Source organism: Accipiter gentilis, chromosome 11 (genome assembly GCF_929443795.1).
Source record: "Accipiter gentilis chromosome 11, bAccGen1.1, whole genome shotgun sequence".
Taxonomy (NCBI): domain Eukaryota; kingdom Metazoa; phylum Chordata; class Aves; order Accipitriformes; family Accipitridae; genus Astur; species Astur gentilis.
The window spans coordinates 35,822,142-35,966,320 of NC_064890.1; the positions used below are offsets into that span (position 1 = coordinate 35,822,142).

Genomic DNA, 144,179 nt, shown 5'->3' on the forward strand with positions numbered 1-144,179 from the left:
TATAATTGCTTTTATTACCCATCTGGCATAATGCTATTTTTACTATTACCAGACTCCATTATCATATTAGAAAATTTACTGATAAAAAGCTGTGTCCCTGCTCATGGCAGGGGGGGTGGGGGGTGGGGGGTGGAAGTAGATGATCTTTAAGGACCCTTCCAGCCCAAACCATTCTATGATTCTATGATTCTATGATGCTATGATAAATTATGCTGATGTTTAATATGAAGCTTCTCTTCACAGCTTTTAAAATATACTAATATTGTGTTAATATAGCTTATAGTGATAGAAATTAAATCCTTAACAATAGGAATTGTTAGCTTGTTAATCAGAAAAATCAGCTTTTTCTTGGGTATAAATTACTGTTTCTGTAGTTTTCTCAATTTATTAAATAAATGTGGATTCAACGGTTACTGATCCTGTACATTTTTTCCTTAAAGATGGAATTCAAATTCAAATTACAAAATAAGGAGGTTCTAGAAAATAATGGTAGATTTATTATCCAGGAGGAGAAAGGTCAAAGCTGTTTGTTGAATGTAGTTATCTTACAGAGGAAGCAAACAAAAGCTTTGCTTTACATTTCTGAAGTCAAGAGGGCCACTCCTTTGTTTACTGAGAGACATCCACTGAAATGCTTTCGGGTATAGCCATAACATGTAAAAAAAACCTGGGATGTGTGATACTTCAGCTGATTTATTACCTAGCAAAAGAATGCTGTGGGTATACACCCACATAAGCAGGAAAAAAGCCAGTAAGTTTACCACAACTGCTTGCAAATAAGGTATGAGACATTTATGCCGTCAAGGAAAATATCTGCAGTCAAATACTCATTCCCAGTTACTTGGAAATACAGCAGTCATTCAAATAAAATTCTGGGTCAAATCCAGCTACAGCATAACCAGGCTTATTTACACAATTACACATAAAAATTTCTCCTCGTCCCAGTTACTCAAAATGGGATTTCAGCTCCTAAAGGAGAATGAGACCAACGTTTTAATTTCTGCTCTGAATCACATGGAGCTGGAGGCTGAATGTAGCTCTCTACCTCTCAGATAAACAGCTCTGCTGTTGAGCCGTCCCTTTCCTATTTATTAATCTGCTTTTTCTCTCTCCTCCCAAAAATGATTCACACTTGTCCTGACAAGGGATTCACAGAGTCTCCCAAACACCTTGAGTCAAGACATCTGTTGTGCGAAGCGTAGACTTTCCTTGATGAAGAGGATTAATACAAAGGACATTTCACCACCAAGTCGCAGAGCGATCCCTCCCAGTCCTTGTCAGCGCATTCTCGCCTTCTCCCTTCACCCACGGTGAGATCTGTACGCTTCATCTGAGCATGTTCCCTGCCTTTTAAGATGCAAGGACAGAGAAAGATTTTCCCAGTTTCACTGTCAAATACCACCACCTGCGGAGAGAGCCTGATTACAGTACAAACCAGTCTCTCTCGCTATCTGAAAATATCACATCAGCCCAGCAAAAAAGCGATTTGGCAGCAAGTTGCTCAGTTCCAAGATGGGTTTTCTTTTATATAAGAACAAAAAAGATGCTTTTATAATCATGTAGGGCCAATATTTGTCTCTCTCGATTGAGGTGGAGAACCACAGATAGGTAAGGAAATTAATTCAAATTATGTTTCCTCACGTTTTAGGGTCCCCGAGGCCAGCAACTCACAAAGCAGTAGCAAGCAGAGTCTGGATGCAAGCCATGCTCTTAATGAGTTACTTGACTGGGTGGTTAATGCTGCTCATCATCACCTCATCTCTGCAGATCAGAGATCTTTTTAACCAAGACGGCGTAAAAGCCTTTTAATACAGTACACACGCACTGCACTTAAGCCAAGTTTATTGAGTTTTGTGCTGCTAACCTGCCGTTGGAAGAAACAGTCCAGCACCTTTTCTCCTACCTGCAGAGGAGACCTGGATTTGTCAGGTTCATCAGTACGTGGTTGCAGTCCTTTGGGCTACGTTCCGAAAGAGAGGTCCTTATGGTACAAAGCACTTACGATAGATTTGTTCTCAGATCTTCGTCTTTAGATGTTAACTGCAGAACACAGAGCTGCCATTCAACATTTTCCCACTGTCATTTTTGCTAGTAAATAATGTACTTGATTCAGTACCTTTGCAGCTCTCTATGGCTGTCAGTGCACTAAAAAATAACAGGCTAGTGCCCCACCAGAAGTAGAGTTCTAATGCAGGGATAATCAAAGGAATTAAATGTAGAATGTAGTTATCTTACAAAGGAAGCAACCAAAAGCTTCACTGTACATTTCTGAGGTCAATAGGGCCACTCCTTTGTTTCCTGAGAGACATCCACCGATGTCTTTACCTTCCCAACCTGGGCTCTTGATTTCTCAGCAAGCATTTCTCACAGATTTGCTCATCCCCTTGAAAAATTAGAAGGAATATTTCTGAGAGTCTCACTTTAAAGCCATGCCCATGCAATTTTAAAAACAGCGGGCTAATGATTTACTTTGCATTGACAAGAGGCTTGATCAGCACTTCTTCACTTCAGGCCACTATTCTGTGAAGTACCTCTCACGCTAACTCTCAAAATTCATAATGGAACTGAAAGGTAAAAGCACTGCATGGAGAATGATCTCCCCGTTCAGTCCTTCACAGATCTACATTTCTACTGTAGTCAATGTACCTGGTTGAGGGTGTAGTCTCAGCGCTAAATTTGTCTTATTGAAATAAATAGTATAAGCATGGAATTGATAATCACCTATAATGTTTTTAAAAGTGATTTAATGTTCATTTTAATAAATACAGCACAAACCGAGCAACGTGGAGTATTGTGAGGAAAATTACATGAAAAGAGATTTTTTCAAGGAGCAACAAGGATGTTCTGCATTTTTAAAACACTATTAAAACTGAATTTTAATAGAATTACAATTATTTTACTTTTCTTTAGGTATCACATCATACAATATGTATCGTTACTTTGTTTTGTAAAGCTGCCAACTGCAAAGTCTCTTGTCATTTCTGTTGCCATTAGTGAATCGTCTACAACCATTTTCAACCAAAGATACACAAATCATAGTAATAGTAAGAATACAAAGTAGTTAAATTGCCATATTTCTTTGTTTATATTCTCAATGGATCTGGATAGTTATTATTTTATTTTACTTTATGGACACATTGTCTTAAGACCTTTCAAAGAAACAACATGAACATTATTTTCATAATTTTTAAGGCAAATAGATTTGGACAGCAGGGTTGGCCAAAGATGTATCAGTTAGTTTTTAAAAATCAAGACATTTTTGTGGTTTACTGTTATATCTCTAGACAGATTTATTACTTTAATCTTCTATTTAAAACACCCGAATAAAATGCAGTATTACAGTATTAACGTCAATAGTCTTTCTTAAAGACCTATTGTGGGACTGGGATGAAGGTGTCATTGCAGTCTTTGTTGTATTTATGAAAGTCCTATTTAAGACTCCTCTTCATCCATTTCTGTAGTTCTGGATTTATAACACGTTCATTGTTCTTTCTTTGCACCTCTCCTCTTTTACTTTCTATTTCTGTTCTGGGATCCCTGCAGCATTTCCGTTCTAATAAAATCCACTAAACATGTATATGTAGCAGAGGGTAAAATCATAATTTACTTCAACTGTGAATAGGAAAAGCAAGTATTTTCTGCTACCCTTGTTCAGTCCTTGTTATTGAAACCAGCCTGATGTTATCTGCCTCTGTCTCCTTATCTAGTCATGTTTGAACATTTTTTTGGATTAGGAGAAAATGAGCCCAGCAGTAAAACCTTATCTCAATTGGCTATGTCTACAGTGCTTAATAAAATAGGACCAGAGAGCAAGCTCAAACCCTGAAACAAACCACTCATACTCCTTAATTATTAACATACTCTCTGGCATGGTTTTCACCTGTACCATCTAGCACTCTCCTAGAAAATACTTGGGATTGTGTGAGCCAAGAGCCACTCCGGCACCCAGAGCTTTCTCCACCCTGCTGTCCCCAACTAACCATCCACCCATCCCTTCCACTTTCAGCAAGTCTCGTACCTTGAATACACCCCCAAGCCCTGTCGATGCCACCCCAGAACCTGTAACAGATGCCTTCAACTAGCATGCTCTGAAAACGTTGTGGGTATGAACCAGTATGAACTCCATAAATTAATGAAGATGCTTGTATTACTACACTTCTTAGTGGACAGGTTGATCTAATTACATACTGCAGTGAAGGAAAACATTTCACTCTCAAATTTACATCCTGACTTCTTTGAATGGATAAGTTTTATCCTTTCTTGAGTCAATAAGTAGCTAATAGGCCATTAATTATAGGCAGCAACTTGCAGCTTGAAAAAAAGAAAAAGAAGACATATCTTCAAAAAAGTAAGTCAGAGCGTAATTTATAAAGAACGATGTCAAAATAAGGTAAAGATAAATATGGGAATAAGGAGAAAGTGAACCTTGGATTTGGTTAATATTGTGCCCCAGCTGAGCATAAAGAGAAGATGACACTTAACAGAGAAGTTCTGAAATACATCCTTCTGAAGTGAGGAACTGTGGGAAGAAGATATTGAGGAACTCTGGGAAGAAAAGTCTATTTTAATATAGATGTCTAAATCTCAAAAATTATTGTAACAACATAGTCAACAATAACAGGAGATTGAACTTGATTGCCAAAGATATCCTTTGAAATCCTGTTTCTGAGGTCTACAAAACCCAAATCTCTGATGGTGCTCTATATGCACACTTCCTCTCAACAAAATTTTAGGTTCTCAGTAAGACACTTTTATGACTTCCCTAGAAACCTTGAAACAGCATAATCAAGAGTTCCTTTAGTTTAAACAAAAATAATTTCCATCATTGATGCTCCTTCTTTCAAAAACAAGTTTATATAACGTTATAGGTTAAAATGACCTCTTGTTTCCTCTTACTCATTTTGATTTATTCCAGGCTCTAATTCCATCTTCAAAGTTTTAAACCATTGGGTTATGCAAAACCACCTATTCTTAATTTTCTGTGTGTATGTATACATGTGGGACAGAGAGAAGGAAAAGGTTTGTATTAAGTAGGTACTAATGTGGCAGGAAATAGGATCTGTTGTAATTCTTACATCCCTTTGCTCAGTCTATGAAATACACTGAGGGACGTGACAAAGAAAACAAAGTCTGTTAAAAACAGTCAGCGAAGTCACAAAACCCCATAAGCAGAGGACAAGAGGGAGTGACGGCCGTGTTGCCAAATTGCCCTTGTTCACACAGTCACGTTCCAAATTTGCAAGGCATCAGCATCTTAACATTGTTTGCTGAATCTGCATTTATGCATTTCAATTCTTTAAGTCAAACAATTCAGTTCTATAACACCAACATTTGGTGCATTTGCGAAACTAGAAATAGTTCTTCTCCCCTTTTCTGTCACTGCAGTAATTTAGTAACATGATGCGAAAGGAAATCTACCCCGTATCAAAGACCCTTATTGTGCCAAGTGTTCCCAACGGTATCCTTTAATTCTGTTCCATCCTAATCCATTGAAGGACTGTGGCTAAGGCTGTTGTGAGACGAGCAGAGATGAGTAGAGATGACGATGATGTTGATGATGATTTGACAAAGTATAAATTCCTCAAAAAATCCATTTTCAGTCACTTCAAAATGATGTGAGTGGAAGCCAAATGTGCTCATTACCAGAATTTTGAAAATTTCATTACACACAAATGTAGAACTATCATTACGCCTGCTTAATCTACTGCTCCTGACATTCATACAAAATTTGGCAGTCCCTGCTTAAATTCCCAGCTTTCTCCCAGACCCTAGGTTAGCATACTAACTTCAGAGGACAAAGCAGAAATAGAAGAGCGTATTTACCTTTTACTGTACTGTTTTGTATTAGTGCTTTTAAATCCAGTTGAAAGGTTTTCTGAACCCGATACTATCAAGCTCTCTCTGACTCAGTGATTATAACAAATGAAGGACTTCCAGTATACAGATCTCTTATCCACAAATTTCCCAGCTTTCCCATGCTCCACATCCCAGCTGTTATGGTGCTTGTCTGAACTCAGATCTCTTCTCTTTCTGATTGAGGTTAGGAATCTGAAACAGTTTATTTCATAGGTTAAATTAATACCTTCTCCCAAGGCACTAGATATTCTGAGGGTAATGCAGAGAAGAGAGAAGATAAGACTTCTGTTACTTCTGCTAGAATTTTTCTTCTCTCTACAAAACCATTTGCAGCTCGGCAGTTAGGATTAGAGAAGTTTAGGATTTAAATCCCCTAAGGTGAACTGAAAACTAAACCTAGACTGCCTAACACAGGTGGACATTCTAACACTCCAACAGAAAGAAATATGTGGCTTTCTCCAGCAGCTTTGTCTCTGCATCTGGTCCATCTTCTCCTTTACTTTTTCTTACCTGTGGCCCAAGAAAATTGTTTGTAAAAGGCCACACCACACTTTGATCTCAAACTAATTGATTTTTTTTTCATATCAGTCTGGAACCTAAAGTTAAAAAAAAAAAAAAAAAAAAAAAAAAAAAAAAGAAGAAGAAACACAAAACACTGGCTTCTCAGAATAAAAATTATTTCTATTGCTTAATTCACAAGCTAAATTGAAAAATCAATTCTTTGCACAGCCTTAAAACATAATCAGTCTCATTGACATTAATGTGCTGAAGTACACAAGTGAATCGAAAACTATATTCCTCTATTATTGCTGAGATCTGTCACAAGTAATTTTAGAATCACTTATTGATCTTTCATGATTAAGATTCAGAAAAGCACTCATTTGCTAATCTGGCCACTTCTCACATCATTCACAACAAAAACATTACCATACCACTGCTAACATGAAACACTCAGACAAACATCAATAAATTACCCCAAATATTACCCCAATATAGAAAGAACTTTTCCCCATTGGAACTTTTGGTGGGTTTTTGCGGGGGAGGGCTGTTGGGGATTTTTTTCTACTATTTTAAGCCACTCTATCTTCACCCCTTTCATTCAGGATATTGACAGGAATGTATGACAAAGAACTAAACAAACACAGTTCTCTAAGATGCAAAATTAATTGTATAGTAATATATGCGTAACAAAACATGAGCGTTGGTTTATAAACAACAAATCAGTCTCATTGTGCTTGCTGAGAACAAATGTCTATAATTTTTCCATCTTTCTCTCCTTCAAAAATTCTCACTGAGAAATAAGTGGAAATTGAATTCTTTATATATACACCCAATTTGGTCCCCTTTGAAAATCATGCCTTATTTTATTTGATAATTCTAAATGATCAGTAGCACTACAAGAAGACTGGCAGCCAGGGTTTTTTAATTAATATTGCTTCTTTTACTGCATTTTTGTAATGATGGTTAGCTAAGTATTTGATGAAGGCTATAAGAAACAGAGAATACAGTTTTCATATGCGGGAGAAAAAACTCACCAAACACCAATATTTCCTATCAAAGCAGAAAACAGCTGAGCATCAAATATTTCTACCTGTGCCAAGTCTGAATACACTTGGCAAAGAGATGTTGCATGCAGGAGAAAAATATCTTCTCCGTGAATATCACAGATCGGCTGCCAGCTACGGGCAGGTCTCTGGTAGGTGCATTGCTGGCCTGGGCTCATTAGCCGTAGCTTTGGGCTTGTCAATGCATAAAACCCTCCTGCTCCTGCAGAGCTTTATGGGGGTTCAAGCCATCTGTAAGTCGAGTCTTTATACCTTACACAAAATACGAGTGCAGCAAAACTGTGCCGTTTCTTCGCTTCTGTTGGATATTACATCCACAGTGCAGGATCTATTCAAAGCACGTTTTTCAAGTAATAGTCCGTATGGAGTACATAACAGCAGTAACATGCAGTTAAAGTGCAGTGAACTGACCGACAAAGTTTTGTCTTTATGTTTAGGGGCATACATTGACTGGCAGGCAGAATCAGGATGAAATTTCTCTTACTACATCTAAAGTAAAATCAGGAAAAGCAACACAATCCATGTCTTCTCCGTCCTTGTCATTGTTCAGCGCTGGAGAGTATAGCAGAAAGTCCATTACTCTGGAAATTCTTAAGTTCTCATGCATAACTTAACGGCTTTTTGTTTTTATTTTCTTCAGCTTAGCTGATAATGTGCTTATCTAATGCGGAACTATCAGGCAAAATTGGAAGCCTGTGATAAGTCATTGTACTACAGGACACAAACAGAGTGGATATAATGAACTATTGAGCACTCAAAAATCAGCTAAAGGCAGTATGATAAATCTGTTTTGAGCCCACTGATCAATTTTTCCCTGAAAAAGGATGGCAATATGCAAACAAGAGAAAAGTTAGGATGGAAGTCATTTCACTTCACTTTAGATTTTTAAGCTGCGGATATTTATGCCTGTACTAACACCCTGGGTTGTCTTTGTAGTCAATAGAGACAAATGGGCAGTTCCAGAAACACAATTCCACTGCCTCATTTTAGACCTTTTTGATGAAATTAACTGTGTCCTTCAGGTTCCTACTTCTAACCACTCAGCATAAGGGTAGCCTAGATGCTTAGCTCTGATGTAGCTGTTACATTGCAAAAGTTCCATTTGGTCATATAAATCTCACATAAAGTAACTGAAATTCAAAATGTACCTGGCAGAGGCTCCCCCCGCACAACTGACCTCTTTAAAGTGCAGTGTTTGGGACCTTGCTGACCTTTCCTACGACCTTGCTGCACACACAGAACACTACAAGCCCGTTGGAAGGGACTGTTGTATTTCACTGTATCTGTCATCACAACTGATCCCTGTTTGAAAGATAAAGGATGAGAAGAGTGGCTTGCAATCATAGATAACAGGTCATCTTACCCTTTCTTTTGCCCTCAGCCAAGATCAGGTATAGTTTCTATCAGATATATCAAAATATATTTTTACGTGAAAGTTGTTAAATGGTTTTATGAATTATTACTGAGCAAAAAATAACCATACTAGGAAACCTGATTGTGATATTCAGCTACCTCAGATTTGTGAAAAGGTAGGCTCTTGAGAAAGAATAAAAATCCTGACAAAGCGATATTCAAAGGCTTTGGCCATTCTAACTGCGGTAATTGTAAAATGTTCCTACATTCCATTTTATGGCCATGCTGATTTTATATAAAACCTATATCCATTGTTCCAGTGATTTGAATGGGACAGAAATATCTGTAGATCTATCTGGTTAATGTGCGGGCTAATGGGAGCTACAGGGTAATAGTCTGCCCTTAATTCACTGACTTCTTTCAAAGATCCAGCTCTCTGTGCAGCCTATTAATCTACTAATGAGTCAAACCATTTCTGAAGTATACAGCAAGTCTGGAGACTTGCTACAATTTGTTTGCATCTCCCTGGTTTTCATCAATGTCAATGTGCTATTCACAGCATCAAGCTATTCTATTTTAAGAAGTACTTTGAGAAAGGATGCCCTTATCAGGAAAGATTTTGGATTTAATAGGAAAAAAAATAGACATAGTATACAGCACACATAACTTAAACCTTAATGAAAAATAATTCTATTGACATTAAAAAAATATATGTAAGAGGTTGCTTAATATCTGGTACCACAGCTCTGTAGAATATTTTCATAATGGATAATGAAAAAGATTTTGAGGACTGGTTCTGACATCATCTGTAGCCATGGCTAATCCAAACTACCTGCGTACGTCCTACAGAGAATAATGGGGAGGGTCACAGACAGCTACAGGTTCTCTGCAGAGATCTTTTTGTACTGCATTTCTTCTCCTTTTTGAGCTGTTTAATTGCCTGGTTTTCAATTGCCAGGGTTTTGTGTCAGGGTCTGCAACTATTTTGTAAAGCATTAATATGCTTTATAAATAGGATAGGAACAGTAACCTTTTCAGCCAGTGGAGATGCTCACAATTTATAGATGATATCTGAAAAAATGTACTTTCAGAGAGAAACAGGGCTTTCATAGGTAGCTTTTGTTTGTTCAAAGAACAATTAAAGTACACAAGACATGGTATACCATCATGAAGAGTGGGCTACTAAAAACAACACACCCGGGCTTACAAATCCTGATTCCCAACCTAAGAAGGGTAACTAGGATTATCTTTGCGTAAACTGAAATGTGCCTGTGAAGTCATGACCTTTCTTTAATGACTCAGTAGATGACGTATTTGAGGGCAGATTGTTTATGATATACCTAGTGTACACAACTTTTAGAACTAAATATGTCTCAAAAGCTAATATTTTTTAAATACTTCGGTCATGAGAATTTCTATTTGCAAAGTTGCACAAGAAGCTTCACAGACTTTGTTTCCAGCTAGCTGTTGTAATTCTTGTCGCAGCACGTAAGGCTCTTATATAGCCTGTTTGTTCTATATTAGAGCAGCTAATATCTGAGATTTAAGTCCTCCTCCTTTTGGCCTCGTCTTCATCTGTTGAGGAACACTGGCTGGCTGCCACTGCTCTGCAGCTGTCTAGGCGCTGTCTCTGTAGCTGTCCTGGGTCAGTAGCCACCCTGTGTAACCTTAGTCCAACTCTAACTTGGATTGGGTCCTTTGCTATCGCTTTCCATTTTCATTTGACGCTTGGATTCAAACCTGCTCTCTGGTATATTGGCTGTTGATCTTCAGGTTAACCCAATGTGCTAAAAGAAAACAGGTGTTTGGTGCTATGAGAAGGAAAAATCTTTGGGCTAAGGGACAAATGACTTCCCTTCCCCCGATATGTACAATCACTACAAAGGAAACAAAACCTGTCTTTACAGGAAAGTATTTTATTCACATGGAACAGGTAAGCAAGGCAAACACCAAATTCAGAGTAACTTTCTGCAGTCTTCCATTATTACAGGCTACCGACTCAAATAATCCTCTTAATATCTTAAATGTATCGAATAAGCCCGAGAGATTCAAGAACTGACATCATTACACCCATACACATTTTCAGGATAAAGGCACACAAAGATTACCCAAGATTGCTTTTACTTGGCCAAATACCTGTTACCAGTTTAGAGTATAGAAGTGCACAAGTCACAGCAAATGACAAGAGATGATTTGACAATTTCACGGTGTTTTGGGTTTGTGTGGGGGGGTTTGGTAGCAGGTGAGGGTCCGCAGGGCCGGCTCCTGGGAGAAGCTGCTGGAAGCTCCCCCGGCTCACAGCCGGCCCCTCCTCTGGCCCAGGCCGAGCCCCTCAGTGATAGTGGTAACACCTGTGGGAGAACATACTTAAAAAGGGGAACCTGCAGTGAATAGGGGAATTGGAATGTGAGGGGAATCCTTCTGCAGACACTGAGGTCGGGGAAGGCGGAGGAATGGGGCAGGAGGAGATGTCCCTGCAGCCTGTGGTGAGGCGGCAGGCTGTTGTCCCCCCGTCCCCCCCAGCCCGTGGAGGGGAATGGAGGCCCCCCCCCAAGATGGCCGTGACTCTGTGGTAAAGCCTGCGCTGGAGCAGTGCGTGACTGAAGACCGGCCTGCAGAAAGGACCCATGCTGCAGCAGTCTGTGAGGAACTGCAGCCCGCAGGAAGGACCCACGCTGGAGAAGTTCATGGAGGACTGTCTACCGTGGGAGGGACGGAGCCCATGGTGGAGCAGGGGCCGAGCGCGGAGTCCTCCTCCCCCTGAGGAGGAAGGAGAGGCAGAGACAAGGTACGATGGACTGACCCCAACCCTCATCCCCTGTTCCCCTGCGCTGCTGGGGGGAGAAAATCGGGAGTGGAGTTGAGCCAGGAAGGAGGGGGGGTGGGGGGAAGCTGTTCTAAGGTTTGGTTTTACTTCTCATTATCCTTGTTTTGATTTGATTGTTAACAAAGTAAATTGGTTTTGTGTTTTTCCCCAAGTGAGTTCGTCTTTTGCCCATGAACATAAGTGGTGAATGACCCCTCCCTGCCCTTGTCTTGACCCACAACCATTTCTTTGTATTTTCTCCTCCCCATCCCACTGGGGCTGGGGAGGGAGGAGTAAGCAAGCAGACTCATGGTGCTTTGTTGCCAGCTGGGCTTAAACCATGACACACAGAATCCTAATTTATCTTTGGGAGAAACTCAAGAAAGTTCTTTTTACCATTTTTGTCAGAAACCTAATGATTACAGTAGAATATTTTTCCAGTTTCTGGAAGTTACGTCCTTTAGAGAACTGCAAGACACAGAAACTGACAGTACATTTTGCAAGATGCCATATTTTTTCTCTGTGTTCAGATGGAGGTGAGAGAACAACCCAGCTCACCCTGAAACATATCCAAAGCAGTTCATCAGCTAAGGCACTGAGTAGGCTTCACAGATTGCATCGACTCTGTTGCCTAGAACAGGAGTTTACACATACAGCTTACACTTGAGCACTTCCATATAGATGGCTAAGGTGTCTTCATCTCTACTAAAGTCTCATCCTAGACCAAAATAAAGTGCTGCAGAATTCAAGCCATTTGTTTAGAAGTGCATAATTCAATACAAAACATCATACTTGTGTATCCAAATACGTTACTGGCAATGAGACAATGACTGCCAATAAAAGAGAAATTAAGAAAGAAATTTTTATTTTGTGGAATAACTAAAACAGAACAGTGGGATCCCAAGGCACCAGCAGAAGCTCCAGCAGGCCTAATTGTTACAGAATAAGAGACTCGCCAAAAAGAAGTAAGAGCACATATGTGAACACCTGCAAACACATGGCTGCCATGCCACATATCTGTTGGGTAAAACAGGGTCTGGATTAGCAGTCTGAGGCCTTCACCGAAAGAGTATTGACTTCTGCTTCCTCGTACTCTGCTGTAGAACTGCATACATAAGTATCGTGTGGTTTCTTCTTTAAAAGCCTCCTGGTGTTGATTTGTGTGTTGGGAGAAGGACCCGTTGGCTATGTAGCCCCCAAAACTTAAACGTATCGCTACATCTGAAATCTTCTGTAGTACCTTTATCTTGCAAAACTACATTTTTGACCTAATCGGATATACTGAGGATTTTACAGTTTTGAGGCATGCAAAGCACTAGTAATCCAAACACACTTCCATTTCTTAGGTTTTACCCACTTTGGAAAAATGCGACTATCCCAGAGGAGAGTTGCAACGTAAACTATGATTTTAATAAGTCATAAAGGCATGAAGTAAAAGCTCTTCATGTATGATTTTGATCATGTAGTCCAGTGCTTTCAACACAATGAATAACAAATGAAAGTATTGAATATTAATTGCATATTCAATATACTCACGGTACTCAAGATGTTCATGATATTCTGTAAACCAAGTCAGGAGTTGCATTTTCACGTTACTTTGAGTGCAGAATGTGATCCCATCAGAGTGTGCTCATTGACACTTAATGTTTCTGCAAACCAATCTACTCTTAAGGGCCTTATTCAGAGTATTATAGCTGCAGGATGATTCAGATGTAGTTCTTTAGGCATCCCAACTCTCAGACAATCAGTGAGTGGGTTAAGTGCCTCCATGAGGAAGTTAAAAACCCTTAAGGAGGAAGCCTTTTCCTTTCCACTGATGGTACAGCAACTGTCTTTGGGAACACTCAACCGTGATGTTTGTCTGAACAGTTATCTGACTCATGTACCTACATGGAACAGACATCTTCATGCCCTGAGACTCAGAGCACTGAATTAATTTTTGAGCACAACCAGGTAATGAAGAATGCCTCCTTTTATGCACAGTGAGGGAACTTGACCAGATAAGATTTCCTTCTGTTTAGACCTCCTATAGCAGTACTGAATCTCAGAGAGTTATGGAGCCTGAGACTGAGCTGAACTATTTATTCTCCATTTTTCCTGTTGAATCTGGATTATAGCATAGAAAACGTCCGCAATATTCAAAGGATTCATGAGAGAGAAGTAAGAAGGCCCGTTTCTAACCTAATTATAAGGATGCTTCCCTGGGAGTGATGCTGTCTTACATCTTGCCCCTTATATTATCCTAAGTATTATTTGCACTGTTTAGGACAACATGTTGTCAACATCTTCTTAGCTGATAATTACTGACATACTGGACTATTATATAATGAATATTTAGGCACATTCTAGAATTTTATTTAATAAGCAACTTTTTAGCTATTTCTCTTTTATCTTCTTTTAAAAACAAAAATACGCAAGTCAGAAAGAAAATCCTCCTGCTACCTAAAAACTTTTGTAATCTAATGAAGTTAAGCGTATCTTATAACACAATGCTTGTAATTTACAGTTGTATAACATCTAAACTGAGAAATTGATATGAAAAATGGATCTAGACTGGCCCAGAGTTTATCACTAGGATTATACTGGCACAATGGAAAAACAAATCAGGCCTCAAAATAGCAAATCACCATTTTAAACTTTTGATGTATGTAAGCTTTAAAACTTTGACCTTTTCTTATTTCAGCGGTCATAGAATGAGATATGAAAGGAAAAACACCCTCAGCAATCACTACTTAGAGGCAGAATTTACAGAGGCACACAAGTGATTCACGTCCAGTGGCATCATAAAACAAATATTAAAACAATACATAAAAAAATAAAAACATGTACATCAGTTACTTTTTAAGAATTACAGAGAATGTTCAATTATTTATGCAACCAGCAACATGGACACACCTTAATTTTGTTAATGGGTTTTGTGAATATAATATGTTGCTTTCCTGTTTAGGACTTTCTTTAACAGTGTTGACCAATACTCTAAAAATATTTGATTCATGTGTCTTGGTTTATGCGCTTTCAGTATAATGCACAGAATGATTTATAACTCTTGTGGTACAGACAGATCTTTTTTAAGGCATCTTTCAAAGCAAATTGAGCAGCAGAAGTCTTTCTTTCCTTTTCTTTTCTTTTTTCTTTTATTTTATTTTTTGTTCAGCTCCACAAGAATTCACGTTACACTGACATCAGCTACTTCCTGTGGTCTACCTGAGTGGTTTAACAAAATAAAGACAGATGTCAGTGAAGTAATTTGAGCACTTCTTTGGTGGAAAGATGCCACTGACAGACTTCTTTTCTGTGCGCACACTCACAAAAATATCTCCTGATGCTATCTCCCTACCACCAATACAGTCCTACAAGATCTCAGAAGCCAGCAAGAAGAGTTATCAAATGGTATCAGTTTCCTTGCGCGTTCATGCAATATTTCACACTTTCCATAGACAGGAATTTGAGAATTATAAGAGTGACTTGAAGAGAAAGATGTTTTGTAGGACTGTTTTAATATACAGCTACTAAGAACAACACATTTTTTACTCACAGACATGTGCCTTGCCCTCTCTTCTCTGTGCTCATGGTAGGGAAAACAGAACGGTTATTTTAAGGCAAGCAGAACTTACACAAAAAAGAAATCACGTGTCCCGCAGAGGACCACGATCAGTATGGCAGGAGTCCTATGTAACGGTTGTGCTGGCAGTATAGACACAGCAGCATGCAGGGTAAGAAGGGGGCGTAACTAGTTTTCTATTCTGGCAACTGTAATTTAATAGAGGGTCATGGTGTTCCTGGTATTTGGTCACCTGTCTTTCAGCAGTGTGATCCTTCCTCACTCTACTGCAGTAGTGGTTTCTATGACTGAATATGTCAAACTGCGTTTCCAACAACATCTTGAATACTACTTCACAGCTGACAGGCATGAACTGCTACTGTATTTTCAGCAGTATTAGACACAGCACTGATCTGGGAGTTGAGTTCATCAGTGACCTACCCGAGTTGTTACCTCCCCTCTAGAAGAGAGGTTTATTATCTCTCCCAGGTTTCCAGATTGCTTTTCTATTATCTATTTATCTTCTACACTTCTACTGACTACCTGCTTCGGCTGATAACTGCCAACTGCCTCAAATTCTCTGTGATGCCTGATAGAGATCTTTCGCAGTCAAGTCTATCCCTGTAGTTACAATGTGCTGTGTTCTGTGTCCCCAGGAGCTGTAAAAGAAAAGGATTTTATTGGGTCTGGAATGGACATGGTCGATGCTTATAGAGAAAACTCACCTCAATAGAAAGACATGCTTTGGCTATATTTTATCATTAGAATTCTACAGTCTCATCATATTTATATGAATTTTATCACAAAAATTGAAGTATATGTATGTCTTTCACTATACAGAACTAGGATTAAAGTTTTATGCTAGCGACAGAGCTATCTGTGTGTATGAATGAGGGTGGAGTGAGACACAGGCTGACAATGATTAGTTGTTGATATAAAGCTTACAGGAGGTAGCTTAGGTGATTTACCAATATAATTTTAATGATAATACCCTGTGTATTTGCTGGAGATGAGGAGCATGCACACCACACCAGCCTGCATATGGACATGAGAGAAGTTTGAGTTGCATATTTGTGGAACAGAAATCAATCCAGAAGACAAACACATAATCAGAATGCAATCTTATGTAGGCCAGAATGACACACAATCATAAAGATGCACGCTTTAGATCCAGGCTCTGCGACTAGAAGACATGATCTGTGATGTAGCAGAAGAATCTAAGCTTAGGAGAGGACTTGTAACATTTTGGGTTCAAATGAAACTCTGTGACAAGTGGCACATGGGGGAAATGGACTCCTATTCCAGTAGGAGACTTACCCAAACAGTTAGTGGATAGGGTCACAGAAAATACCATCAGGTATTCAACATTTGCAGCATTTTCTTTTTCTCTGTTGAAAAATTATACTTAAAACCTTTTCCCGTTAATATCACTAAAAAGACCTCAAGCTGTTACCAACTGAAACAGGAGAGTACATAACATGCAGCCTCCCAGAAGTCCTTCTCACTATTGAATGGACGCAGAATGAATAACCAGATGTGCGATTTCTTTTCACACACACGCTAGATAAGTTTGTTTAATTTCTTCTTTACCATTAGATCACTGAAAAATACAGAATGCCAGAACCCCATATACAGACACATGCACACACAGCTCTGAACCTTTCCTAGCTTCTTGAAATTCACATGGAAATTATTAATTGCTACCACTAATACATTTTTAATTCTTACCCTTAGAGCATAGCTATGAATATTTTTACTCCTAATAATGGGCTTCCTACATTGAAGGTGCTCCGAGACTGGAAAGATGTAGAATGACAACGGGTTTGGTTTTTTTTAATCTGCAACAGGAAACTGAATCACTTCAGAGCCTTCATTCTGCAGCACTCACAAGGGAGTGCATTTGCTTCACAAACCTGATGTCACTGCAGTCGAGGTCGGCATAAAAAAATAAGATCATACATCGACTTTTACTCTGAGGGCTCATCGTAATTTTTGTGACTTTAAGCAGGATGCAGACATTAAGCTGTATCTGAAATTGTGCAGACTATAGGCCAGAATCACACACTGTTATAACTGCAGCTAGCTCATGTTTAGACTCTGCCTTCAGAGTAGAAAACGCAAAATGCGATGAAGCACACAGCAACAGTAAGCCAATTAAGATGCATACAGCTTTCCTAGAGAGGGTGTTCTGAAAAGAGGTAGAGAAAGAAACTGTGTGAGGCACATATGTATACACAGAAAATGTATATGTCTGTGTAATGGTTAACATATGTTAATATAATCTACTATTTCTAGATAGGTATGTTAATGTATGCAGTAGTAATATACATACAAATTTATTATATATAAACACAGAATACATCCATTTGTACTGTATGTAGCACTGTGCTATGCATAGCGTGCAGTATGTACCATGCAGTACAGCAAATACTGTGTATGTGATATACCTTATCACATCTGTCACTGTGTAAAATTTATTGTCTATAGTATACAGCATACATTTATAAATAAAAAGCGTCTATATTTATAAGTATAGAAATACATATTTATTCTTATTAAGGTACATCAGTGGAGGACACAGAACTATGCAATGAAAAACAGTTACCGTATCTATCTTCATGTATTTATTCTTCAGCTCCCTTTGAAAATGACTTTCCTAACATTCCACAAACCAGTAGGTAAACCATAGTATTTCACTGTAAAAGACAATCTAGCCATGCTCGGCATTTTACAGGAACTGTATGAGGTCCCATACAGCCTATGATTTTCTTCAGGGCATGCAAAGCGTTTGAATGTGGAAGAGAGCTTAACACCGCTGTAATGCCGAGTCTACAACTTTGATTTTGGCACTAGCAGCTTCTCTATGGAAGATCTTACATCAGATTTCATCCTAACTGACACATTTTTAATCCTGTAATTGTGTGTGGGCCTGCCTGGAAGTGACAGTGAGTTTGCCCATGGGCATCTGTACCCAAGGCTCCTGTGCTTCTATGCCCAAGAGTCGCTGCTTAGTGTTTGCTCGTCCCTCCGCTTGGCTCGGTGGGTCCCCCCTTGGTTCTCTCCTTCATCTCCCAAAGCCCGTGGTCCAACCCGCTGCCGGGACGGACACCATCACCGCCGGGATGCTGGGCACAGGCTCCTCTCACGCACTTGCACAAGAGAGGACTGGCACCGCCACCCGAATTAACGCAACCGCGACTTCCACGAGCCGCCGTGGCAGTCGCCATGGACGTCTGCTCCTGAAAATGTCCCTGGACTCAGGTACCTAACTCAAGTGTTACTTGGGGTACGGGATGTCACAAAAACGACTCCAAACTGTTCCCTCCCGCTCCAGCAATAAAAGCATTTGCTGTCTCTGCCAGTGAACCACTCACCGCTCCTTACGATGGCTGTCCCAGGATCTGCCCAGAGACCGTAGCGACCTGGCCGCTTTACAAATACCTGACGAAGCGAATGTGAAGAACTTGCAGTGGAAGCAGACGATCCATAAATTGTAACAATGATATCCTCAAGAAAGAAGGAATGATAAAATGTTACATTACGGAGATTTCTGGGTCTGCATCTTCCGGTTTAACGACTGCAGTTTAAAACACAGAATTCCTCACATAAAAGCAAACAGATTTATAAGCAACGGAGCCAAAGAAAATCTGATTTATATGAATTTGTGCTTCAAGATGGCAGTCCTCTGTGGATGGATTCTTCGACGTGTAATGGGTATTGCCACCCATGCTGCAGCTTTTTTTGAGGGGTGCCATGCTCCTCTCCAGTTTATTTTTCAAAACCCTTTGTACATTGTGGCTGACGCTAGCTAAGGGATTAAAATGTTATTGACGGAAAATAAACAGACAACCCTATCGAGTCCTCCCCTCCTTCGCTAGCAGCTCAGGAAACGGGAATGTCCCCAACCACAACGCAAGTTCTCTCTTCTCCTGTCCACACGCAGGCAGTCCCAGTTCCTAACACGTCTGTAAAGATCCGATTCATAAAGCTCTCACTAAACAAAGTACATGCAATAAAGTTAAAAAAAAAATAATATCAGGATAACCACATTCACTTTTGTACATGTTTTGCAACATAATGTCAAAACTGTAATTACTCTGGCCTGCTCCCACTACCTTAAATGTTGCACATAATGTGCAACCTTTACCCATGAGAATAGACATTGTGGTAAAGGCTTTAATTAGGCAACTGTATGATTATGTCCTAACTGTTTCCCTACAGGATTTTAGCCTTAAGGACAGAATTTGTGGATAATTTAGTGGCCACTTTCATAAATATGGTCATGATATATACAAAAAAGTTCTCGTGACTTTTTTTTTTTTTTTTTTAAGGGAGAGGAAAAAAGGGAGACTTTTTTTTTAAGGGAGAGGAAAAAGGGGGACTTTTTTTTTAAAAGGAGAGGAAAAAGGGAGACTTTTTTCTTTTAAGGGAGAGGAAAAAGGGGGACTTTTTTTAAAAGGAGAGGAAAAAGGGAGACTTCTTTCTTTTAAGGGAGAGGAAAAAGGGGGACTTTTTTTTTTTTTTTTATGGAGAGAAAAAAGGGGACAAAGAAAGAGGCGACCAAGTTTTTAACCACAAACTCATCGCTGACTGGCCAAATTTCAGTTCCTGCTTCAGAGGACGAAGTTCCCGCGTTTAGCACAAAAAAGATCTCTGTTAATTCTTTTTTTTTTTCCTTTTTTTCCCCCCCCCGACACGAGCAAACCGCCGCGCCTTTCCGTAACCTTTCCTTGAGAACAGCGAGAGCAAACAGCCTTATAACGCGCAATACTTGGCGCCCTCGGTCCTGAGGAGGAGGAGGAGGACGAGGAAGGGGCGGGGGGGGGGCTCGGCGGCAGGTAGGCGGGCAGCCGGGGGGGGCTGACGCCTCGGCCGGGGTGGGGAGCAGGGGGCCGGGGGGGAGGGCGAGAGGGGCCGGGGGGGGGGGGGGGGCGACAGGGGCCGGGGGAGGGCGAGAGGGGCCGGGACGCCCCCGGAGCTGTGCCCCCCCCTCCCTCCCTCCCTCCCCGGCGTGTCTCGCCGCGTCTCGCCGCGTCCCACCTCCCTCTCGCCGGGCCGGTCGCCGCGCCCCCGCCGCGCCGGGTTGGGCAGCCCCGGGAGGCGGCTCCGCCGCAGCCCCCGCCCCCCCGCGCCGGTGCCGAAGACGCCTCGGCCGCTTTTCCCCGGCAGCTTCCCCCACCCCCCCCCCTCCCCCTTAACCCCGGGAGAGCGGAGCCCCTTCGGCTCCCAGCCCGCGGGCTTCACCCTTTTTCCCATCCGTCCGTCCGTTCCCCCCCCGCCTCCCGGCCCGGGCTCTCCCGCCGCTGCTGAGGACACCTCATGGGGAAATAAATAAATTAATTACCACACTCATCCCCCCCACCCCACCCTACCCCCCCCCCCGCGGCAGGGACCGGGAGCCGCGGGATTAGATCCGACCCGAGCTAGAGACCAGGTAACGTAACCTACCCGCCAGGAGGGAGGAGGAGGAGGAGGAGGAGGAGGAGCAGCGAGGCCGCTGAGGTCGCCCCCACCGGGGAGGGCTCCGGGGGGACGGAGAACGGGGCTACCGCGGCCGTGCCCCCCCCCCCCCCCCCCTCGCCTGCGGGAGGGCGGCCGTGCCCGCCGCGCTGTCAGTCACACACACCCCCACCAGCCGCACGCCCCCGCCGTGCTCCCCCACCCCGGTTCTGACAGGGCGGCGGGGCCGAGGCCGCCGTTTCGGGGGCTGGGGGGGGGGGGGGGACACACACGATCCCGCCTCCGCGAAGCGCATCCCCGCAGCGCCGGCGGAGGGGAGAGAGGTTGGGAGGCGCGGAGGAAGGGGCGGGGGGGGCTGCCGAGGGGAGAGAAAAAGCGCGGTGCCGTCATCGGAAAGGGGCCTGCGAGAAGCGCCCATGTCATGGCGCTGGGGTCGGGGATGACCTTGGGGAAGGTGGGTCTGGATGGAGGCTGTGGTGCACCGTGGGTTACCCCGCTGGCGTCACCCTCTCCAAAGATTGGTGGCCTTAGGCGGTGGCCGTGTACTGGGGCTCCCGGCATAACCGGTACCGGAGCCGGGGGGGAACGTTCCTTCTCCATCGTTCTCTTTACTTGACCTCTGGTGGCACGCGGCCACCGGTCGGAAGAGCCTCCCTGGCGAGGGGCGGCCGTCCCAAGGGAAAAAGAGCTCCCGGCGCCCACGGAGACCTCCGTGTCCTGGGCTCGCGGTTGCTGAGGTGGCCCCTGCGAGACACCGCAGCGACCTTAGAAGAGGGCGAGAAGTCGCCCTGTTCACGTTTCGGAGACCGGAGCGTCACCCGCTACTCCCGGGAGGGCGCGTTACCTGCGCGTTACCCGCAGAACGGACGCGGGCTCTCCACTGCTTTCCCAGCCAGGTGGATAGGAAAACAAAAAGGAACAGCATTTAGAGAGAGCCGGCCTTTCAGATGCCAGCCTGAGCTTTCAGTAAAGGAGTCTTACCGAAAATACTGTTGAAAGCTGGTTTGGGAGAAAGAAAGAGAGTGAAGGAAGCCGGTGCCTCATGGACGTCCATTCTCGTTTCGTTGGTCTGTATGATAATAATTCGTGTTTCCATAGTGACATCCATCTGTGGCTCTCAAGTTACTTATCAAATAGTAATGAAATAGGTGCTTGCAGCTTCCGTTGCAGGAATGGGGCCATAAACTTAACAGCACACCAATCGAGCCAACAAAATACTGCCTCAGCTCTGTCTAGATGAATCATGATACGAAAGTTAGTCTTCAAGACAGAGGGATGTAGACTGATATTTAAAGGAAGCAGAAAACTGACAAATAGTTCAATAAAAGTGGTAAATGCTTTTATGTACAAGTATTAAATCTGGGAATAATGTGTAAGCGATTCCCTTCTTATTTGTAGACAACTCTCTCCTCTCTCCTTCCATTATTGTCTGCTAGCTTTGAATATCATACTTGGGAGTGAGTGGTGAATATCTACTCCTTCCACATGGTGGAATCAATTCAGAGAGGAAATTGTCCTCCGGATGTTTCTATTATTTGTGCAATTTATTCTAAAACTGTAACTCCACGTATCAGTAAGGGCCCAGCTAGCCTAGTGTGCAACATAGTGTTTGCAACGTAAGTGGCTTCAGAGCAAAGCAGCTGATCATTTTGAACAGGCAGAGGGTGGCTGGAGGTTACGGATTTTCTTTCTACGGCAGCAGTAAGTCATTTTGGTTAATGAAGTCAGCCTTATTTTATTTAGACGATGGAGACGTACAATAGCCTAAATATCAAGTGTGGTCTTCAAGGAAGGTCTTAATGGATGGCAGAAAATGAAATTCACACGCTTTATGGATAGGAAAACTCTTTGGATTTGTGTAGCGATACCACTGATTTGAGCAGGTATTTTACACGTAAAGGGGGAGACTTTGAAGTATTACAAAGGGAAATATCAAAGAATCGGTGTAGTTAAACATTGTGGCTTTGCAGCTCCAGTGGAGAGGTGGAATTCTGTTTCAGCACTTTTCAGTGTAAATGAATGCATCATTAATAGTATTATTAAAAAAGTCTCCTACCAGCTCTTTAACCTAATTCCCTCTGTCACTCCTCTGGAGTATATACTGGATTTAAGCTCACTCAGCTCTTGCTATGGCAAAATCCTCATTCTAGAATCTGAGTTTTATGGACGCAGGCAATCCTTTGGGCAGCCTTAAAGGAGATGCTGTTATTTACAGATAGGCAAGATAAGGGAGAGAAAAGGGTACTTCTCCTTGAATCAGAAGCTGATCTTTTTTAAAACATTTTTCTTTCATTACTCTTCTTTCTTGGATTTGGTTCACTATGTCGTACTTCTTGTCTATTTCTTTACATATATATATACATATTTCTGACACCCATTGCTTTTTTTTTTTTTTTAAGAAAAAAGTCCTCTCTGGTATCCTTTGTTTCTTAAGTAAATTATCTTGTCCTCTTCTTATGATGAGCAGGTGGTTTTGCCTCCAGTAACTCAGGTTATTACTGGACCCCTTCCAGTTCAAGAAAAGAGACTACAGCCTACCTGATTTTTTCTCCTATTGCAACATCACGGGGTGCTCTCAAAGAGTTGCATTTTTCTCGAGAAGGTGTTTGCTTTAGCAAAGATGGTGTCCGGATATAATTCTCCATGAATTGTATCCCTTACGCCATTTGCCAGAGTTAAAGCTGTCCATTTTCTTATGCAAGGATCAAGAACAGAAGAATGTTCTTGGGCTATGCAAATAATTTGCGCTGTTAAATGAATTTTATGTTTCAAGGTTGGTATGATTATGAAAATATAATTCTCTTTTGTTTTATATTAAAAAAAAAAGAGTTAGGGCATAGCTGTTAATCGTTGTTAGAGAACATTACCAGTTTCTGTGTCTGTTGGTGTAATACGTATGGCCTAATGTTTGGATAGCACCAAGGAGGAGGTTGGATAGGAAAATAGGACCTCATTGACCAACTGGTTTATGGGTCAAACGAAAGTGGGAAACGGGCTGTGTCCCACATAGGCATCTCAGTCCAAACCTGCATTCCTTGGCTTGCATGTATTTGTGAGCTGTGGTGCCAACTTTCATAATTTTATTGTGAATCTTGGAACATTTGAAGTAAAGTTTGTGGTATTCAGATGAAAGTAATTGGGATATAGGAGTAAGGAGATAATATTCCATGACTTGAGGAATAAGGATATCGGACAAACTGACTGCGGAACTGTATTTGGCTTTATTATCTATCACATATTTCTGATATTTCTTATAGCTCTTGGTCTTATAGTCAAGCAATCAAAATAACGTTAAGCTTTTATTGAAGAGCAAATGTCTAGCCAGGTCACGGTGGCTGACAAACTAGAAACAGTCCCAGTTTGGTTTGTTTTTTTCCTTGCAGTCTCAAGATTTTTATTTCATAATATTTGTGTCTTGGGGGGAAGAATCATCATCATCAGCTTGTTCTTTTGTTGTTTATATTTTTAATTTTAGTTTATGCAGTGTCTTTAAGTAGTTCCTTTATTTGTTATCTTCAAGGTCAGGCCCCCAGTTACATGCTAACATATTTTATTTCCAGGACCTGGTGCTTTCCTGTCTCATGACACTTGCAGTATTGTGTAATCAGAGGTGTGCGTTAAGAGCATTTGCTGTTAAAAATTGAGTAAGCATTTCCAAAAGGATATTAACATAACTAGGGCAATTAAGAAAGTTCCCCCAAAGGAAGGAGGAAAATTAATGGAAAAGAATGGAGTCTTTTCCTTTGTGGTTGTAAGACTTAAGATCTTAAGAAATAGAATTAATGTTAATTCACAAAATCAGGAAGCACTAGAGAACAAACTTAAGCCTGATTTTTCTTTTTTAATTTAGCTGTTGATGGATTTTCTTTTAACTTGGTGTCATGGTTATTGAATGTGAGGTATTGAATGTACTTCAGTTCCACCCAACAAAAAAGCAGTGCTCTGAGTAATAGTGTAAATCGTATAGAATTGACTAATCACTTTAGACTGTAGGAAACTTGTACTTTTAAGTCAGCTATTGAAAAACTGCCGAAAGCCCAAACAATGCAGAAGTTGGAATATTTCAGAATAGGTGGATTTGACGTTCTTTTCATATGGTTACTCTGAAGGATAATGACAGCATCTGATTTTAATGGTCAAAGCATAAAACTCTGCAGACTGGAGTTGCCCAAACGTGCAGGATTGTTTAAACAGTGTTTGCTTTCTTCCTGCTTGAACATTTGTACCCCCAAAAAGAATATTTTCCAGTTGTTTTGACAGCAAGCTTGGTAGTTATTTCACTTTTATCTCTCTTTAAGGTTTTCCAACAGAGGACTCAGCTGTAGGTGATGATTAAGGTGCTGTGGGAACATTCAGAAAGCACGTTGCACAGAAGACAGCTCAGAACACCTCTTATTTCATGTCTTTTCTTATCTTTATATATTTTTAAAAGTTCTGGTCCTTTAGAATAGCTCATCTTCCCACACCTGCTAGCAGACTCCTGCTGCAGCTTCAGGCAGGACCATCGTGTAGTGCCCTCCCATCATATGGCCTCAGTGACAGCAAACTGTTGGCAGCACTCCCAAGTTGGGCGCTTCAGGACAGCACACATGACAAAGCATTGTAATGGTGTTCAAAATGTGGTTGGCATCAAAGAACTTTAGCCGTTTGCTGTCACTACAGTGGTGGTAACGACAGAGCAATGGTGTACGTTGCCTTTTGCATGTGTTCCGTGCAGTAGAAATTAGTAAAATCAGTCACAAACCAATAATACATCATCCCAAAAGATAGAAATTATTTTTTTTCACAGAAATAGATTAATTAAGATTTTAGTATTCATGCTTGCCACTCATCACTTAGACAGTCTCGTGGTCTATGGTAGAAGCAAACAGGAGACAAAAGAAGGATGAAATCTCGGTTTCTCTTGTATTACTTTAAAACTCATAGTGTCAGCTTCAGCCTTGTGCTTCTCAGGGCTTGTTTCCTGAATTCAAGAAATACTGAGTACAGATATGAATTTTACAGTACTAAGAACATGTGAGGAAACAAACCAAAAAGAACAGCATTTCTGTGCTGACAAAAATGGCAAAAGCGTACATGCAGAACACATATTTGATTTTTTTAAACAAAATCAGTTCCTACTGTAATATATTTGATTAGTTTTCAGATAGAGAAATGTGTTTACTTTCAGCGTGTGCTTTTGAAATCAGTTGTATTAGAGTGGGTTTTTTAACCATAGAAATCAAGTACTTTGTGACATTTTTTTCAAATCTCTGGGATAATGACATAAATATTTGCCAGTGAAGGCTAGAATTTTTGAAGTGATGCAGGACTATGTTCAAAATACCGTCTATAACAACTTGGCTTCTGAGAGACATAGCTGCTTTGTTGACCATTGTGAGAAATTGGAAACCTTAAAATGTAGGACGTCTCAACAGTTTGCCATACTATTGAATTAAAATTCCATAGCAGTTGGGATTACTATATTGAGCTCCTATAGTTTGCATTTTTAATATGGCCCTCAGACAAGGTTCAAAAAAGAAAGGAAAAAGAACAACTTAATGATGCAAATAAGCTCCCCATGGGAATGTAGGTGTCTGGTTTCTTAACAATTGGAATTTTACATGTTAAATTCCTTGAGAATTGTGCCTTTGCTTAGTATGCTCTCCACTGAACAAATCTTTTCTAGAAGTTAACTGGTTTTGCATGCTATGCCAGGGATGGATTTGGGTCTGAAATGGGGTACCGGACCCTGTGGTCTCAGCAATGCCTCCTGCTGATGTTACAAATGGGAATTGGTAAGCTATAAACTGCAAACTGGAGCTGAAGACTGGTTTCAGAAGCAGCAAAAAATGTGCTTAGGACAGAGACTCAAGCTGGCTGACCAAGGGGGGCTGCATCTGGGAGGAGGTGGAGAGAACAGAATAGACTGTGGAGGGAAATTGGTGGTGGAAGATGAAGAAGGCAATGGCCCTATCATCCCATTACCAAACCCTTTTTAAGACATACATCTTTATAATGATTTGTACGTAGTGTTAAGCTAAAGGCTTCCCTTCTGCCCTGAGGAATTTGTAAGATCTCTGCTCATTGTATCACGCAGGGGTCCTCACTCCCTGTCTTCCATTAGGCAGCCTCTTCCCTTCTCCTCACCAACACTACAAAAGGCACATCAGGAGACTCAATAGCCCATGATCAGAAGCCACAACACCAGATTTTAGCAAGGAGTGAAAAAAACCTTGTGTATTTCGAGACCTCTGGGTTGTATATTTAAGGAAAATAGGTAGAAAAGAATATGCCGTAATAGCGTGTACTTACAAAGCATGAAGCATGCATTGTATTTGTGAAGAATAGGAAAAAAGGAGATCCTTTTTTCTTGTTCTTGTGCCGATATAATTATGTTGGCTAGAGGCATAAGGTAGGGTTTTTTCTCATGTTTTTCTGATGTAGTTCTCAAAAAAAGAGATGTTTTGATGTAGTTATGCTGGATATGAGGGTGCTTTATTTCAATTTAGCTTATTTCCTCATTCATACATAACAGCACTAGAGCATTTTAAGAGCTGTGTATGGCCTGCCTCAGTTTTAGCTATATTGTAATAGTGAATGAGGTTTACAAGCAAAGCTAATGAATGTAAGGGCCAAACTCACAAGGCATAGAAATCCAGGAGGGGCATTTAAAGCGGACCTAAACCCGTTGTGGTATTTTCTCTCAGTCAAGGAATATGTCAGCGTTGCTTGATTGGCATTTCCTCTGCTCCTGTGACTCCAGGTCCGAACTTGATCTCCCTTCCTCTTGTGCAGTGCCACTGGGTTAAAAGAGGTTACTCGTGGTTTACACCCAGTAATGGCTGATGAGACTCTTTCAACAGCTTCTCAAGACTTGGTTAGTTAGTCCTTTGGAGCACTTGCTTTGACTTGCCCAATTAGTTTAAATGGAAATTATTTCTCATAATGATTATCAAAATGATTTCTCTGTTTCCAAACAAATACTTTCATGTGTCCATCTTCTCAGTCCTTCTCTTCCCCTCCTTCTTTCTGTGAGAGGATTTTTCTTCCCACCTTTTATTAGAATAAAAAAACTCAAGGAAGAAGATCAAGTTACTATTCTGCTCTGCTTGTCCTACTGGCATACTGGGTTTTCCACACTAAAACTTGAAACTGTCAGAGACGTGCTTACTTTTAGGACAGCTTTTATATGGCACAGATGATGCTCCTCCATAGTAACCAGTATTTATGGTTTCTATAATGCTATTTTTACCTTCAGAGTTATGAGTGTTTACATTCTTTACCCTTCTGTTTTTTAATTCTGCCTTTCAGGTGTTATGATTAGGGTAAAGAAAAAATGTAGCCTTAGAAAAATTACAGATGTAGAAGGTGAAAACAGAGTAGAATTGAAAGAGTCAATAACCTGAGGAAATATTATTATTTTGAGGAATTTCACAGGGGCAAATATCATCAAGCTAGCAGAAGTGGAGTAATGTGTCATATTTTCAGTCAGAGTTGTTTTTAGTTGTCTTCAGATTTTTGTTTGTTTGCTTTTGAGAAAGGAGTAGAGAGAATGTTGACCTTTGCTTTTATTATTTCCATGTGCTAATTGTAGGCCATAGCAAGCTTTTTGTTGTTGATGAATAGTTGTGTTGTCTAATCACCAAATGGGGGTGCACTCTTGGCAGTGCTGTTGCGTATACCAGTATATTCATCAAACAATAAAGACATGAATATGTTACTAAAGGAGTGAATATGAAATATGAAAAGAGGAAAAATTAACAAACAATTGAGCAACACAGTTCTTAAATATTAATACTGCAGCCTTGAAAATAAAAGGCGAGTGTTGAGTTTTAGCCTGGTGGTTGAGAATACCTTGACTTCCAGAAGTACTTTGGAAATACTGTAAAAAAAATTCAAAACCATTACATGTAACACTGTAAAATTAAATAAAGGGTAGAAATATCATTTAGATTTACTTGAGTAATGGTGGCCTGTAACCTCAGTGGGAGCCGACGTGGACTCCGCAGTATGGATTTGTTCAGGTGCTTTAGTGGTGGGTGGGCAAAAAGGGGATTGTTCCTGACTTACGGCTTGTAGAGCAGCGGGAAGGCCCGTGCCAGGCTGCAGGCTGCTAACGCATCCCACCCGGCGCGTTTGTGAACTTGAGCTGCACGGGTGCCGGCGACTCCCTCTCAGTGTGCCGTGAAAAAGGAGCTCTGACGTACAAAACGCAAATATGCCACGTGTACGTGGCTGCGCCCACTAGCACCCACCTGCATAAGGGAGTGTTGAGCCATTTGACGGTTTCTAGCTCCGAATTATTTTTGCGATTAAAAAAATAATAGCGGCTTCCACCGTTATGCTTAATACTAAAGCCGATTGTTTTATGCAACCTGGAAAATACAGTCGTATTGTGTTCATAATGTAATAGGATACAGAAGCCTGTCCTTCCCACGATGAAAATAAGTTCTTCTGAGTGTGATAGCATAGAAAGGTGTTAATGAAACAAGATGGTCTTGCTCAACTAGGTAATCAGCTTGCACTTCTGGATATGCTTTAGCATTGCTGAAACATTATACACCTAAAATGGTGGCTTAAATCGTATTGTTCTCGATGCAAATATATTGCAGCTATGAGGCAATGATATATTTTTTTTCTTGTAGCTATTTCCTGAAAAATTAGCAAAGCTATTGTAGTTGCCATGTCCAAGCTTACTTTTAAATTATTATACTTAAATTGCTAGTCTAATAGAATAGGATTCTTACAGAATATTGAATGATATGTTTTACTGAGGATTCAGAATATGTTTTTAACCTTAATAAGGTAGTTACGATTTTTTCTTTTTTCTTTTTTTTCTTTTTGTTCTTTCCCTCCATTTACCAATTTTTTCCCAGGTGTATAAATACAACAGTTTTTGTATGCAGCACAACAATCTTGTGAAACCTAAATTAGCCACCTAAATTAGGATCTTTAATTTCAGTGTTACTGGATCCTGGGTAAGTAGGTTGTTATCTCTTAATAACTGAAGCTTAAATCCTACTTTTAAATCAATCCTCTCTTCTAACTAAAACTCGTACAGGATGAAATCAGAAGTTATAACTGTATAGGCTGAACAGCTTATTTTATAAGTACTTTGAACAGCAGATATAGTTGTTTTATAAGCAGAGAATCTTGCATTCTGGTATAGTCTCAAAGAAGCATCTACTTGCTTCTCATTATGGCAACTAAATATAGGTAAGTGAGGAGACAGTTTTTCTAACAGAAATAATTGTATGTATATATACAAGCACAGAAAGTGACACAAAAATAGGAAGAAATACACAAAATGCTGCATACTAGGAGCTGAAGGGGGGTGGGGGTGGTGAAGAAGAAAGCACTGGAAAAAGAAGTGTGGGTAAATTGGTTTGGTGTTTCAGGGAGTTCTAGTCCTGCAGTATGGTATTTACAGTGCATATTGATCTGCCATAGGTACCATAGGTACATGTAGGTGTATTTTCCATACGAGCCTTTTGACTCCTTTGGAAGAACACTCCTATGATGAGGTACATAGAAGGAGTAGTGGATACTGATGGATAAAAAAAGGAGATTGTTTCATACAAGGGGAACAGTGTGAAAGCAAGCACGGGACGGAAGGAGGGGAACCTGCATGTTGGCAGTACAGGAGTGTGAAAAGTTGTAGAATCTGGACCCAGTAAGAAAACAAAGGGATCGAGTGCTTGGAGGAGGCATTTCACTGCCATTGCTTTGACTTGGCACAGGAACTGTCCGAACCAAACGGATGACTCTTCAGTCAGCACTTAATAGTAAATTTAGCCTTCTGAAGAATGAAGGACTCCTGTAATCAAGGAAGGTTTTACTCATCCAACCAAAGCAGAGCAGGTTCTGTTTTCCAGTGCCAAGTGGCTAAGGTTGTTTGCTTCATAGCTGTTCTCGCTGCTCCAAAGGGGAGTTTGAACTGTTTGGTCAATCCCTGCTGGGTTCATTAACTTTGTGTGTTTGTTTCTGTTACCCCATTGAGAAGGGAATGGTTTGTATTTGTGTTCCTAAAAGATTGGACCTGAATTATTTAACCAAACCCCACTGAGCACGGAACCTTTTGTATTTGGTTGAACTCGTGCTCTCAGGGTCATTTTCATCTGCTTCTCTGACCTTGCCAGAGGGAATCCCTGTTTATTTCTTCATTTGGTAGAACTGTTTATCTGGGCCCTGCTGAGGACAGAAATGGGCTGCCTACTTTCTGCTGCAAAAGGGAACCATGAGAGACTATTGCTTGTTGTAAAGACAGAAGAGCTTATATAAGACGGTTTTTGATTTCTCTTTTTTTTTTTCCTTCGGAGAATTGGTAATGTCTTGTCTTGGAGGGTGTTGCAGTGATTCTTCAAGCAGGAGTGAGAAGGCTGGCGACAGCAGTGAGAAGATGCAAGGTCTTGAAGGTAGAGAAAGAGGGGAAGGTACATGATATGAGCTGTCAGGCTGCTGGGCTTTAATTCTCAGTTAGTCCAGCAATGCACTGACTCCTTTTCTGCCCTGCTTTTGAGGAAAACCATGGTAGCGTGAGCTACCTAAAAAAACCTCTATGCCTCAAAGTGGAGGGAATGCGCAGTGCTGTCAGAGTGCTGGCTTTGATTTCAATCCTAAAATGGAGCAGCATAAGTATTAGAGCAGATTGAGCAGTTGTGTTGTGGACCATGGGCTGACTTTTGGGAGGTGGTTTGTGTTACTGCTAGGGTTACCGTCTGTAAAAACACCACACGTGTACAAAATAGCTGCTGCAGAGCTACAGTGAACCCGTACATTGATCTGAATCTTTTACCCGTGGTAGCTGAAAGTGTTGTATTTATCTCAAATAGACAGACTCAGGGTGGCTTGAAAGAAGTTGATTAGTCCAGAGAGCAAAAAAGAAAAGTGAGCTGTAAGGGAAAGGTGCTGCTGTTGCAGTATTCAGGCCAGCTGGGAGTTGCATAAAAATTTATCTGTCTCCTGAGGAGCCTCAGTTGGCAGGATTTGTGTGGATTTCTGCCCATAAAAATAAACCTGCTTTACCCTGGTAGAAGCTACAGCCAAGAGTTGATCCCTCAGGGGTGAAAGCTTCTGCCAGCACAGCTGCCCCTCTAGGCAAAGTAGAAAGACATTATACTGCACCCTTTAATCACCGTGGGTTATATCTCCTCCTTGTCTTTAAACAAAATTACTTCATCAGTTCTGAATACTTTTATCACTATGCTTATATGTTAAAGTAATATATACCCAAGTACAACTGTCATGTTCTCACTATAGTGTACACCTACATTTATTGCTTACTTGTTTTAAATGCCTTCTTTAATCATGGCCCAAATATGGCTGAAAAGCTGAGTTACAAATATAACATATATTTAGCAATTTATGTATCTGTACGTAAATCATAAACTTTCAAGCTGGAGACCATCTTGCATTTTCTTACAGGCTGGAAACAAATATTTTTTGCTTAACGTAATAATTATGCAGCTACAAAGATTTGCTATGTTAAAGCTAAGAGTTTTAGGCTTTCACAAGACGTATACCATTAAAAATTAAGATGCCAGTAAAGGCAGTAGTACCACTCCATTCAAGCTCATTTTCCTTTTCACTTATATTTTGCAATGTCCTCATAGCATCCTCTCCCCTGTGAAGAACACATTTTATAGTACTCAGTAAGTCTCATGTACACACTCAGTTCCACTGAATTAGGCTCACATACATTATCTGATTTGACTAGAAAAAGATATTTTTCTACTCTAAAAAATACACTTGCCCACAAATAATTTATGAAAGACAAAGGAAGGGATTTGGTATGATACTCTAAAGTGATCTGAGTAAAACAGAAAAATTGCAAACATATATTAGTGAGTTGAACATATTTTGTCTTCATGTGCTACTGCAGTGTTTTAAAAAAGTAAGAGTGCAAGTGGCCAAGTTCATACTTCTTTACGTTATTAGGAGATACTCAAATAATCATGGCTTAACTGTTCCCTGATGGAGTAGCCTTAAAAATTATTTTGAAGGTATCGTGTTCTTTTATTTTGTGTACAATTATCTCTATATCCATATAAATACATTTAAATACAAGATAGTGCGGACGACTGAGGGGAAATCGAGGCACCGGGGACACACGAAATATCAGTCTTGTGGTGAACAAGCCTTAAGTCAGTTACGGGGCGGTTTTTCCTTTCCTTGGACTTTGTATGCTGGTATGTTTTTTCTGTTACTAGAGCTGTTAGAGCACGGGGGGTGAGAGCAGCAGCCTTTGGGGGATTAGGGAGGGAGGGTGGTGAGCGTCCCACGGAGCAGGCTGAAGCGGCAGTCGCCGCTGGGGAGGGCTGGCAGACCAAGGGGCTGGTGGGGGAGCATGTGTGTTTGCCACGGTGCCATTCCAGTGAGCGCTGAAGTACAGGTGGTGAGAAGGAAACTACCGATATGTCCGTTTAGCGACTTGTGCACAGGCAGTTTTTAACACACCGGTGTTTCTGGCTTGCTCTGAAAGGTGGTGTACAAGAGGGGAGAGTTACTGCCATTTTGGAGACAGGTGAGAAAATCTCTGCGTTTCACACTGACCAGGTACAGCAAGTCTGGTCCTGCTGTTGTCCATTCCTGGCTTCTTTATGGTCTTCTCCGTTGACTCCTTACTGTGTCTTGAGGCTAACCGCTGCAGAAGAGTGCTTACAGGAGAATCAGGCAAGAACCACCCCAAAAGGCTGTGTGCTGGGCAATGTGATTTGCAACGTACCTTTCAGATTTGCATTTTCTTCATACCTAACACACTGAGACTTGTGCAGTGTCACACCCTATGGCATATCTTATTACTCAAGCTCTTGTGTATCTGCAGTTATCTAAGCCAACAAAACTACTTCAGGCCTGAACCACAATACTTTATAAATAATTCACAGGGAATAGTTTTAAATTAATATCGCCCTTTTTTTCTGCAAACGGAGCTACTATGGAATTCTTGAGCTTATTCAAAAAGACTTGGCAGTATCTCTGGCAAACTGTTACTGGTTTTCTGGTCAGTTGTGTGCAGTCCCACATGCTATCTGCACCATCAGAGACAGCCCTAGCTATTTTGTGCCTTGAGTAAAATATATTCAGCTGCCTCTACTCCAACATTTGCAAGAAATTATATTTAATACCAGCATTTTTATAGAATTCCAGAATGCCACATATTCAGCTATTATGAAATACAGTCTCACAAAGTTCCAGAATGATATGAGACAAAGTATTTATGCATTATAAAAATTAATGTCTTATTAGCAATTTAATCAGTGCAGTCACAAATTGGCTCTAAAAATGCTGCCTCTCCAACTTTGCAGCTCTGGGCAACTGTCCAGTCTTTACATAAGGTAAGCTGGCCTCTACGTTGTTCTGTAAGGCATTGAACATTTTTTCATGTTTTAATTGGATGGTTTATGCAGTGACTTAGTTGAGTAAATTGTGAATGAAAATTACACATACAAAATTTGTCACTTTTTTGTCTAACAATGCAGAGGTTTGCTTTTGCTACATAAGACTTGATGATTTACTTTCAAAAAGGATACCATCAGTTGTCTATGCTATGTACATAAAGCATGAGATAGTTTATCTGCATCTTCCATAAATTTTCTTCTGTCCAGCCACGGTAGCCACGAAAAAGTTCGTAATGCAACATTCCCGAGTTGTACATTTTACAAACACAGCAACAAAATATGGGTATTGCAGCACATGCTTTTCAGAGACTCATTACTCGGCCAAACTGAACGTATTTTTCTCAGCAATACAGAAAAGATTGCAAAATTTCAGATTTCAACACTTTACTGTTAAGCTGTGGATCTATTTCAAAGAAGATAGAAAGAATATTTTTAGAACCCAGAACATATATTTTTCACTTTCTTATTTTATGAGAGTTAAATAAACAAGAAAACCCTCCTCCTACCTACCCCAAAACACCTAAGATTTAAAAACATTGGACTGGAAGAAGGAACTGGGTGATTATTGTCAGTCCCCTGCAATACCAAGAAACGGTATTATGAACACAGAGGGCTGTGTCCTTCCAAATGCAGAGTTCAGTAGCATAGGTATCTATAATTGAACAACTTATCTAGACCCACTTTATATAATGGAGAGATACAGGCACTTGTAGGCCACGTATCATTTCATTACAGCTTAGATGTCTAAAACAGGTCAGTGAGATCTGTCCCAGAAGTTCATTTCTGCCCATCGACTGTAAGTGGAACCTAGGTATCCAGATCACATGCAGATATCGGCACTGTCAGTGTCTAAATATGGCTGTGATGAATCCCTCCCTTAAATCAGAAAAAGTCACAAATCATATGTAAGCCAAAAGATACCTTGCAGAGCTTTATTAAAAGCTTAAATCTTCCCTAAAATGTGAAAAGATGAAAGTATATGCTAGTAGGAGAAACAGGAGAAGTGGAGATTGTCACCCCCTATCTGAGGTCTTGCAGGGGATTAGACCAAAAAAAAAAAAAAAAATTTCACACCAACAGAAAACAATTTGTGACCAAACCTCCATTATTAGAACAAACCGCTCTATAGCTTTAAGTACTGTTGCCAGTGCTAATGTAAAGCATTCTTTCAAGAAAACCAACATCCTTGGATTGTGACTGAAGGAAAAATTGTGCTGTAATATTAATGATATCACTTGGCTGTGTGCAAAGGAGATTTTTTTTTTTAAGTGTCTCTTAATAAACAGGCGTTGTACTGAAACAGATGTTTAGTGAGTAGCAAACCTGAGCTGACATTCCGATTGGCATCCAGACTGAATGGTTATGGTGAACATGCTTCTGTTTTACTAGTTGAAGCTCACGATCCCGGAAGAAAACCTCAGCCCTTTTCTGGTGCCTGGCTCTCTTCCAGGAAGGAATGGTTAAATTCAATACGCGTGTGGCTCCGTGTGAGTGGGCAGCAAGGTGCAGTAAAGCAACGGCATCTAGGCACCCATCGCGGAGGGAGCTCTCGAGTAGCTGTCTTCCTGCTATATTTAAAACCCCACTGCCATTATTACTCACAAAATACACTGCCAGATTAGTCTCATATGGTGAGTTGACTAACAGCCCTCACGGTACCTATATGTTTTTATAGACAACGGTCCAAGACAGTATTAACTTTTTTTTCTGGCTCCGTCGCGCCGAAGCGCACTTGAGGGCTGGCCTTCGGGGACACCGCGGTGGTACCCGCTCTTACCCCCTCTTTCTGCGGCTGCTTTCCGCAGATGCAGAAATCTGGAAGGCAGAGGTGGTTTTCTCTTCGATCCTGTGGAAGGAAGGGCCTGCCACCCAAGGGCACGGCAGGGGGGAGCCTCCGGGCTGACAGAAGTGAGAGGCCATATGCGGGCCGAAACGCAAGCGGTCGAAACGGAGCAGAGGGCGTCCAACGCGAACAATGCCTCGCTTCCTATTTCTCTCCAAGAATAGGAAACGCGGCCGTGTTGGCACCGCAGGGTCTCTGTCAGAGTTCAGCAACCCGTGTTCTCCTCCTTTTTTGTCCTCTTCTCATGTGCTTGTGTCAGCAAACACATTCCCTTCCTGCCCTTGTCCTCCGTGCCGAGGCGGAGACCTCTCGCAAATAGTCCTCCCCGCAGTTTGCCGTTAGAGGCTTGCCTATCGCCGCCGCGTCTTATCTCCCATAGATTTCATCCTTCCCGAAGGAACCGTTTCAGATTCAAATTAAAGTTTTAGACAGTACAGAGATCAATTAAATGATAATATTTTCTCATGATTAGGTCGGTCTTTTTCTTTAAGCAACCGTCATATTGGGTGTGCATCCAGTAGTTTTAGAACTCGTCTCACTTGTCATGCGAAATTGCTGCAGGTATTAGAAATGCAGATCATCGTTAGCATCATTATTTTCAGATAAATTAATAAGTTCATTGAGAGAATTGCTTCTTTCCCCGTGAATATTCAGAGTGATAGGCAGTGAAAGTAACAGCAGTTTGCTCATAAAATCTGTCCCAGAGACCCTCTAGAATGCCCAAACAAAGCACTTCTGAGAGCTCTGAGGCTTTAATGTCAGTTGGACAGTGAATATCTAGGATGAGAAAAAGTTTCTTTGTTTTCTTTTTTTGACCTGAGTCCGCAGAATGTTTTTCCATTTCATTTGGCCATGAGGTTTCATCCCTTCCAGCATTTATTTGGTCAAGGCAAGTAAGGTGTGTGAGACTGGTGAAAAATAACAATTGTAAGGACACATACACCTTTTTGTTTGCTTCTCTGACAAAAATAGTTAAGGTCATTTTTGCAATTAAAAAGGAAAGGCTTTTAATGTGAACTTGTAAAAGCATTTTGCTCAGAATTCTTGAGTGAAGTTAGGATCTGGTCTAAGGTACAACTTGCCTTTTATGTGCGCATTTATTTTATCATCACTATTGCAGATGATTTGATTTTTTTTCTATAAAAAAATGGTGAGTTTGTGTAAAATTTAAGATATAACGGAAAATAGTTTTTGGAGCTCTGAAGCAAATTCTGCATTATCTCCAGCAAAATACAGCTTTTTAAATAATGTAGTGGCTAGCATTGCTTATTAATACAAAGAAGTTTCTCTATAAAGCCTAATGTGGTATTTTACCATGGCTGTTAATGGAGCAGTCTAAAAAAGTCTAAGTTAATTGCATATTTACTGTTAATTGCTGGACGATTTTGTTCAAATGAGAAAAAAATTAGACTTTTGCAACACTGAGTGCCTCCAATTTTGCTTTTAAGCTTCTGCTGATGATCTTTAGAGCATCTTTATTACATTTTTAATTTGTTGAACAAAGTCATATTAATACTGATCTTAACTTACTATAGGTTTTAAAAGGCAGGTTCACACTCAGCATCTCAGTACGTACTCCTGTAGCATTAGCCACAATGTACGTTCAGGTGCCCCCAGATATTAGCACTCATTTTAAAGGCTATAGCATCTAAATAGACTTTTGAATGTACACAGAGGATGATAAGGAAAAATCCTGCGTGTCAGACAAAGAAACTGTGAAAGAAACCCTGAGCGGACGATGTAATGTTAATAAACCAAGGATGCCCTTCTGTGGGATTGTGTTCTGAATGTTGAGCTTCACAATTACCCCTTCCACCTCAGTAATTTGAGATGCTTGTTGGTTTGGCAATTGGTCACACAAAATAAACTGTCCAAACATCATGTGTGATAATCAGCCAATCAGGTCTCCAAAGAGTCTTTAAATGTTCAAACTGAACAAAGGCTCTGTACCTATCAAGTTCAGATTATTGTCTTGGACAGCAGCTCTCTGCCAGGTAATGTGCCGTTTTTCTATTTCCTTTTAGCTTTACTTAGTAGCAATAGGTAGTTTCAGATTCCTGCGGTAATCCATGCAAAACTAATTGACTAATTAAATGCAAGACAAGTCAATGCACCAGCTCACGTTGCACAATATTTGCTATTGGCTTTGTAATGATTATCTAGCATATATTGATGCAAGAGTGTGAAGAACTTCAAAGAAGAAACATTCTTACACTCTGTCTACTCCTAAGAAGTTATAACAAGTATTAATGACTGAATGGCGACACTCCCCAGTCTTGTCAGGCTTTATAGATGTGATTGACGCTTATTGTTCATATATTTTGCCAATATTTCTGAGAAAACAAAGAGTTCAAAGATGAGTCTTCTAAAGAGAAACTTTAAAGAAAGGGAAGCATCAGTGTAGTTCAGGTCGGATTTCAGGGCTGATTGACATGAAATGTAAATCCGAGTTAGAGCGAAGGGCGTGCTGGAAGTGGTTCTGTGACTATGTGGCTCGGATTGAATTAGAGGAATGACAGGACAGTGATAAAGAGTGCAAGCAAAGTGTTTGGCAGAAACACAGCTTTGGAGAAGCTCAAGAAGCTCCCAGCTAATATGGAAAAAAAAGATGAATGAGGGCAGGAGAAGATTTGAAGACAAGTTGGGCATAGCTGAGGCAACAGGCAAGGTGGATGATTGCTGTGGCAGCGCGTGTGGGAGTGAAGACTAGAGCCTGGGCTGACAGGGAGAATTAATCCCATGTGTTCTGAAGTAACTCATAAATGCAGTATCAGATTTACTTACAAGACAAGTCTTCATGATAAACATCTTATTTTCGTAAGGATTTGGGAGGGCAGCCATAACATAATCCCCCTGCAGGAAACCCAGCGATGGAATGAAGGCTGCTCAGCCTCACTGGGCACTTGCACAGTTGGTTCTTCTGCAGTGCCAGAGGTTTTTGTGATGAAGAATGAGGGGTTGCTTTAAAGCAAGCAATGTGGGTGTATATTTCACTGACACAAGTAACTCTCAGTCTTTTACAACCTCAGAACTCAGTGTCCTATGCCTCGTTTTAGCGTAGGCACTTAAAAATTACTGTATTCTTTTGACTGAAGCAAGAGCAAAAGTAGTTTCCAATTCTGTTTTTCATAAAAACAACCCCTCTAAAATCTCCAACCAAGCTAAACAGTTTTGCCAATAGTATTTTGGAGAAAAGTTTACTGAGTTTACTTCATGGGGATAACCTGGTGATTTTTGGTGCTGGTTTTGTCATCCCTGTTATCAAAGTTTAAAGCCTCAAGGTCTAATTCTTTGCTTACTGAGCTCAAAACGGAGCGCAAAGCTGTCTTTGATTTCACTAAAGCAGGCTGATGGCTTAGGGGCCAGAATTTTGGCTGTCATCTTCACAACTCCTCTGACATCAGAAGCCCTGTAATGGCTTGCCACATAGTACGGCTGTGGACTTAAATGGGTCAAACAGCAAAACAAAACCTGACAAAACTGGTCAATGGTGGCAGTTGTCACGCTTATGTCCGATGGGTGTTTTTATGCCTTTCTTTATATTTTTTCATTTGTATTTGCTCATTATATGATAAATCTACATGAAAGATTAGTCATAAATTATTTATGAAAAAAAGAAAATATAGGAGTGATCAAAAAATAAGTAATATTTTGTTTTTCACCAGTGACCCAGCGTATATTCACATAGTCCCATCCTCATGTAGAACTGATGTATTGTAACTCTCCAATAGTAAAAAGAGTCACTTGCCTGTTAGTAAAAATAGGAGATAACAGAAAGGTATTCCTACAGCATAATGGTAGAGGTTCCCAAATCATTGCACAAAGGAGTCACGTTTGAACAAGTGATTTTTCATGATGCTGCATGCAATCGTAGTGAAGTTCCAATATGAGGAAAATTCCTTTTGCTTTAATTTACCTCCTAAAGAACTGTTTTTCAGATTTTCACACAAAATTGATTTACCCGTAGAACCCCCTATCCCCTTAAACAGTTATAAGATGGAAAGAGATTGAGGGGAAAAAACCCCAAATCAGCCTGTCTCTTCTCCGCAAAGTCACAGCAAAAGGAAGTGTTGTGCTTGACCCACATAAAAGAAGAAAGCAGGAGAGTGAAAGGTGTGTGTGCAATGTGGTTACAGACATAAAACAATCACTGCATGATGTTTAAACATTGCTTTATGGTGTTTCCACTGAGATATTCTGTTAGTATGTGATGATAATGAATCATGATTATACTTCACTGAGAGCTCTTGCCATGACTGCATACTTTTCTGATTTTTTTTTCCTTCCTGTGGATTGCACATGGAAACAAGGGAGAGAAAATACTTGAAGAACATAGCCAGAATAAAAGCAGCAAAATTATAGTAGTACTTGGAAGTGGACAAACTTTTCAACACAGTTTTATTTCATTTTGTCAATATTATTTTATTCAAGTTAGAAATGCAGCTTTAAATATAGTCTTGTGGGGAATGTGAAAGAATGCCTGGGCAGCGCATATGTGTTGACAGAAGTGGGGTTTTTTTAATTCTTTTTTTCCACTTCTGTAGACATAGCTTGTCTATAGCAACTAATTTGAGAAAGAATATTTTCAGCTAAAGAGAAAGATCGAAACAAGACAAGTGCTTCTTTACTGGTAAAGCTCTCAACATCTATACAGCATCTCAGTTCAGCTGGCAACGTTTCTCCCAGATCTAACTCCTACACGCTCAGATGGGAAGTCTTTAGAGCAGGGAAAAGTGCCATCTGGTGATTCAAAACAGTACAAAACTGATGGAATCAACTTCTTGTACATGACAAATGGAACTGGTCATCAACCTCAAATAAAATTGCCATATGTGATGTTTGGTCCTGAAGATCCTGAAAACTGACAAAACACTCAACAGTCTCCATTATCAGATTTCTATTTAAAATTTTATTCTTTCATGATACTGCAGCAAATGAATATTGTATGTTTAGCAGCATAATTCATGCATTTCTGTAATCACAGAAATGTCAGTGTATATGTGTGCTCATAAAAAAGCTATATACCATATATGCCAATTATCTAAATTATGAAAATTGTAAATGTACACTTATATTTGTCCTTTTACATTAAATTTTGAACTCTGATATAGGGATTGTGATTTACACGGATATTATATGGCACATATTGTACAGTAACAATAATGTCTCTTGCATGAAGAAACTAGAGAAACAATAATAGGTTAGAATAATAATTCTAACTATTTTCATAATCAGTTAAACAAAATATTTGATAGTTGATAAGCTGATGATGTGCCTTTAACTGGAGGCCTCAAATTTAAGAACAGAAAGACCATGAAAAAGGAAAAGGGTAGGCTGTGACTTTGCAGAGAAAGAGAAGACATAAAAATGGCAATATTTTATTCAGCGAGTTCAACTCCTTATTCTGGGTAGAACTGTATCTGGTTTACGTTCTGGTTTGTGGTGAGGGTAAATTAGTAGCTAAGAAAGTAAGGTAAACTCAGTACTAGCTCACTGCGTTTGTTTAAAGGCTCACATCTGTAAACATTTAGTCTGAATATTAATTTTTTTTGCATGAGTACTCTGAGTATCCTGTTGTTTTTTATAGACCACATTATGCAAAGTTGTTGGGTTTTTCATCAAGACTCCCTTTAAGAGGGTTATCAGAGTGAAACATAATGCTGTAGGGTCTAGTAAAAATATGCACGAGTACTAAAATGCTGTGTGTAAGCATTCATAAGAATAGCTCCTTTAGTTCAGATACTGAAATATTTGTTGATAATGAGGAAGAAGCTGTAAAACATCCATTCATGTTCTCAGACAGATTTTCCTTGAAGTCAGTAGGCATTTCAAAAGGGTCAGACTGTATGCGTATTTCTGTAAACTGATCCTTCAGTTTAGAAAAAAAAAAAAAGGAAATACGTAATACCAAAATAGCATTTAATGAATATTAGCCCATATCCATTTTTCTAATTAGTAATTTAGAACGTGTTCAAAAAGGATTTACTACAGACTTGTGTTTATACATCACTGTTAATATATATCTTTTTTACTTGAAAGCCATTTTAAAAGAGAAAAAAGGCATGAAGAAAAGAAATGTCCTATTGAACACTTACAGCTCTGTATGGGATTGTACAGACATCTTTGGCATAAAATTTCTAATAAACTGCCAAGTATGAGCTCAAGGTGTCTTGACATACCCTGTGAAGTTAAAACACTTTTTGTACGCAGTGCCACGGACGGTAATGCAAAGAAGCAGTATTTCTCAGCCAAATCCAATTTTGTAATCCCCTTTAACTTCCTTGTTACATTTTGTATATTCAGGTATTAGTTCAGCTTTTCCATTAGTTTATATTTGTGCCTTGTGGTGTAAACCCTGATGTGGAGCTAGCACTACAAATGAATACTGTCCTCTGATTTTCTGTGTATGACATGCTACAGATAACTTTATCCATAAGAGACAGTATCTCTATTTTAAGGAGATAAGACCAGATGATAATTCTTTATACTGACGCACAATGACTAGTTGGGTCAGGGTGAGTTTGCATAGTGGAATGAGCTCTCTACAATTGCGTCCAGTCACCTTCATAATGAGAAATGGCATAAATGTTTAATTCATTCATTTCTTTTCACTCAGAAGGTCAAAATGAACTGGTATCTCCATTTCTGTTTCTATAAGTTTTCAAATGAGTTTTACTTTTTCTTTTTCAAGTAATATTTAATTTGAAATATCAAAGGAACAAAATTAAACTCTAAGTGTCTATACAAAGTTAAGAGAATGAATGAAAGATAAATTCAGTTCATTGTAAATTTCAATAACAACAGTCTTAATTTTAATGCAGCTTAACTATTTTAGAAGTCAGTTGATGGTCAAAGCCAATGTTACTGTAAAGCAGAATGAGTGAAAGCAATCATCCTTGTGGTGACTGGGACTGATGATGACCTTTCTGCATTTACCATGTGATCAGAAAAGCAAAGAATTTTCTCCTTCCAAGGACAAGAAATCAGGTATATCAAGTTCCGTTCACAAAACCGGCGAAGGTTACAGCATGCTTTCACCTTATCTTAAACAAAAAAGAATTTAAAGAACTGACTAATTAATTTCCCGTGCAAGCAGCTGATCTGAGCTATAAATGACTGGGCTGTTAAAGGAGTAGGTAGAAAATTTAAGAAGTTCTTTGAATTCTAGGACTTGACTGTGGCTTGAAGCCAGGCCTCCTTTGGAAGACCGGTGCTGCATTAGAGTTAGAATTCCTTCTGGACAGCATGTGCTGCAACAGGAGCTCTACCAACCTGCGAGATGGAACAGCATATCCCCATCTGTTGCTGGCCAGCTGTCCTGTACATCCCCCTCCTTTTCACGAGATCAGCCTGACAGCAGTAGTTACGCTCTCGAGCCATCGTGCAGCAGAGCCGCAAACGTGAAACAAAAGGGGAAGGTGCACGTCTTCGCAGTCGTTTGCCTGTCTGGAATTCAGTCCCTGGGTGTGTTGCGGTGTCTAGCTCTGGTCCAGAAAAAATACTTAGCGTGTGTTTGTGCCACTGAATCGCCGAGGAGTCTTTTCCTAGAGAGAAGCATACAGGAGAGAGAGTGAGGTTGTTTACTGAGGTTTGTTATAGGGAATATCGTTGGAAGAATTGAGTGTTTTCCTGGTAACTATTGGTTTACAATGCTTAGTAGTTAGCAAACTATTTTATATTTCATTAAATTTACCATTGCCTTGTGTCAAGAGACTCTAAGGTCTAACTCCCACGTTTGGGAATAGTAATTACTCTCCCTTTTTCAAAATGGTTAATTTTGCAATATGTTCAGGAAATACTCTGACAGTGACAGCAAAATGTGGCAGTCCACACAGTGTCTTCTGAAATCTAGACCTGTGAGACAAGGATAAAATACCCAGAAAATACCTCTTTAATGTTTGTTCTGAGAGAAAGGGATGGTGACATGACTGTTAGGATTATTTGAGGAGTAGGATTTCTAAGGGAAAGGTAGTGGGGTTTTGTTTGTTTGGTTGGTTGTTTTTTTTCCCCTAGGTTTCAGGCATGGTTCAAAGTTTATTTAGGGAAGTAGAATGGTATACCATTCACTCTTTGTGGATTTGCCTTAAAAATATGCATCTTTAAAGAACCTACCTGATCATTTCTTTGAATAGCTCCTCATCCTTGTATTGTGAGAAATAGCAAGTAGTTGTTACCTACTAACCTTCTCTACATCATTGAGTTTTTTACAGCGTCACAGATGTAGAGCAGCAAGAATATGTGATTGATGTCATTACATCATCTTTAGATTGACTGGGAAGAGCCTATTTCACTTGATTCTGGGCGGCTATCTGTGGTGGCTGTATGAAGCGTTAATTCATTTTTCCATTCTCCCTCCCTGCTATCAGATTCATTAAAGCTGAAGCGCTTGCCCTGGTTGACAATAAACCTCAGGTATTTGTGAAAGAAGAGCGCGATAGAAATGGATGTTGCAAAAAAAGGGCCTCTTATCATTAGATAACATAGTGTGAACGTTTTTGGCTTGGTCTTTGTGTTTGTTTTGCAGCCTGCACTTCCTTGGGAATGCAGACATGGAGCCATGCCGGTGCAGCCTGGGTGCCCAGGTTGCTGGCGGAGGGGCAGCCCCTGGCAGGCTGTACGCAGCAGCCAGCGCTCCCAGAAGAAGTTAGGAGGTAACTCACACACACGCCTACGCTGCTGGCGAGCCCTTGCCTGAAGACATCGGAATTAGGGCCCCAGGAGAAGAAAAACTTAATCTACGTTGTAAATGGCAGGTTGATGTAACTTCAGCCTAAGGTCATTATAACTTCAGCTGACGGGCTGATGGTGGTGTCCAACTCCAGCGATCTGTGCTGGTAGTGCGCTAGGTCGAGAGAAGGAGGTAGGAAAGCAAAACTGCAGCAGCTGATCTGTGGGAAAGTGTGTCTTTTTGAGCCCCTTAGGTTTTGTCCCTTTGCACAAAGGGGACGATGGCAGGCGTGAAGTGAGGTGAGACCTTGAAACATGCAGTAGAAAGGCAAAAGGACTGAGGAGGTATGTGGGATGAAGAGAGTATGGTGTACGTGACCATACAACATGAAGAAGGCTCCATGAGAGGCGGCCAAAACCCCCTTCTTTTTGGTGTTCTCTGGATTAGGACAATTGAGATGGGGCTACAAGGAGGAGAATCAGCTCTTCTTGGGCATGGTTATCTGAGCTGAGCTGCTCAAGCTGTGAGAGGGAAAGCCATCCCCCTTGTCCCCACGTATTTTTATAACAACCACTCGTCTTAAGAGTAGAAGTCAACATTTGAAAAGATCTGTTTGAATGAGGGTGAAATTACACCTGCAAATCAGAAGACTAAGCATAGTGTGAGGAGGAAGCAATTTTTCATTTTGTGCACCTTCATCCCCACAAAACAGGCACTTAAAAGAAAGATATTTAGTAGTGAAATAAAGAAAAATGGAAAAAGGAGAAGAAATCCCACCTAATGACAAATCAGGGATCTTTAAAAAGTAGTTTAACCAAATCTGGCATTACAGACACTTTAAATCACTAGTCATAAGTAGACCATCACTGTACTAAAATACTGGTATAATGAAACAACCATTTAAGTGCTTTTGGGTGTCTTTTTCTGTATCTTAACTGCCTTGAATTCATTATTTATTTTTTTGTGAGACTTTTTGGAGAGTATGAATTGAGTTTTAGTATCACTGTGATACATCACATTACTGATATGTTCTCAATTTTTAATACCAAATGAGTAATTTTTAACTTGGAAATAGGAAAAGAGGTGAACAGGAATGTAACTCTATAGAGTAGGAATTTTTGCTTTAGTAGTGAACTCCAGTCACATATTATTAGGAAACTAATTTGTATCAATCAGTAAGAAATACACCATTGGAACAAACATTAGCATTTTTTGCTTAGTAATTCATCTCTGACTTATGAGGAAGACTTTCTATAATGTATGAAAATATTAAAGAGTTAATTACAGTCTATAAAAAAAGCCTTGTGGGATGCATTGCATCGCTCACATAAGACACATTGTTTTCTGTCCCTCAGTAAGTGCTTTATTTGTTCAAAATGATCCCATGATATTAATTTCTGACTTGGCAAGAATTATATAGATCAACAGTATGTACTAACATCTGGCCGCACAGTGCAGCTGAATCACTCGTGCGATAGCAGTAAGAGAAGAAAATGGCATGCAAATATACATAATTTTAGGCTCAAGGGCCCAGTATTCTTGTGCAATGCTGGTTAAACAGACTGACAAAGCAGAGACAGTTTGAGATGTGTTAATATGGGAAAATGTAATTAGTTCCGAATTAAAAGTTACTGTAATTCAAGCAGTAGATACAAACTGAGGAAAATAGTGCTAGCCCTGCGTGCAATCAAATCATACTGTAAGGCTGATGATTTGATGGGTATTATAGAGTGGAAACAGAAGACATGAAGGGAAATTACAGAAGCAAATCCTTCCCAATTAGAAGTGTTATACATATCACAATGAAATATATCAATGACAGAAAAGCAGCTTTGTTAGTTACTGCAACTGTCCTATCAGCTGAGTCGCCAAGTTGCTTCTAAAGACTGGGGTAACATTTGATATCTATTCCTGAGGAGCATTTCATTTCTACCAGAAACGTATCTGAAGGGCAGTTTAACCTTAAGTTAATAGAAAAGTAGATACGCATTAATTTCCTTATGCCACTAGGGAAATGTAGTTCTTTGGCTAAATATAAATTCCTCATCTCTCCTTCCCTGCTAACCATAATAAGGAAGAAGTTGAAACTGTTTTTCCTTGTTTGCCAATACTCAATGAAGAACAATTAATGTTCTTCTCTCTCAGTTATCACTTCATCCATCTTTCTTTCTCTCCCTCACTCTTTCTTGCATGTTCTGTTTCTCCCCTCTCTTTCTCTTCATCTAAATACACACATTCACGTTGTCCTCATCCAACCAAGATACTCCTAAAGCTGTTTTTCCAGATGCCACACAGCCCAGTGTGTGGGTGCCTGGTAATAGAAGCCAGTGTCATGAAGAGATGGATGTATTTATTGGCTTTTTATATGAGACATGAACCGTCCACATAAAGTGCAGACTATCCTGATGTCTGTATCCTGATGGCCACGTTTACGGAACAACAGACAAAAATCATTGCTGATGAGTCTGGGGCTGATTTTAAACTGGTGAGCTAGATCTTGACCTCTGAGGTGTCTCAGCATGGTGTCTTAAAATGGCAGGTAAGAGAGAGGCGGACTTTCACATGAAGGCTTACTTCCACTGTGTCCTCATTGCTTATGAGGACAGCATCTGGACTTGCTTTCAGAGCATTGCTTGTTCATTTATACATGGTGAGTATTACAATTTCTGAAAGATGTTGACTCTGTAATGCACTGGAAAGAGGGTTTTTCTGAGCCTGTAGCATGAGTCAGAAGTGCCTAGCTACTGACATTTAGTCACTTCTTAATCTTTTTCTTTTGTGCACAGTACGAACAGTACAAACATGATTCTGCCTGCTCAGAACTGGAAAGGTTTATCCAATGTAGAAGTGCTAGATTTCCAGAAGATTCTCCTATCTTCATAGACAGTATTTCTGGAAGGAGATGTCAGGGCAAAAATCTGACAGCATTAAAAGTTACAAAAATTACTTTGCATTACTTTAATATTGCCCCAAAGTAACCTGTTGTATCAGCATATTCCCTCTAAATATTTTATGCTGATTTTCATCTTCTATACGCTTGTTCATTTTTTTTTTTATTTTATTTTTGTCTTGATTTCTCTTTCTTCCATCAAATTCAGACATCTATATATTAATAACCAGAAGGGCCTTACCTATTTAAACAGATATGGGGTTAAAATGCAATTTTGTTTCATGGAAGTCCCAAAGACACATCTACCTTTTCCTGGTTTTGATCATCCTAACATCTTTATGAATAGAGAACCAACTTTCTTTCTCTCCTATACCCTGTATATGAGGATGAAGTCCATTAAAGACAATAGATTGATGCTATCATGATATAATAATCAAATATCAATACATTCTTCTAGCCTAAAGCCTGCTTTACAAAATTCTCATTTCAGCATCTGATATCATGTGCATACCTGTAATACTAATAAAAATTATTTTATTGCAGAATTTATGTAAGGTACAGACTAACAAACAGTCCTGGAAATACTTGAAAGAAAAGCAGTAGGCCCAGCTTCAGGGAAGCAATTATTTACTGTGACTTTCCTTTCAACTTTTGTCACGTGTGATTTTCACAAGGTTTCTTTTATTACCCTGTGCAGTTGCCATAATAACAGCATGTCTGTTGTTGGAAACCTCAGGCTGTATTTGTCTCAGGCATGCCATGCAAGTAGGAAAATTGTATTTAAGCCTTGACATAGTATGGCATGACTTGGTTTATTTATCTGGATTCAGCCAGCGGAGGGTGGTTTAGCTTGTTACTCTGTTAGTATAAAATGTACTTCCTTGTCATTTTTGATGGATCATTAATTACCCCTGTCAGGTCGTAGCAAAAGGTTTTGTGGTTTAAGCCCTGCAACAAGGTTTGTGAAATGTAGGGTTATCTCTGAGGTGCGGTGCATGGAATAAAACTAAAATAAGGCTGGTTTTGGTTTGGTTTGGTTTTATTCCTTTTGGCAACAGTTCCAATGTTTATCACTGTGTTTTAGTTGCCCTGTTGCTCACGTTTCATAAAATGCTACCTATCATATGTGACATGCTTAAATTGGGTTTGCTACATATAATTCAATGTCTTGGATATGAAATACTCTGATCCTGTTCTTCATTTGCATTATCAAGGTGACCTTTCATATATTTCCTTAGAAAGAAAATTTTAGTGTTGAAATTGGAAAGTGAAGTGGACAGCATTGCTGCTTGATGAATTCTGAATTAATAGATAATTTCTAAATAAGATTCTTTTGCCTCTCCATAAAAGGAAACCATAAGGAATTAAAACAGAAAAAAGTGCAAAAATAATTCTTTCTAAATGCTATTTATTTCTTATATGACAAAGTGACGAAGAAAGGATGAATGATGGGAAATGACATTGCCAGTAGCAAATTAAAACACAGATGATAACATGAAGCGTATAAATATTATCCAAACTATTAGAATAGATAGAGGAAGCGTTCATCTATGTATTTCATTGCAATCGGGTTATGTCTTAGTTCAGTACATCTAGAAGATATTCGTACCCTGATGTGCAGATCCTTGTTTCTCATCTGGAAATCTTTTCAAGTCAGAATTTTAGGACTTTTGGCAATTATGCAGAAATCTCAGAGATGTCTGTTGTGGATGCACAGTGGTCTCCTGCAGCTTGGTACCTGAGACTCACAGCTTCTCTGTCATACAAAGCAGATGCTCGTATTTCTGCCCAGAAAATCTCAGGCAGAAATAAGCCAGGCCTAGGCAGCATTAATCTGAAATCTGGATATTCAACCCATAAACAGTCAAAAGTCTTCTGTAAGCCTAAAGCTCCTATAATGTTTGGGATCAGAGGATGGTGGGACCTATACAGATGCAGATGTGTTTGCTTTTAAAATACATTGAATTTTATTACTTTCTGTGTGAGAAACTTGGTCAGTGCCTTGCATACACAGAACCAGGTTCCTGTTGCCTTACGCCCTAAGTGTACTGTGTTACTTCGCACAGTGTAAGTTTTCTGCAGTTTCTGAAAATGAATCTTTTTTTTGTCATGGTATGAGTTGATTACTCAGAAATTGAGATTCATTAAATAACTGGTCAATTTTAAAAATCATCCTGAGCCCTTATTTAAAGCTTAACTGTTGAAAGCAATTCTTTTTTCTAGAGCAGCTTTTTTTTATTTGCATGCACAGGTGAGACAGACATGCTTCAGATAGAGCATGAGTCTGGAGAATTTATTGCTAGGGTTTTAGAATCATATTGATTTTATTTGTTTACTTATTTAAATCAATATCTTTTTGGCATCAGTATTAACATTTCATATGACTTTTGTCTCAGAGAAACGTTGGAGGAAAAACGAATCCAAAGCCCCAGTTTCATATAGATTTAATTCTTAGAAACTGCTATTAAAGGAATATGTGAAAAGTTTTACATAATCTTGTTCCAATAATAAAGACTGGTAAGGTTGGTTTCCCCCTCCTCCCCCCTTTTCCCCCCCCTCTGGTGTATAAGACCTCTGAAATTGAAGGAAGAAAAAACTTTTATGGTAGATTTTCCTATCCTCTGAGCCTAGTTATAAACTCCTCTGTCCTTCCTCTCTAATTTGATTCAGGATCTGATTGTTCTAAGACAAAAAACAATTTTGTTGCTGTGTTTTCTTCATTGTAGTTATCTTTGCTGTGCTCATACTACTCTGTTGGCCAGCAGTATTTTGGAAGAGAGAATCAAGCCCATGCACCTGTATTTTTTGCAGGAATTAATGAGTCTGATCATTGCAAAGAAACAACTGGGGTATTCTGGATGCCAGGGAATGAGCTGAAGAGTAAGAAAACAGTTACAGAGAATAGAATTTTTTTTAATATTTGCTCCTAAAACTAGCGTTTAATCAGACCACTTGATGAAGAAAGTATAAACTGTTGAATTTCCATGAAATTCTGTGTTGATAAATTCTATCAAATAAAACCCAGCAGTCTGGCCCCGATCTACATTTTTTCCAAAATCTGTTGAATGATTTCACAGTTGAAAGCTGTTGGGCGTGGCAGGTTTTCCCCAGAAACGCTGTGGCATTCTGTGCTGGTCAGCTGAGGCGAGAACAGCTATCGGAAAAAGTGCTGCAGGGTTATAGCAAGCCACAAATAGTTTTTTAAAATACCTGTGACTGTGCTATTCAGCACAAAAGAAAGATACCTTATTTATTTGTGTGCAAACACAGAATTTTTCTCTGGCTTGAGTAGGAAAGAATGGAAAGGAAGAGGCAACTGAAAGACCACAGAGAGAAGCAAACCCTACTGAGAGGGGAGAGCCGAGTCCTTCTTTTCTGAGAGGTGCATATGGTTATACACATTACTGAGCCTGCCCACATTTTCTTGCGTAATCGTTCCCACCTCCTTGCATGACTTAACTCGGAATATAGTACAGGCAGGCTCAGTGAGGGTGAACCAAAACCTCCCGTCATGAGGCTAAAAGGTGACCTTGTTCTGCTGTGATGCCAAATATTTCATCTGAAATTTCAGCTGAGTCCTCCTGCAACATCCTTCAGTGTGAGCACAGGTATTAAAATATTGGAGAAATAAAAGACAGTTTAAATAAGATAAATGTGATGATACAGAAGGCAGAATGGATGACAAATACAATCGAGGCTTCAAAAAATACTATGCATGCCACGCTAATCCCCCAGAATGCTTTCCTGGTTTGTTTATGGCAACTTTTTCTTTTTTATGAGTAAATTCTACTTTGGCACAGAAAGTATGCTAATCTGCTCCTTTTTTTCCATGTCCTTTAACAAGCACTTGCTCATGCTGCAAAATACAAACAGACAATAGGTTGGCTAGTGCTGAATGTGTGGACTTTGCATATATGATTTCAGCTTAGTGGCATGCAACAGCAAAGCCAGCACTGATTTTAATTTTTCTACTAAGTCCTTACATTTCAGGATGACTACTGGTTTTCTGATGGATTGCTTCTTTCATTTGCAACAAATAAAAGGAAGAGGTTGTTTCTACATTATGATTTCAAATTTTCAAAATCAAGATGTCATATTTTTCTAGTAGAAGAACTTGGACATTGGAATCTGTTGAATTCAGAATAATCAAAAAGATACGTTTCTTTGCGTACGAGAGAGAAATAATCTGAGATGAACTGTAGAGAGGCTGTTTCTATCATATAATCAGCAAATTAACACTGCTACTGGGCTTCACTCACTCTCAATTAAAAATGCGATTGGCATTGAAATTGCCAAGTTTATAGTGAAGACAAGGGAGAATATTTTTGCAAAGTCTGAAACATTAGCTTTAATCTTTTATGGTTTCGCATATCACTAAAAATTCTCCTCATCTGAAATGTTGACTTTAATGCTTTTTGTCCTCTTTTTCAGCTAAAAAAAGACTTGCTATTGTTTGCCCTGCAAAATATATACATCTATAAATCTTGAATGAGTGTGCTAGACCAAATAAGAAAGTTGCATTTAAAAATCTTTTTTTGGTATATTTTTTTTCTTTTTGAAAGAGAGAGTGAGAACAAATGTTTCTGAAATACTCTTTTTCCCATTGAGTTCAGATTATTTGCATAAATAAACCTTCGATGCTTTTCCATGAATACAGGAAAATAAATAAATAAAAAGAAATATAAAAAATTGTTTTGAAATTTGGGATGCCCCACTACCACTCTCATTTTGGAAAGTTTTGTGCGGAGCCTAATTTTTTTTCTGTCTCCCTTGATTGTTCCAGAGAATCTTCATGGTATCACAGCACTCAGAACACACAGATTCCACTGCCTATCTGCAGGTAGCCTGCCTGTTGTTTTGTAATCTTTGTACCGCACTCTGGGGGCAGTGCCGCAGCGATAAATGCTTTAAAAATGCAGGTAGGTTAAATAGGTTTTGACATGGGCTTGTGCAAAAGGCAGTTCTAAAGGGCAAAAATAATACAGCGTTTAAGACCTTGCCATTGGGAAGCATATATATTCTCTCACACTGAAGACTGAAAGAGGAAAGAAGAAACCGATAGACAATATATTCTACAACAGTCCCACTAATTGCTGAATTCCCTTAATGGACAAAATAAACGTGATAAAACTGATCATATACAGGCACTTAGATGGAGAGCTTTTCATGGCTGTAGAAAATAGTCTTGATTGCTGTTTTCATCAGAGACGTGTATTTGGGCAGTTCTCATCATCCCTCAATTCACTACAATAAAGTTTGATACGGAAAGGAGTATAAGCTTCATATGTAAGCTTGATATACAAGCTTCATATATCCATGATAATAAATATAAGCTTATATATAAACTTCAGTAATCAAAACCTCAAAGAGCTGCTGCATGGTAGTGAAGCCCCTTAAATTTCTTTTCCTAGTTGAATCGGAGCGTTAACGTTCTGTTTCTTGGCGTGGTCAGGAGTGCCCCAGCCTTGATTGTGCGGGATGCCTTACGCCCATCAGGGTCTGTTAAGGAAACAACATGAGGTCATTTGATAGGTCTGGACTGTTCTACAGTTGTAGAGGTTTACCTGGTCAATAGGGTGTCACGCTGGTGGTTGTGTTAGGTGACACTGGCACGTCCTTTTCAGGCACTTGCTCAATAAACAGAACATTACCTAACGTTCAAGTTAGTTTTCCATCCAAGAAAATTCTAGCCAACATATTTTCCATTTCAGAGGAGTACTTCAGTTGTGAGACTATTCAGGAGGACATTGTCAGTCTTGATAAAACTGTTCTATTTGGGAGGCAATGATCTCGTATTCCTTGGCTGCTGAAGATTTGGCTAACAAAATTTAGCCTGAGCAGGAGAAATTGCTGCTTTGGAGGTGGATATGTAGATGTTAGGTTTTCCTGAATTGATTGTCTTTCCACTACAGACACATTAGACAGCTGTAACCAACAATCAGTTTGCCAAGCTCTTGAGCCTAAATGTTTTGTTTGAAATAAAAATGGATGTATGCGTGTTCTTAAGCTCTTTGTTGAACTGAGACATGAAAGTCTTGCCTAAAATTACAAGAAAAGTTTGATGCAGAATGAGAGAATGGGTCCATGTCACCTGAAACCTAAGTCATTGCCTTGACTGGAAGACTATGATTCCATGTCAGGCATGGAGACAAAAATAGTCAGGTGTATACTTAATATTACTGGTGCACTCATACAATAAATATACATCATGAAAAAATCATCATTAAGAGGAAAGAATAAATACAGTGCAATCCACTAAACCCAAGAAATTGCAAAAGAGGAGGGATTAAATGTATCACTCAACCTGACACATACCAATCAACCCATACAGGAGTGGAAATATGCTCCAGCGTGAAACAGCTCATGTATACCTTGAAAGACTTAATACATCTCTCTGTTTCATGTTTCCTGTCCTGGGTACATCATCCTATTTGTAAAATAAACATCATACTTCAGAAAGGCTGTGTATTTTTCACATTCATCTGCTCAGCACTGATATCCAGAAGAAACAAAAATCTACAACCAGTTATTATATTCAAATTTATCTGTATGTCGCATTCTTCTGTGAACTGTAATATCCTGGAATGCACATAATAATACTATTTTGGATAGAGGTTTGTTGATAAAATACATCTTTCTTTGTAATTGATAAGGATAAAGACTCCATTTCGGATTGTATAGTAGCCATTTTATGCCAATCCCATGGTGCAAATACGCCCTAGAGCCATCTTTGCTTTGCTTAAATAAGCACTTTATTTCAAGTGCTTTATCGGCAATTAACAATGATTTTGTAGTTACTTGGCAGCAAATGGTAGAGTAATATTACAATATTTCACATCAGAGCAGGTATGTATGATATGTTAGAGCAAATAAACCAGCGCTTTGCTCTGTTAACAGACAACAGTAATCATTTTCTTCAAGTAAGGCGTAGCTATGCATATCTTCATCATAAAGACTTGTAGATATGTAGTGTATGTGAAATATGTAACTGTAAGTTATGTTCTCCTTATGTAATTATGGAGGAGGCACAAGTACAACCTTATTGTCTAGCTCATGTCAACATTATTACTATTTCTAAGCCATTTTCACAATTTTGAATGATTTTTTTGGCATTATATAATCATTATTCACAAAGGATATTGTCCTATTTCACTTTCTTAAGTCTTTAGAGAAAGATACTCTTTGTAAAGTTTTTCTTTCAAACTGTATTAACTTGTAAATAATTATGCTTTTATTATAATTCTTTTGAAAAACCTAAATGATTCTAGAGTAGTTGTATTGAAGTATTTGTCTAATGAACCTTGGAGGTGTTCCTCATGCAGAAGCCAAAATATGGTGAATTTCAGTGAGTGACATAAAAGCTTTGAAGAGGCTGAATGTGGGTGATTCAAGGCTCAGGTAATGGTCAGAGTAGCCTTTTACAACACTTACTTAGGAGCAGCCCATAACAATGAAATATGCAGATAGATAAAACATATTCTTCAAGAGGGTTTCTTCTTGATCTTTTAAGAAATCAGGATAAACAGGAGCATTTCTAAAAGCACAATTTATATTAGGTGATCCAGCCACTGGTCTGAAATAGATGTGCTATGCATTAAGTAATGACTAATCACTCAGTCTTACCCTTGAGTCTACCAAAATATTGCTTTAGTATCTGTTTTATATGTAATTTTATCCTATGTGCCTCAAAGGAGTTGAGTACTTTGTTTTATATGTTTTCTTATGGATCATAGAAGGCATGCAACTTCATAGGACAGGAGTGCCGGTTTGTTTTGTTTATTTATTTACGCTTTCTTTTCTTACAGTGCTTCTGGTCACAATTTTGGTCAAATCGTCTTGTTAAGAACTATGTTGTACCTCTTTGGCTGCTCTAATAGTACAAATTCAGTGTAACCAAAGAAGTATTCTGAGTGCAGAGCTTCAATCTGTTTCTTTTATACCTAAGGACAATTCAAGAGTTACAGTACCTGTTCTATTTAAAAGAGGTTTAATCTTTTCTTTTTGGAGGACTGATTTTTTATGCCAGATTTCCAGTTCAGAATTAATTGTCAAATCCAAATGAAGTTTGAGGGAGCTTTTTTTGTGGGAGATAGATTCATAAAAATCCACTTGTTAGAAAACACCACCTGCATGTGCAAATGTGGGGTGTGAGAAGTGTCAGAAGTACATAAAAGTTTGCTATCATTCAAAACCAGACTTTTGCATTCTGTTCTATTGCATTTCTGCTGGTTTACTGAACTGGCAGATTGTAATATACAGAATCCCCACTCTGTCTCTTCCAGAAATATGACTGAAGGAGTGTACAGTAGAAAATATTTTATTCAGTTATGTACAGAATTTGTACATCATCATTGCATTGCTATGTTGTTTTCATTTAAAGAATTGTAAAAAAATCTATGAACTACATATGAAAAAATCCTACAATAGTCTTATTTAGGGAAGGTGCTAGAAAGGATTAAGATTCTCCTTTGATTGATGGAAAATTAAGCAGTACTTTGAGTTAATTTGACATTTGAACTATGCACAACTATCATAATAATAGCTATTGTGTAATGTATATGTACTGCAAATGTATGCATGACTTTATAGATTGCAGCTAACCCTACGAGGTGGGTTTAGGTCTGACGCATAACAGATAGGTGCGAGAGCCAATTGAAAAACTCATAAATAGCCAGAGCTAGATGACATCTCATGCACTCCTCCTCAAAGTCCTATTTTGTTTTGCAAAGAAGATGAGTCATAGCTTTATTCACATTTTAGGGATGAAAACAACACTATTTGCCTCATCCTTTTGCACACTGATATCTGCTCAGGAAACCTGAACAGGTACATTCTGTTACTGTCCTTTTTCACTATCTCAGCATTCAAGGCTTATCAGTGCTCTTTTAAAAGTCAGCTTTATTCTGCAGGGGCCAATCACACATTTCCCCACAAAGGGCAAATGACAAATTCTGTGCATTCAAATTTCATTTCATAAGTACTACCACCTACATGCATTGTACCATCATCCGAGATGCACAGGCACAAAACCGCAACTTAGGTATGTTTTTCCATCATATGCTTTTTATCATGTAAACAGTACAATAAATGTATGCAGCATTTTACAGACATGGTTTTTGAATCAGTAAATTATATGAGGGAGAAGATAAAGAAACAACCCATGCTTTTTCTATACATGAAAGCCATACAGATTTTTTTGGAGTCTCTTAGTATAAACATTTTGTTGACTGAAGAGATGAATCTCACCCTACATAACTTACAGGGGAAAAAAACCAAAACAAACCCCAAATTCCATGTTTAATATATAAGATGAAAAATATCATGAAAAAGGAATAATAATAAGGTTGAACAGAACACAGATTTTGTGCTTGAATAAAACAGATTAAAACAAGTACAACGTCCCACTGGAATCACCTGGCAGTACATCCAGTAATATTTTGAGCCATACGTGGAATATTGAAAAGTGTGTTTGGAGAAAAACTGTAAAAAAAAAAAAAAAAAAAAAAAAAAAAAAAAAAAAGCCTACTTAAATCCAGTCATCCCAGAAGGTGGTTGTTGTTTCATCTGCAACTATTGACTGAGAAAGGATCTAGCTAAATGACAATTAGAAGTACGGATTTGTAGTTCAAATCCATCTAAGCCCATCTGAAGTCAGTTGGGCTGTGTGTGAAAGTAAAAGTCTATGTATAGGAAGTCTGTGCATGGCCTATGCATACCTATGGATAGGTAGGATAATAGGATAATAGACTTCAGTAGAAATGACTAAAAGACATGACTTTAAAGGTTTTAGAAAAACATATAAACTCGAGAGTTGGATGTTTGGTACACAAAGAAAAGTATTATTGTCTTGAAGACTGAAAGAGTAATCTTCAGTGGACTACAAGGCTCCTGGGCCATGAATCCCAGCATTGTATTGCTTTCTCAAGGAAAAACCTTGAGATTTACAAGACTCTGCTGCTGCTTCCTTGTCTTGTTACCAAGACAAAATAAATAGATATGTGGAGTGTGCTGTACATGTTTTTACACATTATGAGCAATTTTACATATAGAAAGTTTGGCTCAACTGGTTTTATGTGTAAGTGGGCCTTCAGTATAAATCATAAGATAAAAAGCAAATGTATGTATCTCCTTTTCACAAGGAAAAATACAACTCAATTTTTGGCCTCTGAGCTGATTAAACTTCTGTTCTGAAAGGGACAACAGAGTCATTGCTTAGATTGATGCACTCATTGCCCTACATTCAATATGGCTTGCTCTTGATTTATTAAGCTTCCAGGTAAATATGATTTAACTAGTCTCTTCTGTGAATATTTTTACTGTGCCCTTTTGCTAATTGGAAGCATGCAAATACCACAGAGATCTTTATATTTCTTGTCTCATTTGCTATATATTTATGTAAACTGTACTGCTGTTTCTATTGCAACTACTATAGTGAAATTTTGAAGATTTGAAATATTTTGATCTAGATTCTCAATAACAAGAATAATGAGTGTTATGTTATCTCAGTTCACGGGAGAACAATCTGAAGTGTAAAGCTTTTCTTGTGATGATACAGAAATGTAAAAGCTAATGCTTGTGAGTCTGTTTACTTTGGTGTAGTTTTGGCAAAGAAGGGTTTTGTAGAGCAAAGCACTTTGGCACGTGGGAGAAGTTTTACAGTTAGTCCAGCATATATCAGAAGTGCAACTTGTTGTGAATTTATCAGGTTACTTTTGAGCAATGAAGCAATGCTACCCCATGTTCTCTGTCAAAAATGAGTAATTACCAGCTAAACCAGAACTATTGCAATAGCAAGCTCATATTGCATAATTAGCAGGCTGCTGCAGTTCAGGACTTCGGTCTTCAGGTTTACTTTTTGGGTCTGCAACGCAGAAAGTGGCCTATTTGGATCATCCATTTGTAGTAAGAAAAGGAATTCCTCTTGTCTTAATGTTTGAAAGGAGCACTTTCGTAACAGGCTAAGATAGCTGGTAAGTTCTGGCCAAAAGGCTTGTGTTCCACACTGTAAATTGGGGAAATGGATGTTGTATAAGGTAAATGCATAGTGCTGGGATTAAATGGAAAATCCATAATGGGAGATTCAAATATGGTAAATATGAAAAAATATGGGAAAAAAAAAAATTGGATTTCTAGATTCTTCAGAAATTCCTGATGTCAACATGAGAGGGGAGAAGTTTCAGAATGATGTAGCACTTCTCTTGCATCCTTCGGTGGTTGGTCATCTCTTCATCTCTTTGAGTGTATTGATAAGCACTAAACAACTTTTCAGTGCCGCTGTGCCAGAGCAGAACCACAGGCTTCATGCATGTATTCTGGATGTTCAGTGGGGATTTAATAAAAGGCAGAATAAAAACGTTGCAAATGATACATGCATAAACAATATGATTTATATTAAACTCTTGATGAATTCTAAAGCCTGCTGCAAATTAGTTGAAGGCTGTTTTAGCTGTAGCATTGTAGAACTAGTCTCTGAGAGGTACAGCAGTATGTTGTACTCTTTGGGTGTTGTGTACTGTGTTAGGAAAAAGTGTCCTCCATAATAGGCAAGAGAGGTTTTTTGATCTCCCCATGTCCAATTTCTCACAATGGGTGGAGGAGTACACATCAGAATTTGATTAAACCATCTCTGTCTTTAAAGTTGTTTTGTATACATATCGGCAGGTCACCTTATTAACACTTGGACAAAGTACATAGTGAGTTTGTAATTAAACATCCTCTTCCTTCCCATGGAAATCAAATACAATCATAACTTCTTCCTTCCCTGTATTTGTTTATGCTAAAACATTGCCATTGCCTAAATTATATTAGTTTTGGTACATACTTCAAATGAATCTTTGATCATCATGTTCCAGACTGGACAAATAATCATCATACATGTACTTATTTTATGTAGCACAATGCCATGATACCTGAGTAGATCTAAGTTGCCTCGATGGGATACTGAGCTAACACAGCTATTCAACTCCTACTAGCCACATTTAGCCATCAAGAGATAGCACGAGTATCTGCATAGCACGACACTGTCCCATGTAAATATATACCTCCCCGTTTGTTTAGCTGTCTGCTCAAATTTACAGGCTATCAAACAAGAATAGAACTTTGTTTACAATCTTTTACCAGCATAAATATCAGCATAAGAAAGGCTGAAAGTTGAGTGTGCTGGACATACTGTCTACTTCAGTGCTAAGTGGTTAGAGATGATACCTTCCCCTGCACAGTCCTCAAGGTGCTATTAAAATCTGATTTCTGTACTTAAGAAATGGCAAGTGCACCTTCAAGGATGGCCCCTGCATGGCCCCAAACACGAGCACTGTGTTGGCATATCTGCGTGACGATCTATCTGCCTGGAACTGGAGACAGCTGGAGGGAGGAACACACCTTGCTGTCATGTTTGGCTTTTTCAGACCCATGGATATCACTGGTCATAAGATTAATAAAATGAAAATTAACGTCTCTGGCTTGAGAAATCTCTCAGGTAGACCATGTCTACGAGAAAAATGTTGACATTTTTTAGAATTTTTCCACTTTGTTTTATGAAGCCACACTGATTCAGTTCTAAAAACATTTTTTGTAAATGTATAAAAACCTTTCACCTCTACTAAATTCTGTTAAGGCAGATGAAGTTCATTTGTTCATTCTTTCTTCTTTCTTTCTTTCTACCGACCTACTATGTTTTAGTAATTCTGGAAGGACCTCTGGATTAATTATCTTTTGGCTATATTGTGCTTGGAATCAGTGGCTCACATTTTAACTTTCACTGGCAGAAAGAGCTCACACATCAAACCTTTACAGGCAGAGCTGTATTGACTGGATTTTGCAGTTTGAATTAGCTGTATGTTTTTAATTTTATTTCATACAAGTAGATGGCTTACTTGCTCTACTCTCACACAGCTTTTAAAATCTACATTAACCGAATAGCTTCTTACTTATGACCTAAATCCTGGGGAGTTTTTTAGACTGGATACCTACAACTGCAGAAACTCTTCTGGCTTTTCTAAGATACAATGGTCCCCAAGTAATTTCTTTTAAAAGCTGTTTTCCTCACTGAAAGTTTTGGTGGTTCTGCCCATTTCCTTTTTGCCTTATTTATGTAATTTTCTATATAATACATAAGTTAACTGTAGCTTTGCTAACAGATAATTCATAACTCATTAGATTTCCCAGTTCAAACTTCTAAAAGTCTCTATGTCATCAGAATTGTTCCTAACTTTTTCCATTTTACTAACAATACAGAAAATATTTCTTAAACTAGGAACAATTTCCAGACTGGCAGGAATAGATGAAATGTGAACCTCGTATGAGCTTTTGCTGTCTGGAGTTATTTTCCAGCCTTGGCTTGTTATGTGTTTCCAGTCATATGCTCTTAGGAACAGAATCCAGATCAGTTTACTTCCTATTACATAATCTAAGTAGTTGTCACTGAGACTCAAGCATTTGTAACTATTTCCACCCATGGGAGTCATGTGCTTCACGAAAATAGAAGAAAAATATTTTCCCAGTATGTGTGAGATGGTGCTTCCAGGCCAGGATTTAGGCAAGTGGTGGGACATAAACAGAAAGAACACTGGGCCGTAATAGTGAAGTAGAGAAGACAGCCAGGGGTTGGATTCTAATCTCAAGAGCACAGAGTAACTGATAAAGTTTGCAGAAATTAATGTCAGCAGAATTTGAATTGGAATCTATTGCATCTTCATAACGTCAAATATTAAGCTGGTAAATGGATGTGAATATTATCTTCAGCAATAAATGAATTAAACATTGCCACTTCCAAATTATATGTTTATGTAAAAAGACATTAATTTTGATTTTGAGAACCTTAACTAATAGCACAGCCTAAGAATAGACTAGCTTTTCCCATCATTGATATTTTTTTTCTGCAGCTTATTATTGAGAGAATGATATTAAAATGAATATCTGTTATTATTGATAATGGAAAATCTGCTGCTTTGGAAAGATTATGCTATTTATTTTTCAAGCAATGTGCAGCAGCTGTGCAGACAACTCTATTAACACTGACTTGAAACCTTAGTTCTTCCATTTATAAAACACTACAAATAAGTGAAAATATAACTCCCCATCTTCCAAACATAAGAACTCTTAAAAATATGTATCAAGCATACAGCTCCAGATTTACATGACTTTTGTTATTCCAGGTATTCTTCTTCTTTATAATAGTCACTCAATGTGAATTTCAAAGATGAGTGTGCTGATGTACTGAAAAGGCTTACATTAAGAAATACGGCTCAAAATTGGTCTACACAGAGTTAAAACAATGAGCTTATACAACAGGTTGTAAAGCTGGTAACTACCATAGTTAAATATGAGGGAGCGGTTCTAGAATTTAAAGGGTGGTACGAGTGGTTAAAAATGAATAAGTAGATCAATATTCTTGCAGTGTGGGGAGCCAACGCTTTGAGATATGAAGGACAGGTTTAGCTGAGCTTATTAAAACTAGTTCTTTAATAGCACGACAAAGTTTTGGGTTGGGTTTTTTTGAAAGGTTGATTAGTATGATGGGTTTGTTTTTTCCAGGTATGCAGAATTTTTCATCAACCTCAGTCAAGTTATTGTTAAAACTGGTTAATTCTTCAGACTGGATCACTGGCATTTTCAATTTAGCCATCAACATTTCATTTCAGTGCACTTCAATTTGGGTGGAGTGCCAGCCTCTTCAGGCTAGATTTTCTATTGACTGCTATTTTGAAGTAATTAAAACAGAATTGCAGTCACTTTGGTTGAAATTCATTTCACTTCACTTCACGTCTAGGCATTTAGTCATCCAGAGTAAGCCAGTCATTTAGGTTTCCCTTAAAATCAATGGAAAAAAGTAATAACAGAAGACATGATGAATGGAAGTCCAACCCATGACTGTCATTGTGAATACAGATTATGGTTTCCCAGGAGAATGTGGCAGCAAAACATGGGAGGTTAAAAAACCCACAACTCCCCTCCCCCCCCCAACGAAAATCCCCAAAACCCTCCAGTGAATTATAAATGCTGCATTGATATTAGTTTTCACAAATAAAGTTAGCCATCTCACTAGTGGCTCAGCAGCGCTCAGAATCTGATTTCAATGATGTAACAATTCCAGTATAGTTTCAATGTAATTTTTTTCAGATGGGGGTTCCAGTTCTGTAAAAACCTGACTTCAGTGACTGGCTTAGTAATAGCTTTTGGCCTCAGCCTCTGTTTAAACGGCGATGAAATAGGGCCTTAGTGCAAATGGGATTTTAATTACACTCTCACAGCATAATTTATACATTTTTGCTTTTTATAGGGCAATATCTTACAGGGCTCACTTCTGTCTCAGTAATCCTATTTGAGTCCTCAAACAGGAAGAAGGAATTACAAGGCATGTGCCTTTATTCCAGTCTTCTTGGTAAAAGTGAATCAGACCTCTCATTATTCCCACAGCCATCAGGAACTCACATCTCTAATCGTCCTTGTTTAACTCCGCAAACAGGTTTTGCTTTTACATCCAATTATCTGCTCAGCTGATGCTGTTACTACGGATCAGCCCGCTACAGTGCCAGACCCTAAGAAGAAAGAAAGTTATTGGGATTGTTCATTTATTTATGTCTTGCAACATGTGCCTTTGCCTCGTTTCTGCTTGCCTCCACAGAGCCTGCCTCTGCCAGCCTCCTAGGTATTTGGAAGAATATTAATATACCCGCTTTGGATGTGTGAGGGGCTATTAGTTTCCCACACCACCTTGTTACTGCCTCAGTGGGATGACAAGCATACTACAATATTGCTTCTCAACTGTAAATTATGGATGGGTTGAACAACTCCGTGTTTGTTTCATAGATGTGAATATTTAGAATTAGTTCCTTCATCTCCTCTTCAAGCGAAAAACAAAGTTTGTTTTTTCTCAATAAGCTATAGCTTTATACTTAAAATACTTATAGTAATATATTTTAATATTGTCGGATATTGTGCTAGTAAAGACTGAAGTGAAATGGACTTTAAAATTGAGTAAGGCTAGTGATTTTGGTTTTTTTCTTTTTTAAAGATTTGCTTAGACTTCTAACAAAAATCCTTAGTAAATGTTAGTAAATCCTAACATATGCCCCATAAATACAATTTAATCTAACAAACTATATATCTAATTAATTTTATTGTCACATAAGTGTCTGGAAAGCATTCACAGACATGGCCCTTTGATTCAAGCCTGTTGGAGAAACTTTACAAAAACCAGCAGCTCTCCGAAATGCTAAATAGCCTGGGCCCATTTTGGCAGTTTTGGTCTCACATAGGGTGTGTTTGTCCTGCAGGTTCGACCCTAGTGGAAAAAAAGGCAGTCAAGTCAGATTCCAAGTGTATCTTTCATCTACCTGGGCTTCATTTCTCGCATACCCCGCAGTCACTGAATACAGACATTCAGGCAAAATGGAGAGTCTTTTCCTCTTCCAGGATGATTAGCCAGTTCTTTTAGGTACCAGAGCTCATTAGGAGCTCCCTTGCCTCCAGAACCGAGTGAGTTAGAGCTAAAAGCGAAGAACGAGCTCTCTTGATCCCTTCAGTCAGAGCCTTGCTGCATCTTCCTGTTCTCCACAAAAGAAAATCCCAAGTCAGAGCAAAACCTTGTCGCAAAACTAAGAGGATCTTTTTTTCTTCCGGTACTGAATATTGCTCACAAGACAATGAGAATAGCTTGTAGAGGTTAGGGAGGCAATTCCATCTGATGACATGATGCCTATCCTGCCATCCTGCTTGGACTTGTGAAAGAGCTGTTAATAAACGTAAGAATATTGGAAGTTTTGCAGCTTTTAAGCAAGGATCTTTTGTAAGAGTATAACTCCTCTATAGCTCATTATTTCACTAATGCTACCACAAAGTCATTTATTTCAAATACCACAATGTAATTGACATTCGTTAGGGGTAAGTTAGAGCAGCAGACTATTCAAAGCTATAAAGCAAACATTGTACCCCGCCTGTGCTCCTAACTCAAGTATTAAGCGGTGCAATTAATCTGCATTTGCTACTTAATGAGTTTCTAAAATGCAGATGTACTTAAGAATCTTAGTCATAACTCACAGCTTACTTGGACATTAGTCCACATCCCAGCTCTGCCACTGATTTGGGACAAGGCTTAGGTTATTTAGCCTATTAGTGTATTTGTTTTGTTGAAAGTGGACGATACTTCTCAGTCACCCCACAGGGATGTACTAAGACTGACTTTGCTCAAGTTTGCAAAGGGTTTTCAGGTCCTTGGCTTACTGTGTGGAACCGGAATGCAGTACACATGTGCCAAATACTCCTACTATCCTACGGCAACTGGGGACAGATTTTTCCCATACCAGCTCTTTTATTCTGGGACAAATGGCCGCTGAGTCAAGTGGTGATGGGGCGCGTTGAGGACAAGGCAGACAAAATGCAAGCAGAAAAGCAGTTACTCTAATGTGGCAGGAAAACAAAACTAAAACTCCCAGTAAAATCAGAGTCTCTGTAAACAAGAGAACGACATAACCCCTTCTCAGAAGAGTCTTTGACAAGCTGTTGTATTGATAGCTGATTCTGGCAGCTGGCAACTGCAGAATATTAATGAAGCATCGGTACAAGAGCAGTCTGAACGGGTTGATCATTGCTGGCTGAAGTCCACGGTGCATGGTATCAAGATACATTATTTGTCTGTAGCGTTTGCTCTTAGTGTGACCTTGTTGCTTGCTTGCTGCTTTCTCTCTTCCTTTTTTTCTCTTTTAAAATTTCCTTTCCCTTCCTTCCTCCATCCCTTCCTCCTTCTCTCCCTTTCTCTCTTTCATTCACTAGTTCTCATTTGCCTAAGTAAGTTCGAATGTGCTGAGACCTATATAATAGCGTTGCATATCAGATGTTTTGGAAGTGTCCTCTCGCCCTGCTTCTCTCCTATTATTTGGTAGTAGACACACGCAGCTCTTACTACAGTAGGCTATGGTCTCGTTCACTGCTTACATAAATGGGATTTATACAGGGGAGCTAGAAGGAGCTTAGGAGAAAATCCTTGTGTGCAGTCTGACTCGGGGTACGGAGAGGCTGAGCAGCCTCTCCGTGTCTGAGGGAGAAGGGAGATGGACGCCTTCGCTCAGGACGCGCTTCGGTCGCTGTTCGCCTGCTGCTGCCCTGGCGGGGGGCAGGCAGCGTTCCTCACCCGCCGCTTGCCTATAAAAGCAAAGGTACGAGCAGTGCTCGCTCGCTGGCTTTAAGCACATGATGAAATTCATCTGACTGATGAAAAACACGGGTGGTGACCTTTATTTACTCAAGTGCTGCTTTTTTTTTTTTTTTCCTGGCACCATGTCCTTCACATGAACATCATCACACATGCCTGGTTTTATGCTTTCTACTGTTTTTCTTTGTATTTTTCACGGCTCATAATAAGCTGTGAGAGGTCTGAAAAGGCAATTTGCTTGTCACTGCTTCATTCCTCCGTCTTCTGCCTCTTCCCTTGTCAACATTTACACCCACTGATCTAAAATGCTGTTTTGTTTTGGTTGCTAATGGATTTTGCACTTGTCCGTATATTACCTGTACTACTCAAATCTTACCAGTTAGGCTTAGATTAGAGCTAGGTATGTTAATGTGCTAGACTGTTTAGAGGGATTTCAGTTTCAGGGATATTAAGTGCAGATTTTACAGAAGAAAGTGGCTTTAGCTCCTGAGCAGGTATGGGAAGTTTGAGATGTTGGATTTAATGTTCCTGACAAAATGAATACTTTTTTCCTCTTGGTGCAAACGTGGGTTTTTTTCCTTTTTACCTTTTAATAACTGGAGCTAAAATTAGCTATCACCATCATAAAGGAGCATCGGGGAAGCTATTATTAACTCTCCTCTGTGGAATAAACAGGAGGTGTGAGACACAATGATCCAGGCTCTTCTTTGTGACAGCCTAAGGTCTGGTATAGGTTAGCAGCCAGCCTTTTACTGCTGCAGCGTTACAAGCTGGCCATGCAATGGACTTTGCAGGAGTTTGCCTCTAGGCTGAGGCTTAGCAGCAGCCAATGCCCCTTTGCTCCTCTCCTTAATGCCCCCTTAGTTTACTGTGAAGCTTTTGAAGGGAGGAAAGCACCGAGCTGGATATAATGGGATCTTTCCAAAGCACCGATGCCTTAGTGACATTCGGGAACCTTCAGCATTCTTCTGAGTAATGTGGTGTCAGTGATTTTTCAAAGTGGTCGTGTATTATGTTTAGGAAATGGAGTGCTTCTTCAATAAATTGATAATCCCTTTCCATTTTTATGGAGAGAGATGCCTTGATGTTGTGTGGCATTACTAAAATTTATAATAGAGCTAGAAGTGTTGTCATATGAATACGAAATAGGAAAACAAATATGCTGAAACCTTTGAAGTGTAAGAAAACAATAGTTAACCTTTTTTTAGGAAATAACCAAAAGTTTTCTCAGATGAGCAGAACAGCAGCTTTCTGGGACAGATAGCAAACTTCGTTGTTTCCTGTCACTGAGTTCGCCGAAATAGAGTTCTGCTTTTCAGGCCGATTTGAGGGTTTGTGCTTTTGAAGGCAATCGATCATCGCTATGTGTGTTCTAAGTTACAATGGGCTTTCTGAGATACTCTTTGTTCTAATGGGTCCCGATGCAGCAAAACAAACTGGTATTTAATTGCTTTGCCAAAGTTAAGTCTCAGCCACCAGAATTGTCGCTGCTTGTCCAACTTCTTCTAGTGGCAGGCCCAGATTTTCCTCACTGATGTACGTCAGTGGACTAATGTTAAGCTGAGACTAGGATAAGCAGAAACAAAGTACGTGCCAGAGGTTCTTTCTGGACACGCATATAAAATGATTTATATGCTCTGTGTACAGAACAGTAGATACCTATTGCTGCCAGTGGCATATCTGTGTGATACGATGCAGAAACCAAACTACCTGGGCTTTTGCAACCTTGCATATACCCCAGGTGTTTTAATGGTTGATTTAGCTTCCCCCCAGAGGTCTGCAATATCAGGGTGATGGCTACAATCAGCTTCAGGAAAGTGGAGATGCAGAAGTCCAGTGGGCTTCTATCCCAGGGCTAGCCTAGCGATAGATAAACTTAAAAGCAACATTTTGCTCGTTTTGTGGCATATATTGCACGCAGTGCTCCATGGTGTTTACCCAGAAAGTACTCCAGGCACTATCCCGAGAGATTAATATAAGCTGACACAGTTTGGTTTTTAGATTTCGTTAAGGTAATCATATCACTTCCACTGTTAATGCAGTTTGCTGCCAGAAATTGGAATATGCCGTTAAGCGGCATGGAAGAAATCACACAGAGACTTGCTGGTAATCATAAGCATAACAGCAACCTACACACTGTTATCATCCACAGCTTTCGAGACTGGTATGGCAGGAGACCAGTTGAGAGTAATAAGTTGCCTAAATGCCCAAGAAAGAAACAGAGAGGAAGGAGGAATTTTCAGTTCTTACTGTTTGTGTAGGCTGGATTACACAGAAGAAAACACAGGACTCCAGCTCTGTGTTTAATAATAAAGGGATTTGACAGTGGAAAAATCTCAGAATTACCAAATGGATTCTCACTATTGCATATTTCCTAAAAAGGTTGTGAAGAATGTAGAAAGCTTAAGTTTTTAGGCATCAGGATGATAATAACAGTATGAAATTTATTTCAGGCCTAGGAGTTTTAAGAGAATTACCTATGATTTCTTGAGCTGCCTGAATGTGTTGGTTGCACCTCTCAGAACCTCTGTAAGATATCACTCTGGTGGCATCTTTTATGTTAAATTCTGAATTAGAGAATAGCTGTGGAAAGTTTGTGAGGTTATTAGTGAAAGACTTCCTGATGTCTTCTGACATGTGGAAGCGGAGCAAAAATAGTCCTATCAAGCCCCACCTTGTTCCTACAAAGTCATATCGACATCAACTAATATGAAGATGAAAATGTTAAAAATAAGAGTACAATATGGAATTGTAACATTTTGTATTTATTTTATGGATACACGGGGAATTTTATATCTCTGCTTAGAACCTGCTTTTTAGATGTTTTCATGAGATAACCAAGAGATAGCAACAATCCTCAAAAACTGGATAATGACAGCATATGGTAAAAAACTGTGTAATGAATTTATTCCTTGCTGTCATTGCTGATGATTTTGCTCAGGTACTGCTAAATCTTGCTAACACAATGGCATTTACTGTAACTTTACTGTAATTTTTACTGTAACTTTTTCCCATTGTTTCCTGTAAATCCAATTTCCAGGGTTTTTTTTCTGTTTCATTCCTGTGCTGAATCCACACTGTAGATAGTAGAGCTACATAAATTAATCCCCACAAACACACCGCTTTCCAATAAGTGACTAATTGCAAATACAAGTTCAGTGATTGAGATCAGTGATTTGTAACAGTTGCCACATACTGAATAGGATATCGCAAGTATTCTTGCCGTGAGGTTTTTTTGCAGAGCAGATTTTGCTTCTGAAAACAGGTGCTCGTGTTCTGTGGTCCCATGAAAGCTAGAAATTGGTCTCTGCTCTGAGGTTTCTTTATAATCCCTGCAGACGATGATTGAATCCTGCAGCTTGATAAAGAAAGAAAGGAAAACTGTTTGAAACCTTGCTTCTTCTCTTCTTTTTCAGCCTAGTTGGAGAAGAGACAAAGACCAAAAATGCCACCAGCAGCAGCGCCACAGTACCCACCTCCAGATGGAGGTTGGGGATGGGTTGTGGTCTTTGGGGCTTTTATCTCCATTGGATTTTCCTATGCATTCCCCAAAGCCATCACGGTATTCTTCAAAGAAATACAAGAAATCTTCCACACATCATATAGTGAGATAGCTTGGATATCGTCGATAATGTTGGCTGTCATGTATGCAGGAGGTAAGATACTTGTGAAATTTGCAAATACCATCGTTTGGGTTTGGTTTTTTACCTATGGTCCTAAAGCATTTAAAGTTAATTCCTACATCAATTTATCATTATTACCTAAAGAATTTACCAAAATACACGTTTCTTTTTGTATCATACTTTATCAGAGTCCCGGTAGCCTCATCATCCTTAAAGCACTGTTTACTTTCACTTTTAAAACATTTTATATTCTCTCCCTTTTTGTTTTCCCCTTAGAGCCTTTTGTTTGTTCCTTTACCTAATTCTATTTTGCAATTTTGCCCGAAATTCACAGTTTCTGAAAGTCACATTTTCAAAAAAAACCCAGTGCCCAAGTAACTCCTCCTGGGACTGGGGGTACAGTTGCCTGGTTTCCACTGCCTCGATGAGATCTCTCAGTAGATCAGATGATGGAGCTTAAACACAGAAAATTATTATGGCAACTAGGGTTCATTAGTCAGGCATAGGTATTCCTCTGTAGACAGGGGGTTTATATCTCATCCCTGTTTGTCCTAAAATAAAATCCTACTTTCCGGTTAGGCCAAGAGCCATGTTTCATACATGCCATCTGCATAAGAGCTAAGATACAGACAATATTATTCTTGGGACTGAAATAAACAGTGAACATAAAGTCTTTAATATCTTTTTTCTTGTGAGCAAGGAAGTAAAGAACAAGTAAAGAATTTTAAAATATAAAGCCATGTTTAAGTACTAAGTGTCAAACCTGCTTTGGCAGGTTTTGTGTCTATCAACCTCAAAGACTAACTGTAAAATTCAGCTTGATTTCTTCATTCTTTCAGAATATTTTCTCAAGTATTGGTGGGAGCTAGCTGCTACTTAGGCAAAACACTTTTTCAGGCAGTACAGAGGTCTGAATAAGAGGTTATTTCAGGCAATAGAACTGGCATTGCCCTTTCTTTGGATGGCATGAGGTAACCACTTGGAACGTCTCAGACTGCAATGATGGATCAATTAAATGCATACCTTTATATTTATGTGTGTGTGTATGTACATATGTATAAACCTGTATAGATAGAAATGGAAAACTTTGTGCCAATAGCACATAGAGATTCAATATCTTTAATCACTGAAGAGCATCACTCCAATGTTTTTCAGAAGTGGTATCTGTGTAATAATAAAGTACGGTATTATCAGGTCCAGTAAACAACCTATTGAAGGAAGCATAAAGTCTCATTTTTAGCATGGTAGTTTTTTATCTCTGATTTCAACCCACCTAAGTTTTGACACCTGAATGACCCTAGCTCCTTTAGCAGTCAGGGAAAAGAGAAAGGTGCCTGTAGAGAGAAATTCAGGCTACCTGAGCTGTTCTCTCAAAGTACCTGTTTTTCCCCTCTGACTAGAAAAATGAACCTGCAGCCAGCATAGCATTAGCTTAAGTACCTCAGGTAAATATTTTTCAGTTAATGGGGTGGAAAAGTGGATCCTTTTTTCAAATGCTGGCAGAGACAGAGACCTTATAAAGACATCTTGACCGGTGGGGTCAATATCAACAAAAGCTTGCTGTTCAGATATTTTGATCCCATTTTTATTCATATGCTAATAAAGAATCATAAATTATTCATACACTAGTGGAGAATCATAGAGGATTTTATAGGACCAGCAACAATAACCAAGTGATTCACCAAAATTCACCAGGTGAAGTAACTTGAACTAATGCAAGCCAGAGTGGAGTAAAAGAGCAGGTATGTCCCATCACCTCTGGGTCCCCTCTAATGTAGTTGCTTCTTAAGGATGCATCAGCACTTGCACTCGGGAGCGTACATGTGTATTGTGTGCATGTGTACGTGTAACTGTGGAGGCCCCTGGACAAGTGCTGGGCCCACCTGGAACAAGGGAAGAGCACAGATGTTGAAAAGCTGGAGTTTGTTTCTGCTTTCCCTGTGCTGTGACTTTTGACCTGGACCCTTTTTCACCACTTTTTCTGGTTGGAGCTTGATTTTCTAAGGGCGGATTTGCTTTATAGTGCAGGTGCTGTTCTTCTGTTTTAATCTTTGAATAACGTTTAATTTACGCCATTTTTGTCATCTCAAAGTTCACCCAAGTTTTATTAACAGTACAGGTGCAAACCACAGGATGTTTAGCTGTGGTCATTTTTATCTCTGAGGTTCAACGTGCACAACTTTTCATGTAAAATGCAACGCATTTAGTACTTCTGTCTTTTCTCTAATACCTCTTTTACTGTTCTGAGTCCCAGCATACTAACTTCACCTGCACATTGACATTAAAAATTACAAAATTGTTTACTATTCATTCTGCTAACACCTACCCCAGTCACTATGAAGATTATCCGCACAGGAATAGTAGGCAAAGTTGTTTGGATATCTTGTTAGAGACTCGTGCTTTTAAAACGCTGAGAATAACGACCCTGCCTGATATAAACACTCTTTGAAGCCATAGCTTCTCTAGAAGCACTTCCTAAAAAATAGGCCATTTAGACAATCACTGGCAGAATATGAAATAGCAATCAGGAAAAACATTTCTGAAGGAAATCACTCCTTTGTTTTTACTGTCTGAAGGTGGTTTGATTCCTCAGCATTTGATGTGCTATAATATGAAATACACGTTCAGACCATGAGTACAAGGTGTATTGTTTACTATGAAGTGCGATACGTACGTCTGCGATGAACACTCTGTTCATCATACTACTAATTAAGGTAACCTGAAAACATCTAAGATCTGTCATCCTCATTAGAGCTTAGCATTCAACTTATTAATCATCACAGTGGGGTCAGTGAGTAAGTTCGAGCCTGTGCAGACACTCTTCGCTTTGGAGGCTGCAGCCTCTTGCAGTAATTAGCTGGCATCTGTGTTTCAGTAACAAGGTATTAACTTACCTTTCAATGCCTGAGGAAAAAAAAAAAAAAAAAAAGAAACTAATAAAAGGCATCCAGTAAGGAGCTAAAAAATGTTAATTATGTTTATCACTTACTTCATACTTAGAATAAATGGCATTAAATTATAGCAGACCATCTGGCAATCCATATGGTCTCCTGCAGTCCTGGTTAATTCCAGCAAATAGGTCAAGCACAGCATTCACCCCGTTAGGAAAGCACTAAGCAGAGGTGACAAATCTGATAAATCAATATGAAACTCTTTTCCCCTCTCAATCTGGCATAATATGCGTTTTCATACTGGTTTTTGTTGGGTTTGGGGGTTTTTTTGTTTGTTTTGTTTGTTTTCTTAAACTCCGCCCCCCCCTCCAATCTTCTGGATGTTTGTTGCTGTTTACTAAAAAGCCATCCCAAAAAGCAGGATCCTGTGATGTGATCAAGGTTACAGGTATTGCACAGCCTCTACTGTTCAGCCTGTGCTTGAAAAAAGCATCCTCTGGAGAAGAGCAATAGTTCAGTCTCCATGGCAACTCCTTCTTCTGCCTCTCCTGAGCAGAGACTGTCAATTGTATTAAATTAAGGGTGATGGTTTTGTGATGGGCTGCTACACCCAAGGGACTGTGGCTGAGCCCACCAAACTTGCGTTACTGGAGGACAGAAGCTGGGATAAAATGGAATTAATTGAGTTATCCTGACAGGGCAACCTGTGTTTCTGTATGTGCATGAACACATATGTATATAAAATACGTGTGTGTGTATGTATTCTTATATACATAAGCTATATATGTGTTAATACATTTATCGAGCCGTATTTATGCTCTAACACCCACAAGCACTAAGGAATTCAAGAAAAAGATCAAATACATTTGACCTCAAGTTCTGTCAGTTCATTCTTCTCTTTTTCAAAACTTCACCTCTCACACTGCGCAGCGGTAACAGCCAAAGGTGATTAGAGAACTTCTTATCGGAGCTCGATCTGTTTCCAGTAAAAATGTTTTCATTGCTTTCAGTGTAGGTTTGATAGGAGCCTTAGTGGCAGCTATGAAAAAGCCATGTGACAGGTCCGGTGATTTCAGACACATCTGACCTTGAGTTTTAGATTTCCTTGGGGAAAAAGCAGTTGGTTTACTTGTCTTTAACTTGTTTTCTGTCATTTTTCCAAGGACAATTTCAGTTTGGGGGTTTCGTTTCTTTGTTTTGTTTGTGGGTTGTTTATTTGTTTGGGTTTTTTTCCAAAATAACTTTTTGGGAGTGACACTGCGTTATAGAGATTAGCCTGAGAGCTGCTAAATCCTTCAAGCCATACTCAGCTGTGAAATGTGGGGTAATTTTGCTGGTCTGAAGTTCAAAAAAGAAAGGTCCATTTAAATTCTAGATGATATTTCTAAGTAAATAATTTAAAAAGCACCTTTGGACCCCTTTTGAAGAAAAATGCTATATAAGTGTAAGTAGTGGCCATTACCATTTTTCAGAACATGCTTATAATTAAAAAATGAAGCAATAAATAGCTTCCTCTCTCTTCTTCTGTATTTCTTAAGTTATTCATGTTTGAGGTTAAATATTTCCAAACCCTTAAAGGATTTTTCAGGTGACAACACAAAGGTAACCTATAGACAAATCCTCATTTTGACTTTGTCAAATACTAATTTGGAAAATAACATATCATATGGTATGTTCAAAATATTTGTGATTTTATCTCAGTGGGTGTTTTGGTGATATTGCTGTGAAGATGAAATGGCGTGCACAGTGGAGATGACAGTTGCAAAATCCATGTAACACAAACAACAGATGGTTATGGATTTTTACTTTTGGACAGGACCTGGGCTCTTACACTTCTTCCTCCCCGGTAACGTTTTCTTATGTTGGTTTTACAAATACTGGCACAAGGAATTCAGTGGCCATGTATAAGGAGATGGAAAAGCCTTCTTAAATTGACCTATGTCCTTTGTTGTCAGGGACAAGCGTTTTTCTCCATCAGAATATGCAAAGTGTTGAATTTTAATAACCTCATTTAGAGTGTCCTTGAAAGCAGAACTTATCAACTTTCCAAATGCCTCATGGGCACGAGGGAATACTTCACATTTAGCCTAAAATATATGTAAAACATCTATGTCTAGTTAATTTGAGACTCGCAGATAAAGGAAAAGAAGTCATAATGGGGTGCCACAAGAACAGAGCATTTTGACTCTCACTAGCAAGTGGAGATAAGCACAAAAAAGAGGTATCAAGAATAACAAAACTATTATAAATTTACAGTAGTTCAGTTTTCAAAAAAGAAGACCTGAATGCTAAGGGAGCCTGGTAAAGCCTCTGAAGGATAATACAGCCACTTGTTTCGTTTCTTGGAAGACTCTGAGTTTTAGTAAAACTGTACTTTCTAGGGCAGAGTTCTGCAGGAGCAATGGCTGTTTTAAACAGAGACCTTCCCTAATGTTTACAAAACACTCTTTAAAGTGGTCACGGGAAGAGAGATGAAAAAAAAGCAGATCTGTTGTAGGTGGGTTTGTACATTGTTTTCAAACAGGTTTGTCGTCCTATCTACAGGAGCAAGCTGGTTTTTGACTCTGCAACTTGTTATGTTTGGCTGAACAGATAAGATCTAATTGTTAAATATTCAGTGCTGTTTGGGGATCTAATTTTGTCAAGTTTTCATGAAACATAGTTTTTACTGGGATTTACTGAGACACCCTCAGGAAGCCAGTCTCAAAGTTAAGGACGTGCTGCCACTGGGAGAATTAAGGGGTTTTTGTCTGCTATCGTACACTTACATTAATTTTGAATAATTGTCAGAAAGACATTACGTGATGAAGTATTACCACTGTGCTTCTGCCAAGCTCTTTCTGTGTCCAAACCGGAGGTTATTAGTAATGATTTGATGCATATCAAAGAAATATAGAAAAATATAGAAATAAATTTAATTAACTCAAGCCCTTTACTAAAACAGTTTTCATTTACATACAAGTAGGCAACATGGATTACCTAACGAACGTTAGTTAAGCACTCTTTTCCTATTTATGCTTTGTATTTATCTTGATCTCCATTTGGTTTTATAGACAGGGATTTCTATAAGTAAAGTAATGAGTATGGACAGCTTTTTTATCTGCAAAGATTTCTTTTTTCTCTCCCACTTAGTTTCAAGTAATGGGTCAAAGTCAAACAATAATAAATAACATGCATCATAAAATACATTTTCCAAGGGGCTAAAACTTTGGGTTTGTTTAAGAAAGATATCAAGCGACAAACTTAGGCCTTTGATATGTTCACTGAGCTTGTAATACTTTGACAAAAGAATGCTTATTTTGTGTGTACTAATAGCGCTGGATTAGTTCCCATATAGTTTTTCATATCGCTGGATCATACAATGGTTGTATTTGTGATGTGTGCCGGGTAATTCAAAGGTAATGAAACAATGGTCTAGCACAACTGGGTATCATGAGATATTTAGGCAGATACCAGAGAAGAACTGTGGGGAAGGAAAAGTCTGTGTATACCATTGTAGTCACACCAGCACTTCAACTGAAATAATAAACCCAGCACTTTACAAAGAACTTATTATAGAATTGTACTGGTCCATTGTTTTGGAACGTCTAAGAACTATTCCCTTGTTTATTTTGAAGGGAAACAGAGTTGTACCGATACGTTTAGAAGATATTCCAAGCCAGCATCAAATAGCAACAGCTGAGACTTTTACTGTGATTCATAAAGAGATGTAGACCTATAGTCATCAACAGAAGTAAGTGGACCAGGGACTTAGTGACAGGCTTATGCTGATGCCAGGGGAACTACAGAGATCAAAGAATGAGGTGGTTTTCAATTGTCTTTTATGATTATTTTAAACACTCTTTTAATTGATTAACTGGTTTTGAAGATTTTTGCAGAGAGCACATATGACATATGTAGATAAACTTATATACCATATGAAGAGTTTTTGATCAGTCAGAACCTTTTCATCCAACGGTGACATTCTATTAAGATTACGTATGCCAAAGAGCACAAACGACGGCAGCTATAGTAAGTAATGTTTCATTGGTGCATACAAGCAAAAGAAAAGCTTACCTTTCTTTTCCAGAAATTTTGGCAGGTTTTTTTTCAATTGTCAAGAAACAGTTAAACATTTTCACACAGTTTTACCTGACTTTTGTTTGGGTGAATAAGTAATGTGACTAGACAACCAAATGAAAGAATGTGATTAAAATAGGGGACTGTCTTGTGAAATAAGGTGTTGATTTCCTCATCTAGTTCAAACACTTCCTGCAACGCTTTCCCACTGATGATGGGAACAGGTGCCTGTTTGGTTTTCCATGTGTACTGCTTTGGAACACTTACCATTAAGTGCTTTGACTTTTAGGAAACTTTTTAACAATAGTCACTCAAGATTATATGGACAGGATTCATGTATTTAGTCTTCCTCAGCATAGGCACCTACATCTGATCCAGTTGCCTCTACATCTTCTGTTGTCATTCGGTAAAAATGGGAGTCTCTGATTCAACCCTTCCTCAATTACATGTCCAAAACACATCAAATAAATCATGGTTTAGAAAGACCTCCCTGTCTTTTGAGTGCTAAAGGAATCTAGAGGAAGGGTCCCGATGCCCATTTTGCACAAGTCTGAGGTGATGCCACCCTACATGATTGTTGCCCTATACTAATACACCGTATTTCGCTCCCTAGAGACCTTGAAATCTAAGAATGTTCCTGTCAGAGATATGCACCCATGTGCAACAACAGATCCATTGAAATTCATAGTAATGAATGACAACTTTAACTGACAATGTTATGCTCTTATCAGAGACATGTAAACTAATTGCCTGGGACTCCATTCCGAGTATGGGCGCTGTGGTGCTAATCCTTCAACATGTGCTTAGTTTTAAATACCTCAGTGATGTCATAAAGGTCAAAGTTAAAATACATTTTTCACCTGCTTAAAGTCAACATATAAACATGTTTATATATTTATGCAAATATGTTTATCCAAAGGTGTTTGTAACATCAAGATCTCTTGACAGTGTACTTTCAATGACTTAAGTGCTCCCAGAGGCACTCATTAAAATCTCATTTTTATTTATGTCAGCCTTAAAAATACATTATACATAAATGATTCATGGCTTTTCCCCAAAATAAAATATAAATAAAATATAGAAGATTAGCTTTGAGGATTTACAGTATTTGAGCAAAACTGACAGTGTTCATTTATTAAAGTAATCATTTGATTAAACTTTTGACTTGTTTGTCAATAAGCTTATCTCTGCTTCATAAAAAAACATTTCTTTTCTATTATGGACACAAGTACAATTTGATCTTAAGTGTGAGTCTCCTACCTTCAGTTTTAATTTATTGGATTCCACAGTGTTCCAGTGCTGCAAAGTGCACTGAGCAGTGGAGAATCAGGCACGGTGACTGTAAGGATTGTTCTGATTATTCACTGAAGCAACAAACTATGTAACAAAACACTTTCACATAGTGACCTGAAATTGTATGATCCTCACGTGAGGACAGAATATAGTCAACATCAGAGGTGCTTGTAAGGGGCTGATGGCCTAAATAATAATTTTTTGATTAACACATTTTTATTGTCATAGAAAGTTACAGAAAATCTAAAAATAAATTCAAAAATGTTTGACAAAAAACCCCACCACAATCCCCTCCCTCCTATGGGCTGGAGTTGCCGAAGGACTACACCTCCCAGAATGCGATGGGGCAGTTCGTCTCAGAGTGAGATCCAATGTGTGTTATGGGACTGCATATACAATAACGAGCAACAGAGCCCAGCAATTTGGCTTATACTACATTAACAAACTGTAGCGCTGCAATTCTTTTTAAGACGGTTTGGTAATGAAATGCAATGTAGTACCAAATGACCTGAAACAAAATGTCTGCAATTATTTTGAAAAGCTAAGAGGAAGAATTAGATCATGAGAATGCCAGATAGTTAGTTATATTTCAGATTTGTTTATTTGTATGACAGAAGACGTTTGAGATATTTCAGAGTGATTATTTGAAGAGTTTTAATTCAACTGAAAATTCTGAGACTTGAAATTTTTATTTCAGCTTGGGAATAAAATGGATGTTAAAGCATAAGAGTTTTTCATGCAATGCTAGTTCTAATTTTATGTATTGTTCCTTAAAAATCAAATACCGTGTCACAAAGATGGTACATGTGGGAGTGATTCGCTTGTCTTTCACACAGTGCCATAGTTTATACCTGTGCGAAGAGTGTGCAAGGTTATATAAACCATTGCCATTGTGATTTAGAAGCTTTTTATATTTACTTACTCAAATGTAAACAGTAACCTGAGTGCAAAGCACTTGACCCTGTGCTCAGAGAAACAGAGCTGAAGTGGCATATGGGATTAAGGCAAGAACAAATTTGTGTCATAGAATTTCTTCTGGATCATTTCTCCCAGTGTTATAAAACATTTACTTGACAAGGTGTTCAGATATACATATTGCCTAGATCAGTCAACTTTCTAACCAATTGCCTCTCAGTAAGATGTATTAAAACTTACTCCAGAAACACAGTTCTTCCTGTGGGAAGAAAATAATTCTTTCATTAGTAAACCTAAGTAATATTCTCCTCACAGGCACACAAGTTAAATCCTCGCAGAAGCGGGTATATTTTATTGGATTATTTTAATATATTCTGGCTGAAGAATATCAACATAGCTCCTTAGATGAAAGGTGGCTCCAGGAATGCATGATGTTCAGGCAGCATCTGTAATATAAATCATGAGAAGCCTGTATTTTAATGGGCACTAATTTATTTTGAATTTATGATGCATCACAATCATTAGAAGTAAGTTGCTTGACATTACTTGGTGGAGAATAAGGTTTCTGCCACTGGTGGGTTGTTTTACTTCTTCACACTGGGTAAGAAAACATGCCTGGTTCAAAAGCCACACAAATATTATCTACAAGTGCAATAAGATGGCACTAGGTCACCAAACTGCTTCGTGTTGCTTTGTGCAGCAGAGCTCAAATATTCCTTGTTCATGCAAGCAGACTTCATCTAGACTTCCCCTACCCCTCCACCCCCCCATTTTCAGAAGACCTTGTCTGTGGAGATCTGTCCTCTGCTGCTACAAGGGAAAGGACGGCATGCAGAACATCGTAGATGACGTTTCCTCTCTAGTCCGTGCAAAACACAAACGCCATAAAGGCATTTCCCCACCTCCCTCATAATATATTCCTTTTCCACTGCTTAAGTCCCAGCCTTCCTCTACTATTTTTTCATGATTCTTTCACTCTGCACTTGGTCATATTTTATGAAATACTGTTTTCATAGGGAAAGGCGTACTTTCCGCCTCATTAAAAGAAATCATCACGTCTTGGTCGATTACAGTCCATGGAAAGTGCATTTGTTGATCCAGTCCACAAAAGCAGTGGCATGTGACTATACATAGGAAACAGCTACAAAATTGAAAGACCCATCAGGTAAAGCTCTTTCCATTGTAGATGGAAATCTAAAAGTGTCAACCTGATGACAAATTCAATTCTGATGACAGAAAGTATGTGAGGTGGGTAGGGTAATATGCAAAGATAAACTGGCATCTGCTCAGATAATGTACAGATTAAAAAAAAGTATCGGATTTCTCTACCCAATTTTATTGGGTAGAGTGTTAGTCTCAGGCGTGTGTATTTTGCTGTAAAAGGCTAGGGAGAAGCAAGGAAAAAAGAAAGAGGAGAGATGAGATTAGAATTAATTCTTAAATTATTGATTAATCAGTAAATATTTTCCTGAAGATTATTATTTTTAAAAAGCAGTTAAATATGGGTTGTCCAAAGTGTAAGGAAATTGGAAAATGCTCTGATCTGAAGGGACACTTTCCAAATTCTGGAACTGTTCACTAAGTTGTCTCCAAAGGTTCCGCCTCCTCTAGGGTGTAATAAAGGCTACTGATTCAGGCACAGCTGACATAAAGAAACGCGTTGAAAGATGGAAAACATGACATAAATCTTGTACCTATTGTTGATCAGGAGGATATTCTGTTGGTAACTTTTGGGTTTTCATTATTCTAGTTTGGATTTTTTTCTTCATGTTTCTAGCCATTTGACACTTTATATTGCTTTTAGTCTTTTGGACCTGGAAGACAAAATATTCAGTGTTACATTTATATATCATTCTATAATTAAACAGATTTTTTGAATATACAAACATGGGGTTTTTTTCACTTGTCTGAACACAGGGAAAAAACCTACAAATGAATCCACCCAAATATTCTCCTTTTAATTGACAACTGAATGTAGTTGTGTCTCCCCTCACCCCCACCCCAGTTTCTTAGTCTCCTCTTTTGCAAAATACTGGGAAAAATGCAAATTCTGTACCTGGTATGATCCCGTTAATATACTATCATTGTCTGCACTTACACTCTAAATACTTCAGGTGCCAAAACCTAATGACAATGATCAGTTCCCAGTTTGTATGATAACTTTGAATCACAAATAAGTTCCTTCCCCCTCCTCTTTCCTTTTCCCTTTTCCGTCCCCTCCCTATTTCCCCTTCCCCCTTCCCTCCCTCTTCCCATTCCCCCAGTATGTTGTGAACTAAATATTATTCACATATGTTTACATTACACAGTTCTTCAGACAGGATCTGATTTACGGGCTGTAAAGGAGTTTGGGAAATTCCTACTCTTTTCTTCTAATTGCTACCACTTAAAGTCATCATATGCATTTTATTAGATATTATTAAAAATACAATTATAATGAAAATAATGATAAAATAATGTTTTAGAAAGATTTTTCTATAAAGTACATTTTTAGCTTAATGATACATATGTGTCAAATAGCAAATGGATTTGGAAATAATCTTACAATGTTATTGGCAATGACCTAAATATGATGATTTCTCAGGACACTTCCAAGTTATAAATACATCCAGATTTATACTTTGTGTTACATATATTCTGAATATGTAGATGAGATTTAATGATCCACTCATGATCCATAATTCACAGTAAGTGGTCCACAGAAACATCATAGGTAGTAGACTGAGTATATTCAATTTGAAGTTTAATTATACAGTGCAAAATTGACACCAGAAAGGAATATGATAAAGGAGGAACTAGGAAGAAACATGTATCTTGTGCCTTCTGAAATTACATATTATTGCCTGTAACAATATATAAGGAATCATTTCCAAGTTGAGTTAGTTATGATATTATTCTGGAAGAAAACAAACTGTAGGATGATGTGCAGCGTAAAAATGGGATATTGTGTGAACATTAATATGATGGCCAATTTGTAGAAGACAGAGAAATCCAAATGACAATATTAATCTTAACTGGAGTTGGCTGAATTTTTCACAGTGAATGCGTTATCTGAAAAATGTAATGGTTTGAGTTACGGAGAATATACCCTACATTCATAAGAATTACTAAATAGCCTGTGCAAGGTCCTCTGAAATTGTTTGCTATGACTTTTTCCTCTCTGTGATGTCTGTTAGCCTTCCAAATGACAAAGTATTGTTCTGCTTCCAGGAAAAGTAATGAATGATAATAAGGAATAATAAATAGGAAGTGGTGAGTAATTAATATTTATGAATATTGTGTTCATATGTGCATACACAGATTTGTAGAAAAGACAGTCATTACTCAAGGAGGAAGAAAATAAAAAGGGAAATATTTGTAACTAGCTAATAACATGGTTTAGGAAAATGTCTATGAAGAATTAAAACAAATGTTTGCAAGGACTGTTTGTTCTGTGGGGTTTTTTCCTTCCCAACAACTAGCTCTGAGATTAACAACATATCTCTTATTTTCAAGTTGCTATAATTGTAGTTGTGACAACGGTACGCTGTAACCTCTTGTCTTTCTCTTCAGTTTTATGATCTGCAACAATACAGAAAATCGTCCTCCCTTTGTAACAGCAGAATATGCAGAACTTGTTTGGCAATCTGGTGCACGCAGTTAGCAAGCTGTAAAGACGATTTTTATAGCTGAAACTGTAATCTGCTTTGGCAAGATACAAAGTACTAAACACGAAGTCTTCTTCCATTACAAATTTTCAAGTTCTTTGAACTTGGAAGAATGAGTTCAGAAATTTCCACGTGAAAAATACTTACAAATGGGATGAGTACTTTCTATTATCTTAGGAACAAACAACTCATTTATATCATTAGGAGTCCAGAAATCGGCTGAGGAAAAGCGGTAGGGTTTGGGGGCTTTTTGTGTGTGTGTGTTCGTGTGAATATGTAGTCTCTGTGTCTGGGCATCGCAGTTTTTTAGTAAGATTACTTTTGAGACAGATAGAAAAAACAGAAAAACTAGAAAAACTAAAACTCGGTTTAGCATTAATTTTCCTTCGTTCCCTGAAAACAGACATATTGGATAGGATTAATTTTAATCTTTTCAGAAATGTGATGCTTTTTTCGGTACAAGGACTCAAACACGGATATTGCCAAATGGAACAAAGTCTTTCACTTGCAACCATCCACAGAGAAAGAAGGAGCAGCCACTGAGATGAATGGATAATAATTCAAGGATGAGACCTCTGGAAGAAAATCACTAAATATTTTCATTGGAGCATAGTTAGAGCTATGCCTCCTGAAGTTCCTAGTGAAACCCTGAACAGGATGTAAATTTAGTGAAGTTTATTATTAATTCCTTCATATTAACTACTGCTATAAAGGATTACATTTACTAGTGTGCATATATATATCAGTATTATTATCTTTACTGTATTTCTGGTGAGGAAAAATGAGTAAGTCCTTATTTGGTTTTTCATTTAAAGAAGTAACCTTTAATGGCACAGGTTCATTCTGCTTGTCAACAGCATTATTATTTAAGTGAAATCCTCAACACATTTTGGGGGTCTGAAAAGCTGTTTTAAATTTAGATACATGCAAGCCTGTGAGGCCTCTGAATACTAAGCTTTAAAAATTCATTGTCTTTTCTTCTGCAGGAAACTTTCATTAATTCTTCCCAGTACCTCATATTTGCCACTGAATTTTCTAATGTTCATGTTGATACACTACGTGACATTTACTGCTTAAGTTACAAGATGGTTGCATCGGTTTTCTGAGAAGAAAAGACCATTTATCTGAGAAGACCATTTGTGATGCACATATTGTGCTGATGCTATTTCCAGCTATCCCCATTACAGAGGCATGCAGGCCACTTTGTGAAAAAAACGTGCCTGGTGTTACAATGTCTCTATTTAGATACATCTCTCTTATAGGTGCTTTGGTTCCATCTCCTCATTAGCTTGTTCCCTCCTTTCTTCATGTTTCTTGCCTTTTTCCAAGTTGGCAGACTAGTTTTTGCGAATGTCTGAAGGTAACAGGAATACAAATATAAGGAAAGTTTAAAAAAAAGCGCTGAAATATTTTGCTGCATCTGACTTCATTTCACAATAAATGTGTCAATGTGAAATCTGGGCAAGCAATTTTGAGACAGAAATTTTTTTGTAGTCAGTGACCATAAATGCCTCTGAAAACTGCTGTGTTCAGCCGCTCATAGAATTACACTCATTTCCTATTAAATATTATAAAGTTTCATATTGCTAATTTAAAAAAAAAAAGTCATAAATCATCTTAAAGTCCTCTGCTTTGTGATCAAGTGTTTTAACCTCTCATGAAAAAAAAAAAAATTTGTAGCAGAGCATGCAAAAGATAATTAATATAAAGCATCAATATGTATCAATGTAAATAGTAATGAGCATGGCTCCTCCTTGATTAAAAACTGGGCAGTTTTCCAACTTTTTAAAATTCATAGATATAGAGTAATTTTCTAAATTGAAGATGTTTTCTAAATTATATGGTCCATAACTCCATACACATTGGCACCCTAGAAAACAAGAAAAGAACCAGTAAGCCAGTCAACAGCTTTAATCAAAATACATAATGCCCTCAGTTCCTGTCTCTGATGTGTCACTGGGGGAAAAAAACCTGAAATACCAAAAGAGATCAAGGATCTCTCATTTCTACAGAAAAGCAATTTATTTAGAGCAAGCGCCAGCACCACTTATCACTTATTTTGTTTCTTCTGAAGATTTCAGGACAAAGGCAGCTCATATTTGCAGCCGGGCGTCCACGTTCCTGAGTTGCGCACATCAGTTCTAAATCAGCAGATGTAACCTTTTGGGAGGAGAAACCACGAAGCGGCAGCCCGTGTGTTGAGGCACTCTACCACCAGCCAGGCTGTATTTCTTATAAAAGTCCTAAGGAATAGCTGAAGGTCAAATTAATCCTCATTAGTAATCAAAAGATAGAAACTTAATAGGATTCAAGGATCCTTCAGGACACGAGTGAGAATGCGTGCATGACACTGAGGAAATATAGTCAGAGGAGGGGAAGCGGTGAGCAAAGTGTGATGGATGGTCGGACGACCGACTGCTTCTTGCCCGGCATGCCGGGCTTTCAGCTGCCGAGCTACCTTAACTCATGGTTTAGCAACACTAACTCAGTGGTAGCCATTTCTTTTCAGTGATATTTATTGCAAAAAGCATTTTCTTTTTTTCTTTGCTTTCTGTCAAGGTTACTATATTATCTAGGTTTATGGAATCAGTGCAGCCAGTTGTAAATGTTACATGAAATAATAGAAAAAAAAATACTGCCAAATGCACAGAGGAAGTTTTCCAGTGACTGTTGAACTACGTTACCTTTGTTGCTGTTACACAAACACATAGGACATGTCCGAAATGCAGGTTACCGTTCCCAGAAATGGGATAAGGAATCTAACACAAAAATAGTTGCATGACATTTTCATACTTTCAAATTCATCAATACTTTTTTGGATTTTTTTTCTGTCTGCCTTCTCTAGATGCCTATCCAAGAGTACTAAAATTATTTAGCTGAAGGTTTTTGAACTACGGATAAGACTGTCATAGAAAGCTCAGTATTTTGACTTAGTCCTGCTTGAGAAAAGCAGCATATTTTTAAAGCATTTTCCAACTTAATGAACAGGTTTTAAACATGATCAGAATCAATTTTGAGTTGCTTTTCCTCTAGGTGCCAGAGATGACATTCCAGCAGCAGTACTAAGTACTTGCTTAAAGTGTTTGTGGTTGAAGGAGCTGTTTTAAAGTGAAAGATAAGGCTCTACTTTAGCAAAATATTGGGGATTCTTTTCCAAACAAAGCAAATTACCTGCTGCAAGTGGATTTTATATTTTGTAACAAAAAAAAAAAAAAAAAAAAAAAGGAAAATAAAAAGAAAAAGAAAAAAAAAAGAAAAAGAGAGGAAAAGAAGAAAAAGAAAAAAAAAAGAAGAAAAAAGAAAAAAAGACAAAAAAGTAAAAAAGAAAAAGAAGAAAGAAAAAGAAAAAAGGAAAAACGGAAGAAAGAAAAAAAAAAAGAAGGAAGAAAAAAAAAGTCTCACTGATATTAACAAGTAGCTTATCCTAATGTTAATTCTTGGAGCTCCTCAGGCTTTTCCAGCCTTGTAAGAAACAGAAATAAAAAATAAAGCCGGACTGGAAAGATAGCTGCGTTGTCTCTGCAGAGCAGGTGGCTAAAAATGTACTTGTGTTTAAATCACTTGACTTGACAAGATGCAATCTACAATATTGCATTAGTGCAACTTGAAATATTATTATTGCATTTATTTTCAACTTTTTTCAGCAATTCCCTTTATTTAAATAAATGTCATATTGTTTAGACTGAGTCATTTCAGGTTGCTTTGTATCAATGACATTATGAACACTGTGTGACATTGTCAGTGAATGTTTAAAAAATTACCTCTATATCAGGAAGGTTCACCTCTAGTTCCATACTAAAAATAGTGCAGGTAGCAAAATAAAAAGCATAAATGTACTGGCTGTATGTGAAACAAATTATGGATATGGATGGTCTTTAATTACATCATTGTACTATGGCAGTGAAAAATCAAACCAGAACAAATAAATTAAATACTAAAACCTAGGTTATATACTTTTTAAAGAAACTTTCATTCCTACAGTGAATATAAATATAGAATAGACCCAAAGATGACGTCTTTATGGACATAAAAGACACTTATGGCAGCTTGATACTGCTACAAACCAATCCCTACTATTGCAACCATTCTGGCTAGTTATTACACACTTAAGTTGCGGAACATTTTGTCATTCCTCACTGAAAGTGGTGTCTATTTACGGGAGAACGTCTAAAGTAAATATATTCTTTTTCATTTTGGTAAGAGAAAAACTGATGGAAAAGAGAAAAGGCAGCAAGAATTCTAGTGTCCTAGATTCTCTTCCTTTTATAAATTAATGGAGTGTACCTAATACGTTTGGACTTATAAATGTTATTCTACCTGAGAGCTGAGCAAGATACAGATTTTATGTCAAATAAATCTTCCTTTATTCTATTTCATGGCCTTAAAACTGATCTGCCTCTACTATTACCTCAACGTATTATGAAATGGAAATACTGTTAGCTGGTTTGCATCCTTTAAGCTTTTAGAGATACTAGATATAAAGTTGTTGCAGTGTCTCCAGAGTCAGATCATGTTTTGAAGTGTATATTTTCTTAGGGCTGAAAAAAGTGAATAAGTGGATAGATGTGTGTACATAAGTGTGTGTATCTCTGAGAGTGTAGCTATATGAGAAAGAATATTAAATGTATAGTGCATAGTCTGAGCCCTCTATTCATTTCTACAAAAATACCAAGCGGTACATTTCTTTAAAAAGAAACTTTAATGTTCGAGCTATGTTTAAACTGTATTAGCACAATAAGCATCTTTTAAGGGGGAAAAAAGTGATTATTTCTTCAAACATCTGCTTTTTAAATCTACTTATTATTCAGTTATGTAATCTTTTTTATTGCTTTTCATTTACAACAGTATGGCTTAGCAGACGAAGGAAGATTTAAACGGTGATTGAAAAGTTAAACTTGAAAGTGAGAGGCAAATATGGATAATTGATACCTTCGTTATGATATGAAATAATTAATCTCCTTTGTAAGCAATATATTTCTTCCGAGAGATCTTGGTATTCACTGAAGACCAGCGAGACCAGCTTTGTCCTCACATTTTGCACAACACAGATGTGCAAGTGAACGTTCTGCTGAGCCCTCAAAACAGAGCGTGGGCGTCACATTTTTATAGGCTTTGTATCAAATATCACAAACAGCTCCCAAATGCATGAGCCAGTCCCTGCTCACATAGCTGAAATGGCTTTTGCCATCTTGCCCTTGACATATGACAAAGAATGTGAAAAGCTGCTGGTTTTTCTTGTCTTCTAAAGCATTTGTGTCCTGCACAGCCCTTCCTGAAAGGGCTCTTCTGTGCCACCGGTTACAGTCGCTCTCTTATTCCTGCTCACACTCTGGTCATTTGCCTCAAACAGAAAGATATAATCCAAAAATACAGCCGGGAGATTGTTAGCATATTATGATAATGGTCTTAAATTTGGTTTAGGGAACGTATAGTCTTTTGTGGCTGATGGTTTGTAGGTGCTAAGGGAGAGATCGGAGTAAATATTCTTGTGGGCTTCCTGACTTAACATCTGTTACGTAGTTACTTCAGGAAAGTAGACTCGGGGATCCAGCAGTCCTTCAGTGCATTAACGTGCGTTAATGTATAACATGCTTTTGGCTGGGTTACAGTACTTAAACAGCTTAATCTTCCTTCTGCTAAAAATTAAAAATAGGCAAGGAATATAGGCACCTGCTGGCGTGTAAGCATTGCTTAAATAATTATAGAAGCTGTTAGATTTGAAAAGACATTTGTGCATGGCTAAAAAATGTATGATGGCAGGCAAACAGCTGGAATTTATGTAGATTCCTATATGTTAAGGTATGAATATGCATTCTTTTATGAGACTCCAAAACCAAGTATATATGTGCAGATGTCACAAGAAAATGTTTAACCGGCTGATCAGATTGGAAGGGTTCCTAGGTAACTTAGGTAGTAAGCTTTAACTAACTTTATGGCTTATGGTACAATTAATATTTCCCACATGCACAAATTTTAAATCAAAATACTGGAATATACTAAAAGAAAACCCCAAATTAAATGGAGCTGTGGTGGTAAATACACAGCATTAACTTAAGGGAAACATCTCAAAGAGAAAATTATGTTTAAAGGAATTTTAAATTCATAATAAGTTCCCGATTGAGGTCATTCAATAGTACAGAGCTCAGACCCGTCAGACAGCTTTGTCTTTCCTTTGGTGTCTTCATCCACTGCCTACCTAAATTAATACATCCATATTTGACCTCAGCTAACAGGTCTCTTAGGGGAGGCTAACGCCGCATGCTTTGATCTGCAAAGCTGTAACTTGGCTTAAGTGCCACCGTTAAGACCTGCAGAGATGCAGTTTTCTTGGTCCTGGTAAGGAACTGTCTGCAAAATGAGTTCCCTCAAAGGAGAGGGAAACTTGCCATTTCTGGACAACCCCCAGAAAACGTGACCAACCACCCACTAAAAAGAAACCTCTTCCCCACACCCCTAAAAAAGGAAGAATCTGGCTCATTTTCCTGTCCTATGGGAGAAGGAAGGAAGGACTGATGGAACAGTATTAAAGAATATTGGAGTCAGTACTCTTTGGGAGTGAATATTAACAGCAGAGCTCGTCTTTGTCCTTGATTATGGTTGGAAAACCTTGTCAGTGCTGTGCAATGCAGTCTTTTTGATCTATAATTTTATTAAAAATGCTAACAATGTAGCAATATTGCACAACAATCTTTTTTAATGCCATTACTCCCTTTCCAACACTTGATAGTCTGCTATGTGTGGATTTACCGCATCTTTTTCATTTGGTCTCACACCTATCCTTCTGGCTTTTCACGCTGTCTTTGTTTAATGAGAGCAGAAATATTGCTATCTCCATCATAACTGAAGTATTTATCTAAGGGTAAAATTCAAGGTGCTGCCTGTAGTGAATAAATCTGTAAAGAGTGTGGTCAAATATTTCCCTGCTATGATGCCTCTTTCCCACATTTTTTTCTAAGGATCAGCAAAGGAATATTTTTCAGTAAGGCTATGGCAAGGCAACGTTTATTACAGCAGTAATTTGGGGGGAGGTCAGAATGTTGACAAATACTAACCCAATTTTTCGTTTACAGTTTTGTAAATACTTCCATTTCATCACAGGAAAAAGAATTTGAAAAGAATTTTAAATATCATTATTTTGATATCTTTGAAGCGAAATACTGGTATTGCTTTTAGCTATGGCAACAATTTTTTTTTTTTCCTCAGAAAATTGCCTTAGCTTTAACTCATTTTCAAAAGTATAAATATCATTTGATATTGAGATGAAACTTTTTGCTTTGAGTTAAACAAAGAGTTCCAGTTAAAAGGGACTTTTTTGACCCGGAGAAAATAGCTGTATCGTTCACGTATTTCAAAAGGGCTTTCTTTCTAATTCAAACACGAGCCAAACTACTGATTGTCCAAACACAGCTCTATAAATAAAAAAAATCGTGATTGAAGTTATGCTTCAGCATAGTTATGAGGACACAAGTTTATTAAGACAGGAGAAGTAAGCATGATATATTTGGAAAGTGCTTGGAGTGTAATTTGTCCATCCTTCATGTTTCACTGCTTGCTCCATATGGCCTCAAAGGACGAAGCCCACCACGCCACTGCTCTGCTCAGTGGTCCCCCCAAAATGGAAATAAAGAAGCGTTAGCTTTCTCCTAATGCAAGCTGTCGGTGAAACGTCTTCGTGCTTCATAGGTGATTTAAAGTCTTTTAATGAATCTCTGGGCTATTGTGTATCTGGTGGGCCATTCCGTGCTGGGGATGTTGGTTCCAATATCCAGATAGGCTCAAGCTGCAGCTCGGTGAGCAGCAGAGCTTGATCTCCCGTGCTTATGTGTGTGTGAGACAAGCCTAACGCTTCACTCTGAGCATCCTCTGCCTTCACAGTACAATTGCCACCCTCTTTCTCCTCTATGCCCCCACCTACGTGAAATGGCACAGCTGCCTGGGTGAGAAGATAGATTGCTTCGACTGGTGAAAACCAGGGTGTAATGGTCAGTGTCTGTGCTGCCCGGACAAGGAGCCTTCTAGGAGCTTCCCCGGGCTCCTTGGGACCCAAGGTGTTTAATGAATGCACAAACCGTAAGATCTAAACATCACTCAAATCTTTGCCCTTCAGTCAAGTTATTGTCAAACTGACCTCCGGATTCACAAGCTATTAGAAAAGGCGAGCGGGCACAGGGCAACGCTGTTGTAGAAGCTTATTTCCGTAAGGAGCTAAGCTCAAAATTGATCGTTCGGCATATGCTTAAGGCTTTTGTTGTTGATATGCAAGTAGTAATTAACATTTACAATACATCCCTAATAATACTTTAAACCTTCAAGGTAATTCAAACAGTGGAGTCTAAAATAACACTGCACCTATGAAAATACACTTTTAAACTTGGTTATATTTGGCTTTGTCATGGAGTTTCTGGCATTTATTCCTTCAGATATTTATAAAAAGAGACTTAAAACTGTCACCAGTACAGTGAATGATTTGCAGTGAAATCAGATGCAGAGCTTGGCATCCCACTTTATGCCAGGTGCCGGCTTTATCTTGAGTTTGAAATATATTGCTTTTTATTATGTTTTTTTTTTTTTAATTTTATTTTTGAATTGGATAAGTTTAGTTATTGCAAAAGCAAGACTATTCGTAATGGTTTGGGCCAAATATAGTGCAGTCAGATGGTATGCAGGTTTACCTAAAGAGCTTTGACAACCTCTTAATCTTGATATGTAGCACACCGTCTATTCTAGTCACGGTCGTTTAAAAAACATATAATGCATGTCATGCTAAATTGCACACTAGCTGTTTGTTTAGTATGGACGTAATTACACCATAAATTGAATTGCGGTTGGAACTGAAAAACAGACCTGTAGCAATATTTTCAAAGTTTATAGGTCTTTTTGCTAAACCGCATCTTAGATTTTCCCAGACACCCTATAGTCATCTTACTGCCCATTAACACTCCTTTCTGCATGAGGTAAGGGAAAACGAGCCTCAGGGGCCAGTGATTTACATTCCGATTTGACAATATTTCTAAGTCTATGTGTAGTTTTAAGTAGGAGTCCAGGACATGCTACTGTACTAAGGTCAGTTATTAGTTTGCTTGTCTGGAGATTCCTCCTGCTCTGTGGAGTTTTGATATCTGTCTCATACTTGAAATTCTTCGGTCCTTGCACTTTCAAAACTTCCATTGACTGAGCTCAGTATTGATTGCTTGTGAACTGTAACAATCCCTCTTGCTTGTCTGATGTCTTTAATCTTTTTATCCGTCTCCATGACTAATCAATATTTATATTGTCGTGGAGGCAATATATCCACATCCAGGCTCATGTGTCTGCAAACTCACAGAGGGTGTTTGTAAGACAAATTGGTGAAGAAACAGCTAAACGATTTCTGGGATGGAAGAGGAAAGCATTCCAACATATCCTAAATACAAAGACATGTGTGATCGAGTTACCTGTTACCTGTTAACGCATTTTCTTTCTACCAACAGGTCCCATAAGCAGCATTTTGGTGAATAAGTATGGTAGCCGGCCTGTGATGATAGCAGGAGGTATCCTGTGTTCATTTGGAATGATTGCTTCTTCTTTCTGCAATAGCGTCCTGGAACTTTATCTATGTATTGGTGTCGTTGGAGGTAAGAGTCTTGTTTGAAAGGTATTATTATATTATATTATTCTATACTATATTATTCTATATTATTCTATATTATATTTTTTCTAATACTGTTCTACCAATGAGCCTTACTGATCAAGAATGCACTGTGCAAAGCATTGTACAAATGTAAACCAAGAAGGTAGCAAGATCAGTTCATTTCAGCTACCTGAACTATCTAATCCTTTAAATTAGCTGGTATGATATAAATTATTTCTTAGGATAATTCAGGAACAACTGATGATTTTATTCGATAAATGCTGTATGTATTTAGTGTTCTACACTGCACTGTAATTATGGTATAAAAACTGATTGGCTTGTGACAGCACTTATTACAGTCATTTGTGTAGAATTTCATATTCATTCTTTTAGCTTTCAATCATGTTGCACTTCAAACGGGGTGGCAGAGGCTAGCAGAACTCTAGTAAAAATGCGAAAGCTAGTACCAGCTTTCTGTAGGTTTGTAGATACATATACTCTCACAGAAAAGTATAACAACTTCCAGCTCAATAGCTTTCTGTTAAAATCCCCCAGGGTCAATCCCCAAATAAAATTATTCATATATCATCAAAGGCAGGGATATTGCCTAAGGCAATGAACAACAATGATCATAAAGCCAGTAAATTAAATAACCTGCTTATCAAAAGTTGTGAGGTGTTTTTTAAACTGCCTCCTCAGAATAAGGAAGGCAAGATGAAATATTTGTAGGTAATAAATGAATGGGGTAATACTTGTTCCTACATTCAAGCTCGTCTTGTTTTATGTTGGAACTAAAGGAGTCCTTCTTTGTTCAGTGATTATTTCTTAAAGCTCTTGTTTTTTACACCCTAAACTGGAGGCCCACTGAAAGGGTGGGTGCTCTGCTCCGATGCATGTCCTCTGCAACACTTCCACCTTTAGTTGTGACTTCCATACCTGGGGAAGTGGAGCTGAATGTGCTCCGAAATAATTAGCCATCTTAAGCTCCACTTTTGTATACAAGTTTGATCTTAAATAGAGCTGGAAATAAGAAATGAGGAGATTAATGCATTTAAATACACCCTGCATTCATTGTAGCTGAGGTGACGTTTAATAACTTTTGTGAAATGAGCCAAGAGAGAATCGCATTATAGCTTAGTAAATATAAAAATGGTGAGTCAAGGCCCTGATACTGTCATTCCTCTGTGGATTCCCCCGTCTCTATCATTGCTGAAACACAACAAGGAGTTTTGGGGTTTATTGCAGTGTTACGGGGGGAAATGGCAGACTGCCATCATGACACAGTCTTGTGTTAACACACATAGACAGCCACGAAGCTGTATTTCATTCCCTGATGCTAGTTGGTTTCTGTCTTTGTTGGAAACCACTGGATTAGATCTTGGTCATTTTAAAAATAACTTGAAAGAGGTGTGATATGTTTTTCAGTGCATGACCTGCAATAATACTGTCTTTTATGTGTTGTTTAGGTCTGGGTTTAGCTTTCAACTTACAGCCTGCCTTGACCATGATTGGCAAGTATTTCTATAAGAAGCGTCCCATTGCCAATGGATTGGCCATGGCTGGAAGTCCAGTGTTTCTGAGCACATTGGCACCTCTCAATCAATTCCTCTTTAATGCGTTTGGCTGGAAAGGAAGCTTTCTCATTCTGGGAGGACTTCTTTTGAACTGCTGTGTGGCTGGGTCACTGATGAGACCTGTTGGACCGAAAACAGTCCCTCCTGTGAAAAAAGATGTTGAAAAAGGCACAGGAGATTCTACCTTGCACAAAAACAACAAGAAGTCTTTTTGGCAAACTATGAATAAATATCTAGATCTGTCCCTCTTCAAACACAGAGGGTTTCTGATCTATTTGTCAGGAAACGTCATTATGTTTATCGGTTTCTTCGCTCCAATAGTATTCTTGGCTCCTTATGCCAAGCACAAGGGAATTGATGAATATTCTGCTGCTTTTTTGCTATCTATCTTAGCTTTTGTAGACATGTTTGCTAGGCCTTCAATGGGACTTGTAGCAAACTCCAAGTTTATCCGGCCAAAGATTCAGTACTTTTTTAGTTTTGCTGTCTTGTACAACGGCGTCTGTCATATCTTGTGCCCTCTGGCAACAAATTACACTGGCTTGGTGATATATGCTGTATTTTTTGGGTTTGCATTTGGAATGGTTAGCAGCGTTCTTTTTGAGACATTGATGGACCTCGTTGGGGCTGCCAGATTTTCCAGTGCGGTTGGACTTGTCACCATCGTGGAATGTTGCCCTGTGCTCATAGGCCCTCCTCTAGGAGGTAAGAATCTCTTTTATTTCATTTTTTCAGACATTACAGCATAATCATGCGATTTAGCATTGAATTAATACAAACACTGTTCTTAACGTTTAATGTTTTCGCTGTGACTGTAGCATCAGTTACCTTTGGGCTTTAACAGCTGCAGATCCACACGAGAACCTAAAGGCATACATTGCACGCTTGTGCAATAGATAGATTAAGAGCATTCTCTACTGGCCCACCAATCCAGGTGATAAATGTGTGTTTTCCTGATAGCACGTAGTGCTAACTTTGCAACCTTGATTTACGTGTATTCAGCTCCAATTTGCTCTTTGCCAACACAGTTCTTACTCTCTTGAATGGGTCAAATCCGCCGGTCAGTTGTTGTGAAGATCTCACGGAGCGGCTTATAGTTTCTCTAACCTAGTGGCAGCAGGAGGAGCACTCGCTTAAAATTAAAATAGCAACTTCCGTTTGTCTAAACGGAGAGGACTGGCATTTCCAGAGAGAAGAAAGTGGCAGGGAGGTGCCAGACAGGACAGGGGCGTGCTCAGCAGCCTCGGCAGGGCGCAGGCATGGTGGGATTCCAGCACGGTGCCATGGACCGTTGCGCCCTGTCGCGAGTTGACACCACCGCAGCCGGTCCTTCAGCCTCTTCTTAGAGCCAACACATACATGTAAGGCAATTCAGAGTGCGAACTGACTGAAAGATGGCAATGTTGCCAGCTTCACTCTTTTGAGTGTAACGGGAGCTTAAAGGGAGCCTGGGGGTATAGCTTGGACTAATTTCATAACTTTTGGGCCTCCAGCACCCAAAACGATGAAGACTCTTGCCCAAAGTTTTTTTGTTTGCTTGCTCTTTAGTCAGTACTTAGTAATGCTGTTAGTAAGTTTTATAATCTTAAGGTTTCTGATGATATAAGAGACTAAAGAAATAGATGCTTAAATCTTATTGAAAAGTATTGGTTACTTGTGTATGTGTCTATTGCAGTGTAAGCCCAACAGTATGAAAATAAAGATAGTGAGATTACCGGCCTTGTGAACGTACACTACACCCACACAGACAGTGCCACAAAAGGCAGCAAGATTATGTGTGTCCAAAACCATTTATACATATCAAAGTATTTTGAGGGTTAGTCAGTATTTCTATGAAAATAGCAATGTCGAGTGAAATTTTAAATATGCGAAAACAAATCCTCTCACTTCAGTGCAATAATATTTGTCCAAGTGCATGTTTAAAGGTCCTCAAGATATTCCATATTTCCCTCAACTTGTAACATACAAATTGAATTTGGTAACGGCAGAACAGCATCTATTCTCACACAGACTCTTCCTATGCCATCTAGTGGGGGGAGGGAGCCTGGGACCACCAGAGTCCAGCCTCTTATGTTAGGTTCTGAAATCAGTATTAATATTAATTCTAAAGACAGTAAATCTAATATTTATGGAGCAATAGCAAATGCAACTCTTTACTTTTCAGTATATTTGCTTTGCGGAAGTTTTGAAAAGCATGTGTTTGTGCTATAAAAGTAAGAATAATTGATTTATCATATTAAATAGAGACACCAAAGGGGACGAACATGTGGAAAAGCTGAATTCCAGTTTTGACTAGTTTATATCCTTTAAAATATTATTCTGAAGTAATGTTAATGCGGAATTTCATTTTTAATCATCAGTTTTATGAGACTGCTCACTGATAATAAACAGTAAATTGTACTGTTTACACTAATAGGTGAATTATGCACTTGCAGTCCTATTTGAGTTTTTCCTAATACGAGGCTGGAGAAATAAAGAAAAAACTAAACCAATTTAATGGCTTGTAAATGTGTATTAGGTGAATAGGCTGGCATTATGGCTTCAACCCAGTAAAAGCATCTAAATCCATACTAAATTGAAGCGCACAGGTTATCCTGTGAAATTCAATGACAGCGTAGCATAGTTCAGAGCTAAATACTTGGATACGTACGAATGTTGATTTGGGAGTTGGGAAAATTTAGAAATAATGGCTCATAAAGTGGAAGGACAGTTATATTTGGTTTTCCTTGTCATGACCAAATTAATCTCAGAGGTGTGGATGAAATTTTTAGGGGCAGGCTTCATAGTTTAAAACTCAGCAGTTGAGCTTGAAAGCTGAAGGGACGAGCCTTTCTATCGCTTTCACCAGTCACAGGAAAGTAAAAGTGAAAAGCAGGCAGCTGAAGCGCAGTGACAGCAGCCTAAAAAGGCACATACCTCTTCATCCTCTTGTCTGTATGAAGCCTCCGTGAGTGTCAGACAGTCACTCCAAAACAATAGGAAACAAAATTAGGAGGTGAATAAAATAATAAGGCTATGTAGGAATGAAAATGAAAGAACTAAAAAACTGTCTGTCATTATTCGTTAAGCTTTACTTGCTTTGTTCTTCAATATTTTATCATTGTCGGTGACTCCAATAACAATTGCTACCTTGACTAATCCAGATTTCGTTAGAGTTCCTCTATATATGCTAGACAATTTGAACACGTTGAAAATGCTTTTCTGCTCCAACTTCAAAACCAAGCAATATATAGCTCTTTCTCCGAGGGAAAGATCTAAATTGTATTGGGTATCCTATTCTAAAGATTCAGTTTCTCTCTTCTCGTCTTTGTATTTCAGGCTGGTTAGTGGATGTTACCGGTGAATACCAGTACATGTATTTTGTCTGCGGAGTGATTGTGATTGTGGCCAGTATCTGGCTGTTCATTGGCAATGCCATTAACTACAGGCTTTTGGCAAAAGAAAAGAAGTTAGAAGATGAGAAGCAGAAAGCGCAGAAGAATGCTGACTCAAAGGAAGCGGAACCATTAACAAACAATGAGAATGAAGATGCTGCCAGCAGAGCAGATAAAGGTCTTGAAGATCCTTCAGAAAGAGAAACCAATATTTAATCTGCAATATAGCTCAGAAGGCCACATTTATGACTTCCTTTAGAAATATGTCTTCAAGACAGAGGCCAGGTTTTGTGGTAATAATGATCAGTCACAATATTGGATGGGAACAGATTTTTGCCCCGTGGCAAGACTCTAAGTTAAATTACTACCTACCATTTATTTATTTCAGTGATACAAAATTGAGATTACAGAGGTAGGGACTCCATGCAAATGAGTCCATCAAAGTATGAGTCTGGAGAATCAAGAGTCAGGTAAACCAGACTATAAAGCCTTCCAATGAAAAACAGTTTTGTGTCAAAAGTATATCTAATGCAAAAGTATCTCCTAGTCTTATTTGGGAAGATACTTTGTGTTCATCTTTAGAGAATTGTTAAAGTCTGTTGAAATAATCTGCCCAAACTGTACTTACCACTAATATTAAAAAGACTATAAGCTCAAACATTTGTTTCAGAAGAGACAGAGTACCTGAGTGAAGCACACTGAAACATTTTCTCTTTTGTATGCCCGCTAGATCAAAAAGATACATTGTGTCTGTATAAACAATTATAATATGAATGTAAAAGTTAAGGCTAGAAGATGAACAATTGGTGGGCACCATCTCTAAAATACAATAAACAGCTGAATTACAATATATTCCAGCAGTTGTTTCCTCCTGTGATAGCTGACTACATTGTACTTCAACATATACATTTGAACACAAAGTACGTTCAGACCTCACTAATTCAAACTACGCTAAAATCTGCCTGTACATAAGAAGATTTTAAACCAAGATTTACATCGCTAACAAGAGTGGCAATTAGTTTGTTTGATTAGGTAATCCTGTATGGCTGAAGGATCTGGGCTGTGAAGCCTTCTTCCTAACGGGACTAGATTCAGAACCTGTTACGAAGTCAAAAAGATACTCACCCTTGGCTTTTACGGCCTGAATCAGTTTCGTGGCAATGACTTCAAAGTAGATGCTTGGGTTTATTGGCAAGTCACTAGCTGGTCCGCTGTGAGGAGATTTAGGGTCTAACTTCAGGTCTTTGCAGACAGGTAACTTCATACCAGTTCTCACCTCCCTTTCCAAAGTATTTAGTGAAAAGCTACTTCTTTTTTTTGTAATGCCAGTTCAAGCAAAAATGCTGCAAGGCACATTGACAGTGCCAGTCTGGAACCTTTGTACTGATGTATCATTTTTGTGCAGGATATTTGGTCTTGTGTCTACAATTTCACACAGACACTCATATAAATCAAAATGTACATAATTGTTCCTCTTCCTTTAGGCAAAAGAAAGCATAAATCTACAATTTTACTTTGCAGAAATGATTTAGCATTGCACTTGAAAGGTAAAAGTGCAAGCTTCTGAAGGTATTCAGTGAAAATATTTCTGTTCTATTTGTAGGTGAGGAAAGGTGCTATTCGTTTTGGAGAGATGTATATAAATGCCTCAGAAGTTGTGAAAATTAAGGGTCTGATTCATAAAACATTTATGCCCTGTTTATGCAGGATGCACATACACTCAGTTCCAGGAAAAGAATATCATTCATTTTAGCCCTCTTTTAAATCTCAAAAAGTTGCAAATATATTGGACAGCTAACTGTGCTAAACACACTTTGAAGCACCAATAACGAAAGAAAAAAAAAAAAAGTAAAATCTAGCGGATTTTAAGAAAGCCATTTCTTAAGAGTAGTGTTCAATACTATTATTTTCAATCTTCTTCTAAAAATTTTGGTAGTGCTTGCGTCTGTTTTGCTGGGTTATCATCTTATATACTACGAAGTTCCACAGTAATGCTGAGCTTTTTCATTATCTCAGCACCGTTTTGGGGGACAAGCATCACGAATCTGCTCACAGCATGGTACAGAAATGACTACCTACTTTTTACCTAATTATATGCAGGAAAAGCAAACATCTTCTACAAGTCCTGTAATTTTATAGGCACATCAGCAACAAAATATGTGCATTTCAGAGTTTGGGGAGAAAATACGGGTTAAATGCTCAGATTTGAGTGGTGAACTGTGTAAAGGAGAGTAATTTTGTCCCAGTAAAATTAAAGTTCCTCTCCTAGCCCCCAGCTTCAGAGGAGAAACAAAGACACTGCTCCTCCTTCCGAACCGTAGCCCTGCCAGCAGCCCACGAGGTAAAAGCATTGCTCTGTTTCTGGCTATACAAACATACAGGGTGATTCCAGGATCTGAGAGGGCCCTACGTGCCCAGAGCCAGAAAGTGATTGAGTTTCACAGACACTAAGCTTTCATACAGTGAGCAATATCAGTTATAAATACTGGATTGTAAAAGATGAACTGAAATTTTAGCTAAAGAATAGTCATCAGGAACATCACTCTGCTCTTGACAGCAAGCGGTAGCAAGGCAGAGGTTATTTGAAAAGAGATTAATATAGAGGCTGAACCAAAATGGCTGAGGCAAAATTCTAGGTGCTTATTATCTCTTTGCAAAAAACAGCGTCATTAAGAATACAGGGTAGAAGACAACAAGTGTCAACTTTGGACTTAAGTCTGCTGAAAGTTGCTGTTGAGTAGATAAAGGTCTCAGGAAACAGATGATAAAAAGGGGCTTTCAGGAACAATGAAAGCAACTTACCTGTTTTATGCAGGATTGGAGAATACGATGCAACATGGCATAAGAAATAAGGGAAAACCAAGGTTCCTCGAGCCGTAGACACACCTGACCACCAGGAACAAAAATTATGTTGCTATCTTAGCCGAAATAAAAATTTGAATAAACACAACCCTCTGCAGAGATACTACTCTTTCATCTCTGGTCAATTATGCTAAAAAATAACGGGAATAAAAGAGCTGCTTTATCACCACTCACAAAGTGCAATTTTTAATCCCAGAAGGTAAAATGATGTAGCAGGCAACTGGAGCAATATAAAGTAGGAACTGAGGCAAGTGAAACATTTCCTTACACCTCCTTCATTACTTTTCCTCTTATTACTAGCAGCAAAATAAAAACCATCAGAATACTCTTGATATTACTGAATGTTAAAGAAGTTAAAATCCAGAGATGAATGAAGAAAATTGGAACCATATCTATGCAAAAACTGCCTGGAATTAAAAAACTGTGTCTTCCAAATAACAGGTCCTAAAGGGGCAATTGCCTTGTATAGGTAGCTCTTATTTCTAAAAGTAGTAATAATAAAAAATTGCCTTGAATCACCTCTATACTGAGCAGGAAAGTAGCAAAATGAGTATAACTTGCCTTCAAACCCCTGAATATCACTCTTACTGAGTTGTAATTTATACTGCAAATCATTTCATCATTTCGTTTCTGCTTTCAGGATAAGACCCGGGTATATACCGTCCCGCTAAATTCCTCTGGTTTCTTTTAATTACCTCGCCCTCAGTCCGGACCAGTGCACGGTCAGGACTAAGAGATGCCCCAGCCCTACGATGAAGAACTGTACTCTCAAACTTCACGACATGCCACACGCATCTGTTACGCGCTATGGAGTCTGTGGTCTCCCTCAGTCAGCTCAAGGAAATCCTTAATTGGTCTTAATCTCACTTATACTCATGTATACTTCATCCTTTTCACTTCTCTGCCGCAATATCACTGAGCCTAATTACCATCTTGCCCTTATTTGAGCAATCAAGAAAAATAATGCCAAAATTTTAAAATTAGTAGGAAAGGGGATAACATCAATAATATTTTTCCTTTTTAACATCAAGGTTAAATTTCAAGTAGTTTCAGACTACGCATCCGGATACTTTTATCTCTTTAGAGGTTTTTGACATCATACTCACTAGTAGCTGGAGAGTTCTTCTCTATTGCCCTTTCCAACTCCAGAGAAAGACTTCTCACTGATAATTCTCAGTACTTTTTCAAGAACATATCAAAATTCCACCCCTCCCACCTCTCCCTATTGAACTGTGGTTGCAACCGTTGCCAGTTCCGTATTTCCATTAAGTTCACAAAAGCATCTTTTTATATGAAATCCTGTAGCATAAGTAGTCAGACTACAATGCTTTTATTTCAGGAGTGTGATTTGTGAACTGTTTCGGCAGAGTTAGGAAAGTCTTATTTTATCTTCAAAGAGATTTTTATTTTTTTTTAATTGTGCTGTCCTTATGAGAGGGAGTTCAACTTCTTGCTGAAGTGAATGGCAGCAGTTTCACTGACATCATGATTCAAAATTCACATGAATTTTAACGGTCTTCTCGCAAATCATCATCTAGCGTGCTTAGAAAATATTTGGCGGTGTGTACCTAATTGTTACTCCCCGAGAACTCTCGTTCCTCTTGAAGGTTCCCCACTCCCACCCCCAAGCCCATTCTCCATTTTGATGTACCACAAAGAATTTGGACCTGGAATGTAGTGACTTTTTTTCTTAAATGCTTTCTTGACATTCTCTTTCCTCAAATGCCTAAGCAACGTTTTTCACACGCTATTTTCAGGTCTGGATGGTTGTGAGTGTTAGTGGGGAGATATTATGCAGATGGATGATAAGCTACAGATGCCACATACAGCCAGATTGGGGGCAGCCATCAGGATTTCACTAAACAAAGCCAGCGACCGGTTTTATAGATGAACATGCCGTAACCGATAGCGACATTTTTGCCTAGAACAGAATTGAATCAAGGCAACTTTTGTTAGTTTCTCTATAGATGACTATTTTTCTACTCACAGAGAGGAATATAAAGGAAGTTTTTAAATAATTATTTTCAGAGACGACATATCAATTTTAACAAGGCTCTCTGGATTTTTTTGGGGAGAGGGTGCTTTTCTGATATTTGTGCATATATATATTGAAAGTGTTTGCACGTATTATCACTTTTTTGATCACAATTTGCATAAGCATTGCTATGTAATTTCAACATAATTTGCATGTTGTTGTTTTGGAGTTCAAATTTTTCTCTTCATCTACCTCTCAATTGAAGTTTGGAGACTTGCACGACCCTGGAAAAATACAGTTAACAAGAAGTATAATGATAAAACCTTTACAGACTATTAGAAAGTCTCCCAAACATTTGAAGCTACCTACAGTTCTATTTTTAAGGCAGTGCATATTTATGACCAAATTCTTTGTATCAATTGGCATAGCTTTATTAAGTCTAAAGACTTAACCCATACTGGTGTAGTTTTTACATCACTGAACTGGTATAAAAACTCAACGTGTCATTTAGATATCCAAAGTCTACTGCCCTTTCTGAGAGATACTGGCCTTCCTTTTTTCGGGGTTTTTTTTTTTGGTTGGTTGGTTGGTTGGTTAGTTGGGTTTTTTCCATTTCTGAGTTAGTGGAATTAAATGGAAACACTACTTAGTTGATATATCAAACCAGTTTTAAAAAGTATTACAGAACACTTTGCAATTTGCTTCCCTGAAAAAAATGTTTCTTTGGTTTAGAAATAACACAGAGCTCTAGTTGCTTTCCCTTTTGTGGGGCAATTGAGGGAGATGGTCACAAAATGTTGGATCAGGGACAAGGTATAATGATTGTTCTTCATATGCTCTTTACAAAACCAGAGATGATGATTGTTTATTCAAAGATATTCTTCTTTTTAGTCTGCAAACCATTCCTGCCTTCTAGGACCTAGTACAAAGTCTACCGAAGCCAACATAAAAAAAAACCCTATCATCAAAGAGCTTTATCAGACATTGGAGGTGATGTGCCTTCAGTGGAGGCTTCAGCCTTATTTTCTCCATATCAGAGCTCAGGAGTATCAGATATAACACAGCAAATGCAGGATTTGCTGCAACTGGCAAATTTAGCTACACCTGCATAATATTCCTAATGAATCAGTCCCTAAATTAACGCACAATATGTATTATTTTTATAGTCTATGTAAATAGAAAAAACCAAACACCATAAACTCTGAATGTAGATTATAAAATATAGAGGATATATTTAAATAAATATCTGAACAAATCTGTTTAACCCCAAAGGAAATTACCTATTTCCTTTCAAGCCTTCCTTCAGCAGTTTATATTCTTCATTTTTCTTATTGCCAGAGAAAATGGTTTATGTCTTTTGGGAATGTATATATAGACATATATATAAGGGAATATATATTCATATGTGTGTATGTGTGTATATATGTATTCCCCTATATAAAAAGCTCTAATTTATATATATTATATATATTTATGTATATATAAAATATATATAATGTTTTAGAGTAAGTTGCATACTGTGCCTGATAAATGAAACATATTTGTAAGCAAATAAAAGACTTCAGCAAATGACAGAAAAATTTAAAGGTTTTCTGTAAGAGTGTATTTTATTATTTTTCAGTTTCTGCTGGTTTTATTTATAGTAGAAATTCATTCAGAAAACTGCAATATTACATAACACTGGTAGTTCAACCATGACTCCCTTCAAAGTGGCCTAAGATCACTGAGAATTCTCCTTGTTGTTAGACTGTAAAACCTACGTTGTTGCTGAGGGGGTCGGTTGGGTGTTTTTGTTGGGGAAATACTAACTAGATGATCTCTGAACAGACTGCAACACACAGGCTGAGTTTTCATCTGTTGCAGTATGTATGACAAGATCATACAAAGTATTAATGGACATGATATTCTTGTAAAAAGTATGGAAAATGAGAATACTCAAGGCCCTGCAAACAATATTCCCGTTAAATTACTAGGGGCAGCTCTCCAGAACATGAGACTCTAAAAACAGACAATTTTTCATACCTTTTCCAGGTTTGAGTTTCTATTATTTTGGGTAGGCAACCCCATGAAAAGTCTACATTTGCCTCTGACTCTTTGAAAGTTCTACCTTAAAGGTATTGAGAGATTTTTCAGAGTGGTACATAAAGCACATGTATAAATACCCTTCTTGAAGTGTGACATAGGTGCATTTTCCACTTTATAGCCTACTTGGAAAGTTCACCATATTTGCAGTCTACCAACAAAACTTGGTATTGCTATGCAATAATTAAACATGCAGTAGCCATTGTTGTTGACTAACAAATTTTATTTTTCCTTTTTGTATTTTGCAATACTGTACGGTTTTTACTTGAATATATTGGCTAGATTTTTTTTTTTTTTTTTTTTTTTTTTTGACAATCATTTATTAGCTAGAGGTGCTATTTATGTTCCAAAGAGATCTGGGTGAATGATAACATTCTCTTTCTAGATGCCAAATCTTTGTTTTGGCCTGACAAAATTCATTGTTCATAATGTATATTAACCCTGTAAAATGCTTATGCACTGCATTACATTGTATTTAAATGCAATTTTGCTCATTAACTTCTATTCCAGGCTTGTACTAGTGTCTAATATGTCAAGTTTGTCCATATATATTTATGGAAAATTACAGTGAAAAATGTGTATGATAAGCAATTGAAAAAAAAAAAAAAAGAAAAATGAAAATAAAATTTCCATGTAAAGTTTCTGAAAGCATGTAAATGGTGGGGTTTTTTTAGACTCTTTAATAATAACCTATTTAAACTTTTGAAGTGTGCAAATATTAATAAATATATTAATTGATTCACTATTCAAATGTAGGTAAGATCTCAAAATCACTTCTTCATGTGTACAGAAGCAGAACTGGAAGATTTCCTGTGTAGGAAAGATACTACTAGCAGCAGAATGGGCTACCAGTCCCTTGCAATTCCTAATTCTACCATAATTATAATTTAATCTCATATGTTACTCAAATACCATCTGGACACCCAGGATTTCTCCCCATTACTCTAAGTGGGATGTTTTTCTATGTTCCATGTACATGCTATATCATTCATTTGTCACTAATAGTTGTTTTCATACAGAAGAGGAATTTATCCATATGGCTTGAAGTAGTGGATGGCGATAACTCTATTTCATCTCATCTTTCTAAGCATTCCCAGATCCTATGTATTTGTCAGTTGACTTAAGGTTATGATTTCTTGCCCTGGTTAAATTGGTGTTTTTTTATAGAATGTGATTGGATAATTAAAATTAGACATATTAAGGAGATATTAGAGATAATATTAATATTAGAGATACTAACATCCTTTGCATGCTGTCTACACACCTTTTACACAGAAGCACAATAAGCTACTAGGAAACAAAGGTGTAAAAAATGAACTATGAAATAAGAAAGAAATAACTTTGTCTATGAAAGCAAATAGTCTCTATTTTTATATTTCTAATACCTGTAAAATCTATTTTCAAAGAATGTTATCTATATGTTATCTATAATCTTCTTGATATGGAAGTGTTGATTCACCTACCAGAGTATGCTTAGATTTTCTTTAGATTCTCGCCCTTTGTAATATTTCCATATTTGAGTATTTGTACTAGTCATAAAAAATCCATTTTCAGGCATTGACCAAACAAAAAATAAAAATAAAGTTAAAAATACGTAGTGGTAAAGCTGTCCCTTTGGCACGATGAACGAGGCGTGATATTTAACCCTGCTCAGAGACTGTTGATATCACTTGCATGCCTAAAGATATGTTGCCTCACAGAACTGATTGCATGACTAAAATACATTGCTGAGTAATAACCTCTGAATTCAGAAAAATCATACCTATTCCTGAGGTTTTGTGTTTTGATAGTTCAGTGGCAAGATAGATGGAGACCTCAATCTGTATTTTGTCTCTAAGGTCAGCTGTTACTCTTTTGCCACAAATGGTATTTTATTGTAGTAATGAGGCTTTTTAGCTCCACTGATTATCCCAAACTGAGCTAATAGGTTACATTTACCACTGCAGCTCAGCAGTAATCACTTCCACAGTTTTATTCCACTGATCCTTTACTGATTGCCATTCAGTAAAGTTCCTAATCCATAAGATGCATATACTTTAATACATACAATATAATTATATCCCTAGTAGTATGTAGGTGAACATTCATTTTTCTTCATGCCTCCTCTTTCCAGACCCTGGTATGCATGCATTTGCCACAGCACGTTACGCTTCAGTTCATCTTCTTAAATTGAGATAAGACAATCCTCTAGAGATCAGGGATACCAAGTTTATTATTTAAATATAAAATCAGAATCGTAAGGCAAAGAAAAAGAAGTGAGATATATATAGTACATTAACAAGAGACGTAACTGGTGATTGACATTCACTGGTTGAATAAGTAGTTCAATGTTCATTAAGTGACTTCTAATTTCCAGTGCCTGATGACACCAAACCGTAAGTATATTCCATGAGGTAACAAATATTTGGTTAGAATATACCCACCCCTTTGAACAACTGATTTTCTCATAGAAAAGTCCTGCAGGATCCTATTGTATAATATAAAGACGTTTTCACCTCAAAATGGAGATGTAAAGACATGATTCTGCTGTTTCTTTGACTAGCAGGAGACCTCAGTCTTGTAGTCTTTTCTGTGCAAAGGAACTCTTGACCTAATCCACAGTTACACTGTTTTTCTCAGAGAGATAAAAAAAAAATTAAATGATTTACCTGGAGAAAATCCGGAAACACTCAGGCAGAATGATATTGTAAGGACACTTAGCACACTTTTTGTCCATTAGCTCACATGGATCTTATAACACCTGGAACTGTACTGTCTTCAATTCAGTTTAAAATTTTGGAGTTGCAGATTCCAAGTATTATTTGCAAATTACCTCAAATCAATATTTCAAATTAGCATATCTCAAAGAAAAGTAAGTTGTCAAAACTAGTATTAATTTTAAATGATTTTCTTCTTAGCATTTTGTCAAAATTTAGAGTAAATAGGCCCGGAAGCTAATTAAATTACTTCCCCTCTTTCTTGTGCTTTTCTCATCCTAACTTTTTCGCTCATACTCACCATGCTGAAAAAATATCCATCAAGTACAGTAATACATTTTAGCTGCTAGACATGGATCTTCTTTTAAACAAATTACACTTGAACAAGAACAACAACAGTAAGTAAAAAAAAAAAAAAAAAAAGTTATTTTCCAACTGTTTGGAAAAGCAAAAACTCTCAGATGTTATATGATAAAAAGCATCTCTGAGAAATTTCTTGGAAATGGCCAACTCTCCATAAAGAAAAAAGTGAATTAAAATGCATGACTGGAGGAGATACTGTTCAGCTTTTGTAGATATCATCCTAAAATCTTGCACCTATTATTTCAATTAAAGATAGAATTAGATGTCTGGAAATTGACAATTTTGAGTGCTTTTAAGCATTAACATCTATGCAAGGGTTTCTTTTGTTTTGTTACAAATGCTAAGATTTTTTTTTTCTTTTGATATGTCTATTTTTTTTCTGAATTTAATTATATTTCCCCCCCTGGAAATTGTGTAACTGTAGTTAATAAGCAATATGTATTTTCTGTATAAAACTTGCAGATTTATTGTGATAGCAGAAGGGGTTTAGTGCCCTCTATACCAAACTGTATAAAGTCCCAGTCAGTCTCATGGCTGTTCCTCTTCCTAGTTCCCCTTCATATCATTCCTCATAAGCTGGAAATGTGCACAATCTATTTGAACCCTTTAATGTCTATGAAATTGGAATGGGAAATTTGCTAATGCCATTTTCCTTGTTTCTTAATTTAAGAAGTCCCTCGGCATAATCTATTTGGTTTTATTGTCCTCGTCAAAGTTCGTGGAGACCTACAAAACCCACAAGCATTTAATAAAGCTCTTTATATGGTATTTGAATTCCAAGCACAAAAGCCATGTGAAATATTTAGGAAAGCGTGTTATTCAAACATCTTAAAACTCTCAAAAGTTTCTGTTAAAATAAGTTTAAACTGCATACTAATAGAAAAGATTTGTCTTACATAATCTGGTTCAGATATCCATAACTTGTATGTGCTTGTATTTTCCACAAAATAAATATTTTCAGAAATGGTCCTGGAGAACCCTAAAGCTGTAGCTATGCACCAAAAGAAACGGCAAAGTGTTCTGGAATATCACACACGTATCAGTATTCACTGATGAAGAGTTTATTTTGGAGGAACAGCGATTCATTTTGCCAACCATCATAACATACTTTGATTAATAACTGCAATTCCAGTTTGGCCTGAATGATAGATGAGTAGCAGTTAGGCATGATAATTATTCAGTTCAATCACTGAACTGAATAATTGGGGAAAAATGGTTGAGGTTGAACGAAGGGTTTTTTTCCTCTCACAAAAAAAAGTGTTTCTTTGCCTTAATTACAAAACAAAGCTTTTTGATTCCATTTTGGGCCTTCTGAGTGGAAATAAAGGCAGAGTTGGAGACCATTTATGAAACAATAGGATTCGGCAATGATCACATTATTCATCAGACATGCGGAGAGACAGATTCGGTTCTTTCTGCTGCCTGACATGAATGAAGCCATGATTCCCTCTTCTAAAGCTGCCGGGGACTCAGGAGCGCGTTGCTGTCCTGCTGATAATTTTTACTGCTGCAGAGACTGGCAATCTTTTGTTCCATTTCACATGGCAGCACACTAGCACCTGGACTATATGTCATCCAACAGCAAATATTTTATGCAAAGGGAAGGAGCACCAATAAAAGAAATTGCTCCTACCTGCACACCAGAAAAATCCTACGGAATTGTGTTTGGGGATTACCATACGAAATGCATCGGTTTGAAAAGATACATAGCTTTTGAAAGACTGAAATAAAGTAGATTGGCATTGATAATCTCCTCTTTCTTTTTACTCAGCTGATGTCCACTGCAAATACAAGGTTTTCTTCTTGGGTATTAATAAAATCCACAGTCAGCTGTTTTGTGTTTACATGGACACTGGATTTGTTGTATCAGAGGTACAGTCTGACTTGACTGAAAATGACTGCCTCACGGAACTAGGTATCTGTCTTCCCATCCTCAAGTCCGGAGGCACGGAAGTGCCGCCTGGATACAAAAGGTAACTGAAAACGGGAAATAATGCCCTAAAGTAGCAGTTATTTTCCAAGAGAGTCAATCTTTCTAGCAATATTTTTCCCACAAGTAACAGTGTCACTAAATGGTCCTGATCCTGGGTTCCACTCACGTTTATTACAGCAAGATTTTGTCTTAAAATTAATCAAGTGAAAAGATATTAAAACCTCAGTCTTAAATTCTGTGACCCGGAGATTCTGTGCAGCTGGCAGAGGGTGGCAAGTGGTTGTTAACAGAAGCGTATAGAGCCAGGAGCTCAAAAGTGTGCCATCCGTAGTTGCCCTCAAGAATTTGAGATTTAACAGGAGTTTGCAGCCAGAGGACTGCTTTAAGTTCTGCAGCTGGTGCAGGGCATCGACCACAAGCACGAAGCACCCCGGAACCATTTACAACTCCGTTTTGTGTATCTGTTAATAACTGATTCCCCGACCCGTGTCCTCGGAGCTGGCAATGTGTTTGCTGGTTACCGAAGGGACGGTCACCCAGGGGTCTCCACCATAACCTTTCTCTCACCTTCCTCCGAGTGCGGGGTGGAAATTCACGCTTTTTTTGTACGTTTTTCCAGATTACGGTTAAGCATCCGCAACACACAAGGCCTGAGGGATGCCCTTGCTTCAGCGCTGCAAGGTGCTCGGTCCCGGGGCTCCCCTCACTGGTTTTGGGCAAGAAGGATCTGTTCCGAACGCAGCCCCGCTTCTTCCTCGCTCTGCCCCAAACCACGCCAAGGGACGGCCACACAACATTTAGGCTGAACAGTTTGTGTGGTTCTTTCTCTGGTAATGGTAAGCTTCAGTGTGCATGGATATAAGCCACGGGGAAAATGTAAAGTTTTTAATTTGGGGACTTCTCTTTCTGATGGATTTCGCCAAAAAACTGAAGAACCTCACATGGAACCAATCAAAAAGCTTTGTGAGTAGATTTTTCCACTTCAGGATGCCTGTCCTTAGAAGGGTTTCTCTGCCAAGCAATTTTCAGTCACTTTATGGAAAAAATGCATTCTGGAATAATTTTTTTGACCAGCACATGTGACTGTGAAAATTCTAAGCAATCACATTCTGCAAGTACCTTTAGGTGGGTGAAAGGAGCACAAAAAACCTTCAAATATAAGGAGACTCGGGAATAACACATTCAGGAGTCTTTCTTCCACTCCTCAAAAGCTATTCTCTTTTGATACAGACTTTAGGGGAAAGCCCATCTATTTAGAAAGGTGTCCCTTTAAAATAGGGTCACAGTATAAATAAAAAGACATTAAAATGCAAGATAACTGGAATTTGTTTCACATCTGTCCTATGGATTATTTTAGGATATTTCCAAGCAACTTTCCGGACCTGATTTGTCTCCATTTTCCTACATTTCTAAGCATACAAGAAATCATGTCTAGGAAGCTTTGCAAAGAAAGGTGAAACCTATGAAGTCGAGGTGTAATATCGATGACAACTAATATTTTTGTGTTCTCAGAACACATACGGTTTTCCTTGTCACCTTTGTAGCAGCTGAAGAACCACTTCCCCTGTTACAGAATTGCAGGCAATAAGTTCTCAGCGGGAGGTCGCTAGCCTCCCTGAAGGAAGACTACCACACAGCTACTCACTTTCTAACACCTCTGGCCTAGAAATAACTTCATAGTTCAGCCAAACTCAAAGCCGCATATTGAATTAAAGGCAACTGTTTCTCTCTTCAGCTGCTTATTTCTAAGCGGGGTTTATTACGGTAGGAAAGAATAGGTATGGACATTTGTAACAGTGCTAATGCATTAGATGCTGAAAAACATATAATGGTCTGTGGAGGTAAAAAATATAGATCAAGCACCAGAGTTTCAGGAACAGTATCTAATCTGTCTGGAAAGTCATCTTGCTCAGTCAGCAAACTATAAAAATAGGGGTTTAAACTATTTTTTACTATTATTATTATTTACTATTTTTTACTAATCTTTTTACTTTTCATTTTTTTAACTTTTTTTTACTACAAACCCAAGTATCTGTAAGTCAGGCTTGTTAGCCCTACGCTGTATTAACTGGTTAACATCCTACAGCTCTGTGGACCTGCAGAAGATGTGGAGCAAAGGGAAGGTCCAGAGGGCCTCCTGCTCCCCGACCCGTTCCGAGCTGCTGCGTTGAAAGCCAGACAGCTCCTTTTTGTCACCAGTGGTTGAAGAGAAGGTCATCTGCCGCCAAGCTGGTGTAATGTTTTCTTTTCCTACTACATCTTTTCCTCCATGTCACAAGGCAAGGGATGCTCTCATAGCTCCCAGTCTTGAGACAGGATGCAACGAAGGGGAAAGGCTCTGCTTTCCCCAAAACTTGTGAGCGGTTCCCACCCTCAAAGCTCGTGAGCGGGGTCTAGGAGCTGGTCCTTACCTGCCCAGCTCTTCTCTCACTTTTTCCTTTCACACGGGCTTTCCAAATGCACTGTTGTTTCTCCCAAAATGCTCTCTAACTGAAAATACACGTGATTGCTGCTGAGTAGATATAATCTTACCGCAATATGGTTCTGCTACTGCGTGACAGGCTGTGACATATTACGTTCAGTGAAACATTTATGTCACGGTAGCCACTTGCTTCAAGATGGAGAAGTAGATTACTCGCGTCTCTGCTACAATATCATCCACGTCATCTCTGTTCTGCTATCCTTAAGCCTGTCTGATCCACATCACCAAACAAACAGCTCTCTACACCACATCTCATTTTGCTGTTTCCATCTACCTGAAAGCCACAACTCCCTGTACAAAGCCGAGCAACTTAGAGAGCGTATGAGGCGTCCTCCCAGGCAGCATACGGACTGATTGACGAGGAACACTTCAAACCAGCTTCTGACTCTTCATTAGTAAGGCTACAAGGTGAAGGGAGAGAGTGGGGTGATCTTCTAGTACCACACGCTGTGATCGCTTCAGCTTTTCCAACCCGCGTATGCCTGTACGTGTAGCCGTGAGACAATCGTGAGTTGCCTGTTGGGACACTACAATGAAAAAGACGGTGTCTTCTCAGGACCAGGACATAAGCTGTTCTCCAAAGCACAAAGAAAAGGAGAAGGGAGGAAGGAAACGATGAGTGCAATCCACAAAGGACATGGTGGTCTCTGTTTGTTTCTCAGTTATTGTCTGATTTACGAAGTTCGAAGTGGAGCAGTCCCTTCGCTTGAGTCAACGCTAGTGTTTCTGAAACTTTTTGTGAACCGATGAAAATCACGATTAGCCTCCTGCCTTCGGTTGCATTACATGACAGTGACTCACGGGTGCAATGCGGTGTTTCTGCCTGCTGTGCTGCAATTCTGAAGGGCGCTTTTTATTTAAAACATGATTTCCGTTACATTATAGAAGAGTTGAAACAAACAAACCTCTAAGAAGCTAGTTTATGGCCCTCTACAGTTAACCTTCTAATACAGGGCAAGAATGGACATGCCTATTCCGATGTGCATCCAAACCTAGCATTGGATTTACAACTGAATTTCTGAATGCATATGAGAACGTAGGGTCTTCATGGGGTTCTGCAAATTTCAGTCTTGTCCAACAGCCTGCTTGATTGCAACCTTTTTTAAATGAGTTGGTGATTCTCAGCCAGACATGTCAGGAGCAGCTTTGAAAATATGTTTCATGGGGTAAATCCTACCATTAAAAACTACCAGTTGGGTAGGCAGGTAGCAGTTCTGGAAACTGTGACTTCAGTGAGTTGCAATTTTAAATTAATCCCCAGGAATTTACCAATCCATCTATTTATATTATAAATATAAATAGAAAAAAATATGAATACATTTGTAAAAGTTGTTTCATCACATTTGTATACACATAGTATTTAATGTTCAATATCCCGTAAATGTCCCTAAAGACAAAAGAAAGAAAATAATTTGCTTCAGAAAGCAGATTCTTCTACAGCTATTTACTTCATCTCTTTTACATCTAATGAAAATAGGGTTATAAAAAAAGGTCAGACAAGTTTTCATTCAGCACTAAAACAATTTTCTCATCCCAATCAAGTAATTTAAAATCCCAGTACTGAATACAGCTTTTATATCTCTTCACTTTCATTTTCCCTAGTATGTATGTGTGAAGGTCCATAGGAATCTGCTGTACTGAATACACACTTTCTGTGGAGCTCTCCAGGTAACTTTCAGCTGAATTTCCACTTGATTCATTTCCGTTTCAGAATATTAATTATTAAAAAAATGTTTCATATTTCAACTTTTAAAGCTTTCCTGCTCATAGGGAACAATCCTCATTTAATTCAGGCAGTTTCTCTATATTCATAATTAACTGTCTATTTTATATTTCATCTCCTTAAGCTCCTCTGTTAGGAAGATTATTAAAAAAAAGAGTATATAGGAAAGTGTCAGAAACCTAGTCTGCTTGCAGTGATCAGTAAATGAGATCTATCCTTATAATCTGAGTCATCAAGAGAATCTTCTCAGAAGATTAAAGGAATAGCCCTGAAATGTTCTAGTAATCGAAGTCACATAAAATCAAAAAGCATACTCACTGCTCTGTTCATGAAATCCATACCTTAACAAAAGAAATGAAAGGCATCCTTGGCCTTCTCAAACTCCAAGACTGCAGCTTAGCATTGAGCTGAGGAGAATAAAAGTTTTGGTTTAAGCCTTTAAAGAGTGATGCAAGCAGGAAATCCAGTTGGGGCTCTACATCTTTTAAAACACTTTGAAAAGGCAGAGTTAGGTACAACAAATTGTACCCACTGCAAAAAAAAAAAAATCATATTTAAAGCTCATCAAAGGCCAGGTTAACGTGCTAAAGAAGATCTTTCTGCAATGATCTGAGAGTTTTCAACTTTTTTGCCATCTACAGCTTTCTGACCCTTCAGCATGTCTCTGTCAACCTGATCTTCCAGTGTGCTGCCCATTGCACTGCAGTAAATACCTGTGCAAAGCCAGTAATCCTCCAGTTCCGATTCTTTTCTTTCCATGTCATTATGGAAAACGTCACCATCATGACTGCCATCTAGCGATAGCTTCCTTACACCCCACTAGCATATGCTTTTCCATGAAATTTCTTGGCTTATTTCTACTAGATATTTGTATTCAGCACTGTGAGGGAAAAATAAATTGTTGACAGAATGCAAGAAATAGTTTAAAAAATAAGATTACTCTCCCAGAATTAAATGAGATTTGACTGGTATATAAAAGAGCTATGTCACCTGATATTTGACCATTTGAGGAGCTCACCATGTAAGGCATACATCACCTAGAGCATTCCAGGCCTGGTGCTGAGCTGTGAATTTGTTACAAATAATTTGGGGAAAAATGAGAGGATTTGATGTGTCACATGTCTAAACTGTGAAACTGATTGAATATATACAGAAAAGTGAAAGCATGTGTTAAGCAAAAGTAGATCCAAGTAAAACTGTATCCATAACACTTGATTAAATAATGTTTTTTGAGAACCTAGATCCTCGTCTGATGTAAATCAGCACTATTACTATAATTTTGCACAGCACAAGGAGAACATTTCTTTTTTTAAATTAGTTTTTTCCTACGTAATAATTACACTCAACTAACAAGAAAAAGAGCAAATATTACAGCACAGGTTTTATGAAGTTTGAAGAATTCATAGTAGAAAGCATCCCAAGAAAATAAATGGAGCTCTTAGTGTCCCTGAGCTCAATAACTAAATCCAACATTTTCACTAGAAATGCATTTGCTACATGATAGATCTGATTTTGTACCCCTGCTCACAATAAACCTAATGGCTATTTATGCGTGTATTGTGCTATTGAACTAGTTTTACACTATTTAAGAATAATTCTCTACTAGTATACTGCTTGTATTTGATACCTCAGCCATTTGACACATCAAGGTACTTTTCCCTTTCTTGTCATTAATTCTAGAGGGGGTTTTCTGCTGTCCTCAGATCTCTAAGCAAGGTGAGATTAAGTACTTTTTAGAGATGCCTGTCTCTTCCTTCATGTGACTCCATGTGACTATGGAATACCTCTCCCTCTCCCTTTCTCTCTCCCTCTCCCTCTCCCTCACTTCTTTTCTCCCTGTAAAATTTAATTTTTTTTCATAGTGTTCAGGTTTCACTGAAAAAATACAAAAAAATTGTTTTCTTCCATCATTAACAACAAAACAACAAAACCCCTACCAAAGTGAAAAATCCTATCAAAACTCTTTTTTTAGCAAGCAGTAAAATCCAGTATTATCATAAACCCAGTTTACCCCTGGGATAGAACTACATCAGGATGAGGTTCATAAATTTATTTTTCACAGAACCCTGATCCTCATGGTGTTTTGCACAGACCAGTCTTCCTGAACTGGTTTTACTCTCATCAGGAATAGACTAATGGATTTTGGAGTACAGTGATCACCAGCACTAATGGGATAGCAAAAGTCTGGTCTAGGAGTCTTTTTCGCTGTAACATTAGGGGTAAGCAGAGGAAACGATGTAATAACCTTCACATTGCTTCTGTATCTTTTGAAGATCATCATGTTTCAACCCTTAGTTTTTTCTTGGCCTTAACTAGGTGCAATATTAATATTCACCAGGCTGAGAGGAAGTTCTGATATGATATTCTGACTTATTCATGATGAAATATTAAACTGAAGTTCTAGTATTTTTTTTTTTTTTGCAAGTTTACTATTCCCCATAACTTTAAAAGGGAAAGGGATGGCTGTAGATTCCTTACTTTATTACGAATAATTTTAGAATTCAAGACAAGACATAAATAGGACTACTGAGAAGTAATGACTACTGCACTTGCTTCTGTATTTTCACATTAATTAAAGTACATAGCTTTATACATAACAAAATATTGCAAGTAAAAGCACAGAAATTAAAAGCTTTCTAAAAAGTAAATCAAGCTAGAATTCATTCATCGCTCTTCTGTAGTAAGAGAAAAATATGTACATTTTCTGACAGTGTTGCTGGCCACACCTTAAATAAACAATAGACAATTTACAGAGAAAATTTCTGTTCATAAAACCAATTAAAGCAATCACAATCAGGAACATTTAGACCTGCACTTTGAGCTGACGCTCCACTGACTGTGTCTTTGTCCTCTTTATGTTCTTTAAACTCAGCAACAGAAGATACAGCTGGACAGTCAGCCCACATATTCCAGCTATGCTGGGAACGCTAATAAGATTCCTCACATTTTTAAAAACTAAAGTAGCTGTAATTGAGCTAATGCGTTGATAATCTAGAGACAAAGTGATTAGCACAGCTGTCCAAGGGTCAACAAATGAGAACTGCTGCATCCTGTGTGTTTTGAGACTAATCTGCCTAATTGGCTCATGGAGTCTCACTTCAAAGATGTACTTTTTAGTGAGAAAAGACACGTAATTACTAAGTGTGAGATTGGGTCAGCCTTGGTGAGGAACAGAAAGAAAACCAAAACTGCTTGGCACCGTATCTAGTCTCTTTGTCACTAAAGAAATGACCGACATCTCTATGACTCTTTCAGTCGTTTCCAATTTGTAAATATTCTTCCTTCTCTCCCAGTCATGCTGCTGTGCTTGCCTATCTTTTTTTTTTCCCCTTTATTTTTGGACCTCACCTCCCCAAATCCCCAACGTGTGCTGTTCTTTACAATAATATCTCAGAGATGAAAGGTAAACAGCGGTTCCCTCCTGATCATCAGTAAGAATAAGATTCTGCTGAACCAAGTATAAGTCAGTAATCAAAAAAAATCTACAATAATACAGGAATCAATCATATAGGTGTCTTCAAATCAGAATCAGACTTAAGATCTTTAATTTTCGAGTAACTAATTTTCTTCTCAGTTTATTCTTATGCATCTTCTACTACAGAGTTCTTTCCAGATCTCCTATAGCACTGAAATTATTTTCTCAGCAGTCAGTGATGTTTTACAGGGTGTGGAGGTACTGGGTTTCTTTTTTTGTTTGTTTGTTTGTTCTTCTTTTCCTTGAGCTAGGAAAATAAAATGGATAAAAGGTAACTGTATCAGAATTTTGGTGGAAACAAAGTATCCTATCATGCAGCAAAACGGCATGTTCCTCTACCTCAGGGATACAGGCTACGCCTTGTGGCAGCACCGTTCTCGGGCAGTAGGGCACGGGTACAGGATGAGCTGGTGCTCGCAGCAGGAAGACTGAAGTGCTGGCTGATTTGTGGAACTTACATTTATTTAATAACAGGTGCTTAAATTCATCCATTATTTCATTTGAGAAGAATAACATACCTAGGCCAGATTAAAACATCACTTTGAATGGGACACCGTAAGAGCCAAATCACAGAATTCACTTAAGCTATTTTTACGTATTCAAAGGGGGGAAAAAAGGCTTTTCTTTTCACTTGTTCCTAATTCTTCTCACTTGTCACTTACAGATGTAAATGACTGCAGATTGGGCAAGAGTTGAGGGTTTGGGGAAGATAGCGCAAGGATGACTCCTGTCTGCGTACTGTGCTCGTATCCCTACATTAATAGCTGAAAATGTCTTTCCCATCACTGGCTTTTGAGTCACCCCTCATAATTTATCTATTTCAGCCCCCAAAATAAGTCATAAATTAATCCTTGCACCTCTTAAGGGAATATGTGCTTACAAAATACAATTTACTGTCCTTTTGTAATAATCAGAAAGAAGTATATCTGAAATTATTGCAGAATAGCACGTGAATGTACTATACTGCTTATTTAAAAAGAGGTAAGCCTTCCTAAATAACTCCTTTGGAGATGACCTTTGTTTCTGATTAGTATGAATAATGGAACGCTATCTTGGATGTGGTTCTCAACAAAATCCTAAGGAACATCCGCTACACAAAAATACTTTTAGTAGAAAAACCCTTTTATTAGCTAATTAATGAATAAGGGAACAACCAACTCAGATGTGGTGAGGTTACTTCTTTAATTTTATTGAACTATACATAAACAAAAATGCCTCTTGCTTTGCGCTCACCTATTTGCTTAATTTTAAGTCTATAATTTTATTTGAAGATATTTTTTCTTTTTACCTTTTTTGTTGAGTTTTCCACTGTTCTTTTTTTTTTACAATTAGTATTATTATTATTATTGACTCTAATCAGCCTCTGATAAATGGAATCTGAAAGCTTTTGCCTTTAGTTGTTAGTAAGAGCAGAATACACTTACAGGATAAATCATGGCATACAGGTAAATATATAAGCCAGGAGTGAAAAGTTTATTATCAAAATTTCTATAAACTAAAAAAAAAAAAAAAAAAAAAAAAAGCAAATACTGAAAAAAAAAAAAAAGTCCTAGCTAGAAAAGCTATAGAGAATATATGTTCTTATCTGACACTTCAAGCAATGGGCAAATGTAAATAGAGGAAAAAAAGAATGTTAATATTTCTGGGAGCATTCTTTTATGTCCCAGGGGGGTTCCATGCAGACTGTCAAATATAAGATCTTGATTTACTTTGGGAAATGCAGTATCACCAGTTGCATTTGATGGGATTGAGAAAATCACTTTCAAGACAGGACAAGAATATTACATTTGCAAACTGTATCTCTTCTTTTAACCAATCTAAGAAAACTGCGTGTAAAGGTTAAAGCGCAGATGCTCCTGTATTTGTTAGCCAACTTAATTTATTGAATGCTAAAGAGACCTCCCCTCTGTTTAAAAAGAGGGTCCTATATGTGCCACCTTTACAGGCTCACACGTACTTGGAATTTTCTCACTTTGGAAGAGTGGAAGAAGAATGGAGGTTTCATGCCACCATTCTCCGGGTGCTTCTGCAGCCCCTGCCTGTGTGACCCACAGGCTGATCTCACGGGGTGCTGAAAGGCTCATCCTCAGCGCCACGGAGGAGCACGGAGGTGTGGTGGCATGGGGGATCCCAACGCCCCCGTCAGAGATCGGAGACCCCACTCCAGCCCCAGGGCTGTCCCAGGACTGCTCCCAGTCTGACTGATCACTGACTTGCACATTCTTGGCTTCACCAAAATATCTTTTAATCAGTGATGGAAATTAGGAGTGTCTTTTAAGGGATATATTCTTAGATAGAGATATATATTCTTAGATATTCTTATAAATATTCTTATCTTAGATATTAGATATATATTCTTCTGTTTCTGTGAATCTTTTATGACAATTTTTCAGTTACTCCTTAGGAATGAATTCACCATTAATAAAAACAATAGCTGTGTACAAGCTTTCCCTGTGCAAAGCACGTGTCTCCCACCTTCACCTCACTAGATGCTCCATGTAGATGAAAATGCAATTTCAGTAAATGTCACAGAAGGAAAGTCAAGATCATATCCTCTTACATCCCTTGTATACAGAAGAAAGAGGTTATTGATAATGTAAAACTAAATGAAACTGGTCATAAGCGGATTATTTGTCTAGAAATAATAGGTTATGTAGGCATACTGGGTATCTGTAGTTTTGTGATATACATGAATTCATCATCTCTCCACGCTCGCTATTTAGGAAACATAGAGAAAAGTATAAATTATCCTGATAATGCAATAGCGAGACTCTCAGAGGCATTCCAGAGTACAGGTGCAGTTTCTCCTGACAGTAGTAAGAGCTGTTAGCGCTGGGGATGGTGTGACTCGGCCAGTTTCTAAAGACACGTTTGCTTGGTTTTCCACTTGGAGAGAATATTAGTAGGTTCCATCATGTGAATGAAACCTCATTTAGTGCTATGGAGCATCTGCAGACTCCTCTGGCTTGCATTTGTAAAAATCAGTGTTATTAAAAAAGAAATATCTTTCCTTTAGTAGATGCTAAATATTTATTCACGTGCCCTTTGGACATATTACTCTGGACTGTGATCCTGTCAGATCTTACAAATAATGTGTGGAAGGAAGGAAAGGTGAAGACATTCAATCTGGATTGGAGACCCTCAAGGAAAATATCCATGATGCAGGAATTAGTAGTGGCGGTTATTAAATAACAGTTTTCCTTTGCATCAGTGTATTGGTTTTGTGTGGCAAGGTTTTGGTAGCTGGGGGGTTACAGGGGTGGCTTCTGTGAGAAGCTGCTGGAAGCTTCCCCTGTGTCCGAGAGAGCCCGTACCAGCCGGCTCTAAGACGGACCCGCCACCGGCCAAGGCCGAGCCCATCAGCGATAGTGGTAACGCCTCTGTGATAACATTCTTAAGAAGGAAAAAAAAGTTGAGGTGGGCAGAAACAGTAGCCAGAGCGAGGAGTGAGAATGTGTAAGAGAAACAGCCCCGCGGCCCCCCAGGTCAGTGCAGAAGGAGGGAGGAGATGCTCCAGGCGCTGGAGCAGAGATTCCCCTGCAGCCCGTGGGGAAGACCACGGTGAGGCCGGCTGTCCCCCTGCAGCCCAGGGAGCTCCACGGGGGAGCAGATCTCCACCTGCAGCCCGGGGAGAGAGGAGCCCACGCCGGAGCAGAGGGATGCCCGAAGGAGGCTGGGACCCTGTGTTGGAGCAGGCTCCTGGCAGGACCTGCGGATCCGAGGAGAGAGAAGCCCACATTGGAGCAGGTTTTCTGGCAGGACTTGTGACCCCGCGGGGGACCCACGCTGGAGCAGGCTGTGCCTGAAGGACTGCAGCCCAGGGAAGGGACCCACGCTGGAGCAGTTTGTGAAGAACTGCAGCCCGTGGGAAGGACCCACGTTGGAGAATTTCATGGAGGACTGTCTCCCATAGGAGAGACCCCATGGCGGAGCAGGGGAAGAGTGTGATGAGCCCTTCTTCTGAGGAGGATTATCGGCAGAAAATAACGTGTGATGAAATGGCCGTAAACCCCATCCCCGTCCCCCTGCGGCACTTGGTGGAGAAATCTGGGAGTGAAGTTGTGCCTGGGAAGAAGGGAGGGGTGGAGGGAAGATGTTCTGAGATTTGGGTTTATTTCTCATTACCTTACTCTGGCTGATTTGTAATAAATTGAGCTAATTTTCCCCAAGCTGAGCCTGTTTTGCCCATGACGCTAATTAGTGAATGATCTCACCTGTCCTTATCTCAACCCGCAAGCTTTTCGTTATATTTTTCTCTCCCCTGCCCAGCTGAGGAGGGGGAGTGACAGAACGGCTTTGGTGGGCACCTGGCATCCTGCCAGGGTCAACCCACCACAGTCTTTTTTTTCAAGGAACCCGTGTCTCTCTGTGTTGCCCAGGCTACGCTGCAGTGGCTATTCACAGGCGTGATCCTGCTACTGACCGGCACGGGAGCTTTGACCTGCTCCGTCTCCGACCTGGGCCGGTTCACCCCTCCTTAGTCAACCTGGTGTCCCCCGGCTCCCCGGGACTCACCATATTGATGCCGGCTCGGCACAGCGCACTGCAGCCCAGAACTCCTGGGCTCAAGCGATCCGGCCGGCTCAGCCTCCCGAGTAGCTGGGACTACAGGTATGCGCCACCGCCTTTTTTTTATACTGTTATCTAAAGGACTATATGAGGAGAGCACTATCTTGGTTCAGTGTGCAGGGGAAACTGGGATTCAAAGCTATGCTTCCTAGGAAAGCTCCTTAACTTCCAGCAGAAGGACTGTCTGGGGACTGAGAATGTTTTCTCTCTCTCCTGTGTAATTCTTGTGATGCTGAATCCTTGTCCTGTAGACAGAAGATGAGAAAAGAAGAATGTGATTCCATAGTTCCATATGAAGCATTCCCTACCAAAGAGAGTCTTGGATTTTGGTCAGCCAGGATTTTTGTTGTTGTTGTTGTTGTTTCATTCAATAGCAATGTAATGCAAATCACAGGTGTGCTTGAGGGGCTTATGTCTAGTAGCACTGAAGACAGTTAGTAGCCTATGCATCAAACTGCAGTTTTTCACACTATTTCCAGAGGAGGAGGCTATCCAGCTTACTAAAGATTTTGTAGGAAATGAGAGGGAGAAATACAATTTGGAACTCTCAAGTAGGGAAGTAAATACATACTTACTACTTCGAGGCTCTAATCACTAGGCTGTGTAGGGTAGGTGGTAGTGAGAACCTGCGCCCTCCATTCACGAATCTTCAGAGTCATTAGACGCGTGGAAAAGTTGTCTGTAGATCAACTTAAGTGACCTTTGAGTTATTCCCGTAGTCTTTAGAATTCAGTGATGCTTAAGCAAAAGTCAAGTCCAAACCTGTGGGTGCAAGCAGCAATAGCCAGATGTGCAGAAGTCAGGGGAACTCCCAGACCAAAAAGCATCCACAAAAACACATTTACATGTAAGCAGCTACTGCACACAGTTTCATTTCAGTGGTAATTTTGGACTTTGGTAAGTCATCTAACTAACCTTGTTGTTCCTTTCCTATAAATATTAATATTACGTACATGTCAAGTAGACACCCTGCTATAACCACAGGATCATCCTTTCTTTTTTCTTTTCTCTTTTTTAGATAACGACCTGGGATTGCATGCATGAATTGCAATTCACCTGCTTGAAAGTCACACTTTAAAGCTGAAAGCAAAACAAAAAAATCCTCGAATTTTCATCTTAGTAATTATGGTTTTCAATAATTCAGAAAATTGTGGTAAATATTCCTGTACTACTGTTTGTAGACTGCAGGTTATTGTTAATGCCATCTAACAGTTGTTTTCTTTTATTTTGAAAGATTTATATAGAATTCATCCTGCATTTTTTCATCAACTTAATTTGACAACACAAATTGTAAGGTGTAGATAGTCAAGATCAGTGCTGAAAATTAAATCTGTCATTTTTTTGTTAATTTGACAGGCTTCTGAAACAGTGTGGGCATTCAAAATTATTATTAGGCCAAAGCATATAATTTCTTTTTGTGAGCAGATTTATTTTCATTGGACCTTAGACCCTAGCACTTTTAATCAGAATATATTTCAAGATACAGCTTTGTAGATTACTAAGCAGGAAAAAAAAAAAGGTTTTTAACTGGCAAAAAGTATCTCCTCATAAAAGCAACAGCTGCACAACAGACCTTAAACTGAAATAAATTATTAAGCAGTTACCTTCTCAATTTTTGTCATTGTTGATAGAAATCTAATCTGACTTTTTTATCAAAGTAATCCATAATTTGAATAAAGCCTGGAAAAGACGTCTAATTGTTTTTACTAACTACATAAATTTTAAATATTAAACCTTCATCAGCAGATTCAAATATTATAAATTGATGTAGAATATACAGTTGGAGTGGGTGGAAATCAATATAGCATGCAGATAAATTCAGGAAAGAACTGATAACTACTGTATATGCTATGCTGATAAAAACAATTAATCAATTGTAAATTGATACGCAATTATTGTAGAAACTGAATGTAATAGAAGTCCCACCTATATTTTTACATTCATATAGAGAAATGCATGAACTCACCACCTATGCCCCTCCCTGTTCAGTAGACCACATAGCCTTGCATAAATATTTGTAGGGCCAGCAAAACCAACAGGGCTTTTGAAAGAAGCTTTGTTTAATGGAAGACTAAAAAATATAAAAAAGGACTATATGCACTTCTTGCATATAAAGTCAAAAAGTCATTCTTAAGAAAAGTGGATATTAGTCACAAACATTCCTTGTTGGTAAGCACCTCAAGGAAAAACAGAAATACTTTGAGCAAGCAAAAACTGTTAGAGAAAGTAAATACATCTCCTGTCAGTTAGACTCAGGGACTTCCTTGTAAAATTGACTCTAAGTGTACAACACGTAAATCAACAACTTGGTAATGCAGTTAACAGCCATTCAGCCTCTAGCAAGTAACGCCGCAGTCACCACTGATTTCCCACTTCTTCCTGAAAAAGCTTCCATTTTCACACCTGCCACCACCACGTTCTTCCCTGGAAAATGAAGTAATATTTTGCTTTCAAAGCATCCCCACGGTCCTGACTGAAATCATGGCAGCACCTAAAATCATCGGCTGAAACAATAGATGTTTCTGCATGTAACCTTGCTAAACAATTTTTGTGAACATATCTGAACTTTATTCAAGTACCTTAAGACAGAGATTACACAGAAAAAAAAGAGAAAAATAAAATGTCTCAAATATTAGCAAATTACAGAGACTTAATTTCCTCTCCTCCAGTGACATGAGGACACCGCAATGACTAAACCATACAACTAAAGCCTATAGCTGATACAAAAAAACCCAGAAGAAATTACTGTATTTTCTTTTTTACAAAAGGTTGTTATTCTGACTTTCTTTCCTCTCGTCATAGCATCAGGTAGATAATGCAATACAAATGTATACGCAAAATGATCCAATCACTTTCCCAATACAGTTCCTATATCTGCCAGTGTAAATCCAAGGTACATTAAATGACTGAAGTTTCTCTGTGTTTCAACCAGTCAAAAGGGATCAGTTACAATAGGTTGGCTGGGTTTTAATGATTCGGAATGCATTAACATCTTTTATATTGCTGATTTTCTTATGTTTCTCTGTGAAATTGAATGGTATTAAGGGTAATTTCACAAGAGAAACATACAGAAACACAAGAACAGCTGCCATAGTCAGACCACACATCCATATTTCCCAATATTCTTTCTGACCGTTGTCAAATGTATATTTTCAGCTAGCTTTTCCAGTATATGAGTCAGATTTATTGAACTATAATTTCTGAGAAGCCCCCTGAATGCTTTTATAATTACCATGACTTTTTATTGACTGCCATTCTTTCATACTGAAGCCAACTTAATGAACTGAGTATACACACGACTAGCTACAAAATGACTGTTAGTAGTTTGACAATGAATACTTTTGGCTTTTTTGTGGCAAAAATTCTGGTTATAGTGACTGCTACTATTAATGCTACTAATTTCTTTTAAAACATATTACATTTTGAAACAGATCTCCCACTCACCACATAAAAATATATTCCACGAAGGCTTTATTCTTATTTTCCCTGAACAGTCTTTGTTTTCCTGAGTACTATATCTTGATCATCTATTGGCTCTTCAGTCTCTGTTGTAAGACTCTTTTAATGCCTTTCAAAAAATTTTTACTTGCTTTCGATGTTGTTACTAAATTGTTCATAAATAGTCTTTTAGATTCATTTATTATGGTTTTTCATTTAACTTTTTTTAACCTGTGTACTTCTGTAGTTCTAGCCAGAAATTCCAGTCTTTGTAGGCATTCATTTTAGTTTTAGGATCCTCATTTACACTTCTTATTACACACACTGCCTTTATTTGTGGACTTGTTAAAGATGGTTTAGATTATTTTTGGAGGGTTTTGTGTCATTAAACAGTCTCAGTGTTGCATGCAAACACTTTACTTGTTGTGATGCTCCTTTAAAACTCTTCCTCATTTTCCCATAATTAATTTCTTAGGAGTTAATCAATAACAGAGTGGATATTTTTGTTTGCTTTTCATTTTTATGCAGCTAACTGTATTTTGTAAGTTGTGTTCACTGCATGGTTATAAACCAGTTTTCAAACAGTTTCAGTGTATAAATTTGGGCTTTGTGATTAATTGCTTCAAGCAACAGTCTAAAATTTTATTGTTGAACTAAATTTTATGTTATTTATCCATATGAATAACTAGATCTTCCAATTATTATGAGGACTTTTGTACTTTAAGCTTGCCGGGTGCACATTCACTTGGCCAATACTTAATATTACATTTCCTTCTTGTCTTTGGAAATGTACTCCATGCTAGGTTTTAATACAAATATAATGCGCTCATTCTATTTGACTGGGCTCTCTAGGCGGCAGCACTGCCTCTCCACTACTAGGTCTGTTCTGTTATTCCTATGCGTTTTGTGCAGTGGCAGTATCGTAGTTTGCCATTTGCGTTACCGCCATTCAAACAGGTTATGGTCGATATACCCTGCTTAAAGTGACCTCATTGGCTGAGCCTGTTCTTTGACTATTAAAAGTTACAAAGTTCAGTCTCTAAATATTTCTTTTTATTTTCTGTTTGCTTGCATTTCTTTTAGGAAAAAGAGATTTTATGCTGCCATTCCCCAGGTCTCAGGGTCATATAATAATTCAGATTGAAAGGTCGGGAGTCCAATCTCGGGCTCAGAGCAGGGTCGGTGTCCGGACCCTGAGGGCACCCACAGCCCTGCCCCCCCCCCCCCGCCCAGTCCCTGGGGCTCCTTCCCACCCTGCCCATGTCCCACTTAGGATGTGAAAACTTCAAAGGCTGGAGACCTCACCGCCCATTCGGACCACCGGCTCTATTGCCTGCCTGTCCTCACGGTGAAAAATGTTTTCCTGGATCCAGTCCCAAGCTCTCTTGGTTCAACTTGCGCTCACTGCCCGTCATTCTCCTGCCATGCACCACCGTGAAGACCTCAGCTCTGTCGTTTTCATCGTCTCCTTATAGGCTGTAAGGGACAGAGGGTCCCGTCTCTGAGAGGGGCATTGGGTTCCCCCAGCTGTGGTGCTCCACTGCGCTCCCTTGAGTGCGTCTTGGGGGGCGAGGGGGGCGGCTTTTGCCACGTTACCGGATGGGGAACGCTTGGTGGTAAGGAAGGGCAGCATTAGACGCACGCACTTCTCGGGACAGAACTGTGGGTGTGAGAGTATTGGCACAAATCTGTGACAGGAAGAATCCCACCGAGGTCAAAAACACTTTCCCGTTCTCACATAGAGCTATGGAAGTCAAACTTTCTTTAGTTAATTTGCCAGCGGTTGACAGATTCAACAGTTCTCTAATTCCATCGATTTACATATTTTTACTATAAACCTCTGCATTTTTCCAAGCAGAAATATACTCTTCAAATGCAGACATGTGCAATGCCAAGGACTAATGACCCTGTCAGTCAATACATCTTATTTAATCTCTGAAAGCCTTTGTTCACATGCTGTCTTGGTTTACAAATGAAAATGAGAGAGATTAGTGTTTCCAACTTAAGCATTCCTCACAGCTACATCAAAAGACCCTGAGAAGACATTTGAGACTGTTGGCCTTTCGCTGCATGTCCCAAAGATGAATGACACCCCAGTTCCCGTTGCGGACTCCTGTGGTTACCTTCAGCAGTGCTTGCACTCTGTGGCAATGTGCATTGCCAAACTTGTTAAAATTCAATTTTATTTCCAGGAATATTCAATCCACTGACATTATAAGTTATAATAGTAAAATGGTACGACTCTTTTTTTTTGTTTTCTGCAGCCTCACTTCATTAAAAACTAATAGTTTCTTGATTCCATGTGATGAAATGTGGCTTAATGCCTTGTTGTGGAATTTTAAGAGATACAGACTATGCCAAAGGTAAAAGTTCCTGAGAGTTGTGGCACTGAAGTCGAATAAGCGAAGTTATTTTATTGAGAAATGGTAGCCTGACATGTCTGTAAATTTATAGGAATGGAAACCTCCGAGGAGTTGGAGAAGGAAATTGCATTTGATATAATGGGAAACATTTGCGATTTTTTTAATGCAAGGCAATGTATTCTACATGCTTGCTATCAAGAAACTTTTTCAATCTCCTCCTGCCTTTGGGATGACTCTTCTGATGACTTTTAAAATGAGAGAAGGCGGCTTCTATTGGGGACACTGGAAATACTTGTATGCTTGTGATGGAAATCTGCTGTCTGTTATGAAGTTTTACTGGGAAGTTCATTAGAAAGTTTCCTTACGTATAATGTTTTAGACAATTACAGAAAACAATTTGATTTTGATCAAATCACCAATAGGTAAGTATGAAAAAATAAGAATGAAAATTACATAGTTGTAACAGATTTTTCCCTCCCAAGGATTCTGTGGGTTTATTTATTTATTTATTTATTTATTTAATACACTGTACCTTGGAGTGGAGTGAAATGAGTACATTTTGCTACGGAGTCCTTTTGCATGTAGATCAAACGTTTTGTGGGCCCATAGAGATATAACCTTTGACTGCCATATTTATGACTTTAAATTGCTCCTGAGAATGAGTTATGAATGCAAAACTCAGATTTACCTTTGGGTGTTGATAATCTATTTTTTAAAAAAAATAGGTACATGTTTGCATAATAAATGCATTTTATTTTTTTCTCTATATTTGAAATGTTTCTTCACTATGAAATAATGAAACCCATATATGATTCTGCTAACCTTTGTAAAAGGCTCGCTGAGTCTGAACATAAAAATGCAGATAATACTCCATTTAGATTATATCTGCGTGTTGATAGTTATGGTCATTTTTTTCTAAGCACTTCCAGATGAAAACGTAGAAGAGAAAAAGAAAGATAAAAGAAGATGGGGTCATAAAGTTTCCTTGTTCATTTCCATAGGAAGTTGTAATACTGGTATCTATCCATGAGTTGAGGCAGAGTAAGGCTAAAACTCATCATTAAACACACGTTCAATTGCTAACGAATCTCTCTGGAAACTTTGCATCCAGAGAACATCTACTACACCGAAGAATGGTTTCCAAAGGTAAGAATGACAGGTCCTGTTCATACAATATACTGTACTGAAGTTGGTTTCTCATTTTAAATCTTACCCAGGGGCAGAGCTAGTGCAACTAAGAGACCTGTCCTGAAAATCGTGTTAACAAGAATAAAGCACAAACTCCGTTTTATTTATCAACTTTTTGTTGTTGTTGGGGTTTTTGTTTGTTTGTTTGTGGATGCCCTCACAGTTTTAACACCACAAAAATAATTAAGATCTCATAATGTATTAACATTTTACTGTTCATTTTTTGCTTCCCTCCTGAAAAGCTTCTGAAATTTCATAGCTGTTAATTTCATTAGTGTTTCATTCCATAACAAAACTTAGGTTAAAGACCTAGAAAAAAATTAGGGTAGTCTTTTCCATTTAGCACCAAAGGGAGGGGAAAAATCACCTCCTGAGCTGATCTCACAGATTTAAACATTTGAAAACAATCACGTTCTTTTCTTAAATTTTTAATGCCTACAGATCCAAGCCTGACTAATATTTAGAGACAAAGTTATGTGATGAGTTCCCATCATTAACATTTAATAAATACAATATAAATCATACTAAATAAACATAATACCACAATAAACTGGTGGATGAGGGAGCTTACCCTACCATATCCAGGTACTAAAAGGGCTATAAATAAAAAGCAATTTATTTTTATCACCTTCTCTATTAATTCACCTTTAAATTCTTTTTCTTTGATAAAATTTAGTCTATCCTAAATTACTAGGAATGTTTTTTGTTAACTTAAAAATTAAAAAAAAAAAAAAAAAAAAAAGATAAAAATCTGTGAAAAGCATATTGGAATAAGACTTTGTTTTCTCTCTACTAGGAAATGGCGTGAAATATCAGCGTATGAAAATATTTGGATTCATGCCCCTTTCCATGGCACAGGCAGCATGGGAAGGGCCTTTGCTGACTTCTTGCCAAATTCTCTGTGAACTTACCCTTTGAGGGGCAGATTTTAGACTTTATTCTCCCCTCCCCTTCTTGACATTTGCTGCTTATTTGGCTGATTCTTCTGATTTTTCCGTTTTGGCTCCTTTGAGCACTGCAGACAGGGGACCAGTTCCATGTGGGCCAGCAGGTAAAGAGAAAAGCAGATGCCAAAAATTCTTGGAAATACTGAATTTAATTTTTCATCGGGTTATTGCACTATCAGTCAACTTCCACCTGCGAACAACTTAATATACCCGCACAGACTTCTGGAATATTCCTTTTCTTTCCACTCTGGGGTTGTTTAATTACCTCAGTCACTAAAAGAACACCATCTGCAGCTTTTTGGGCCACTTCTTCGTCCCTCTGCCAAGGCTGTTCAGTTCTGATGTTAAGGCAGGAATGCCAGCTGAGTCGCAGCTACGGCATCGGTATGAACTCCTCGCACATCTGCCGTTTGCCTTGGACTTGCCCTCATCCAGGCACCGAGCCTCGATGGAGATCATGGCTCCAACTACGGTCTACAGCTACTTGGCTATGAGCTGCTCTTTTAGAAGAGTGGGTAATGACACTAAGATCTAATATATATTTTTCTTTGCCCCTATGCAAGGGATCAGCCATGGTAGATTTGACACAGTAGGGAGGTTTGACTGGTGCACTTCAGCACAAAATTGCATCCAAAGCAAGAATGAATGAAATGAAATAATATAATAAATTTGTCTGGGTTTCTTGGGGGGGCGTGGGTGTGGGTTTGGGGTTTTCTTTGTGCGAGGGGTTGCTTTTTTAGGGTTTTTTGTGTGTGTGCGCTAATGCTGCTACAAATCCAACAAGGGTTCTGAGCACAAATGCCTGCCCTCCTACTGATTTTATTTCATTTGATAATGGCAGGCTTTTGAAGCTTTCTTTACCTAAAAGTGGCATCTTTCAAACAGAGAATCGAGACACCAGACAGAAGCACTCGTTAATGTTTACTATTCATTTTTCATAGCAAGAAAAAAGAGCACAGAGGAGTTTTAACACTATCATCTGTACAAGAAGATACATTATTGGAAAATGCAACTTGCTGTTATTGCTGGTATTATCATGAACAATGTATCCATTATCACTTTGTAGAGGGCTTCTTATCCTGTTATCTTGCTTTGAGTCTTGCAAAGTGTACTTATTGTGGAGGGCTTGCTTATTACTCAACTTGTAGTATGCTCCTGCCTTTTTTCGGTCTTTCTTTCATCTGAAGGAAACAACAAAAATGCTTTTTTTGGTTGAGGGGCAAAGGGGTGATGTTATTCTTTATTTATTTTCTCAAGTAGTTTATTATTGCAATGAGTTCAAAGATGAAAAAATAAATCCTATGTGAGGTAAAAAAAAGGTGTTTTAAGGGGATCTTATCTCATGCCCACCTTGCTGCAGAATTGTTATTTTTTTGTGTCATGGAAAGGATCAGAAGTTGTTTTAGCTGTCAGCACTGCTCTACCTATTTTAGCCTGTTGCCCTGCTCTCCAAATGTATTTATTCTCACAGAGAAGCCATTATCTGTATTTCACAGTTGACCAGCTAAGGAACAGCATACTTTCGGACAAACTTAGACAAGTAAGTGTTAGTGTAAATGGTTTTATGCAGGCTTCCTAATGATCAAGTCCTTGATCATAGAATCATAGAACTGTTTGGGTTGGAAAGGACCTTCAGGATGATCTAGTCCAACCCTACTGACATGGGCAGGGACATCGTTCACTAGGTCAGGTTGCTCAAAGTATTGAACGCTTTCAAATTTGCCCATTTGCATTGCACAGACTGATGATGAAGTCCTTCTTAACAGTGTATACCCTGTCTTCTACACATACACAACAATCCTCTCCTCAAACAGTTACTCGCTCCTGTTTACCTTATTATTCATGGAAAGAGAACAAATGTTGTTGGGAGAGGATGTACAGCTGAAGCAAAGCAGGGTTCAAGCTTTCACATGTCTTGCTGTCAATAAGCTTCTGCTTCTACAAAGCATGCTTGGTTTATTTTATTTAGTTAATTACATGAGTTACCAGAGGTGGAGCTCAGATGCTGTACCAGCAAACCCATTACATTTGGACATTATACTAATTGCTGAGGTATGCCAGATATAAGGGTTCAGTGTATCAGGTTGCTAGAAAGTAGGCTGGAATCATCATGCTCATTTTACTTGTAAAAATCCAAGCTGGCAAGAAGCTGAAGCAGCACAGTTAATGAAAGGCAGTTGCCTAATTAGCTTAGCAACAGAATTTCACTAATTTATTTAAAATTAAAAAAAAAATAAAATTAAATGTCCTAAGTTGTGAACCATGAGCATTAAGCACTTTCCAATTAGCAATTCGTTTAAGGGAACTGTTTTTATAGGACTTTGTGTATGTCTATACAAAAAACGTTTTTTTTCTGTGAAGAATATTTTAAAATTCTGTCAGCATCCTTTGAGACAAAGTATTCAGAGCAATGTTATTTCTATGCAGCAGCGTGGTGTGGGCCAGATCTGCGACTCAGGCTTTCTGCATCATTGAAGAATCATAGGGGGGTCATAGGACAGCAAGGAAGGTGCAAGAGAAATTTCTGCTAGCATGGGAATTCTTAAGTGTTACAATCTAGGGGCAGCGCCCTCTTTATGTTCAGCCACAGAAAGATCCAGGCTGCTCTGAACAGCGCAGGGGGCTCAGGTCAGTCCCAGGAATCAGGAGGCAAAGCACGAGCTCGGTATCATGGCGGCTCTGCAATTCCCCCCCGGGGCACCTTCTATCCCCAGTGCCTTGAGGCACTTTACCTGGCACATCACTCCACACCGCTGCCGCTTCCGAGCACCTTCCTCAGCCTCGCCGCGGGCAGCGTATTTTGAGGATCTCCTAGTGGGGAATGCCACGTGGGCACACCATTTCTTTTCCTCCGAGGAGCGGGGCTGGACCCACGCCGGCCAGGACCTCCAGCTGAGGGAACAGTCCCCCCTCAGCAGTCAGACTAGCTGACTGACTTTTAGTCTGCTCGCCAATGGGTATTTTAAGGGCATGGGCAATGGAAGAAGAGTGAGAAACTATTCCAATTTACTGTGTGACTGACCTAAAAGTGCAAGCAGGGTGACACACGGTGTGTGACTTCAATACCAAAGGCTACAGGATGCAATATTTCCTAAGCTTCTCTATTTACTTCTAAATAAGTAAAGATGTGGTTGAGACTGAGCTGATGTTATCTCTTGCCAGAGAAGACTCCAGATTCCACATTATTTCTCAGGTTCTTGTTCTGGGTTTTTTTTGTTTATTCATTTGTTTTTTTTTTCTTTGAGGTCAGAACCTTTTTTTCTGTCCCCCCTTCTTTTTTCATCAGCTTCTTAGTTATGCAAAATCAGCTTTCCATGTCCAGCTGAAGCTTTGCAACACCCACCACAGCATCTACTTCATCCTTCTTGTGGCTGTGACCACTGCAGCACCTGATCTTTCTTCCTACCTTTGCATGGTTTTGTGTGTGTGTACGCACAAACACGCTACTTTGGTCTATGTTAGTAGTAGTACAGATTGAATAAGAGCCACAGGTTACATATTCCTTATACAGAATCAGCTTTTCTTTTTAGTTCCTATTCTGACAGGTGTCTGGACAGGTTATTTTTGGACATACATAGCATCTCAACTTCATGGCTGCATCTAACTTTGATTTAGCGGATAGAAAAGATGTTTGCCTAAAGACACTTAAAGGGACAATAGAAAAGACAGTATTTCTTTGCCTTTCTGTGCTTGCAATGATGGGTATTCACAGCTCTCTGAAAATACACTGTAAGCGTTGTCGTTCTAACTTAAAAACTTTGTTAAAAAGTTAGAAACATTGGTTTCTAAATTACTATTTGGGAATTAAATGAGCTGCCCTTCAGAAGGCGACATGCTAATGAGAACACAGTAGGGCAGTATGATAAAGTATTCAGCAGCCTTTATATCATTGGAAAGGCATTACACAAGTCAGAAGAAGCAGTGTTAGACTGTCGCTGTGACTCCCTTTCCTCTTTTCTTCCTGGTTCTGCCCTTCCTCCTGAACAAAGAACTGTGTGTGCTAGTTCTCCTTTCTCAGCTCTTTGGCTAGTCAGACTAGTCAGGAAGCCCACGCTCCATTGCCTTGTGTCTGCACAAGTGCACTTACACAGAGCGCATGGGGCGCAATGTCGAATCTTTCAACTTGTCTTCTTATCCAGCTACATGGTGGATTCCTTGTTTGAAGAACAAATGCTCTCTAGCGAAGGACCCTTGTGTGCAAAGGATACTCCTTATATTCCTCCTCCTTCTTACTCATTTTAATTGATTGCTCGGTGGCTTGGAACACTAACTTCCTCCTCTTGTCGTAACACATGCCTTTCAGACCACCCGAGGCAGGTGTACAGTGACAAAAACCAGTGTTTGTGCTGTGACAGGTACAAATTGCAGATAAAATCTCTTCCCTGGATATTCTTGCAAACGAACAAAGTAACCGCAAAAACACATGGCATAAATGCCAGTGGGATAACTATCAATCTCACAAACACAGGTGAATTAAAATAAGGAGGTACTCATCAATAGTTTGTGTAAATCTCACAATATCCCTACAGCTTCTTATATTTCACTGACCTTAAAAAGAGAAGCATTGGGTACTCAGTTCATCAAAAAACATTAGGATAATATTTTTTTTCCTTCCTAATTTATAAGTTTGTGCTACCAGAAAATTAAATGCCTGTTTTCTTGTCCCCCACATTAAGACAGCACCAAACTTTGCTTCTCCTTAATTGGATGAAGAATGATGTCTATAAAACAATCAAACTTTCCTTGAATCATCAGGTTTCTCAATTTGCTTGCTGCATGGGTGAATAAGACTTTAATGATTCCAGCCAAATGATTCCATTCAACAATTGAGTGGAACACTTTACATTGCCTCATCTCTTGCCACAACAGTTTTCTCTGTGGGAAAAGTAATGAATCCCTTTCAGGTCAGCTTCACAGAGATGATTTTTTTTTCCCTTTAATTCTTTTTAAAATATTGTTTATTATGGGAACTTTCAGGATAGGGAGGTGTGGGGGGACTTTTCTTTTCAACCTGAAACAGAGGGCCTCTGCAAAAATTCTAATAGTTCCACTCTTCAGAATTAAATTACTAGAACAGAAGTTTTGAGCCTTTTAATGTTTTGAGACAATGAACATGAAAATTTAGGAATGGACTGAGATCCAAAATTGCACCCTCAGTCAAGCATTAGAACGTTGTGGAATAAAGTATACCATTTCTAACAACCCCATCTCAACCTCCAAAACACATGTGGACATCAAGTCTTCAGCATCATGTGATTTGTTCTTGAAGATACACTTCTGTTAACCCTGCGACTTGCTAATGTAGACAGAGCTGGAGATGGTTAAGGTCCCCCAGGAGGATCTGAAGGAAAAACTTGCCTGCAGTATTAGTCCAAGTGCTGATTTCGTAACAGAAGTTTCATTCTTGGATTCTAACTATTCTGCAAGTGTTTCAATTGGAAACAGGGACTCTTCTGGTTAAAAAAAGAGGGGTGTGTGTAGAATCAGGGAAAGCAACATAAACTGCACTCTGCAAATCACTGCTTCTGTGGAAGGCTGCCTGTTGCTTATTAGCACTATGAATTAAGTCTAAAGTGGTTTTGCACTCATCATAAGCTGGTCTGCCACATTAAATACAGTAACTTTTTTTTATTTTTTCTTTTTAATGCTTCATTGTTAAGGTGGCTGTGTGCCATCAAGAGAAAGGAAAATAGAATCTGAGCCCCTATATACTGATTAAGCCAGATGGATGCTTATCCTAGAACAGATATGATCAAGTATTAGTCATTGGGGAAGCTATGACTGCCTGGAGTTTCTTTCTTGGAGTCAGTCCACACACGTTGTGTTGAGTACACCAAAAATCAACAGGACAGATGAAATAGAAAAAAAGCTTCTAACTGCAAAAATAAATACTTTGTTATGCTATTTGAACTAATTACCTACCTGGAATGCATGACCTCAGGAGATCAGGATGCTGTCTCTGGACCTGACCATTTCATGACCTTGTGTTAAGAGACAGCATGGCCTCAGATATCTGAGTCCCAGTCCTCTGACAGACAGCAGGATCTTCAAAGAGTGATTTGACATTCTTGTAGGTTTGGCAGGGAGCAGCTACAACCAGCCAAAGAGAAAGAGTAGGCAAAGAACATGTCTAAGGTGATCTCTGATGCCTTGATTAAGAGCTGCTCATTAGGAATCTCTTAACTGCATTTCAGACTAGGCATAGGAAACTTGAAGAGAAAAATACCCTGCTTTTGCGTACTTGGAAAAACAGAGAGACTGCCATTAGATAAGGGTGATGGGGACTCCATTGGTCAGAGAGAATTCAAACCCTCACTTCTAGTATTATTCTCCAGTTATGGGTGAGACTGTAACAGGTTGCTTTTTCCCTACCAAAGGCACTTCTAGAAGCTCTGCAAGATTTATGGGGCAAAAATAACAATAAGCAAAATTTAGGTTTGATTGTATGCCAGTGGCCTGAAGACTCCCTGAGTTCTGGTCTCTTGGAAATCCTTACATGCATTGCATTGAAGAAAAATATGCATACACTACCCTGGACACAGGGACAAGAAGTTACTCTTGAAACCATTCACTGAAACTATTAGTTACGCTGTCTCTTCTGGTTGTTACACACTTGGATGAAACCACCATGACTGTGAAATCCTGGACAACTGTGCTTTAGAATGAACTCGGCCCCTTTCCAGTGGTCTTTGCCTAAGTGGGGACATAATCAGTGCTTGTATACTTCTCCCAACCTATCTTTGAATTTTGATGTTGTTTACAAAGAGACTAAGTGGTTAGATGGTCATATGCAATAGAGTGTTTGGGAGCCAGTGGATAGGGAAGTTTGGGATCCAAAATCGGAGTTGTCTTTTACTTAGAGTGTTACCAGGGTTGCAGAGTATACTGTCTGCATTTGTCTCAATTTAAGCCGATTTTGGATTGTCTAAGTTTTACCCTTTACTTGTTCCGACTCCAGCATGGAGAATTCTGTAGCCATGTCTATTGGCTGTTTATAATGTTGATTACTGAATGCTATAATAACCTTAGCCTGAGCTTCTGAGTTTTACTATAATACAAATAATAAAAGTTCATAACCGGGGTGTTTGAAATGCATAGTATTTCCTGCCTTCTCCTGTCCTGGGCCTGGAAGCATTAGGAAGGTTCACAGGCAGAAAATTCAACACTGCAATGGCTCTAACTCAGAGGGACACTCCTAATTTCCGTTAGTTAAACTGAATGACTGAGCTGGACTTGGGACTTAATCTATCTCGCAGAGGTAAACGCTAACACACCGTTCACATAAAGCAACCGCCCATGGGGCAGAGACGTAGGGGCGAACCTGAGAGCTTTTGTGCATGTGAGTAGCCCCACCACAGGCCTTACTCAAGGAGCTTTTTCTCACATTCTTAACTTGAGTTTTACACCTTGAGCTTTACAGGTACTGATAATATGCCCTTGCAAACAGAAGTTGTTTCAAATGAGCAAAACTGGAGTTTCTTGCTACATGACTAATTAGCATAAGCAATCTCCTGTCTCATAGCAACCTAGATCTGATGATGAACACCTGCCAGCCCAGATGGTTTGGGGAGGAATTTTCTAGTTTAATAGAATAAAGTACTGTCGCTGAGCTGCCTCAAACTATTATTTAACAGGAATTTTGCAAGAAGTTTGAAAACTGATTATTGTGAAATCTTAACAAATAAGCATCTCTAAAATTGTCACATTCAACTGTCATCACTTGTCAAGGCATGGCTTTTAAATAATGCATGGCTGTTACATCTTATTCTGTCTGGGTGTGCTAACAATAGTACCGAATAGGCACAAACTCAGGAATACTGCAAAACCAATAAGATCTGTAAAGTTACAGAACCTGTTCTCTCATTATAAGGTTCTTGTATTAATTGCAGTCTATAGTTCCAAAAAGCTGTACGAACAAACTTAATGAGTTCTAGTGGAAGATTTTTGTAAAATTTCAGATAAAAGTTCAAATACGTTAACTCTTAAATATTTATTGAATTGAGTCTTGTGACTTACGGCAATGGTTCAGTACACGTATGTGGAGAACTCCAAAATATATCTGTGTGCTAGAGATATTGTTGCAGCAACCTCATAACTTACTGCTGAAATTCTGATCTCACTGATGTCAAAACCACCAAGATTTCAGCCAGCAAACATGGGGAACCTTAAAAATACCAACATTTTTTTTATCTGCAAATTTTTAGAGAAGATAAACTTTTCTTAAGCCCTTTCCTTAATCCTATTTCTTAAACTTTGAAGAGATTAAGAAATCTCTCTCAAGAGAGCAACATTATTAGTTTCAGTGTGAACTCTGTATCATGGTCCCTTCTGCATTTTAAAATCTAACACCAGATTTGACTCAAATTAACAGATTGACTTTTCTGTGGCTACATTCTTTGCTCCAGTTTTAATATCATACCTAGAAAACTGAATATTTAATAATATAGAAAGGAAGAAAATTCCTCTTGGAAATTTTGTGTACTCTGTATTTTGTCTTAGGTTTCTTTATATGATATTAAGTAATCAATATTGGTGCTTAAGTTTAGAGATGGCGAGGCAGACTGATGATAAAAGTGCTTAAGGTTAATAAAACTTCTTAATAATTGTCCCACTTGCCCCTGTATCTCCTCTTCTTTTTATAAAACCATTCAATATGAAATATGAAGAGCTTATTTGAAAAGACTAGTTTACTCTGAAGCTCCAGAAACAACTTTGGAAAGCACTACATATGCTAATATATTCCCAAACTGGAATTTAGCAGTTCTAGTGGTCCATGAGTCAGAAAAAAAATCAGTTTCAGTTTGTGATTCAAGTATTGACTTTGCAGCATTAACAATAAAGCCTTGTTTTTTCTCAGTAGTCTAAACAGAGGTCCTTGAGAAAATATGTAAGGTGCATAAAGGTTTATACACCAATTTACATTCCCTTCCCTGATGGAATCCACAGTTTAAATTATATGTAAGATTTGAAATGAGGGTATTTCACCATTCACTTACCATTCATTGCAGATCTAGTGTACAATTTAATCTCCTAACACATTCCAGAGGTGTACTTGCTAACAGTCTTCAGCTGAGAAAGAAAAATAGACTATATCATTGGCCACCTAGGACTAGAAGAACAATATCTTCATAATATCAGAGAGAAATCCATGTTCTCCCCAAAACACCAGCAAACCACAAGGCAAAAGAAAGAGCTACGCTGACAAAAAAAGGTACAGGGAAAGCTGGGATGTGTCAGGCTGCAAGAATAGCTCAAAGCATTTCTATTAGAACATAGAATACATATCTTGGTTAAATTGCAGCAAATTTCACTCATCAGCTTATTAAAGTACCACAATTTACATTGCAGCATTTTACTTAGGAATATTTCCTCTTCCCGCCCCCCCCCCCCCCCCCCTTTTGTTCTTATTTTTCTTTACAGGAAAGAGAATGAACAGAACTGTATTATTTTAAAAGATTGTCTCTTCTTCTCTTCATTTATTTTTACAAAAATAGCAGGTGTGATCTCATGATTCAGAAGTGGTAAGTATGGAATTCAAGCCTCTGAGATACAACATCTGAGGCACTGCTTTGCTCTTTAATTAATAAATCAAGAACCCTGATTGTTCTGTAACACACATCCTGGTTCTTTCTTTAAAATAAGTATGATAAATTTAGAAAATACTGCATGTAACTTCTTATTAATAATGTTGAGATCAAACTCACGATAGTGAGCAAATTACAAAAGTACCATTAACTCAATTCCCCCAGATCAGTTATTAAAAAAAAAAAAAAAAAAAGTATTGAAGATTCAAGACTAAAGGTTAGATTAAAACAGCAAGAGCATTATACTCATAAAGGTTTTGAACAGGAGCTGACAGGGAGATCTTTTATTTCCCACTTTAGTGTTGGATGTCTTGCTGCATACTACGTATCTCATTCTTAGACTATTTGATGACAAAGTTTTCTCAGGTTTCATTTAAATTGTGGCCTGAAGCACACAGGACAAAATAGATGATGTCATCAAAATCAAGCCTGACAGACATTTCAGAAGGGATGTGATGAAAATAGCATAACTGTCATCCAAGTATTTCTTCAAACCAAAGTCCTTGGAAATGGCAGAACCACTCAGATATGCATGTATATGCATGGGGGGTGTGTACACATATATGCCCATACATATATATGTGCGTATGTATTTAACACACAATATGGGAGATTAAGATTAATGGAAGAACATTCAGAACAGGATGAGCCAGTTTATTGTGGATGGCAGAGGGCATTGTTTAGGTAGAAAATGTGACCAATTTCTGAGATTTCTGAGCAGACCTCCATACCTGATCTATTTTCAGGTTCTGTATCAGGTTAAAAATTGAGCTAGAATATGAATTTTCTCCCGAGATGAATGGACTGGCATAATACCATTATACTACTGTATGGGAATTCTTGTAGAAATGACTAAATATATATAGACTCACATTCATGTTGTGAAACTGTAATGTATATATGAGTCAGGACTGCCAAGATCATCCTTTCCAGTTCAGTACAGCAAAGCTTAGAAATATCTTTCTCCAGGATAGTATGGAGAGGCCACTGTATTCCTAAGTAGCAACATATGAACCAGGAATGATTCTTTTAGGACATAAGACTGTCATGGAGGCATTTGGGTAGATCAGAAGTTTTTTATTCTACTGTAATTTTTAAATTATGTTTCTCCTTCCTTCTTGATTCTTTATCACTTATGAACATTTTTTTCTGTGCTATTCATCTCAGCAGTTGCTCAATGCTTCTGTTTTCTCCCTGTTCCAAGAACCAACAGTTGCCTCTGCTGATCATCAGCTCTTCAGAAATTGTTTCGCTTTTACTGCAGTACCATGATATTTTCAAATGTCTACTCTCTCAGATAAAGGGAGGAAACAAAGCAAAATAAAAAGCACCTGAGTGCTTTCAGAGCTACATTTAATTTCTACATTCCTGTCTGGTCTGCTTGGGACTTGTTAATACTATAAATAGAGGCAGCAAGGCAAATTGAAGTAAGAGATGAATTGCACTGTGTCTAGCTGCACGAGACATAAAGGTACGCATCTAGTGTCCTTGTGGGGGGAATTATGAACCACTGATTTGAATTCTTCAGCTAATGGTCAAACCCCCAGAACAGCATGATTTGTAACAGCAGTAAGAATTCATACTCATGAGTCAGTCTAAAAAAACCACTGAAGCCATTTCATTCCGTATCCAGTTCCTTGCCATTTTCATAACAGCAATTTCTCTGTAGCTATGGAGTGTCACTTCTAAAAGATTATATCAGAAATTGCATCTAATGCTTCTTGTGTCATATATTCCATCCTTCAATTAATCAGCAATATAATCAACATGCAAAAAAGGCCTATCTAGGATTCATTCAAGGTACTCTATATCCTCTTTCACATGAGATCATAAAACAAAATTCTGAGTGAACACAGTCGAAGTAAAACCTAATCTACCTAGGATCTTTCAAAAAGAAGTTGCAACAACCTAACAGAATTTACTTCATATTATTTGAAAAAAGTTTATTAGAACAGACAGGAAAAAAAATAAAAAATGCAACTGTGAATAAATTCAGTGCTCAGTACTAGAACATGGTGTTATACCATACTTATGCAACCACATTATTAAGTCCAAAAATCTATGCAGCTGTTGTCTGTCTGTTATACAGCTTCAGAATGATTTACCAGGGCCATTTGTCAGAACAATCTCCTTCTTTTCGAGTTTATTTAAAGTTGTTACTGTGCAATGAAAGCTGAAAGATGTGGCCACAAGATGCAAGTTAATCACTTTTTTTCTAGCTTGGTCCCCTTCCCCACTGTAGGATCAAGTTCTGTCCAGGATCAATATCAGTTCTTAATATTAAAAAGAATATGGTGAACAATACAAAGTCTCTTAGGAACATTCTTTGGAATGATAAATTTATCTATTTGGCCAAGTTCCAGGGTTTTTATATTTGCTTTCCACAAACATTGAAGAAATGCAGTTTACGGGCATGAACGCTATGGAAAGCAGTGTTAAATTACCTTTAATATTTGTGCTGAAGGGGTTTGATCTTTCATCCAATCAAGGAACAGAAATAATTCATAGAATCATAGTATACCATGTTGGAAGGGACCTCAGGGATCATCTGGTCCAACCTTTCTTGGCAAAAAGCACGGTCTAGACAAGATGGCCCAGCACCCTGTCCAGCTGAATCTTCAAAGTGTCCAATGTTGGGGAATCCACCACTTCCCTGGGGAGATTATTGCAACGGCCGATTGTTATCATTGTGTAAAATTCTTTGCGATTCAAACGGTTTCACTGCAATATGAAAATTGTAATAGTGTAATTGAATTTAGAATCTTAATTGATCCAGTGAGTGCAAAACATCATTATTGGATAGATACATTCATAGCAACAAGACAAGGAGAAAACACGGGTTCATTCAGTGAAATGCGTTAGTTAAATTATCCATTCTGCTATGGAGATATGAAAGTCTACTTTCTGAAGCTTTCTTAACATGTGAATGGAGCAATAACTTAGCCAAGGAATAGGGAATGAAATTTTATGGATATGTTGTCTGACTCTGTAAATGAGGGCAACAAATCAGAACAAAATAAAAATGATAGAAATTCAGATTCACTAGTTGTTCCAATTTTTGTTTGTTTAAGCACTTCCTGTGCTTTGCCTAACATGCCGGTCCCTTCTGAGAGCCAGCATAAGAGTTACCTTTCCAAAGAATCAAATTAAAATATACATTACAAGAACTATCTCTCTAACTCGATTGAATGTGGATGACAGCAAGAGATGTCAGGAAACTGTCATAGGAAGGTTACAAGGAAAGAGTCTGAAAAATCAGGAATGCTGATTGGATGAAATTCAAAGGCATTGAAATTGTAATCTGAAGGACAAAATCTACATTTCGTCTCATATGCATATCTATGCTCTGAGCTTTTTTGTTTTGCAATCAAATAAAAATACCATGAAAGTACAGACTTGGCAGGTCTTCCAGTGCTCCCATTACTGGTAGAACTGGAAATACAAAGTTAGTTGAGCTTTTATTTCTTGTAGGATTTTTCAAGCAGGAAAAAGTCTGACAGCTGTTGAAATCTTTCGGCTGACTATTCTGCAGCCACAATGAAATGAAAGGATAGAATCTTCTTCTTCTCTTTCCTCTTCATAATTTCTGAATGTGAACGTGGTACTGAATGGCTGCCATCTGTGGGATCTAGATTTCTAAATAGTCCTCCTGGATTAATAATTGTATATCACTTGGAAATATGCAAACTGAGGTGTAGATGCACTGCATAAAGTCATGTCAAAGCTCCTCAAAAGAAGTGGACCAAAGTGCCTTGGCTGCTTCTACCTGAGTTTTGGATTCAATCAGTATTCACTGTAGCGATACAACTATAATTTTTCCTCTTCATTTTCACTGATTACAGATGGATCTGTGCTGCAGTCTCAGGACATCTGTCTAAGCTTGTAACTTCAAGCCTAATGATATCTGTTGGCTTAGAGACTCTGCAATGATTTATTCTGGTCCTGCTTCAGCGTGACTGCTGAATAGAGTCTGGATCTGAGAAATCTTACAAGGTAGCAGGATGCGCAGTCTTTGCAGTGGAAGATATCCAAACTGAGTGAAGACTGTAGAGATCAATTAATCATATTTGTTCTAAGCCAGAGCTCCTGGGCATAGTCAAACTACATATATTAATTACTAGAAATAATCTTTGAAATGTTTACATTAAACCTCCATTGGCAGCAGTGAATGACTGTACTCTTCATGCTGTTGAATAAACTTTCTACTATAAGCGTAAAGAGTGCTTAAACCATTAATGTGGAGTCCAGAAGTCCTGCAACCAAAGAAGCCAAAATGCAATATCACTTATATTTTTAATGATAGATAAATGGGAGGAGAGAAGCCTGTTTCCAAACACAAAACCACTTTTCAGACCTCACTTATATACAATAAATGGTCTAAACATGCACATATTGATTTGATTTCCAGTCACCATTCATAAGTCAATACTGTTTAATAAAATATACTTTCTTTTACCCTAAACAGTGTACAATGTACTTATACCTAACCAGTGTATGTGCAACTGTTCTACAGGAAGGGAAATAAGTATTAAGAACTTAAGCCAAATTCCAAACTCCTACTCAGTCAGTGAATGAATCAGGATGCAGAAGTTACCCACACAGAATCCGCAATAAACTAATGTTAGTTACCAAAATCCTTCCATTCGCTCCTCATTGACATGAAAGAAACCTTCCTTCTTAAATGGTACTTAAATGATTTGCAAAACTTACGCAAGAGTCCTGGATCTTGATTGGATTGAAGTTAACATTGCTACCTCATTCACTACTACATAATCACAGGAGAAACTGTATTCCTTTACTTGGTTCTTCTCACAAGATTGCCTCTTACTTCTCCGTTTTGTAAATAAAATAAATGTACCTAAAGATTTTCTATTCTACCCTAACTTGTTCATTATTTTTCTCTAAATTGTGACAAAACCACTTTCTAACTACCCAAGAATATGCCATAAAAAGCACTGTATACTTAATTGAAATGTATCTTTGGTAATGCATCATGATTGGAAATGGAAAATTATTACGGAATGGAATATTGCATTTCATGTTTTAAGTACAAATAAATTTCAAGGGAAGCTAGTAAAAAAAAAAAATCACAATATTCCTCATAAAATCAGTTTCTAAGTAATTGAGTACTGGTTTATGGTACACTTTATTTTACTTTGAATATGTTTGCCTCTGCATATTTTCTGGCTGTTGCTGGTTCAAATCTAGAAGGTCTCTTTGAAATTTAATGGAAATCAAAGTTATAATGTTGCAACTGCTTCCATGCACAGTATTTATCATAACTGACTTTTCTGAATGATCCAGAAGTATATTGCATAAATTCTTCTTAGGCAGGACTCTTTTTGTCCATAAAGTGCTAGGGACCATCACCATTGAAACATTAAAAGATGAAGTGACAACAGCACTGGTGACAACAGCAAGACATGCTGAGCCTGGAAGGAAGTTTGTCTTGAGCTGCAGAAATGAAGGTATTCCAGGGCTGCTCTTATAAAACAATTGTAAAGCTAGCACGACTTCAGAATTTGGAGATGGAGCATGTTGGGGATATTTGGGCATTGGGAATTATGATTTCAAAAGGAAGGTATAATTTGCAAGCTGTAAATAAATATATGTTGCATAATACATCAAAGTAAAACTCCAGCAATTCAGTGCCACTGAGCTCAAGTCATTCGCTAGATACATATACTCAAGGAAATGAACAGTAAGCAGCAAAAATGGAAAGAATGCCAAAATCTGGAGACAAAGTGACAGACAGGGCACACTAAGCAATGCTTAAATGTTGTGTTGTGTATTGTTACATAAACAATTTCATACACTAGAAAACATCTCAGCAAAAATACAGCTGGTCTGGAGATGTATGGTCATTTTATTTTTAGGCCAATGTATTATCATCAGCAATTGGTATCCGGCAGAACCAGCACTCGGGAAGCAAGCGAGTTAGAAGAAACTAGATAGGAAATAATATGAAAAACATGAAGTCACTAACTGAAGCAATGGACAAGTG

At 38.5% G+C, this 144,179-nt stretch overlaps 1 protein-coding gene across 3 annotated transcripts; it reads left to right on the forward strand.

The window, feature by feature from the left end:
• The first annotated feature begins 20,474 nt into the window (after nt 1-20,474).
• Nucleotides 20,475-101,900, forward strand: SLC16A7 (solute carrier family 16 member 7). Of its 3 annotated transcripts, none has more exons than XM_049814164.1 (5): nt 20,475-20,555; nt 68,926-69,165; nt 91,408-91,551; nt 93,014-93,826; nt 96,440-101,900. In XM_049814164.1, the coding sequence occupies exons 2-5, from the start codon at nt 68,955-68,957 to the stop codon at nt 96,709-96,711; spliced, it is 1,440 nt and encodes a 479-aa protein (XP_049670121.1). In that variant the 5' UTR covers nt 20,475-20,555; nt 68,926-68,954; the 3' UTR covers nt 96,712-101,900. The 3 variants fall into 3 exon arrangements, with proteins under 3 accessions (XP_049670121.1, XP_049670120.1, XP_049670123.1); XM_049814163.1 differs by lacking the exon at nt 20,475-20,555 and adding an exon at nt 21,499-21,648; XM_049814166.1 differs by lacking the exon at nt 20,475-20,555 and adding an exon at nt 65,398-65,513.
• The last annotated feature ends 42,279 nt before the right edge of the window (nt 101,901-144,179 follow it).

Bases quoted from the DNA above. Each gene is read 5' to 3' on its own strand.
- SLC16A7 (XM_049814164.1), top strand. From the start codon at position 68,955: ATGCCACCAGCAGCAGCGCCACAGTACCCACCTCCAGATGGAGGTTGG. The intron at 69,166-91,407 runs GTAAGATACTTG...TTCTACCAACAG, and splicing joins GGCTGTCATGTATGCAGGAG to GTCCCATAAGCAGCATTTTG. The intron at 91,552-93,013 runs GTAAGAGTCTTG...TGTGTTGTTTAG, and splicing joins ATGTATTGGTGTCGTTGGAG to GTCTGGGTTTAGCTTTCAAC.